The sequence below is a fragment of the Setaria viridis genome, chromosome 6 (genome assembly GCF_005286985.2).
Source record: "Setaria viridis chromosome 6, Setaria_viridis_v4.0, whole genome shotgun sequence".
Lineage (NCBI taxonomy): Eukaryota > Viridiplantae > Streptophyta > Magnoliopsida > Poales > Poaceae > Setaria > Setaria viridis.
In genome coordinates this window covers 25,925,596-26,068,364 of record NC_048268.2, presented here as the reverse complement: position 1 = coordinate 26,068,364, position 142,769 = coordinate 25,925,596, and the positions used below count along the sequence as shown (strand labels likewise).

Below are 142,769 nucleotides of genomic sequence, written 5' to 3'. Positions count from 1 at the left end.
TGGAACTCTTAACATTTGAAAAAATCTTATAAAAAAGTACAATTCTAGATATTATATTGCATGCCAGGGTACCTGCTAAGCTGTATATATGGATGGACGCACGACAACACGATCGATCTGCTCCCTGCCTCCCTGTTATGTTATGTATGTACTTTTGAGCGCCCAACTTGCGGCCACGCCTTGTCACTCGTCCCTCTGTGATTGTACCGGCTGCTACCTGAAGCATGTGGGCTCCGTACGGCTGCGTGTGTGGCATCTGGTCATTGGCGCGTGCATATAACGGGATGTGGTCTCCTAGTAGGCAGTAGCGGGATAGAGAGGGGGCTGCAGGGACGCCTTTTAGAGGGTGCTAAAATTTACCATCCGGATATTTAATACTAATTAGAAGTATTAAATATAGATTAATAATAAAATTAATTGTACAGATGGAATCTAATTCGCGAAACGAATCTATTAAGTATAATTAGTCCATGATTTGACAATGTGGTGCTACAGTAATCATTTACTAATAATGCATTAATTAGGTTTAATAGATTCGTCTCGCGAATTAGACTCCATCTGTACAATTACTTTTGTAATTAGATCATGTTTAGTCCTCCTAATTAACATCCATCCGATGTGATACTACTAAAGTTTAACCCTGGATATAGACACCCCCTTATTTGTCACCGTTGCCACGTCCCATCCATCGTCCGATGTCTCCTTCGATGGCGATGGCACACGATCGAGCTGATGGCCTGCATGCACAATTCGTCGCTCCACTGATACAAAGAGCTTGATAATTTCTTACAGGCTGATGACTCATCTTACACTGCCTTAAATTCTCGAGGCATGCACGTCAAATCTTCATTTGGACACACATTTCTGTAAAACACCAACGCTCAATCTGTCAATCATGATAGACTGCAAAAAAAAAATCTATCAAAATCATGATATAATTCATGGACCCGGACGTAGGTATCGCCATCGTGTGCAATAAACGGGGAGTATATGCTGCTACCGGGCCTGGCTATATCTCGATCGCTTTTGTTCAATCCCCTTCGGCTAGTTGCATTAATGCTCGCATTGCATGACTAGAAAGGGGCACATCGATTCATCGCTAAAACCAAAAATTTCCAGCCGATCGTGATCTTGTTGCGTGCGTGTTTAGGACTTTAGGCCCGCCGGCCCCTGCCGAGAGTGGTCACAGCGTCTCCATCACAGGCTTAGCTTGGGCCCCGGCTGCTAGTAGCAGGCGGAGGCCCTGTTCCCCTCCTGCCCTGCAGCCTGTGACGATCGAGCACCTTGCCATTATGCCTCACTGTCCAATACAAGTCGCATGCATGGTCGCTCACGGGTGCCACACTGTCAATATGTACATTCTCGTAGCTTCGGTGGTCTTGATAACTAACATAGCACTAGAAAATGAGTGGGTTCAAAACACGTCAAAAGCAAAAAGCTCTCCAACTTACTAGTTACTAACGCAACAAGTGGCTTTAGATTTGTAGAGCGATTAACCATCTTTGTCCTAGTTTGATTTGGTTTAGACTGCTCGAAACCCATGGTTGTTGTGGCACGCAAATGATGCTGATATATTTACGTATACACCAGATAATACCAACAGCTTTTGGAAAGTATTTATACTATGAAAATAGTTTTCATAAAAAACATTTCTCATAAACCATCAATTGCTTATCATTTTCACGTAGATTTTTGTGCTCAAGCGGTCTCGCTTAACGGTTTAGATGGGCTCAAACTGCCAATTGCTTTTCTTTAATTTGTTGGCAAAGGCAAATTAACTGTTTGATCCCTCTCTCCAGTCCTCCCGGATGAGCAGCGCGCATCCCTTCTCCGATCCTCTCCTTGTTGTTCATGCATGGCATGCTGCCTCCTAGAAGAGTCCTGTGTTGCGAGCCTCGCAACTGGAGAGCGCACCGGAAGGAGAAACACACAGATTGCATCTAGAAAGTTTGCCGCCCGGAGAGGCGCTTCAACAAATTGCAGTATGTGTGCGGTGGTGATATGGCGACTAGTGCTGCCGCCTGCAGCAGCAGCATCAAATTACTCTGCTTCCGTACAAAGTGGTTCGATCTCTAGTTAATTGAAACTGTAGATCAGCCCATGCCCCACACAAACATAATTTTGGCAGACTGGTTTTGTGGTGCAACCATAAACTGTGAATATGGCTAGCTAGATGTTAAAAGTTAGAACTCTAAATAGAGGGTCCTTTCTCCTTAGTAAATGAGTGAATTAAGCAAGTGAAGGGGGGCATATGCCCCATGCATCTCTTATGTTAGCTCAATAGCGACACACCCAACCCGGTCAACATGTGCTAGTAATTGATGCCAGTGGCATGAATTGAAAAAATTTAGGGTATGTTTGGTTTTCTTGCTAGTGTAGATACTGCCACATTGTTGTTTAATTGGTAATGTTCTTTGATTTTGCTGGTTGAGCGAGCTTTTATTGGCTCCCTACGTACTCTTCATGGTGATCTCTTTCGGACGATGAAAATGGCAAGCGCAATGAGCAAAACGATGCCATAAGCGATGATAACCCACTTTAATATCTCATCATCTTTGTCGTGGTGGTGTTCATGGTCAAGGAGAGCAGCTTCATGCTAAAGCAAAGTGGCAAGCGTGTCAGTGCTTAAATCCAGCAACCTACCGGGGGTGCCCCATGTAGTGTTTTGATTAGTGGGGCTTATCGAGATCAGAAACTCGAAGGTAAACGCAGACACACGATTTAGACATGTTCGGGCTGCTAGATTGCGTAATACCCTATGTCCTATGTGTTGGTTGGATTGAATTGCCTTGGAGGGAGTCCCTGCCTCGCCTTATATTGCTGGAGGTAGGATTATAGGTCGGTTGGTTACAAGAATACTAGTTGGATACGACTAGAGGAGTTCTACTCTTATTACTATGAGTATTTTCCTAATCCTCGACTAGTTCCTGTCTTTCCATGTAGACTACGCCGTCCTACGCCATGGTCTCCATGTCAGACACGACTTAGTGTCTAGCCCTATATTTAGGACTGTCCAAACCTTCTAGTGGGCCCATAGATGTCTGTACAACAAGCTCCTGATTATTTTTTAGTCAAATGCAGCAATTCCAAAGACTTTTGTAGACTTCACCGACTAGTTTTGGTGCTCTTCGAGTACTTCATCTGGTTGAATCTTCAAAGGTACCGAAAACTGCCATGCGGCTAGAATGTGCTCAAGCCTCATTTAACTTAGTCTTGTATCGTTCAACCTTGAATTTTATATGGAAGTGTGACAAAAGTCGCACTCCATATGAAGTAGCCCCCGAGCCTTAGGTTGAATCGAAGAATAAGGCTGAGGGTCAATCTGTAATTTGCATCACTTTCCCCTTAAAACCCGAAGAAAAAACTTTTTATCGATGGACACGTGGTACACAGCCTCCGAGTCTTTAGCTGACTAGTTTGGTGGGTATAAGGTCAACTTTTGGTCAACGTGGCCATCTCTTGGAAGAGATCTTATGTCCTCTTGAAATAAAAGGTAACTGCCTTAAATCAAAATCCCTTTAATTGCACAGTTGTTACCCGACCACTGTTATAAATAACGGAGGAAGTTATCCCTTCCGTTTCACCTTTGCCATTCGCCTTTCCATCTTCTACGCTATTGCCCTAGCGCCGCCACCACTGTTCGATCTTTGAACACTAGTGCCGCCGCCTCCCACCTCGTAGCCCTCGAGCATATGCAAGAGAAAACACTCGTGACATCAAGGATGGGAAGGAAAGCTACCGGATCTAAGACTGCTGATGCGGAGAAGAAGAAGAGATCTGATAGGAAGAAAGAGCCGCAGTTATCGGCACCCAAGTATGGGAAGACCGATCAAACTACACCACCCACTCCCACTTGCGCTTGGAAGCGATCATCCTTGAAAGAAGAGAAGATCAAGGTGCTTGTGGCTGCCAAGCTGCTCCAAAATTAGGACTTCATCAGTTAGAGATCCGCCTACGGCAATCCATGGCCGTTGGAGGAATACCCCAATGAAACGGTAATTTTCGCTCACTTCATCGAGCGTGGTCTTGCATTGCCAACATCTGACTTTTTCCGAGGTCTTCTGGATTACTATAAGTTAGAGTTGGTTCATCTGAACCCTAATGGAATGCTCCATACTGCCATTTTTGTTCGCTTTGGCGAAGCTTTTCTAGGAATCAGGCCCCACTTCTAGTTATTCCGGAAATTTTTCCATGTAAAGCCGCAACCGATGAGGGAGCACACTCTAGTAGTCTGAAGCATCGGTGTCCAGATGTGGGAGAAACTCAGTAGCTTGTATCTAGATTATGAGTTGATAGACTCCAATGTTGGGTGGAAGAAAAAATGGTGCTACATTGGCAATCTTGATCCAAAACTACCCAAACTGACAGGGCATCGCCCCTCTTGGAACAACCGGTGGCTTGATGAGCCAACACATGGGGATTTCCTCCAACTACCCAATCTCATTTATAGAATAGCCAAGTTGAAGCAAGAAGAGCTCACTGGAATTGGAGTAGCCTTCAGTTTTATGAAGCGACGAATCCAGCCCTTGCAGCAGCGATGCTACTGGGGTTATGAGTATACTGGTGTCAATGATCCATCTAGACTTTCTCCTGATGAGTTCAGCACAGATGAAATTATAGTGAGGTTGAAGCGGATGTTTAAACATGTGACTGAGATCCCCACAATTGTGCGTGAGTTCAGCACCTTGCACCCACCAAAGCCTATAGGCACCCGTGGCCCTAACCTTCGAGTACCAATTTGAAGTTTTTTGCTCTCCGCTAACTTGTCTTTGTGTGCAGGAAAATGTTGGATTGTATTTCTCTGCTCCTCCTCCTCCCGGATCGGACGTTACTTGCGAAGCTGCTCCACGCGTGTTTACGAACGAAAGAGCAAGGAGTGATGATGAGGAAGAGGAAGTACTCGAGGCCTCTAGCAATGCTAATTTTGATGCCTCAGAGGACATTGAAGTCAAGGCCCGGCCATCTTCTAAGGTCGGGTCGTCCTTTGGATCGACGAAGCGCTCAGCTGATGATGAGCTTGAACCTGCAATTCCTCTACCACCAAAGAAGAAGCGGTCTGCAGTTGGGAAAAAAAACCCATGAAGAAGTCTGTAACCATAGAAGTTGTGCCTCTCACAGTAATTACTTTTGAAGAAGGTGAGGATCATGTACTCCCACAAGGTATACATAACACCACCACCATGTCTACTCGAGATGATATTGGTGGGTTGCAAGTACTCAAAGAGGCAACCGAAATGGAGAAGGTGGTTGCTGTAGCTGCTCCAAACAAATCGCCAATCGAAATTGAGGATGATCCAGAGCCTCAAGATGTCACTCAGGATGATCCTCAGGTGATGAACCCCACTGGCACAGATACAACTCAAGCAGCAGAGGTGGAGGTCAAAGCTGCCCGGGATTCTATTGTGGATGTGCAGGCCGTGCCGAAAGCACCGTCTCCAGCTGTCAAGCCGTTGCAGTTGTTTGGAGAACCCACGCTGAAGCTGAGGGGATTGTTAAGGTAATCTATATGTTCTTTTTGAGTACTAATTGTAGCTCATAATCGACTTGTTGTGTCTTTAAAACTTTGTCTTATGCAGGAAATCCTCTGATATGGAACTTGGAGGGCTTGGCTCGAGACCCGTGACTGATGGCAATGGCCCTTCAGTCCAGAATGCTGCCGCGGTCCAAGGAAATCTGCAGCCAGAGGAACACCCCGCGTCAACAAGTAGTCCAGGTGCCGTATCATTTGTAGCAGCGTTGATGCGAGATGTCATATCATCTTTGACTGACGTTGTAGTGCCAACCCCCAAGTAACAAGCACCTGAAAATGTCGGGCGTACATCCCTAGGCCCATGAGTAGGCCTTGTACGGCCCACTCAGGGACGTACTCGGACAAAGATCAAGATATGGAAGGCTACACCGCAGGGTAACGTAGCCTCCACAGACCTCCAAAGACTAGTCGGAATAGACAAGGAAACTACTCTACCGATTAGGAGTAGAATTCTGTAACCATGTTCGACTAGGACTCCACCCTGTAACCATATTCCCCCAACTATATAAGGGTGGGCAGAGACCCCCTTAGAACAACAACTAAGAAGTTCAATACAATCAACACACAGGACATAGGGTATTACGTGATCTAGCGGCCCGAACCTGTCTAAATCGTGTTTCTTGCGTCACCATCGACTCCTTGATTCTCGACGACACCCTCCGCACAAAAGACCACCTAGGGTACCCCCTAGGTAGGTTGCCATTCTAAAACACCGACAGAAAAGGCGATGACTGCTTCTGGTGCGGCGACCAATGTTGATATCTTGACCTCCGAGCATCAAGTACCTGAGGAGGCGCCAACTATTGTGGACGCGGCGACTGCTTCTGCAGCCCTTTAGCAACTGATTGCTGGTGAAGCGACGACTACCTCTAGCGGTGTGGCAGCGGATGTAGCCCTCGAGCCAGAGATAAAAGTCGAGGCAGCAACAACTCTTGATGCCATGGTTGTCAATGCATCTTCCTGGGTGGAGACATCAACAAGTCTTGAGATGGTCCCTCATGCAAGCACGGAAGCTGGGACTTGCACTGCCAGGAAGATGACTCTAGAGAACATCCAACTGATCGATGATCCACTGCTGAACCCAAATATCATAGCCACTATCATGGAGATGCACCGTCATCTTGGCAATTATGTAGAGGTGTCTTGAAATTGTTTTGCTATGTTGGCATGATGATTGGCACCCATGTGTTTAACACGAGTACTGATTTTTGAATTTTAGGACTTGATCAATCGCTCCCACCGCAAGTCAGAGATGCTCGAGAGGTACGATGATACTGTGCTCCATGCTGAAGCACTAGAGAAAGAGCTTGCCAAGGAAAAACTGTACACCTCTCGCTTGATGATGAAGCACAACAGCTCGATGGCGGCCTTCCGGAACCGGATTCAAGACCTGGAAGATAGGAAGGAATATCATGTTGCTCGTAATAAGTCCCTTAATCGCAAAATTGAAGGTAGTCTCTTCTCTTTTGATGATGGTCGACTACTAATTGTATGTCAATTCTTATTAACCTCATGCTGCTATTGCATAGAACATAAGAAATTGGAACCAGAGCTTCAAGCATCAATCACCAATTGGAAAAATGCCTTCTTTCAGGTGACAGATCAACATGACAAGCTGGTGCGTCATGTTGAGAAGTTGGAGCATGATTTGGAGAAGGAGACGCAGATGCGCGAGGATGGCGAAATTGATCTAGTTAATGCCATGAAGACCATCTGAGAGCGTGAAGCTGAGCTGGAAGCTGCTAAACTTGCTCTGAAAGAGATATTTGAACCACCCCAGCCAATAGTGGATATGGTGGAGCCTCCAAGTGAGGGTGTAGAGCCACGTCCGCTATGTGAAGTACTCAAGGATATGCCAGGGAAATTCATCAGCTACATTCAGAAGATGGCGAAGTCTGTCTCCAAGCAACTGCTAAACTTCGTCAAGTCTTTCTATCCTCAAGATGATCTGGCTCTTGTTGCGGAGGGTATAGCAGAGGACAGTTCTGACAAACTCTTCCAGGAGTACATGCAGGAGATGGACCCTATTGTTGAAGAAATAGCCAATCATCCGGTCCTTGAGTAGTGTTGTATGAAAGCAAACACTAGTTCTGTATTAAAAACATGATATGAATACTTTATAATGTAAATATTTCTAAGTCTTGTTGCAATCTCTGCTGCTTTTGACTTGTTGTTTTAGTGCATATTACAATCTTCCCTGATATTTGCTTGTACGGTAGATGTAAGTATCTGCTACAAGGCTTTTTTATATGAGCATCATCAGATACACAATGTAGAGTATTTAGGACACTCCTTTTGTCGAGCACAAGTACTCAAGGTATCTGGATTGTAGACCATTGGGCAAGTAATCTCTTTAGGGTTTCGACGATTAGAGCCTATCTTTACAACTTCTCGGAGTTGTATTGATGTCACGCTCTGGAAAGCCTGGAACTGTAGTCTTGTTTATACAAGCCACGACTTAGGCTAAATAGCCTGATGAGTAGTTTGTCAGGTATTTAGGTAATCCCTAAAGAAGTGCTGACTCATCTTTGCAAACCGCATTGGACAGAGTTGTCCCATAAGTTATCGTCAGGCGTTAAATAACTCCTTGACCAGCTGCAAACTTGCTTTTGCAAGCCACGATTGGACGATTTTGTCCAATGAGTTGAATAACTCATTAGAATTTTGCGGACTTATTTTTACAAGCTGTATTTGGGTGTTTTTTACCTAGGGAGCTAAATAGCTTATTGGCGTTTTGCATACTTGTTATTACAAGCCGTGATTGGACAATTTTGCCTAGGAAGCTAAATAGCTCATTAGGAGTACTGCGAACTTGCTTCTACAAGCCGCGATAAGGCAGAAATAAGTAGTCGAATTACGACAAAAAATGTGCCCGCTTTATTGAATTGGAAATCTACAACTAGGGCTAATGGCCGATTTACATGAATATGCAAATCTAAATTAAGGATAAAATTGACAGAGTTGCTCTATATTCCACGAGTTGTCAACGTCTTCACCAGAAAGATGTTGGAGCCTATACAACCTAGGTCCAGTGACCTTGGAGATGATGAATGGTCCTTCCCATAATGAGTTTAGCTTGCGCAGCACCTTGGTATCTTGGATACGCTTCTGGACCATATCACCTATATTGAACGAATGTTCTTTGACGTTGCGATTATGATAGTGGCGGATTCCTTCAAGGTACCTTGCAGACTGGACGAGTGTTGCACAGCGTGCTTCTTCGAGGTTGTCTAAGTCTAGATACCTTGTTTCTTCTGTGCACCTTCCTCATACTACTCGACTGTTGGGGATTACAACATGACGTTGGCAGGTAGGACAGCTTCAGATCCATAGATCGAAAAATAGGGCGATTGTCCTGTAGGCTTGCATGGCTAGGTACGGTGCCCCCAGAGGACATTGGGTAGTTCTTTGAGCCACTTGCCTCCTTTCGTGTTTCCGATATCATGTAGCCTTTTCTTGAGAGCTTCCAGTACAATCCCATTAGCACGCTCAACCTGGACATTGGCCTGTGGATGAGCGACAGAGCGTACTGAACGTCAATCCTGTTGTTCTCACAATATTCTCAAAACTCGTGATTGTTTAAGTTGGACCCCAGGTTTGTGATAATGCGATTGGAGAAGCTGTAGGACTAGACAATTTCATCAAGGAAGTCCAGTACTCTGTCTGCCTTGGGGCAGGTTATTGGCTTCACCTTGATCCACTTGGTAAACTTGTCAATTGCCACCAGTACTCGGTTGAATCCTTCAGGCACCATGGGTAGTGGGCCAGTCATGTTGAACCCCCAGCATGCGAAAGGCTAAGAGAATGGTATGGTGATTAGCTTGTAGGCAGGGGTGTAATGTTGCTTGGCAAAGAATTGGCATTCTTGGCATCGGCGGACTAGTTCCTCGGCATCAGCGAGAGCTGTAGGTCAATAGAACTGATATAAACCCGCTAGGGTTGATTCCCGATCTTTCGATGAGAGGCGTGGGATAACTCGATTGGTCGATGGAGACGACGTTCACGGCCCGACTACAGCCTTCCAAGCTGCGCCTTAGCAACCGATACACCACCTCCAATGGCTGCCGCGATCTTGTGAAGCGCGTCACCCGACCACTAGGGCACTCGTCCTGCAAGCAATCGAAGAACAAGTAGAACAAGCAACTCAATTGCAAATATGGAGATGAAAACCAATCTGAAATCACAAAGTTGGGGTTCTGAATCGAGTAGAACGGATGGTCTAGTCGACACACACGTCTACAAGGAAGTAGCAATGGCTAAACTTTCAACAAAACAAAACCCAATCTGTTCGTGGCGGCTCTAATCCTTATTAATACCTAGGAGGACGACCAGAGGGTGTTGGGGTCGTGCTCCAACCCTAGGACATGTCCCTAATGGACCCAAGTTGATACACGGCCCATTGGGCCAAAATAAGACGACGTAGCACCTCTGGACAGAAAACCTCTCAGTAGTATTTCGATGATTGCGACCGCCTCAGAATAGATATGGACATGAGTCTGGATCCATATGAAAATAGACTTCATAAGGATTCGAAGGAGTACTTGAACGCCCAAAACAGAGTCCGGATGAGGTCGTGGCAGCCGTTGCAAGTTGGAGTAGGCTGCAGTCCGAATCCAGCGTCAAAACGTGTTGGATTGGATCTCTTTCTTTCCTTGGGCCAAAAGTGACGTGGTGGCCTGGTGGAGAACGTTGGGAATACTTGGACTTGGCTCCCAATCTATTTCTTTGGTCCTCCATGCCTTCCATGTGTGTTTAACACTATTTTTGATCCATGTATGTATTTCTGAAATTGACAACGAACACACATCATGGTGCAACATCGATTCATCAAATGTATCCAATACAATCATGGTAAAGAATTGTTTTACCTGTGAATCAAAAGTTACTAATGTGGTTGTATCTGAACAGGTGATGTCCTCATCATTCTCCCCTTCTTGGCTGCAAGTCGTCCTCGACTTGCTCCAATGGCATTCTAAGGTAGTTGCTTTGATGTATGAGCACGGAGCGACAACCATGCTGCATGGCCACAACCAGTAATGCTCCCCTTCTTTGGCCTTACCCTGTTGCATATGGGAAAAACTAGAAAAACTTTGCGAGACATTATTAGTGTGAGTGCAGCCCTCTATTTTATCATGGTATTGTTGCCCAAAACGATATTTCAGATTAGAGCAAATATAAACTTTATGCACCAAATATTCGTCTTTGCTGTCGTATTTGCCAATTGGATGAAGCGAACAATGATTAAAACTTGGCAAACCAGAATCAAATTTAAGTTTCTCTTGTAGACAATTTAGATTACACAGAATATCAAATTCAATATAACCCAAAGTATTTAAAGAGGACAGCAAATTCAGTTCATCTTGTACACAAGTAATATGATGGAAAAGCTTTTCTTCAGCACATTTGTATGGTTCCAAACAAAAAGTATCACACTTATTCACTACTTGTGGCATAGGAGTAAAAGAATCATCAGCACACAAGTCCTCTTTATCACAAGGAACAACAAGTAATTCATTTTGTGACAAAGGAAAAACAGCAATGGGTTCCACTATTTGTTGCTCTTCATTAGCATGGAGAGTGCACAAATTTTGGATATAATGGGTCACATCATTCTTGCAAGTATCTACAGATAAAAGAATCTCCTTTTCAGCATTGAGAGCAAGACAATACAATTGAGCAAGATGCATGCAATTGATTTGCTAATTAACAAAGTTCGAATTTCAGAATTGAGCCCTCTCATGAACCTACTCATCACATCTTCCATGCATTCATCTAATCCACCATACATGATACAAATTTTAAAATCATGGAAGTATTGTTTCACAGTCCTACTACCTTGCCTCAAGTTGTCTAATTTAGCAAGCAAATAATTAGCATAATATTCAGGAATGAATGCATCTCTAAAAAGAAATTTAAAGTCTTCCCAAGATTATAGAACTTTCTTACGCCTACACATGTGTTTCCATTGTAGCAAGGAAAATTCAGTCAAAATATTAGAGGCAATATAAATCTTTTGTTTCTCGGACAGGTCATGCTCATCAAATTCACTATCTACTTTTATCTGCCAATCAATGTAAGCTTTAGGATCAAACTTACCATCATATAACGGCAAGTGTTGAATAACACCCTGAATATGAGAGTCTAGTTTCATCAGTTCCAAAATCTCCGTATCACCTGCCATGGTTAGTAGGAAACAAGAAACACAAAAATAATATGTATCCTCTTGTCAACTACTATGATATGTTGGTTGTAATTCTCTCAAACTCAACTTGTAAAAACAAGCCCTTACAAGTTCTTACCAAGCCAAATAGGAGGTGACGGCAACCAACAAGTCTACAACCGTGGAGTGAAGTGTGTCGGTGCCGCAGCAACAAAAAAAAACCTGTCAAGCTGTAGTCGAATATGTGGAGCTGTAGGTGGGCTTAAGCAAGGAAATATACTAGCACCACGTTAGTCACAAAAGCAAGTTGAGTAATCATTCAACGGTGGTACTGTGCTGGTCCTAGGCTAAACCATGCTAGAGACGTGAGCCTAGGCACAAAGGTAGTCACTGAAAAGAGCAACTAGCACAGCACAAAGAAATCAACAGATCCAGCCCTTTCTTTCTTCTCATTGTCTTGTCTTTTTTTTTCTTGTTCTTCTTTTTTTTTATTTTTTTTCTTTTTTTTGCAGAGGCCTAAATCTTTTATTTGGTACTATGACAACCCAAACAATAAGGCTATTGCACACAGCCCCTTCGAATTTTAGATTTAACAACTCTTGTTAATACAGCAGATGCGGAAATCTCTAAGACGATTGTGGAGCGCTCAGATTGAATTTTGCTGTAAGGTCAGATCCATTGGAAAGAAGACAACTTCAAGTTTCCAGATTGTATTTAAACTCCCAAATCGGACATCATATGAAACCGTGGTGGTAGAAATGAAGCGATGATGTATATGGTGATGGTGGGTCTCGTGGTGACCAAAACGTGATAGAACTCAAAACTCTAAAGGAATAGAAACTAAGACCAGCAACTCGACACAACCGATGCAACCAAAAACTCAACAAGCCCTAACTAAGCAATGCTAGCAAAGGCTCAAAGGGTTTATAGGATTACAGGTAAACTAATCTACTATCTTTTTTGTGCTTTTCTGGACTATAGGTAATTAAAAAACAGCAAGGAACTGGAAGTCTCTCACCGATAAACCTTGCTCTGATTACCAACTGATATGAACCTGCTAGGGTTGATTCCCGATCTTTCGATGAGAGGCGTGGGATAACTCGATTGGTCGATGGAGATGACGTTCACGGCCCGACTACAGCCTTCCAAGCTGCGCCTTAGCAACCGATACACCACCTCCAATGGCTGCTGCGATCTTGTGAAGCGCGTCACCCGGCCACTAGGGCACTCATCCTGCAAGCAATCGAAGAACAAGCAAGAACAAGTAGAACAAGCAACTCAATTGCAAATATGGAGATGAAAACCAATCTGAAATCACAAAGTTGGGGTTCTGAATCAAGTAGAACGGATGGTCTAGTCGACACACACGTCTACAAGGAAGTAGCAATGGCTAAACTTTCAACAAAACAAAACACAATCTGTTTGTGGTGGCTCTAATCCTTATTAATACCTAGGAGGACGACCAGGGGGGTGTTGGGGTCGTGCTCCAACCCTAGGACATGTCCCTAATGGACCCAAATTGATACACGGCCCATTGGGCCAAAATAAGACGACGTAGCACCTTTGGACAGAAAACCTCTCAGTAGTATTTCGATGATTGCGACCTCCTCAGAATAGATATGGACATGAGTCCGGATCCATATGAAAATAGACTTCATAAGGATTCCAAGGAGTACTTGAACGCCCAAAATGGAGTCCGGATGAGGTCGTGGCGGCCGTTGCAAGTTGGGGTAGAGCTGCAGTCCGAATCCAGCGCCAAAACGTGTTGGATTGAATCTCTTTCTTTCCTTGGGCCAAAAGTGACGTGGTGGCCTGGTGAAGAACGTTGAGAATACTTGGACTTGGCTCCCAATCTATTTCTTTGGTCCTCCATGCCTTCCATGTGTATTTAACACTATTTTTGATCCATGTATGTATTTCTGAAATTGACAACGAACACGCATCATGGTGCAACATCGATTCATCAAATGTATCCAATACAATCATGGTAAAGAATTGTTTTACCTATGAATCAAAAGTTACTAATGTGGTTGTATCTGAACAGGTGATGTCCTCATCAAGAACCCAGCTCTGAAAGCTTTTCCAACGATCGTGCGTGAAGATGCATGATTGCCGCAAATGCCCTTATGGATCTCCTCCAGTATGTCCTTGCCATCTTGTCATATGACACACTTCATGAGTACTCCTGATATTGCGCCTCTTCTGTAGTGCTTGTCTCCGACTAGAACATTGTTCATGCTGCGCCATAATACTTGCTCTGCCTCTGTTTTGTCTGAAAGTAACTTGTGCTCTTCGATGTAGTCGATGAAGGGAACTCTCCAGTCTACGTCGATCATCATAACCTCCCGATTCTGGTGGGGTAAGACCTCGATCAGTGGTTGTTGATAGTGCCAGCTCCGTTATGGATGGCTTGTGTAGCTCATGGACGAAAACCCCTGCTGCAACTTGAACACGAGTAGATCCAAGCTTGGATAGGACGTCCGCGGCAACATTGTTGTCACGGACTACATGGTGGAACTACAATCTTGAGAATTTGTTCTCTAGCTTGCGTACTTCTAGGCAATACGCATCCATGTTCTTCTTGTAGTGATCCCACTCATCGTTGACTTGATTGATTACCACCGATGAGTTACTGTAGACCAACAATCGCTTGATTCCTAGCGAGACTGCCAGGCAGAGCCCGTGCATAAGCGCTTCGTATTCAGTTTCATTGTTGGACACTTCCCAGAAGATTTGTAGGACGTATTTGAGTTATTCGCCTTTTGGAGATATCAAAAGTACTCCTGCATCGGCGTCCTCGAGCTTGAGTGATCCATCGAAATACATTAGCCCAATGCTCTGGATGCTCTGCTGGCATTGGTAGTTGATTCTCTCGCCATTCTACCATGAAATCGACTAGGGCCTGGGACTCGATTGCAGTCCTCAACTTGAGTTCCAGGGACAGTACCCTGAGTTCTACTGCCCATTTAGATATTCTTCCTATTGCATCCTGGTTGTGGAGAATTTCTCCAAGAGCGAAATCTGTGATGACAGAGATGTTTTGCTCCTGGAAGTAGTGTCGTAGCTTCCGCGAGGTGAGTAGTATTGCGTATAGCAGTTTCTGGACTGGCAGGTATCTAGCCTTGGAATCTGACAACACTTCACTGACGAAGTAAACGGACCTCTGTACTTTGTATACATGGCCTGGTTCTGGTCTTTCAACCACGATCGCCATGCTGATGATGTTGGTAGTCGCGGCGATGTACAACAACAAGTCTTCATTGGGGTTTAGCGTCGTGAGGACCGGTGGCTTTGATAGGAAGTCCTTTAATTATTGTAGGGCTTGTTCTGCCTCCTCGATCCACTAAAACATGTCTTGCCTCCTCGGTCCAAGCCTTGAGATGAATCCGTTAAGGACCTCCATGCATCCAGTCAACTTATGGACGTCCATGATGCCTGATGGGGCATGCATATCGGTGATGGCGGAAATCTTCTTGGGGTTAGCTTCAATGCCTCGGTGACTAATGATGAACCCAATCAGTTTTCCGGAAGGCATGCTAAAGACTCACTTTGTCGGGTTGAGCTTCCACTAGAATACTCGCAGACTTGCGAAAGTTTCTTCTAGATCAGTCATCAGGTCATTGGGATTTCTGGTCTTTACGACCACGTCGTCCATGTATGCCTCCACGTTGCTGTGTAGATGCTTCTTGAAGCACTCCTGGATGCTCCATTGATATGTGGTGCTGGTGTTCTTCAGCCCAAAAGATATTGTTGTGTAGCAGAAAGCTTTGTATGGGGTGATGAACATGGTCTTGATCTGGTCTTCCTCTTTGAGAGCTATCTGGTGATACCCTGAGTAGCAGTCAAGGAAACAGAGGAGACCACAACCAGCTATGGAGTCGATGACTTGATCGATTCTAGGGAGCCCGAAGGGATCCTTTGGACAATGCTTGTTGAGGTCTGTGTAGTCGACACACTTCCTCCACTCATTGTTGTTTTTTCTTTCGCACCAGGACGGGATTGGTGAGCCATTCTGGATGATAGACTTCTTTTATGAAGCCTGCCACGTGTAGTTTGGCTAGCTCTTTCTTGATGGCTTCCCTTTTGTATTGGGAGAATCGTCGTAGGTGTTGCCTTTTTTGTATAGATTTTGAATTCACGTTGAGTAAGTGCTTGATCAACTCCCTGGGCACGCTCGGCATGTCCGTTGGTTTCCCCGCAAAGATGTCTTGGTTAGCCCGGAGGAAGCTGACGAGCGCGCTTTCCTATTTAGCATCCAGCCTTGTGCCAATCAGGGCTGTTTTGGAGCCGTCACCAGTCTCAAGGTCAATGGCTTTGATGTCTACTTTACTTGATGGCTTGACCTTGGTTGCCCCTGACTTCTTTTCTAAAATCTTGAGCTCTAACGGGGACAGCTTCTTGGATGCGGCGAAGAGTTGCATCATCGAGTTTGGTACTTGGGTAGTTGCTGCTATCTCTATGGCTTTTGTGTCGTAGTCATACGACCTCTTCAAGTCTCTGCGCAGGGAGAGTACTCCCTTGGGTCCCCGAATCTTGAGTACTAAGTATACGTAGTGCGGGATGGCCATGAATTTGGCCAATGCTGGTCTTTCAAGGATGGTGTCGTACGATATTTCAAAGTCCGCTACCTCGAACCAAATGTATCATGTCCGGTAGTGTTCTTTGGTTCCAAAGGTAACTGGCAAAACCAACTGTCCAAGTGAGGGATATGGTACCCCATGGGTTCCCACCAACCAGGGTACTGGCCGGATCTGACAAGTGGGCCCTCCCGACCAGGGCGTGCGGGCTAAGGACATGAAGTTACTTGGAGTACACGTCAAGGCAACTAAACTGTCCAAATCTACTTAGATACCATGGGATCTGTATTGTAATCTGATTTAGATTAACTTCTATGTAACACCGAGTAGATTAGATCCAAACCGATTTGTAACTCTTGGTCGTCAGACTATATAAGGTGGCCAAGGGCGCCCCCTAAGGGCAATGAACGAAGAACAGAACTCATCAATTCTCATACCAAGCAATACAATCCACATATACAGGATGTAGGGTATTACTCCTTGAAGGCCCGAACCTGTCTAAAACCCTCGTGCCTCCTTTGTGCCCTTGTGACCACCTTCAAGTTCTTGGTTTCGCGATCACCCTCGCCTATAAATCAACCACCTGGGTAACCCCCTGGTGGACTGCCGGATCCATAACTCTGACACTAAGGGTACAGCTGCGTTGTCTAGGACGATCCCATAGAATGGAGAGTTCGTTGGGTGAGCATATCGGTGACGTCGAGGCCCATCTTCTTCAGTGTATTGGCAAACAGGACGTTGAGACCGCTACCATCGTCGATGAGTACTTTAGTAAGTCTGGAGTTAGCGACAACCGGGTCTAGGATGAGGGGATACCATCCTGGGTCTGAGAAACTAGTCCATTGGTCCTTCCTGGAGAAGGGAATTGGCACCTCGGACCATTTGAGGAACGTTGGCATCGCAGGTTCAATGAACATTATCTCTCGAAGAGTGAGCTTCTGGGACCGCTTCGTAGTAGTACCCAAGGTTTCACCGAAGATGATGTTGATGGTGTTGGATGGGTTCTGGAACTTGCCATTGTCACCATCGTCTTCATCTTCCTTTGCTTTGCCTTTATCTTTGGTGCCAGATGGTTCTGGCAGGTCCTTCATGACTCTGCGGTTACACGAAGGCCTGTCTTGGTTTCTACCACCACCTTTCTTGGATGACTGTGAGATTGCTGCGACAATGTTGTCTGGCTTGCACTTGTGATTCTAACTTCCCGAGTAGTTATTTTGGTTGTCATTGTTAGGGCGATTGTTGCGGTTCTTGCCATTGCATTGGCCATTGTTATGATTGTTGTTGTTCTGGCTCTTGTTACAATTAGACTCGAACCTCTCAATCTCCCTATCTTCTTCATCTGCCTACATTTGTATCATGATCTTGAGAGATTTGACATCAGTGGGGCGTCTTCTGTCAAAGTCTTGAAACATCCGGCGGTCATGGAGGCCATTCTGGAAGTAGTCAATGACGTCACACTCCGTGAGTAGCTTCGCAGTGTCTCACCTTCTTTGTTGCTTGATCTGGGACAAGTCGATCCTATTGCAAGGACGCTGCATTTTCCCTTCGTAGTTGTTTGTGAACGCCACCTTGAGGTTCTTTCACGAGTTAATGAAGTTCTTACCCAACGATTCGAGCCATGTCAGTGGCGCTGCCTTCATGCAGATGGGGAAGTAGATGACTTTGGTGTCATCGTTTCTCTCAGCTGCTTGTACTGACAGCGAATAGCACCGGAGACATTGGACTGGGTTCTGCTGTCCATCGTACTTGGTGATATCCGGAAGTTTGAACTTTTCGAGTGGAGTTGTCCTCCTCACACGTCTTGAGAAGGTGGGGAACCCGTAAATATCATCTCCTGGGTGTTCAGCTTCTTGCTCGCGCTCGCGGTGCCGTTCGTCGATGATGATATGGGCGTCACGGCTAGCGTTGATCTTGTTGTGGAGGTCTTCTACTGGACATTCAGGCTCTGGGTTAGCCCCACGGTGGCCATAGCCTCCCGAGGGTCCTGCCTGACTACCTTCAACTCCAGCTTTGCTTGGTCTGGCGCCTTCGAGTTGACTTGGTCTAGATGGAGGGCCTCTATGGCTGCTGCCATGTTGACTTCGCTGGGATGAGGAGCATTGGACTAACTGTATTGGATTCTACTGATCGAGTTGTTCATACACGAGTTCTGCCAGTTCAACCAACTATCTTGTGTACTTGTTCTGAGGCATCACGCGGGTGATGAGATCAATAGAGATGACGGTAGATAGGGGGGCTACAATGGTGATGCGTTTGAACTGCTTCAAAGGCGTTATCCAGGTTCTGGATTGGTAGGTCCACTGCAAGACAGCGGCGACGCTCTGCTCTTGCGGCATTTCTTGCTCATTGTCGAGTTCTTTGAGCTTCGATCTCTTCTCCGACAACGTTGGTGGTGAGTTCATCCTGCGAGATGTCATCCGGGTGACGCTCATGTCGCGGGTTTCTATCCCGTTGCTCTTCTTCTTTGTCCTCTTGTCCAGTAATGATGGTGAAGAGTTCTCGCTCTGGAGAGTGGCTTTCCAAGCTTGAAGTGATGACCTTCGTGGTGCCGCCTTCCTCGTAGATGGGCGACAGAGTAGCTCGCTCCTGGTACGGGAGAGTGTCGAGGTAGGCGATGAGGCACAAATCGTCATCTTTGGCAAGAGCGGGTGGCTTTATGTTGGGCCAGTTGATGAATCTGCCTTGGAAAGTTGATACGATTACCAGACCTTGTTGTGGACCTGACAAAGGAGTCTCCTTGTTCGGATCCGAGTAGTAGTCAAGGTCCTCGATCGTATCCGTATCGGATTGTGATCTGGACAGGGCAGCTTGATGAATAGTGGCCGCACTGCGGAGTCCGAACGGGAATCAACTCTGGTGGCAATTCGATTCGCACGATGGCTTATGTGCCAGCTCGTGCGGGTCCATCCATCTAGTGGAAGAAGTCGAGTTGTACTCGAACTCGTCCTCCCAGCCTCTGACTAGGTCAAAAATTGAAAATTCGTCGAAATTCTCGACAAGGTCATCCAGAGCTTGGCGTTGGAGCTTCATGGTTTGCTGCTTCTTCTCCGGGGCTGGTGCAATATGGTGGCAGAAATTTCCAGCGTTGTCTGCGATGCAAACCCAGGAGCCGCATATGAACGTTGCGCCTTGCTTCGAACGTGACGATTGGCTTGATGATGACTTGTGCCATCGAGTTCGTCAGTGGATTCTCGGCGAGAGCCCCTACCTGGCGCGCCAGTTGTTGGCCGTGCCCGAGGTAGTGTTTTGGTTAGTGGGGCTCATCGAGATCAGGAAGTTGAACGTAAACGTAGACACACGATTTAGACAGGTTCGGGCCACTAGATTGCGTAATACCCTACATCCTGTGTGTTGGTTGGATTGAATTGCCTTGGAGGGGGTCCCTGCCTCGCCTTATATTGCCGGGGGTAAGGTTACAGGTCAGTTGGTTACAAGAATACTAGTCAGATACGATTAGAGGAGTTCTACTCTTATTACAACGAGTACTTTTCTAATCCTCGACTAATTCATGTCTTTCCATGTAGACTACGCCGTCCTGCGTCATGGTCTCCATGTCAGATGCGTCTCGGTGTCCAGCCCTATATTTAGGACTGTCCAAACCTTCTGGTGGGCCCATAGATGTATGTACGACAAAGTGTAAGGAAATTGTTGGATAATTATGCAATTACAGTATTAAATTCCGAAAAAAATAAATCATAACGAGAGACAACCCTAGCATGCAATTCTCTATCATACTAGGCAACAGGAACATTATGACCATGATCTCAGAAAACATGATTAAAGATTAAATCAAGACACAACGCATGTACTAAGCAGATGTAGATGATGAAACCATGATGACGAGCGGTGCAGATGGGACGACGACGGTGTTGCAGACGGATGACAACAGTCAGCGTTAAAGATGACAGTATGCCACGACACCTGACTTGGATGGAGGACAAGCCGTGATGCCGAACTTGAGTGGTTGCGCGAAGCGCTTCCCAAAAAACATATTCGCTCTCTCCCCGTGCATGATCACAAGGACGAGTGGTTCCAGAAACATCCTCTCCCACTCGCCGGTGCACACCGATGCAATGGAATGGAGAAGACTACAATGACGGCGCAACAGTGTCGAAGAGGCAAAATGTAACTCGTATAAAACATTTTAAGGATTCCCAAACCTAGAGGACTCCCCGTATAATAGTCTCTGGTACATCTTTTCCATAAGGGGTGGTCCGTATTTATAGGGAGGAAAACCCCCAATACGGTACTAATATATGGTGTACCCCTCTAATGCTAATGGGCCTTTTGAGATTTATTAAGAATTATTTATATGGGCCAAGCCCATCTATCTAACAGAAATATGGAGGAATGGGAGGGAGAGGAATAAGACCAGATTTTGGTTGTCTTTGTTGGTTTCCCCACCTCACCACACTGGATAGGGTTAGCCTCACATACCTTGAGGTAAGCATGCTGTACATCCAAATGCCTTGCTCATGCTAACTTCTTGCCTAGCTAGGTAAGACAATAACTAGCAAAATGATCCAAACATGCACACGCCTAGGTGAAACCACTTGAAAGACGGTAGATACTATGAACCATCAAAGAGATGGATCGATTCTGTCGATGCGGTCCTTGTGCTTCTGAGAGAGATGCATCTTGTGCTTTTGAGCCGGTACATTGCTGTGGATGCGTGCTGCATATATGGCACGCATGAATGAAACGTTGGATCCATCAGCTCCCTGCCTCGCTGTGATGTGTACGTGCGTGTGTACTTTTGAGAGCGCCCAACTTTTGTCATGCCCTGTCACCCGCGGGCGCTCGTGTACCGGTTGTCGGCTGCTGAAGCGCGCGCGGGGCCAGCGTGTTGCGCGCGTGGCAGCTAGCCATTGGTCCATACGTACGGAATGTGGCCTCCTCCCTCCTAGTAGCGAGGCAGCAGGGCAGAGGGTAGCTAGGGGCGCCGGTCGCTAGCTCTTGTCGCCGTTGCCACGTCCCATCCGTCCCGAAAGTGACGGCACACGAGTTGATGACCTGCATAACTCATCGGTCCATCGATATCCTGATGATGGCTCATCCATCCTCCCACGACCGCCTAATTCTGAAGGAATGTCTTGTAGTGATGACAGTCGAATCCTCGTTAGGACAGACAGATATCTCTATAGTCTATACAACACCCAGTGATGCCGCATGAGCGATGATACGAGCCCGGCCGTACTCGCATCAGCACCAAGCCATCATCACGCGATAAAATATAGGGAGCTCACGGACAACCCAATTTGCTGCTTGCGGGCTTCGCCAACTCGACCCCTTTTGTTCCCATCGATGATCATCGATACGTCCCTCTAGCCTAGTTGCATTAACGCCTGCATGATTAGCAAGGGCCGCATCGATGAACCCAAAAATTTCCGCCCGATCGAGATGATCGATCTTGTTGCGTGCATCATCGTCCCATTCATTCATCCATCGATCCGCTGGTCACAGGATTTGTATACTATATATATGCATAGGCCTGTCGGCGCGCGGCGACAGGCAGGAGGGCGGGAGCGACGTGCGTGGATGCCGGTCACGGGGCGCGCAGGATCTCGCGCGAACGGTACTGCAACTATAATACTCCACAACCAGGGACCAAAAGGGGAATTGGAGGCGTCCTCAGCGTTGGCCTCTCGCTAGTCGCTACCACGCTGCTACTCTCGAGACCGGGCCAAAATAATCCACGCTGGACACGCATGTGGAAAGCACGTATCGATCGATGTGAGCAGTGAAACGGACAGGTGAAAATGGTTGCCGGCCACCGCGATCGACAGCACAGCGGCCCGTTGACAGTGTTCACAGACAGCGAAAACAGCATGCTGGCCTGCTGGGTACACATATCCGGCTCGTGTTGATGAGCGATTGCTGTGCAAGGTGCTGTGCAGGCTCAGTGAATTAGTTAGTTGCCTAACGATATACTGTCAGAGGTGAATGGCAACCCGGTCGGCCTCACTTGCTTGTTCCCATGCACGGGCACGTACGTTTATCGCCGTAGACGACAAGGATCTCTCTTACTGTCGATCACTTGCTATACCATGCTCACCAAACAGATCTGCAGCAGTTAGATGACGCGCGGACCCCGCCCGGACCCACATGCCAGTGGGATCTGGCAGCGACCCATCCCATGCGCCAAAAGACTCGTGTACTAGCAAGCCATGCGCCCTTGTTTATCTGTCGTCCTTGGGGCAGGCGCACACGACGCAAAGCCAAGAGCACGGGGCCAAGCGGAAGCAACCAAGCTCTCGATCAGTTCACGCATGGTGGTGGATCACTCATGGCGACAGGCCACACCTCGATTATCGACTGGAAGGAACGTGCGCCATCACATCCCATCCGTCAACAAGAGAGTAAAACAAAAGGAAGAAAGAGAAGGAAAAGCTAATGAGAGAAATATATGTAACCCGCTGTAATAAACAAAGTAACAAGCAGCAGCATGCACACACGGACCGATCCGACCCTAGCTGCACCCAGCAGGTGCTACGACGACGACGACGACGACGACACAGTATAGTTCACCACCACGCTCATGCATGCACGGCTGCCCCTGCCTGCACACGAACGATATACCATTACGCATGCCTCCTTTACTTGTCTCTCCCCGGCCAGAACCCTCCTCTCTGTCGTCTCTCTCTTTTCTTGCTCTTCTTCGATCACCTGAGGTAACAGCTTGGTTGATGGATCGGAGACGACGACGAGCATTATTATCGGAGTAGTCAGGCGAGGAGCTCGGCCTTCTTGACCCTGGAGATGCTCTCAAGGACGCCGGCCGGCGACACGTGGCCCATCACCGTCACCTTCTTGCTCTCCAGGTCGATGCTGAACGACGTCACACCTGCGTTAATTAGTCATCGGCATCATCATCAACGTCATCCATTACGCCGTCAGGTAAACAGGGTACTGAATTCAATTCATGAGCACGACGGCATCCATCTCTCTAGACTACGTTCTCCAGGTCTAGTTTCACCAGGGAGGGAGCTCAGCCCGACAGCCGCTGCAGACGAGACATGCATGCCGAGCCCTGCAGCAGCGACGTTGCATGCTTATATATATGATAAGCATTACGTGTATAGTCTGAGTAGTGTGTATCTCTGGACGTGCAGCGCAGACACGTGCCGTGTACGAGCGTCACTACGCTCCGGACTGGACGCATACGGCGAGGGCGCGGGGCCCCACGCTCCAGCTCCACGCATGCATGCGAGCCCCGATCCTCGCCGGCCTCCTGAAACGCAAGAATTTTCAAAGCTTTGAGCTTCAAGTCCAAAGCGCAGGAATTTTGGACTTGAAGCTCAACACAACGCAAGAAGCTTTGAAAATTCTCCTACTGAACTATGCGTGCAGCGCAGCAAGCTCTATTCAGCAGTAGAGTGGTGGTAGCAATAGTTGCGTTTGATTAATGAGTATAGGATGGTGCCGATGGATGGATGGATCTGCTAAAAAGGGTGTCTCCCCAACTACCGGCTTGCTACTTGCGTTGTACCAGATGACCATGCATGTGGCAGGCTCTAACAGTACGGCTAGCTGATAATAGCTACTGCCGATCCCGTTCCTGTACACAGTGCCAGTGCATCCACAAACAGTAGGAGCTAGGATACAAGCACAATGGTTGAGTGAGAGATCTCATTTCAGGCCACCAAATAACCGCTCCTGTTTCTGCACTTCGATTAATTAGGATCAATCAATCCTGCATCTACCTAATGTGTTGTCCATCAGTTACTAGTGATTCAATTCAACTTAAGCAGAGGTAGCAGCAGCGTTCTAAACTATGCTGTTCATGGAGGTTTTTCAGTGAAGGAATGCCAAAAATGCGTTTCTTGTTGGGTTCGGCGGGTGTGCAGGCACGCATGCGTGATGCATGTGATGGGGTCTCACGCTCCAGGTCGCGCACCACACTGCTGCACGCGCGCACTACGCGTCAGCGCTAGCGGGTCGTGGGCTCTAGTCTATACGGTGGACCGCGTCAAAGTAGTTCCCCTCCCGTGACGGCGAGTCCGTCCGTGCGCTTTGCACAAACGCCCGGCAACCTTTCTGAATTCCTGGAGCTAAATCAGCTGTTACTAATCCCGCTTATTAGCACTTCCTTACTCCAGCCCACAAGCAGCACTTTTCTTAATAACGTTGGCTAAAAATATCTAAAAAATATATAATTTAAAATGAAAAGGGTTACAAAAATATATAAATATGTATGCACAAGAATGAGCACCATATGCATGGAAAATCAAGCTACTCCCTCCGTTCCAAATTATAGTTCGTTTGAGTTTTCTAGATTCATGGATGTTATTATGCACTTAGATACATAGGGTATATCTAAGTGCATAATAAAATCTATGAATCTAAAGAAACTAAAATGATCTATAATTTGGAATGGAGGAAGTAGTAAGTATGACAAGAACAGATGGCACTTGCTTCTTGATGTTGCTTCTTGATGTTATTATGATGGGAAGGAGGAACACCAAGAAAGTAGAACGAACGTACCTTCCATTTTGGAGATGTGCTTCCTGACTTTCCCTGCGCAGCCCTGGCAGTGGATCGCCACCTTCATCACCACCACCTGCATATACGCATGTACCACAGTGAGCAACAAGGAAATTTTTAGCCACCTTCTTTCCACAGTAGAGGGATCTTCATATAGCCAACTGTGTCATCGTCTATCTCGAGCAATAGTGGTAACTTTTGGGCTAGAGGCATGGACGATGGAGCATGCATATGGTCCACTGGGAACAGTGGCCTCTGTTACCGTCTCCAGTCTCTCACTACTCTCTGTCTGCGACGAGGGGGCACGCACTTATCCCCTCCCTGCTACACCTCTGCTGCTGCTGCTACGATATTGGATTCCTGGATTTGGTTGGGTTGGAGGGCTTGGAGTTGGAGGTTTGAGGAGCCCTCCACAGCTCCACTCTCCTCTCTTTTCAGTTTTTCACTGTGCTCTCAGCACGAGTCCTTTTTCGGCGTAAATGCCGTTGCTGTATCTCGCGTCTGTTACGTTTTGACCCCCAGCCCCAGCCCCCCCGTAAATGAATGCGAATTTAATGGCTGCTGTTGCCAAGGGATTTATTAGTACTCTACTGCAGATAATTCCAGGGCCCCGGTGAGGTAATTTGATTAGCTGTTGAAACTGTCAGCTTTTCCTTTTTAAATTACTGCCAGCGACTGCGCGCGAGAGTGAGTTAATTGCGCCTGCATTCGTCAAAGGATTAACCTGCCAACGGTGTGTTTGTGTCTCACTAGCTGAATTGGAATGCTGACGACAGATGAAACAATCAAACAAGACACGTAACAGGGAGGTAACTTGTTAGTGTGTCTGTAAAAAAGATGGTTAATTTCTGGTCCTAGACGTTGGTAATCGCAAGCAAGCAAAGCATGAGAATCTTTTGTGTATCTTGGAGTAGTGAGTAACTAGTGATAGAAATCTTGAATTGAAATTTTTGGCGAACGGCAACTGAAACGAAAGTTGGCTACAGCCTACAAGGCAATTTTACAGCAGCAAATTAATGCTGTTGCTATGGTAACGGGAAAGGAAACGTGACGGCCGGGCCGATCGGTCAGTTACGTTTACGTACCTGGAGGACCTGGTCGCCGGGCGCCGCGACGGCGGCGGCGCTGGACACGCGCTTGGCGGCCGCCGCGAGGTCCTTGGCGGGGGCCTCCTTGGACGGGCTCTTGGTCACCATGGGCAGCGTCACGGCCACGGGCGCCGCCGCCCGGGCGGTGGCGCGCCGCCTGATCTCCACGCGCGGCTTGCACGACGCGGCGCTGGAGACAGCCACCGGCGGAGGAGGGGGCGCCGCGAACCGGCGGGACGTGGAGCGGCGGCGCTCGTCGTGGCCGCCGAGGCGCGCGTACCTGACGTCGTGCAGGGCGCGAGCGGCGGCGTCGTCCCCGCCCCCGGCGGCCACGATGGTGCGGTCGGCGCGGCGGGCCACGACCATGGACCGCGCGTCTCCCGGCACGCACACCGCCGTCGCCGCCTGCGAACGGCACAGCATCCCGCCCGCCCTCATGCCGCGCGCCGCCGCCCGGCTTCTTCACACCACCGAACGAACACGCCGCGCGGACCCTGACGACAGAGGCTTGCTAGCTTGCCACTAGCAGTAACGCGGTGGGCAGGAGGAGGAGAGTGATTTATCCAAGCGAGAGAGAGACAGAGAGAGAGAGAGGGAAGGAGAAAGGAGGGTGACGGAGAGGAGAAGGCGGCTCGGTGGGAGCTTAAAAGGAAGCGGTGGGAGGGAGGAGGGCGGCTGCTGCTGTGAGCGAGCGAGAGGAGGCGGAGGAGGAGGACAAAGGAGATGGAATCACGCTGGAATTAATGGGAGGGGTTTTGTAAGCAAGCTCACTTTCTCTCTCTAGCTTTTTCATTCTCTCGCGGACTCATGCCCGGCGCTTCCCTTGTAGCGTTGCGTCGCCGGTGAGACAAGATCGGAATTATTGCCCGGGCCACCAGATGTATTAAAGCACGAGAGCAGGCGAGCGGGGCATGGCATGCATGCCTGCCTCCCTCTGCAACAGCGCCTCGCCCTCTCTATCTGCGGCAGGTGCGCCCTGCCTCCGCCTGCCGCCGCCTGCGCCGCGACGGCGACGACGACGAAGACAAGGGGTGGTGCGGGCCGATCCGCAGGCCGGCGGGGCCGGCGGGCACGTATCTGACGTCACCCTCTCCCACCCCTCTCCGAAGCCGAGAGGCGCCTTTTACCGCGCCACAGCCTGGCTGCTCGTTTGTATTCTTGCTGCGGCAAGGTTTACATACACATGTCCGTCGGCGTCGGCGACATGTGACCCCCTTCGTTTGCAGACAGATCGATGCGAAAGAGGTTTGGGGGGTTTCGCCCTGCCCTCCTCCCACCTGTTGTGTTGACAGGGATCCGAAGGCTTTCTTCCTTGAGATTTTTGTCCTAGGTCGGAGTAGACCACGGCTGGTCTGGTCTGTGAAAAATGCCTGAATGGTATTCAAGGCTTGCAACAGTAGCCTTTGTAATATTTTCTTTAAGGATTTGGCATTTGTAACTTGTAAGCCATAGAGCGTTACGCTAGCCTTTGTAACGTATTTTTAGGATTTAGCATTTGCAACTTGCGATCCGTAGAGCGCTAGCCTTTGTACTTCAATCTAGTGTTACATGCGAACGAAAGAATTTGTCTTTGATTTCATAATGAACCAAAGCTTTTCTGAACAAAGTATATATTTAATAAGTGGGAATCGGAAGAGTCATAGCTATCTTCCCTTTCTTGGTCACTGGAGATGGAGAGTTATGTAGATAGAGCTTAGCAGCAGGGCAACACATCTCGCTAGTTGTTTCTTTGGAGGGTCGAGAAAAGCTATAAACATACCACGTGTCGTGGCTATGTATCTAGATTGTTCTGCCATGGCTATGCGATTAAGCACACGTGGTGTTCGAAAGTAGCAAAATGCAAATTGGTAAGTAATAAAACTTGATGACGGGAGAAGGAACAAAGAGCGGTTTCCTTTGTCTTGCCTTATTCGTCAGCCACGGACTAAAATGTTTCACAAACATCCATTCATGGTATTCAAGCCTTGCAAACCTTATATGTAAGTCATAGAGGGTTACACATTTATGCTAGCTCAATTAGGTGGCCAATCACTTGTATGCTTCTTCCTTGTGATGTTTGTCCTAGGTCGGAGCAGACTGCAGCTGGTCTTCATGAAAAATGCATCCATTCATGGCATCCAAGCCTTGAAACACTAGCCTTTGTAATATTTTTTTTAGGATTTAGCCTTTGTAACTTGTAATCCATAGAGCGTTAACTTTAACCTAGTGGTTAGTCAAACCTGCTGACAAAGAATCCTTTTCTTCTTCTTCGGTTTCATAAGGAACCAAAGTTTTACGGCTTACCAGTTTTTTCAACAAAATATTTAATGAGTGCAAACAAAAAGAGTCATAGCTATCCTCCCTTTCTTCGTCACTAGCGGTGGACAACTATGTAGATAGAGGTTATCATAAGAGCAACGCATGCCGCCAGTTGTTTCTTCCAGGGTTGAGAAGAGCTCTAAAGTTACTAGGTGTCGTGGTTATGTATCTGGATTGCAGTACCATGGATATGCAATTCGGTACTCATGATGTTCGAAAGTATCAAAATGCAAATTGATAAGTAAAACTTGATGATAAGAGAAGGAACAAAGTGTGGTTCCCTTTGTCTCGCCTTATTCGTAGGCACGGAATAAGGCATTTCAGAAATATCCCTTCATGGTATTGAAGCCTTTTGCAAGCCTTATTTGTAAGCCGTATAGAGAGTTGCACATCTATGCTACCTCAATCCACGAGTCAAGCATAACGACCAAGGTGTCTGCTTCCTCTAGGTTTAGTAAAGCTTTACAACCAACCAACTTTTAGAACCATGTATTGAATAAGTAGAAACGGAAACACTCATCACTATCCTCCCTTTCTTCATCATAAAGGATGGGCATTTACGTACAGAAAGCTTATCAAAAGAGAAATGCATATAGATAGTTGTTTCTTGGAGGGTCGAGAAGAGCTCTAATGTACAAGGTGTCTTTTTGTGCATCTGGGTTGCCGTGCCATGACTAGACGTTTGGTACCCATGGCGGTTGAAAGGAGAAAAATGCAAATTGATAAGTACAATTTCATGGCGAGAGAAACAACAAAATGCAGTTTAGTTTGTCTTTCCTTATTTGTAAGCCACAGACTAAACGATAATGGATACCGAAAGAAAATTTAGGTTGCCATGTGTATTACTCGATGGGGCCAAGAAAGAGATCAAAGTGCAGCTCTTGTCACCCACCATTTATAATTTTATAAAGGTCGTGAAATATGCATAAAATCAATTGGTGGAACTCGATGCCTCTAGAGATTTGTTATAAGGAAAATGTACAATAGCATATGTTTCATGGGGTTCCTCTCTTTTTTTTTGGATAAAGATTCTCCACATAGAACGCTGCCCCCAAGCGCTTTCTATTCTACCGGTGACACCTAGCTTTACCTTCTGCTGGAAAAGCGCATGTGCTCCATACTCCTCATTTTCTTTAGAAAATCGTTAGGCATAAATAATATTGTGCACAAAGTTTTAGATAAAAAATATTAGATAGAAAATAATTTTACAGAGTTCATTAATAACATTTTTGGAAAACATGCTCTAGAAGTTTCTTTTTAAAAAATTGAAACTTTCACAAAGTTATAAAAGATTTAAAATTTTTAGAAAAGGGTAAGAATGCTTTTATGAAAAAAAATCACAAAATTTTCTAGGAAACAAGTTTTTATGAATCCAACTCTTCATTGAAATACATCTTAGAATATTCTTGGAAAAATAATTAGATAAAAACTATTAAGAGAAACATATGAAAGAGAGATTATTCCTGCCGTTGAGCATGGCAATGAGAGTGAATGGGTGCATTCTCTTAATGAAGGGACTCTAACCAAACTTTGTGCGTGAGTGTAGTTTGTAGCACATGAGCGGTGAAAAGTAGTTTTAAGACTTCCTCAAGGGCATCTATATGTATATTGTCAGACCTAACTAATTGTACACCAAAATTATCAAGAAGTAACACACACACACACACACACACACACACACACACACACACACACACACACACACACACACACATATATATATATATATATATATATATATATATATATATATATATATATATATATATATATCCGATCGAGATGAAAATGAAATCCTTTGCTCCCCCCCCCCCCCCCCCCCCCCCCCGGCTTCTTTTTCATCACTATCTAGCGGCATTTATAAGGAATAATAGGCAGGTAGCTAGCCGAGATTTGGGATATATAGGACAAACATGGGTTGTAAATTGGTCTCGTACATGTTACACTACTAGTGTCCCATGCACGTGTGTCCGCTTATTGGTTTGACCAAATCCCTAGCGCGTAGTGCAATTTTGGAAACCATTTTAGGGTAGTTGTACACAGAGCTAGGTATTATATACGTAGTACCCTAAAATGGTGTTAGTGTACGTCCTTCACGGATGCGCCTTCATCTGCATGCATCCGTCTTCCCGAACTTTTATTTTGAAGATTCATCAACCGGGTGCGTGGGATCGCAATGCCGGCCCGGCCCGGCCGGCGGCGCCCACACGCGCGCACCAATGGATCGACACGAAGCCGGCTCGCACAATGGCGCCGTACGTGTACGTACGCTGACTCACTGACACTGAGCGTGCTTGCTTAGCTTCTCCCAGCTCGCCCCAGAGATGTGGTCAGTCGGTCAGATCATCAGATCAGATCTAGGCACCACGTGAGTACGTACGTATGCCTGTACGTGTACCCTCTCTAGCTGCTACCATGTCGAGCTACCATGGGTCACACCTATCACCTAGCTCTGTGTACCGTGTACGTACGTTCTGTGCTACGTATAACACACTGGATGAAAACAAACTACTGTATATACGTGCAGATGGAGATAAAATAACCAAGGGAGAAGGGCACACAAAAGGAGTAAAAGAGACTGAAGAGGAGACATACCCGTCCTGACCTCCCTTGACCACGACGTCTCACGCATCATCAGCGGCAATAGTAGTAACTGTGTAACTGATCGAGAGCCTGCACCGCAAGGAGCACAGCTTCATCATATCCGTTGTTTCTCTGCATAGTTCCTTTCGGAATTCCTGCATGCAGCTTCGTAATGGGTTGCACTGTTACGCGCATGCACGTTCCCCCAGGGGACTCGTAGCCAGTTGCCGTCGTCGTCCCCGTCTGTCTCCAGCGCCTCGCCGTGCGTGCTCCAAGCGCAGATGGAGCGCGTACACACGCCGGCCGGCCGGTGCTCTCGTCGCAAGGTCAAGGTCGCCATTAACGTGCTCGCAGCCGGACGGGGGTAGTACGTGGGATGTTCATGCATGGAACTGTGTGGAAGAGCGGGGTAGATAATTGAAGATCCCAATCCAAGGACACGGCTTGGCTGTGGCCTCGTGCAGGGATGGAGCCGGCAGTCGCTAGCCAACTAGCTGTGGCCTTTAATTTCTCTCTCTCGCTGCTGCATGCATGCAAGGCCACTTTGCCATGCATGTGGCTACGGGTGTGTGACGCGAGGTCAGATGGCATGCAGGCGACGGGGGAGAGGCCTGGCAGTTCTGGCCGCCCTCTCGCTCTCTCGCCAGTGGCCGGCCACCCGCGGGGGATTAATGGCGGCCGGCCGGGCCGCGGGAGTTGATCGAGCTCGTCGTTCCCGGCCCCGGCAGGGCATTCATTCGCAACTGTGTGCGCCTAGATTTCCTTCTGACTGGCCCCGGGCATGGCATGGCTTCCTAGCAGCGCGCTGGAGCAGCTGCTTGTGGCGTGTGGGCGCGGCAGTGTGTGTGAGCGAGTGTGACCACTCTACGTTTCATCGCCGGCTACGCCCTACGGACGGGTTCAAGCTAATAGGGACGTACGGGCTCCTAGAGTTTACTGATGTGAGCTTACACGACGTACTCTCGAAACATTAAAACATACATCTGGCCATTTATTTTATAATTTGCCATCCCTACGATTGGCAACGGCGATGGCGCCGGGCCGCCACCTTATCACACTGACATGTGAGACCCATTTATGTCACCGGTAGAGAGTTCGGGTAAACGTGGCGACGAAGCTGGAACTGAACTGAACTTGATCCGATCGATCGGCTTCACCTTTCAACGTAACACATCATGTACTAGGGACATGCAGGGTTCATATATGGACTCACTCCTGTAAAGGTTGGAATTGCTGGTCCCGGCGCGGGCACCTTTTCCTACATATATAATCTTTTTATATGAAAAAAGTTGCTGCTTCGAATCAACGAGCCATCGAGTGCTCCCAAAAGCCCCTAGCTAAAAGCCTGTTCCAAAGAGAGGGATAGTCCATGAAAGGCAACGGATCCAACAAAAAGCGTCACTATTTGAATAGTGCGCAGCTTTGCAAGTGCCGAGCTACATACTCTGTCGTATGTACAGTCGTCGCCTTCGAGAAGAGACCGGCATTGCCTTTTGTACTTTTGTACGTACTGGTTATTAGTGGTCGTATGAACTGGTACAGGAGGTGCCTTTTCATTTGTATAAATCCAACTAGTTTCTTTAATTCTTATAATGTGGAGTATTTCAAGAAATTTTGTGAGCAAATAAGCTTACACAATGCTAAAAGTCTAAATCAGGCAGTGTGAGACTGTGATTTGAGGCACTCTGGTGCTGTCACTGCTGTGCTTGGCTCCTTGGACCCAACTGGCCAATCGTCGTCCGATCCCCTCGGACCCCTCAGTATCCATCCGCCGCCGTGCAGCTCAACTGTAGCTTGGTCATGATGCCACTGTAGCTTGTGTGTTTGTCAGGTCAGGATGAGGGGGACTCAGAGGGTGTTAGGTTTGAGGAAATGTATCAACTTTTTGCTCCTGATGTTTTTGTTTTATTTGACGATAGAATGAATGGGTTGGTTTCGATAAAAAAAAATGAATGGGTAGGTATATCACCTCCTCGTCCTTTATAATTATGTTGAGCTTAATAATTACTAGAAATGAATTCATCCTACCAAAATCCATTCTTTTTAACGCAAAATTCATGGAATTATCTCCTGATGGATCCTTGCATTCTAGATGAATGGTCACCACGGCAGGCTTGCCCACTAGGTGCCTGCCCACAGGCCACAGGCCATTGCTCGTGATCTCGTGGAGTCCTGACTCGGGCAAGAAAGCTAGCGTTGCGTGCATGTGTGCTCACTGCTCAGCAGAATAGAGGACTTGTGCTGTTGTGCACGAGATTTTAGACGACCAACGGCCGCAAAGATATGGCATTTTTCTGCTGGCTAGCTTACAGGCACTATGCCCTTCTTTTTCTAAATAAAGGACACGGATTAGGAACCCGATCAGATCTTGGTTCCCCTTCTTTTAATTTCTTTCCTGCGTCGTGTGTGTCCAGTGCTGAGCAGAAGACACACACACTGACACGCTAGCTTCCGATCTAGACGCAAACAAAACGCAGCATCTTGGGCGCAGGCCGGACAGCCAAGGACTGCAAAAGCTGGCCAGGTTTTCTTCCCAACAATTTCCCTGGCCAGCCGCAACAAAACCCTGTGGCCTACATGTTCTTCACCATGATTTGCACCAGCTAAAAATTTTCAATTCAACGACCAAAAAAAAAAGTCTCGCATGAGGCTTTTGTCCTCGTTGAGTTGCGCGCGGTGAATGTTTGATGTCATGCCTGTACCTTTGGTACAAAATTTACACGTTGAGCTGGCCAAGCAGTGTACTCCGTATCAGACATCCAGGGGCACAGTAATACAGTATATACTCCACAGATGCACTGTGCACGCCAATGGCATCCGTACACGTACACAGATCACAAATGTCGGCAATACGTCGTTGCCCAATTTACAACCCACGTTTGTGCTAGCAGCATTGCGTGGTCGACGGCGTAATTGCACGGAGAAGGGTCTCATGAACACGTACAACAAAGAGGGTGCTCATCATCTTTTTATTTATTTATTTTTTTGCGAAGGGGCTGGATCCCATATGTTAAAAGAGCCAGGCTCTTACAAACAACACCCTGGAGGAATTGAAAACTACAACCAAGTCCTCAACACACATCCTCCAGCAATGTACAATTGCGAACAAGACCCTGACAAAAATCAAAATTGAAACTAGAGTCCTTAGATCTTGACACCCGGGAGAAGAACTCATCGAAGACGTCGAACGGGACCTCCAGCTTGAAGCCGCAAGATATCTCCCCTCTAGCGTGCATCGGCTATCACCGATGATGTCTTGGAAGAGTAGCAATCCGACAGCATCGACGAAGTCGATGACCGGAAAAGCATCCGCTGCTGTTGAGCTCCTCAACAGTCAGAAAAGAAACCTCACGTGGGGATCCAGATCTCCCTCAGATCCAACAAAGGAGAAACTCGTCTCCACTGAGGAAGGAAACCGGAAAAGAAATCCCATCCGATCGTAAATCGAATGGAAACTAACCTCACAGACTAAAAGACGACGAACGCCTCGACCAAACGACGACGAACGCCTCGCCAGAATTGGTCCAGAGGACCAAAAACTCCATCACCGTGTCGCCATCCCTGCGGACGACACCGACGACAACGAAGAAAACACAGTCACTCGGTGATGGAGCCACCTAGGGCAGCTTATTCTAACCCTAACCTAGATAATTGTGCAGCCCTGGCCGATTCGGGCTTCCCCTCCTTCTCCGGCGCTGATGGGGACGCTAGAGAGAAGGGGAAGGAGGCGAATCAAAACCGGAGCCGAGGGAATCACCTTCCGCCTCCGCTCTGTACTGTAGCAAGGGGAAAGAAAGAAGAGTCTGGTTCTCATCATCTTTCTTCATGGGAGATCTAGGTATTCAGTCTCTCCAGCTTCCAAAAATAGGGTCTGCACGAATGCTTTCAATATTTTCAGCACGGATCGACCGATCACGTCTACATGCTATATCTTGAGATGAGTTATGACAAGTAGGGGTACGTACGATTTCACGAAGGCATTGCTTGCGTTTACATGGCGATCACAGGGAACGTACAGGGACGTGTCATCGTTCGCACCAAAACCATGGTCCACGTACATGAGCATGATCGATATTTCGATATGATTCCCGTAAGTCACGGAGATTTTGATCGGGCCCCTGCACGGCCGCACGCCGCCCGATGGTCCACACCGCAGGGGCCACGCGGCGCGCATGGTGACGTGGACCCCCTCCCTCCCTCCCGGGGCCCACCGCTCGAAGCGTGTTGCAGCTGCGCAACTACTACTGGTTGTAGTTGCGCTGCATGCATGCAGGCGGGGGCACGGTCGTGAGGTCGTCGATCGATCGCTCGCAGGCAGGTGCCGCCAGCCAACCTCGGAGCGCGTGCGCGGTGGCTGGGCCCGGGCCGCCCCCCACAACACGGTTAACCCTACAGCCTTTTTTCTCGCCTGACAGCCCAAGGTGAGCCTACATGCCTTTCTGGTGCGTTATTATTACATAAAAAATATCCACAATGCATGTGGTAATTACTAAGGGTAGGGTTAATTTGCCTATGTTGGGAGCATGCATGTATCTCAGGTGAAAACCTGTCTTAAACCTAGGAGGTTGGATGCGTGGTTCAATTCGGTCCTGCAGATGGTTCCATGCCATCATTCTGCCCCAAGTTTAGACCGAATTGCGCAGCAGCCAACAGCAGGAATTCAATTCTGCAACCTCTCAGCTCTCGATCGCACGCAGTTACTAAAGAAGAAGCAGTTGCAGATTGGCAGCATGCAAGGTCTGCGCCTCTGCGGTCTGCCTTTGCCTCGGTTTTGTTCGTGGCATTGAATTCGGCACTGCGCGCATGCCTGCCGCCCGTCGCTGTTTAGTGGTAATTGCGACGCCAAAGCTGTGTGATCGCTGCCCTGCATCATCCATGGTGTAAGCTGCGGCAGCTTCACATGCATGCGGCCAGAGGCCATACCAGAGCACAGCTAGCAGGTCCCTGTTCTGTGGTCGCCGCTGCGCCTGTTGTTGTCACCTGGCTCAAAGTTTTAACCATGCATTCAGCTGATGCGTATGTGCAGTGTCCTTTCTTACAAAAAAAAAACCTGGAAGAATATATTATATGCATGCAGTGATTTGAGGATTCATTCGGTCGAAGGGCTAGCTAGCGGCTGAGCCCGAACTAATTTGGACCGACGAGTACATGGGCCGGAAGGTCCATTCATGTCCACCACCTCGGCTGTTCAGACACGTGGGCCGTCTCGGCCTGCTTTATTTGGTTGCACAGTGCATTTACCGTTTGCTGTTTTGTTGCGATCTCGTTCTTCGTTTCATTCAAAAGCAGTGATCTGTGCATGGTTTTGTTTGTTCGCCAAGCATGATCAGTGCAATTCATTGGGCACTGATGCATGATGTTGTGCCATTTCAGGCAGGGGGTAGTGGCATCTGGAATTGGGTACCTGCTGCTCCTTACAATCACTGTTGACCATCATTAGTGATGGATTAAGACTTGAGAACCTATACTTAGACCATTACTGACGCAGTATGGTACGGTAACAATTACCCACCACCGCTACTCCGCTAGTGGTCATTTAGTGACGGGAATGCTCCTATTGATGCTAAAACAACTCAAAAAACTGGGGGGATCGGAGTAGGTCAAGGGTGAAGAAGTTAACCTGCGCTGGACAGATTTCCTTCCATTTTTAGTCACCTGGCCCTAGAGGCGTTCTTTTGTGTCGATTATGACATTACTGGGCTACCCCCATCAGTTACTAGCTAGCGAACTGTAATTGAGAAACCCAGATTCAAAATTACTGAAGAAAATCAAAAAAAAGGGAAAGGAGTTCGTCCTCCTATAGTTATGCCCATCTTAATCCAATTTGTCTAGCTCACGCCAACGCGATTGCTCGCCGATGGCCACGGCTGTGACAGAGTAGTAAACCAAGAAGGTTTAAAGGGAGCAAAAGAAAAATCATACCGATTAAGTAATTCATAAACTAGTGCTATTACATGAAGTCAATCAAAGTATCAAAGGGTGGAGCTCCAGATGATGCATGTAGTCACATACACATGCATGTAAAAAATCCATGCCCGACTCGACGGTGGCGCCCCTCGTTCTCGATGCAATATAATGCACGATGCACCGGCAAAAGTTAGTCGCGGCCTCGGCGGCCGGCACGGTGGTGTGGGTGACCAAACGCCGGTCGGCGCTATCCGTGCTGACATGAGGTCTGGATTAAACTTGCCCTGCTGCCAAATGTCAGCCGAGCTCCCGCCGGCGACGATCGGGCAGGTGATATCACAAACACGAAACAGAGACAAGGTTTTTTTTTTTTTGCCTGCGTACAACGTTGCAGCTTTTCGATTTTTTCTCTTCTCTTATACATGGAAATTAACAAAAGATGGTGATGATGATGCAGCCGTGCAGGACTGCGTGCGCGCGCCACGACCTGCTGCTCTGCGTGCGCCATCCCGCACGCACGTCAGGTTGCGCCGCGCGCGACGCGGCGGACACTACTGGGCTTCGACGTGAACACGCACGCCTCAAGCCTTACAAATAACGCGCTCAGCCTGGAACATGACGTGCTGAGCTCTCGTACTCCTTCAAACTTCAAACTGAAAACTATAACACATGCATACATGACCAACAAAGCACCAAAAAAAAAAAACAAGTTTAAAGCCCAAAGATCCCCGCGATGGCGGCACTCACCACGGTGCCCGCGATCTGCAGGGGTGCAGGTCGAGGTCCTTCTCGCTGCAGTGGTAGACGAAGCCGCTTGCTTCCTCGCCGCAGGCGTCGCATTTCGTTTTTTCGTCGGCGGGGGGCGGTGGCTCCTTGAGGAACTCGAAAGTGAGGTCGCCGAACAGAGGATGCTTCAGCGTGTCCTCCGTGACGGCGCAGCATGTGTGGAGGTCGAAGCTGTTGCCTCCGCAGTCGCAAGTGTACCTGCGCCCGTAGCCGGGCTCCTTGCAGCCGTCGCAATTGAAGAGCACGTCGTCGGTTTCTGTCAGCTTGAGCTTGCGCCCGGAGTGGATGATCTCCGCCGGGGGGTTCTCGTACGGCCTCGTCATGACTAACAGTTGCAGATTATCAGATCGCCCTGCAAATCGAGTAATTAATCGGCAGACAAAGTTAAGATACAGAGCTCATCATATTATCGCATGCATGTCTGACAACACTTATCTCACTGCTGTGCTTGTAACTCTTTACGTGCAAAGCCATAACATGGAGAACTGTATGTAATAGCACTATAGAAAGAGATCAAAGAAACATCTAAAGATAAGATATTGCTCTCCCTCCGTTCTCGAATGAAAATAGGGCATTGATGACAAGCAAATCAGCTAACGATATATATTTAAGAACGGAGGTAGTATCCGATATAACTATATAAAATCATAAACTTTATGTTGTTACCTGATCCTGATTGAGAAGAATAGATAGCAGGTCAGTTATAGGCTTATGACTAAGAAGCGACATGCCTCTATTTATAAACATCGTATATGTAGGCTTTTATCAAGCGGTCTTCTGTCAAGGCGTGTATTTACTCGGTACTACGAGGTTGACGAGTTGGTCTGAATCTTCCCTGCGTGCGGGTATCTTCCTTGCAGTGTTAGGCACAGTGTGGATCGACGACTAATTCCATTTCCTAATGATAAGAATATATATTGATTTTTTGTATATAAGATTTAAGAAATGCTTTTGCAAACGACCCATGGTTATTGATCATCTTCTTTACAGCTTTCTTAAGTAGCACGCTAAAGGGATTATTCCATAGATTTTTATTTGCCAATTGGTAGTTTCATTGGTAATGTTATTTGGGTATTCTTTGTTGCTACACTACCGGAAACAGGAAGTTTCCGAGTGCCTGAGGCAAATAACTCTCGGCAAAGAGTTCGCCGAGTGCCTGAGGCACTTGGCAAAGGCCCAAAAACTCTCGGCAAAGAGTTCGCCGAGTGCAACACTCGGCGAACGGCACTTGGCGAACTTTCCCACGGCAAACGGTGGAGTTACCGAGTGTCGAACATTGGGCACTCGGCAAATGATTTGCCGAGTGTCAAAAAGCACTCGGCAAATATTTTCGGAAAAAAAAACAGAAACAGCCGCCGGCCACGGCCACGGCCACGGCCACCACGCTGCCACCGGCCGCCACGCCCGCTGCCGCCCGCCACCACGCCGCCTCACCCGCTGCCGGATCCGTGCCAGATCCGGAGGGGAGAGAGCTGGGGGCCGCCGGATCCGCGCCGGAGGGGAAGAAGGGGGCGCGGATCCAGCCGGAGGGGAGGGAGCTGGGGAAGGAGAGGCCGGATCCGTAGGGGAAGAAGGGGGCGGCGGCGGGCGGGGCTGGGGGCCGGGCGCCGGGCGGCGGGACGGGGGCGCTGGGCGCCGGGAGGCGGGGCTGGGGGCGCCGGGCGGCGGGCGGCTGCGGGGGGGGGGGGGGGGAGAGGAAGAGGTGGGGACGGGTGGGGGTAGTATGGCGGAGGAATGAAGGAGATCGAGGAGGCCGGGTGCGGTGCGGGGACTAAGTCCTTGGCGGTTGGGAAAAAAAAAGTCGCCGAGTGTCCTAGGTGTGACACTCGGTGAAGGGTTGTTTGCCGAGTGTCTAACCTAGGACACTCGGCAAAGCTATTTTAAAAAAAAAATTAAAAAATATCCAACAGTTTTAAAAAATTGTCAAAAATTTACATGAAATAATATATATTCTCTATTGACTATACAAAAAGTTTTGTAGTCAAATCAAAACTCGACCGTCATTTTGACTCCAAATCTTATGCAATCCTTCTCAACGTTACTATTTTTCTTCTGAAATACTTCGGTTTGTAAACATCGTATGTGACGAAATGTGCAAAACATTCTCAATTTTTTTCCACAGCCTCCACATATGATATCATCACATCATGAAAAATCTCATGATTTTCAGACTTTGCTTGTTTTTTTTATAATTTAAAAATACCACTGCCACACATTCGTGTCGTGTTTCCTGAACAAGATGTTCAAAATTTCTTGTCATTTCATGGGTCAGGTCTCAAATTGGGCCGAATAACATGAATATCATTTTTCTACTCATTTTATTCTATAATTTGAATCACTTGCGGTTCAAATTTGAATTATACCAAAATTTTTCTTGAAATACAATTAATTAAATAAATATAGCAAACAAATTCAAAAATATACTAAACTTTAACATTGAGTACCACATGTTGTATGTGGGGAGTAGAAAAAATTTCAAGGTGAAAAGAGGAAAAAAATTATTTTTTTGCCGAGTGTCGAAAAAACACTCGGCAAACCCCTCTCTTTGCCGAGTGTCTTTTTTGACACTCAACAAAGCCCCCTCTTTGCCGAGTGTTTTTTTTTACACTCGGCAAAGAGGGTGGTTTGCCGAGTGTTTTTTATTGGACACTCGGCAAAGCCCCGATTTGCCGAGTGTTTTTTTTGACACTCGGCAAAGAGGGTGGTTTGCCGAGTGTTTTTTATTGGACACTCGGCAAAGCCCCGATTTGCCGAGTGTTTTTGGCTTGGCACTCGGCAAAGAGCTTGTTTGCCGAGTGCTCGAAAAAAAACACTCGGCAAAAAAAATACACTCGGCAATTTTTAGCTTTCCTAATTTCTTTTCACCCATCGGGGATACCCAAATTAGAATAAATGAACCCTTTGGCACTTGAGAAAAAAATTGTAAAGAAGTTTAGCAAGGCTTGGCCATCTGAAAAAAAGCACTAAGGAAATCTAAAGCACATGAAAACGCAAAATTAGCATTACTAGTTTCATTGTGAAAAAAATGATATAGTAATACACAACTCTTCCTATTCAAATAAGTAAATATAAAAATATATTTCTATACTCAAGTGGATATGCCGTAAATATTATTGATCTTTTCTATAAATTTAATAAAACTTAAAATAATTTAACTTAGAGAAGATCATAATGCAGCCTTATGTCAAATTATTATCCGACGCCCGGAAAATTCAAAAGCCTGGCCTGCCTCGGAAACTTCTGGAAACGTCACGCCTGGCAGTGACTGTTTTGCTTACTTCGTCCAAGTCGAGAGACGTGGTGTCGAGGCTTAAGCCCAGCCGGGCCGCAAGGGCAAGGTCCATTTCCTCCGGGCTTTGCACAAGTCAGTCGTCTGCAGTAGCATTCGGAGACCGTTAACTGGTCAGCCGGTCGCCTTGGAAACCGTGCTTGGAAGCATCGACGGCTGTCGAGTCCATTTGCTATCCTGGTTGATCTGGTCGTCTACTCCGCGACATGCATATACAGCCCTAAACTAATTTTATTTTTCCTTCTAAACACTAAGCTATACAAATTGACTAGTACTCAATACGTAGTACTTATAAGTATTTTTTTGGCGAAAAACTTATAAGTATTTTGGCCAAACTCATAAGTACTTATACTTGAGGTAATTATAAATATAGATGTGTTGTGACATGAGAACCTCGCATACAGTTCGCACCACAATGCTGTGCTGGTGCTATTGCAGGATCCAGAGACTCCGATCTTGGGACTGGAAGTTCTCTAACTTTGGGCTGAACCGCTGAATGAGTTGCGGATATGCACAAGCCAATGAACAAACGCTCATCCGGGAAGGGTAAGCGCATGTTAGGTTGCTATAGCATTAACACACTAGTGAAGACGGCATCAATCATTGTCGAGATAAAGGAATGGAGGTTCCTTTTGAAATCTCCACATAAAACCACCTAGATGAACACTCTATAAAAAAAGAGAAATACTAGAAATTCTCTTAAAAGGCAAAATATATGGCCATCAATTCGGTAGACTTAAATTATTATAGCCATTGGATCTATTATGTTTTCTAAAGAATTACCCTCCTCTGCTATTATGAAAGCAGCCTAAAGGAACCCCTAAATCTATGTATAAATTATCCACCTTTGCCATTATATAAATAAATTAAAGTATACCTCTAATTTTCATCTAAATTACCCACTTATGCCATTATAAATTTTTTTAAAATAACCCTAAATTTGCATTTAAGTAACCCGCATACACCATTATTAAAATAACATGGGGTAATCACCTTCATTAAAAATACACCATAAGGTACACCAATATATAATTCTAAATTATTTATTTCTTACACTGTTGGTATAGAAAATAATAATTAATATATACTCATGATGTGTTCACCATTTAAAAATATAGCTCAAGCTAATATCTATTAAACAAATTTAAGCGCATACCTGCTATGCAAAGTGAAAAAAAAGAAAGACTGTAAATGTGGATGAAAATGTTATAGAGTAATTAATAACTAAAGTCTACCACGATGGGATGAAGTACTATATATTCACGTGAGTATTGTGTTAGAATATTTAACAAATAAGAGAGAGTTTAAGGAAACTATTTTGATTGTTCGATATGTGCTCTTATTTTTAAGAGAGAGTTCAAGGAAACTATTTTGATTGTTCGATATGTGCTCTTATTTTTTCAATTGGAGACTTGGTATCAATTCTCACTAGACGCGCTAGGTAAAAAAAGAAAAATTTTAGAAAAAAAGTTCATAAACATCCGGGCATCAATACTGTAGAGTTCAATTGGAGCCATGGGTTTATTACATTTTCAAAAACATTACCTAACATTATCATTATGAAAATATTTTAAAGTCAACCCCTATACATATATCTAGATTACCCACGTCCGCCATTATAAAAATAATCTAAAGTAATCTCATAACTTGTATCTAAATTACTAGTTGACGGTCCTTATAACCAAATTCAACCGTCAACTCCTATATCAAATAACTTTATAACAATCACCAACTTAGAGATAGGAGCTTTATTCGAACTATTTCCACAAGCTTTGGTGAAATGTTGTATACAGGAATCCATAGGTGTATAAAGGGCGAAAATGGGCTTACATGAAGAAGAAACATACAGCACAACAATCTACACAAACCTAAGGGAACGAAGGGTCCACATGACAAGGCAAACCAGCCCAAACCGAAGGCAGACCCGAAGCACCACTAGCCAAAGGCGGTTACGGGGAGGCGCCACCAGGGGTCGATCGAACCCCTGGTTCGGCCAAACCTATATGGCTTCCTCTCGGCCTTATCCTCCACGTGTCAACCCTTGGTGCCTCCCCTATGTCGGTTGTAGAAGATTCCCTGCATATTCTTCCCAGGAATCGCCCTACTCACCTATATAAGGAGGAGGAGAGCCCCTTTACAAAACACAAGAAGAGGAGAAGAGAGAAGGAGGACTCTACCACTAAAATTACTCTTGTAGTATAGGATAGGGAGTGCGTGTTGACGGCAGTTAGCGCGTCAATTTGTGAACCGCAAGCTCATGGATCATCGTAGCTTTTCTCTTAGAGTATTCCATCCAAGGTTTATCAATCCGTGGATCGGCAACGAACTGGCTAGGGTTTTCTATCTAGTTTGATAGATCTATCCTGACATGAAGCATAGATTGCATATGAAGCCAAACTTGTTGTAAAGATTGATAGCATCGATCCAATTTTTTTTTACTCCCAACCCAATTTTATTTGCGCAATCCCGGCCAGAGCTCAAGCTTTGCCTGCCGCAGCCACCAGTTCTGTCTGGAGCTCCGCTCCCTACACTTGCAGCTCATCCGTGTGGAGTTTGAGATCCAAACTTGATGACATTGGAAGCCGCTCCAACGATCCAACCCTGACGCCGCCATTCGCGCAGGATCCGACCTGCTCGCCGCCTGCACCGATTCATGGTCCCCTTTGCCAAAATCAAACCTCGCCGCTCAATTTTCTCACCTAGCACCCCAATTTGGGTTGCCGCCGTGGCAATATGCTCCGCCGCCCCTCCGCCGCCGGGTTTGAGCTCCTCCTATCCCGCCGCTCGTCGCCCTCATCGATGGGTTGCAGGGAGGAGGAGGCTCGCTGCCCTCGCCGGCCCCCACACTGCACTGCCCCTTGGCCGCTCCACCTGCCCGCTGCCCCAATCACGTACGCCCAAATGATGCTCTTGATTTGCATAAAGCCGCAAAGTTCCTCTTAAATCTCCAGATCAAGAAAATTGTCCTTAATGCTAAACTAAATTCTGCATCTCCTAGCCATACAATCTATTCAGGTCCCTTTTACCATCATTACTGCTTTTTCAGCCTTATTCCCTATTGAACACTTCTGCAATTAGAAACCACCCCAGTAGAACACCGAGCAATTCCACTTCACTACTTCAGTCAGTCAGGCTAAGGTGAATTCAGTGAGAATTTCTATGTTCATTCGTTAGTCTCCCTTCAATTTTGATCGAGCAAGATTATCATCATCAAGTTCCATGCCATCATGTGCCCCGATGCAGGACAGTGAGCACCATCCGGAGATCAACTCATCGATCTCGGAGGTGCCACCGATCGGGCGGATCCGTCGATATCATCGTTCATGTTGGTCATCCATTTCCTCACCTGTCCATTCGGAGCACGAGCCTCGCCAGCAACGGGCACCGCGCCATAAGCGCGCCGATGGGCCTGACGGAGGCGGCGCGGAGTCGGACCTCCTCGGCCCCTCACCACACGCATCGCGCGCACTCCCACCAGCCACGGCTGACCCCGGCCAAGCGTCAAGCGTGTTTGGGTTGCTTCCGCAGTGCCGACAGCCGAGATATGGCCTGTTCGCTTCAGCTTATAATCCGGCTGAAAAACTGAAACGGCTGATTTGTTGTGAGAGGAAAACAGTGCCGGTCCTAAGCTTTTGAGGGCCCTCTGGCGAACTCGTCGCGAGGGCCCTCTAAACTATATATAAATCTTATAATATATATAAGTGCTAATTTTTCTTACAAAGCGAAACCAAACCTAATAATATATTTCTAATTTAGCATGTTTGATAATTATCAAGGAATAATATAGAGTAAAACTAATATGTTTACCTTAAGGAAGAATAGTTTTCCATAATATACATTGCTTCTCATAAAAAGATAGTTCTTCGGGCATTTCTTGATGCAAAATCATCAAGGACGGTATTGAGATCAATAGTGTCTAAGATATCCCTCTCGATGGTGCACATAGCCAATCCATTTAACCTTTCTTGTGACATAGTTTCTTGTGACATAGTTGATCTCAAATAGTTCTTCAACAACTTCAATTTTGAGAAACTTCTTTCTGCCGAAGCTACAGTCACAGGTACAGTTAACAGGATTCGATAGGCAACTGAAACATTTGGATAGCAATCTGCAGCTATAACAAACTCCAGAATCTCAAGCGCTGACATCAAAGAATCTGGCAAAGTCACTTGTAGCACCTTTAATTCTGAAAAAAAATCATTGATCTCAACATCGGATGAGTTATCCTGAGAAAATGTTTCCACAAAATTCTTGCAGTGCAGCCAAAGATCAGCTTCATCCAAAGATTTCAAATTTTTTGAGTTGAACAAGAACCCAAAAATGTTATCAAATTTTTTCATCTGCTCAAATCTACTAGTCAATGAAGCAATTGCAGCATCAATCATAACATTGAAGTACTCTACTCTAAATGAGTCCACAGCAGATCGTTGTATTTCCTCATCTTGGTCATCTTGTTCATCAAATTGTTTCTTTCTCTTTCCTTGACGTTTTGTACGAAATTTTGGCTCTATATCCATTTCAGATGCAATGTTTTTTGCTGTATTCATACTAGAAGTGAAACCTTCATCTCTATACTTCTTAAAATATGATATGACACCTTCAATATGTTTGAGAGTATCATCTATACTCACAATTTTAGACTGCAACTTCTTGCTCACCTTATTTATAGAGAATAAAATATCGTGCCAAATAACCAAACCAACTAAAAATTCAAAATTCTCTAGTGCACTCACCAAAGATTGACATTCACTAACTGCCATTGGATCATCAGTTGAAGCCTGCTCTAGCGCTATTAAAGCTGATCTTATTTGAGGAGTTTGGAATCTGATAGCTTGAACACTTTTTATTCGACTTTCCCAGCGTGTATTAGACCATGACTTAACTGTCAATCCTGGAACATTGTCCACTAAAATCTTCCACCTTTTAGTAGATTTTGCAAACAATGTGTATATACGTTGGATGAGACCAAAAAAAGAAATAGCTTGCCTGCAAGATTTAACAAATAGTAAGTTTGAAAGTTTTCCCAAAACATGACATATTATATGAAAACAATGTATAATAGAAATAATAGTTTACCTGCAAGATTTTCCCATATCACAAAGAGTAAGATTTAGACTATGACATGCACACGGCATGTATAGTGCTTTTCGATTAATTTCAAGCAAGCGCTTCTGAACACCTTGGTGAGAACCCTTCATATTTGAACCATTATCATAGCCTTGTCCTCTCACATCATCAATATTCAAATCAAGAGAGGCCAATACATTCTTTAGTTCATTAAAAAGACCTAATCCTGATGTGTCATCTACCTTCAAGAACTCTAGGAAGAACTCCTCTACCCTTGGAACATTCCTTGACATATTGACACACCGAATAATTAGAGTCATTTGTTCTTCATGGCTCACATCTGGAGTACAATCTAAAATAACAGAAAAGTACTTGGCATCTTTGATGATCTTTAGTATAGTTTGTTTCACATAATCTGCAAGAAGAGAAATCATCTCATTCTGAATTTTATGCCCAAGATAATGATGATGAATCTCACTATTTTGAATCCGCCTAATATGGTCTTGCATCACGGGATCAAATTCACCCATCATTTCAATTGTGCCCAAAAAGTTGCCATTGCTACCTTGATATAATTTCTCATTTTTCCCTCGAAAAGCCAAATTATGTTTAGCAAGAAACTTGATAGCAGAAACAATTCTTACTAAAACTTGTCTCCAACGCTCTCTCTTCTTTGCAATTTCTCGTTGCAAATCATCATCAATTGTTTTATTTTTGCTCAACCTTAGCCTAAGTTCATTCCAAGTATTCATGTTTGTTATATGCTCAACACTATTCTCATGTTGTTTGAGTCTCAAGCTAAGATGTTTCCAATCCCTCAATCCATCATGTGCTAGCAAACTTTTGCTCTGACTTGATTTGAACAATTTGCAGCAAAAACAAAAAACTTTGTCAATATGTTTAGAGTAAACCAACCATTTTCTATCAACCACCTCACCATTGCTTAACTTTCTGGAGTAGTAAGCATATGAAAAATGTCTATTAAGAGCATCTGCAGGGAACTCAAGATTCAATTCTCTCACTGGCCCCTTTTCAATCAATATATCTCTACCTTTATTATCAAGATTTCCCCAAGTTCTAGGATCAAAGATATCATGAATATAAGCTTCTTGCACATCATCAATTGAATTTTCAGGTTCACAGGAAGGCTGTAAATTTTCATTCTCTGTAGCATCATCAATGTCATCAACTTGCTCACTTAAATTATCATTAATTTGTTGATATTGCTGCCCTTGTTCTTCAATATCAAGTGCATCTACAGTATTATCATCAGGCACAACACTGCTTGAAGCTGAAAAAAACTTATGTATAGCACCTTTTTGAGATTCAATAAATTGATCTTCTACTCTTTTTCGTTTTCTTTTCTGAGACCCCGACAAATGTTTCTTAGGTAACATTCTAAGTTTCTAGCACCTAAATTAGAAGAAAGATACGACTATATGAGTACCGAGTACTAGAAGTACGAAGTAATTAATTTAGATTAAAAAGTAACATTCTAAGTTTCTAGCACCTAAATTAGAAGAAAGATACGACTATATGAATACCGACTACTAGAAGTACGAAGTAATTAATTTAGATTAAAAACGATCAAGAAAAAAACCTAGATCATACCTGTGCGACTGACCCGCTGTACGCCTGTCAGCCTGTGCTGCACGCGCGGTGCCGCGTGCCGCGCGGTGTGCCGGTGTCGCTGTCAAACTGTGCAGTGCAGCCACGCAGGCCGATCCCCTCTGGCGGCAGTCGCCAGTACGGCACGGGCGCACGGTAATCGCCTAATCGGCGAGACGGCAACTCCGTGACTCACGGGTGGACGGTACTCGCGTTCCCGAATAGAATAATGGACCGACGGACGACTGGACGAGCGTACGCGTTTTGGACTTTTGGTTTTGGCTTTCTCAGGCTAAAAGCCTGGACGCCTGGTGCTGGACTGCTGGTGGCCTAGTCCGGTTGTCAGCCTGTCAGGTTGTGGCCTGCAGTACCGTATACATGGGTTCCTGGCCTCCTGGGCTGGGCCCCCCTTTCTGTGGGCCCTAGGCCATCGCACCCCGTGCCCCCTCCCAGGGCCGGCGCTGGAGGAAAATACTGTTTGGTGGCTGATAAGCCGGCTGAATAAGCTGAAGCAAACATGCTCATAGTTGCTTAGTCAGACAGTGAAGTGGTTGTACTAGTACGTACGAATGTCGCCGTGGTTCATCCGGTAGCGTAGACTCCCGTTGTGTGGTTGCTCGATCACCGGAAGCTTCGAAAGCGCGTGTGCTCTGACCACCACCTCGTGACCCCACACTGCTGACTTGGCCTACTAGTCAGCAGTCATCTTCGGTTATAAAAAACGACGGTTATTTGTCATGTTGGCGGTACCGCGGAGACCTTGACCTGTCCGGGCAACTTGTCGTTGCAGCTACCTACTAGTAAGTGAGCACCTGTTTTAGTAAGAAGTGAAACAATAGACTTCATCTGGGTCCACGTACTTATCCATGTCATAGGCGATGTACAGCAGAAGCAACGATAGCATTATTACTTACAAGTTACAAGTAGTACATTATCATAATCTAACTTGGCTCGATAGAGTCTAGTTTCTAAAGGCCAATCCCAATGCAAAATTTCATTTTATGTTGCTTAAATAGGATACCAAAAGAAAACTCGACCAGGCTTTGTTATAAGAAAGTGTAGTGGTTGGAATCCGGTTTGGGATGCTAGTTCCCGTGACTCTAAGATTTTAATGCTCTAACTGGTCCACTACATTAAACAAGGCATATAACCGCTGGAAAATGGCAATTTTGTTATTTAAGTTATTGTCATTTTGTAATATAAAAATAGCTTCAATTCTTTTGGACCTTTAAAAAGACCATTACAAAAGTCTTTTTAGACCCTATGAAAGTCCAAAAATCAAAATGGAACCATCATGCTGGGGGTCATTTTCTTAATACTTACTCCCAGGTTGCAAAAGCAAGACTTACTACGCTACTATTTTATTATACTTTAATTAGGTGCATGATTGAGAGACAGGAAACTTCCACGCTACTAGAGCCACTAAAATTTTATTAGGACCGCGTATTCGTGAGACGACTCTCTCTTAGAATATAAGTTGCATTTTGGCAATTCAAGAAAGACATTTGTTTACACCACAACTATATCTTTACATTTCCAATAGGCATACAAAATGTACCATACAATAATTAAGAAAGAATTAAAGAAGTACGAATTTTTACCGTGCATACAACTTAATAATGGTTGAATAACAAAAGGCTACACCAAAATAGACATGAATGAACCAGTCCTCAGATGAATGAAATACAAAAGACCTGTTCATGATCAAGTAACTCACAAAAAGGTAATAAAAAAATGTCACTCGTTGATGTTTTGGTGGCTCTCGATCGATTAACCCCGAAGAAGACCACCGGGCCCTGCTATGGCAGCCATCATCGCCACGGGATTGCCGAAGATCACCGCGATGATGATGCTCGCCACGGTGCCGATGATCTTGACGAACTTGTCCAACCCGCTCCTCCTGGCCCTGTTCCCAGGAAAGCTCTGGAGCATGCGGTCCATGTCGGACACGCTCACCTGGACGATCTGGCCGCCGCCAACCCTGTTCTGGTATGCCGCCTGCCAGCTCAAGCGAGCCATTTCCTTCATGCACGCGACGTGGATGTCCATGGCCTCGCCGTCGAGGTTGGAGCGGTACGCCCAGAACCGGCGGCGGCGCCCGCTCTGCTCGCCGCACATGCCGCACGGCCGCGAGCGCGACGCCTCCCGGCGGAGCTCGAAGACGCGGCTGTCCTGGAGGATGCGTTCCGGCAGGCTCGCGCAGCAGGGGTGCAGGTCGAGGCCGCCCTTCTTGCTGCAGTGGTAGACGAACCCGCGCGCCGCCTCGCCGCAGGCGTCGCAGATGGTGTCGTCGACGGGGGGCGGGGGCTTCGTGCGGAACTCGAAGGCGAGGTCGCCGAAGAGGGGATGCCTCAGCGTGCCCTTGGCGAGGGCGCAGCACGTGTGGAGGTCGAAGCTGTGGTTCCCGTAGTCGTGCGTGTACCTTGGCCCGCAGCCGGGCTCCTTGCAGCCGTCGCACACGAACGGCACGCCGTCGGTGAGGTTTAGCTCGTGCGCCGGGTCGGCAGGGTGGGTGATCGTCGCTGGCAGATCCTCGAACTGCTTCATGGTTATTTTCTAGTTATATTTCTTCGGCAATCCCTGCAGCGTGCACCCATCAATGGATCATTAGACAATATTAACCTTTGCATGCATCAAACTAATTTAATTAATTACTTCATATTAGACAGGGAGTTATTACTAATTGATTGCATTAGTTCATCAAGCTAACGGCAAAAATGGAACAATATATATATGGCGGTGCAACAGAAGCTAATTGCATGAAATTCATTGCTATTTATGGTGGACCCTGGACCAGTGGTGGAACCATGTGAAGATACGACGTCACGTACCAGCGGTTCAAATCCTATTGCATGCCTATGTTTTACATGATGATTCATCCCACGCAACGAATTTTGGAAGCACTAATAGAGAATTGACTTTCGGTGCGCCCCCTTTTAATCCCGATTTAAAGTAGGCCCGGTATAAAAGGGGGTGCGCGGAGCTTTACTCCCGGTTTGTATTTACAACCGAAACTAAAAGTCACCTTTTGTCCCGGTTCAAAAATCAGCCACCCGTGGGGGACCTTTTAGTTCCAGGTGAAAAAATCAGCTACCCGTGGGGGACCCTTTTGTCTCGGGTGGTAAGAATAACCCGGACTAAAGGTCACCCTTTTAATCCCGGTTGTTGTTACCACTCGGGACTAAAGCTCACGACACCAACCGGGATAAAATGGGATCTTTTATCCCGGTTGGAAACTCCAACCGGGATAAAAGGGTCCCTCACGCGTGCCTGGAAAAGAGCTAAAGCCCTCGGACCCTTTTATCCCAGTTTGTAATACCAACCGGGATAAAAGGGGTCTTTTATCCCGGTTGGTGTTTCCAACCGGGATAAAAGGGTCCCCAACAAGTTAGTATAAAAGGATTGGATCCCCTATATAGTCAGATGTGGTGTGTAGGTGGGATGGCAAGGAAGCTTTGTCCCGATTGCTTTATCCCGGATAGTTTTTCGAGACATTTGCACCTCTCCAACCAAAACTAATACTCAGTTTTCTACTAGTGAAGGCATCAGAAAGAAGATGTGATGGATATTTGTGGCTGTTTGATATGTTGCATCGACAACAAAATTGTTACACGTTCGAACAAATAAGATAGCGCGCGCGTGTTATACATTTTTAAAAATTTGATTTTTACCTGTTTGCAAGATCTAAATCTGCTTAATTACATCTAACAGATATGAGAAATAGATGAGCTAATAACAGGCGTGTATCCGTTTGTGTATGTAGATCCTACATACGTGCAATTTATTGAACGAGATACTAGTAGCTAGAGAACCAGAATAGCATGCAAGCGATCGAGGAACGATTCGGATCGGAAAAAGGATTACCTGATCCTTATTATTCTCTAGAAGACGTGGCCGACGAACAACTCTTCTACCAAAAGGTACCTAAATTGGGAATAGCTATTCGAGCAAAGCCTGGCCTCTATATTTATAGAGGGGCCAGCTAGTGAGGGAACTTGGTCAAAACGTGTCTGTTCTCACATGCATCGGAAGTGGAAGTTCCTGTGCATTTTCGTACGCGTCTTACTTGAGTGTAAGGTACAGTCTACAGAAAACATCATCTAGAAAACATTAGTACAAAATACTCCCTCCAATCTCCTAATAGTTACCATTTGACAGCAACGTGGTCGATCACAAAGACACTTCTATGGCCATAAATTAATAGTATTAAGCACATTAATATTTTTCAAACTACTATTATGGAAGAACCTAGCCATACCATGCATTTATAAAAGTTAATTTGAAATATTCAAACTCAAATGTGTTTACTAACGAAATGACAGGTATCCGGAGACCAGAGGGAGTATGCCATGTCCTAACTCCTTACTGATATTTTCAACTAATCATGTACGTACGTGTAAGCATTAGCTTTTGCCTTGAAAAGTATTCTCCAACAAAATATGTTTATAAATGCGATAAGTTGTAAGATTATGAAGATATTTTTCACACGAATCAAAAAACATGATTTTTATGCATATATTAGAAACATACTATTGGTAGTATTTTAAAAAAGAATATCTGACCCTACCGGATCTTATCCGCAACGTCATCTATTTGTAACAGAGAGACTAAATTAAAGTGAGTTTCGGTGTATTTTACAGGCAACACGGCATTGCCGTCGAACACGGTGCGCGAGCCGTTGAAACTAGAAAATAGGCTGTTCCGTGAGCACCAACGACCTTAGATCAAAATATGTCTCAACAATCGTCTTCCTTTTCTTTTATACCGTCAGCTGTTAGCACAGTGCAACTTCAAACAGGTTTGAGTGCGTGGCGTGTTCGTTTCATCTTGGTTGCTAGAAGTAGTACCTGCGGAACCTAACGAGCAACGACCTTGACCTACTCGAAGGTCGGTCTTTTGCCTCAGCTCGGCCAAGCGCGTGGACCTTTGTACCATGCATGCTGCGCCCAGAAACTTCTGGAAACGTCGTGCTTATTAGCGGACAGCATCTTGGTCAACTCTCAAGATCCTTGTCTCTGTACCTTTGAGTCGAAGTACTTAGGTAGCGTGTACATCTTCTCCTAGACTTGACTTGCATTATTAACCCTGCCTTGGTCACCATTGATGGACGCATTGAGTCATTTAGAAAGTAGCATTGACAGTTAAAAAAGAATTAAATAAGTACAGAATTTCACTGTGCATACCATACAACACTCAATGGTTGAATAACAAAAGGGTACACCAAAACATACATGAATAAATCGGTATTCAAATGAACGAAACAAAAGACGTGTACATCAAGTAACTCACAGAAAGGTAAACAAAAAATTAACCCTGCTGGCCCTTGATGTTTTGGCACCTCGATCGATAAAAAAAACTAACCCCGAAGGAAACCACCTGGCCCTGCTATGGCGGCCATCATCGCCACGGGGTTGCCAAAAATCACAGCGATGATGATGCTCGCCACGGTGCTAACGATCCTGATGAACTGCTCGAACCCACTCCTCCTCCTCTTGCTCCTGGGCAAGCTCTGCAGCGTCCGGTCCATGTTGGGCAGGCTCGCCTGCACGATCTGGCCGCCGCCGGCCCGGTCCTCGCAGGCCGCCTCCCAGCTCAGGCGAGCCACGTCCTTCATGCACGCCACGTGGAGGTCCACGGCCTCGCCGTCGAAGTAGGAGCGGTACGCCCAGAAGTCGCGGCGGCGGTTGTCGCCGCACAGGCCGCACGGCCGCCGCGACGTCTTCCGGCGGAGGTCGAAGACGCGGCCGTCCTGGAGGATGCGCTCCGGCAGGCGCGCGCAGCACGGGTGGAGGTCCAGGTCGCCCTCGAAGCAGTGGTAGACGTACCCGCGCGCGGCCTCGCCGCAGGCGTCGCAGATCGTCCTGTCCAGCGGCGGCGGAGGCTCCGGGAGGAAGAAGAAGTCGCGGCCGGGGAACAGAGGGTGCCGCAGGGCCTCGTCTTCGTCGGCGAGGGCGCACGGCGGGTGGAGGTCGAAGCTGGCGCTCCCGCAACCGCACGTGTACCGGGCCCCGCCGCCGGGCTCCTTGCATCCGTCGCACACGAACGTCGCCGTCGCGCCGCCGGCGGTGGTCACCAGCTTGAGGTCGTGCGCCGGGTGCGCTGGGTGGAAGATCTCCGCCGGCGGGTCCTCGTGCTGCCTCATTTCTTCCCCTCGGTTGTATACTCGTAGCTAGATCACACGCAGCACAAGCACAACAAGACGCGGAAGAACAATTTGGCAGCAACGTTGGTCTCGTAGACTTTTCTACTTCGAGAGAGGGTGGATCTATTTATATACGTAGCTAGCTATACACGCGTCCGGAACGGCGTTTGGGCGCGTATCGTATCTTCCTTCCACTCCAAGCTATAGGGACCGATTCTGTGTTCGGCTGCTCTTTTCAGCCGGCTGATACGGCTTATCAGCCGTAATGCAGCTTATTCTCTCTCACAGAACATTATTGAATCAGTCGTAAAAAATCACAGCCGAACACACTCCCACGACCTTTCAAATGTATAAGCAAATCAAGGAGGTCTGGCGGTAGCAATTCCTTTGAGCAATCTGCATATTCTTGAATTGCATCCTCATCAAGCTTCCCATCATTCGCCAAGATGCCCAAGTCTTTTAGCTTGCGTTGGGCAAGGCAAGCACTTCTACGCAGCGATGATTTGCCGTAAGACTTTCTCCGTCTTGTTGTTGTTATCATAGGTGGTGGTGTTGGTAGTGACGAGGGATGCATGGGAGGACATGTAAGGTCGTCGACCTTCGTAACGGTGATGCTTAACGAGGATGTAGCCTCCATCGACATATCATCTAGCAACTGTGGCTCATCAGCCATGGCCTCAACAGTAAACTGAGTGGATCCATCCGCAACCGCATCGGCAATGACGGAATCCTTAATCATCAAATCAGCATCTAATATAGATTCCTCATCATCGGACACATCTTCTACCACAACAATATCCTCGATAGGGGTGCCTTGTAGCATCATTTGCTTCATGGGCACCTTGTAGCATCATTTGCTTCATGGGCAAGTCCAAGTGCGTATGTGGAGTAGGGGTCCTTGTGGGAACCTCGGTGGTTGCAGTTGCAGAGGAGGCATCATCTATGATAGGGATGAGGGGCCATCAAGAGGGGTAGCTTCGGACAAGGTCTTGTTGCTTGTGGATGTCAAGTTAACCTCTACACTTGTGATCATCGCATCAGTGATAGAGTATACATCGCCTGCACACGCATGCTCACAAACCAAAGGGTCCGAAGATGTGCAAGCCGTTGCAAGAGAAGCGAGGATCGATGGGGTAGGTGAGCACCGAACTGGAGAACAAGGACCAAAGAGACCAGCCATGTCGAAAGCAAAGGGTTCCTCACTAGGCATCTCTGTGTGCTCAAGGTAGTTGGCGACACGTGCTAGCCACCACTTCCTCTAACTGGGTCCGAATCATTTGTTGGAGCTCCGAGCGTAGCGAATCCATCAATGGTGAAAGAACAGATAGAGCACCGGCATCCACATGCACTCACATCTGACGATTGAGGGTGACTTCCACCCGGTGGAGAATTAGCCACAATGTCAACCCAACTTCATTTTTTGATGAGGATGATGAGGTTGCGCCATGGAGGAGCGGACTCCTGAGGCTGGGGATCAAAGGCGACAATGGAGCTCCCGATGCCCAGGATGATGACAACGGATGCAGCGAAAGTATATCTTGGCAGGAGCTCACTTGGTGGTCATGTGCAAGGCAGCGATAGCACCTGCCACGAGCCCACCTCTTGAATTCCATGCTGCGCTCTGACTTTGATCTATGCGGTGACGATGACTGCTCAACATGGTGTGCAGAAGCATGATGGTACGAGCGATCCTTTGAGCCCAACCATGGCTCCTCCATGGAACAATCTGGGACCTAAGCTCGAGCAGGAGCATCACGCAACGATGAAGAAGGCGGCATGGCAACACCTCACTTCATCTGTCGATCTGCCGGAGGGAGGAAGGTGCCTGCACAGACAAGGTCGCTCCAGGGGCAGGCTGGCAGCCTGGCACTAAAAGCAGAGTCTGCAGAGGTCGCGGCGACGCCGTCCTTGGACTTCTACCAAAGTTTCTCACACACAACAGCAGCAGGCCGGGCAACTCCTCTTCAACAGCCCCTAGCGAGGCGAGTTGCAGGCTCGACGACGAATGGCAGCAGGAGTTGAGCCCTCTATGCCGGGATCTGTGGGCGGCGACCTGCAGGAAGGGAAGGGCCACGGGCCGCATCAATCTCCGCTGTCGTTGTCTCTGACCAGGGGCTCGAGGTGCCGGCTCAACGGAAGATAGCAGCCCGGCTGCGAGGATCCTGGTCTCCTGGACGAGGAGCCCAAGCTGCAGGATGCCGCTGGCTCCCACGTCGAGCTTCCCTGGGAATTGGGGACGACAACGCTCGTGCTCACATCACGACCAGGAGGGGGCGACGGGGACTGCGGCGAAGTATTCCCTTATCTCTTGGCTCACACGACGTGAGGAGCTGCTGATGGGATGGATGGGGACAGCGTGTGGAGTAGAGCTCAGATCTACGGCTGGAAAGGCAGAGGAGTCCGGAGATGGGAGATCCAAGCGGCGGCGGCGCTGGAGGTCGGGGAGCGGTGGCGGTATGCGGAAAAGGCTACCTTAACAAGAAAATGTTGTATCAGTCAGTTTGCTTGATGATAAGCGTATTAATAATGCTTATATAATACCTGGGAGTCGAGTTTCGCTGCAAGGAGTACCAGGCAACACGGCATACAGCTGAAAGATGGTGACAATTTTTCTGACACGGTACAGTAAAGTCACGCACACTTTCCCGTGTTTGGATGGTCACATTTCTTCTTATCATTTGGATTAATGTGAATTTGCTAATTAACGTCAATGATAGTACTTCGTTTAGTTACAAATAAAAATTGCCTATCCTACAACCTTTAACAATACATGGGATGACTCTAGTTTTCAAATCTTAACTACGCAACAGTTTATTTTTAACCCTTGAAATAATGTTTCCAAATTGGGTATGGTTTCAACATAATGACAAAGGGTTTAATTAGTTTAGTTTTACACTATTCGTTTTGCAATCCACTAAGGTGGCGTTTGGTTCAAAAATCGTAACGTAAACGTAAATGATATCAGTCACAGAGTGAATAATTAGCGAGGAAACGATTACTCGTTTTGTTTGGCTCAAGCTCAACTCAACAGCGAGTGCCGCAAGCGCTGCGGAGGAAGCAGGCCAGCAGGGTGCTTGCCAGACTACAGCGACGGGATTCAATTACGCACATGCGTGAGCGGTATCGGTTAACGCCACATTTTGCATTGGCCTGCTGGGACATGATTACAAGGGATTTGATTACAGCCAACTGAGACAAAGAAGTTTAACGGAATTAGCTTGCGCTGTGATAATACAATAGTATATACGTTACGTAAATGAACAACATCGGTTGGTACGACGGTTATAAAAAAAATAGATAGTACGATCCTTTTCTCTAATCATCACCAGAAGTTGACGCGCGTATATTATCCGTGCGTATCTTCCTTGGAGTGTGCCACGTACAGCTTAGAGTGATAGAGTCGGTTATGCCACAGATGGAAGGCTACCTGGGCAGGAGGCAAATTTCGCTGGAACTTGCAGGGAACACGTTGGTCATCAGAAGACTTGAGACTTGACTAGCTCTTAACTTGTCCGGTCGTGATTATTGATCGATCATGGCATCGTCGCGCGTGTCGTGCTCGGCAAGCCAACTGATGAAACAGCTAGAAGCGTGTTTGGGTTTGCTTGGACACGAATACTAGCAGCTGGGATAACCGTGGTCGGCCGTACGTACAATATACTGCGCCCCTAGACCTTACCCTATATATACATGTTGGATGACCCGTTTGCTTCCGTGTCACAGAACGCTTTGTTCATCCGTTGATCATGCCTCGCTGCTGAAAAACGATTTGTAGGGGCGTCATGTTTTTCAGAGGCGGGCGAAATTGCTACCGCACCTACAGGATCGTTACTGTAGCATACGGCCCGCTCTTGGAGAACCATTTGCAGGGCCGGGCCATGGGACAACCCATCCGTGGAAATGGGGGTGATTTCCAGGGCAGTCGATGGGGTGACCCGCCCTTGGAAATCACAATTTACAGGAGCGGGTAATCCCATCACCCGCCTCTGGAAATACGGCATCACCCGCTCCCAAAATTATTTCCAAGAGCGGGTGATGACGTGGCCCGCCCCTAGAAATGGGTACAATCCTTGATGCAATGCGCCATGTCCCCAGCAGAATACTTGGCATAATGCCTCACTACCTTCCTGAATGTGACTATGGCAGGAAACAAGCCCACAAAAATATAAACCGTAGCTCACAAAAATATGTGTCATATATAAACCAATAGATAAGTCATGTCACAACTCAACATAACCACACCCAAATGATAGATCCCACATAACATATAAGACATGTCATATTACATATGAAGTTCATAGATCACAACTGAACATAACCTAATGACAAATTCCACACAACATAAACAGAACCAAGATTCATTGACAAATAGCACTACCATACTATCCATTTCTTCGCTTAGCATTAGCTACTCTTGAGGCAAAGATCCCAAGCATGACACCTACAATCAAGGTCACAACAGCAGTAATGGCAGCCATGTTGCATCTACCCCTAGCAACCTTATTTTTCTTGGCCACAACATCCTTGTTTTTCTTCCCCAAAAGATGCTTCAACTCTCCCACTTCCAACTTCAGTTTATTAACATGCCCTTTCATTTCTCCACACTAGATCTTCAATTCACACATCTCCATCTTCATATCACAATTTACCAACTTTATCTAACTTATCTCATTCAACAAACCAGTGCTTGCCGATGGCTGAGGAGGCTGAAATCTAGCACTTGACTAAGCTACTACTGTTCCTGGAGCAGTACCCGCCAATTGATAGTTTGGAGGTACCAAATGGGAATTTTTTCCCTTCAAATGGTTCAAGTACTGAGCCTCAAACCAGTATTAGCCCATATATAGGGTGACATTAGCAGGAGTGGGTGACGCCATCACCCGCCCCTGAAAATTCTTTTTCTCCATTTTTATTTTTCTTCTAAAATGTATTTTGGAGCTATTAAATGATCTCAAACGCAAAAGTTGTCAACTACAAAGTTTAATGTCTTGTTGAGCTCTACAATTTTGGTATAAAGTTTGTATTCATCCGAGATGAAATGAAAAAGTTTGTATTCAAAAAATACAAAGTTAGACTTCGGGAGAAATTTGCCTAGCAGAGTAAGGAGATCATTGAAATTATTATCTGACAAGATGAAGGACAAAACGCAACACTGTCCACTCCTTCCCACATCCCTCATACATATGGTCCTTTGCTGCTTTTTTGAGTGTCTCAAAATTCTCTAACTCATTAGCACTTCCTAGCAACACTTCCGGTTCAATGTGGTGCAACATGTCCTCCATATCAACATTACGTTTCTCGTCCACTTGTGGTTCCACACGCACATCTGTTTGATCACCATTTTGATCTCCACGGTCATAATCATCATCCATCGTAACATGATCATTTTCGTTTGCATCATCACCACCCACTTCATTAGAGCCAGTATCGATGTCTGTGTTGTTAAAAGTATCTCCTGCCTCACCATGGTAGGACCAAATTGTGTATCCATTCACAAAACCTCGCTTTATCAAATGGCTCTTGATGATATTATGCTCTCATACAATATTGTTGCTACAGTCAAAACACGGATAACGTATTTGCTTTGTCTTGCAAATGCGAGCGTGCTTCTCCGCAGCCTCGACAAATTTTGATACCTCTGACATGAATGCATGCGGATGTATCCGTATGCCATACATTCATGCTCTACGATCCATCATTAATGACCTATGGCAACAATTCTATGTTATATTAACTAATTTAATGAGCTATGGGTCGCAATAATTAATAACTGAATTAAAATCAATTCTATAAACTCAATTCAATTATGAATGCAGTAACTAATAAGTAGGAAGAAATATATCAAAATTAATTCTATATTACCCTAAATAAAATTTAATTAAACCATGGATGTAACTAATACGTAGAAAGAAAAAAAATCAAACTCAATTATATATTAAATTCAATCAACCTCATATTAAAACTATGGATCTAATAATTAATAAGTAGAAAAATATAATCAAACTCAATCCTATATTACATTAAAATGACAAACATAGTATTGTAATGTTTATAATATGACCATAGAATTTTATTTAAAAAATAAACCATCTTTAATTATTCTCTCTCTTCCCTCCTCTCTCTTCTAGGTCTAGGTCTAGATCTAGATGACAATCTAATGAAGCTAAGTTCAAAAGGAAGGTTGGAATGGCACAAACTCACCTTTTATAGCCATCTCCTCCAAAGAAAATAAGAGCAAAACCTTCCCCTTAGATTTGATATTTTTGAAGCTTTTACCGAGCTCCTCTCGGGCAAGCTCCAAATGGAAGGTTGGCTGGGGAAGAAGCTGCCCGCGGCTTTATCTAGGTGGCATATGTGCTAGCGGGCACTAGCTCGGTAGCTCCTGTCACCTTTGTGCTGGCGGGTGCCAATTCGCCCGCTAGCACGCTAATTTTGATGTGCCAGCACAAATCGTTTCTGGCGTAGTTTACGGTTGCTGTGCCCGCCACCGCTGGCTGACGCTCAACGATGACCGACGCCTGTCTTAAGGGGTGTTTGCTAAATTTAGCACCTGTCACATCAGATGTTTGGATACTAATTAGGAGTATTAAACATAGTCTAATTCCAAAACTAATTGCACAGATGGAGTCTAATTCGCGAGACGAATCTATTAAGTCTAATTAGTCCATGATTTGACAATACGGTGCTACTGTAACCATTTGCTAATGAAGGATTAATTAGCCTTAATAGATTCGTCTCGCGAATTAGACTCCATCTGTGTAATTTTAGCATCTGACTATCTGATATGACCCTGCTTAGCACCTCGTATCCAAACATTTCTTGTTTGGAGTCAACACAATATTGTTCTTAGAAAGATAGCCGGGTCCGGATACACACGCTCGCACGCACGGTGATAATGTAGTGTAAACGTCGTCTCTGTAGCGGTGAATGTGACCGTTGGATTTGGTAATCGACTGTAACTTTGTGGCGAAGTAAGCAAGAGATGAGATACTGATTATAGTACTTGACTTGGAGGACGACGGCAACGTATACTGTGCTGCCCTCAGTCCTCGTTTGTGTAGAACTATGCGTACGATTGCCACGCTTTTCCACAACCATAGGCTGGCTCCGTCGAGTATCTGTCTCCGTTGCATAATCGATTTCAAAAGTGACACCTGGCTAGACACGAACTTCACTACTGAAGTACTAAGATGAACATTTTGTTTTCCTTTTTCGGTTGTTATCAGATATATGTCGCTTTAACCTTACTGCCTGGCGTCGGTCGGTCGGCCAGTTATTATATGTTAACCGCGGAGACCCTGACCTGGTCGGTCCACCTGTTCCGTCCTGCGGGAGTTGCGCGGGGCGCGAAGGGTGCACCGACATGTTCTGACAGTAAGGGGGCTAAAGGAACGTCACGTTTAGCGGTAGCTTCGCAGAGTCAATACTTCCACCAAGTCATAGTATCACGTGGTATTTGGATCACTAGTTCATGGGTTAAATTTTAGCTCCTAAACTTTAGTCTTGCTGGACCGTTTGAATTCACGAGCTAAACTTTAGTTTCTCATCAAACAATGACTGATTTGTCCCTCGTTAATGACTCCATGCATATGCACATGAATGCACGTGCACCCATGCGCCTGCTAGTTTCTTCCATGCTGTTTCACTTATCTCAGACAAAGTAGTCACCAGCCGCTAGCTAGTTGCAGTGGCAGCTCCCAATGTGAAGTTCAAAAAAGAGAAGCGGTAGCAACAAATAGGCATCATCGACAGTAGCTTGCCCTGCAGGCGAAAATCGGAAGCACAAGAATTTGTTAGCTACTGTTCCATTCCATCAGAGACGGAGAACAACTGAGAAGGGGATTTGGTAGCTACCGTTCGATCGGAGACCGGACACGATCGATTGCTCGGGCTGCATGGGGGGCGGCGCCTGCTGCTGCTCGCGCTCGTGGAGGCGCGCGCGGATCTCGTGGATCCGGCCGCGGGCCTTCTCGATGAGGCGGCGGCGCTTGCCGTAGGTCTGCTCGAGGCGGCGTTGCAGCTCGGCGGCGCGCGCCCGCGCCCACTCCAGCTCCGCCAGCACCTCCACGAGGTGCCCCCGTGTCTGCCGCCAGCTGCGCCTCCGCCGCCGCCTCCCTCCTCCACAGTGTGCGTGGCGCGTGATTGGATAGGGTAGCGCGCGGGGGCGGGTGGAGGACGTGGGGTCAGGCGGAGGCGGGGGGCTGGCGGAAGATCTGGCGGCAGCCGCGGCCCCTAGATCTGGCGGCCGGCGGCATCGAGGCCAGCGGCGGCCGGGTCGAGGCGGTGGCGGAGGAGGTGGAGGAGGAGGTGGCGGCGGGAGCGAGGCGGAGGCGAGGAAGGAGGTGGCCGGCGGCGGCGGCAAGGCGGAGGTGGAGGCGGAGGTGGGCGGCGGCGGCGGGGGTGAGGCGGAGGCGGAGGCGGAGGAGGAGGTGGCCGGCGGCGGCGGGGGCGAGGCGGAGGCGAGGCGGAGGTGGAGGAGGAGGTGGCGGCGCCGTGGGGTGGAGCGAAGATGGCGGCGGCAGGCGAAGGAGGCGGTGCCGGGCGGAGCATGCGGGGAGGGAGGGAGAGAGCAGATAGATATAGTGCGGGAAAAGAGAGAAGGGGTAAGGAGAGGAAAGTGGCATCCGGAAGCACTTTTAGCCCCTTTTAAGGCCTCTTTGGGGGCTAAACTTTTTAGCCCAAAGTTTAGCTATTTGTCACTTTGCCCTCCTGTTTAGATCCAAGAGCTAAATTTTGAGCTAAAAGTGCAAGACTAAAATTTAGTTCTTAGATCCAAACAGGCCCTAAGGGGGTGTTTGATACAAGGTACTAAAACTTTAGGAGGGTCACATCGGATGTTCGGACGCTAATTAGGAGGACTAAACATGAGCTAATTATAAAACTAACTGCAGAACCCCTATACTAATTCGCGAGACAAATCTATTAAGTCTAATTAATCCATCATTAGTAAATGGTTACTGCAGCACCACATTGTCAAATCATGGACTAATTAGATTTAATAGATTTGTCTCGCGAATTAGACTCCATCTGTGCAATTAGTTTTGTAATTAGTACTTCTAATTAGTATCTAAACATTTGATGTGACATGTCCTAACGCAGATCCGAACAGTCCCTAAGCCATACGACGCTTGTTATCATCTTCTTGATTGGTCGGTACTCCCTCCGTCAAAAATAACGCGCATTCGACGGTAACAGCCGCAGCGAACTGTGGGCCTTATGTCCAGTCGGAACCACGTGGAACGTTTCTGTCCTCTTGTTCGTCAACGGTCTATTTCTTTCTTCGTTTCTTTTTTGTTTTCCCCATTCCCCGATCTATTTTTCTTTATAGCCCGATGAGCGAGGCACTGTGCGCCGCTTGGAGACCGGCGCCAAGCGGCGAAGGCGCCGCCGGTGCCGCCTCGCTCCATCCCTTCCTCTCTCGCCCCTCGCCCCCTCCTCCCCCTCCCTTCCTCACTCCCTCCTTTCTCTCAGATCTAGCGCTTGTGGAACTTGAGGGCAGCATGGCAAGCGAGGGCTCCAATGGCAAGGTGAATGGGAGTACTCGCCGGGTTCGCCGTCCGCCTGCGTCGTGCAAGAGGCTGGAGGGGATCGAGCGCTTCCCCAACTTGCTATTTACTATGCTAGGGTTTTTCCAACCCCTCGATTCGCAGAGCATGGAGGCAAATCAAGGTAAAGGGGATATCATCCTGCATGTGTTTTGGTGTGGATTTTTGTTTTTCTGTTTGATTTGATATGGTTTTGCAGGTGCTTTTTGTTCAATCCCGTGTGATATAATTTATAAGGGGGGAGAACAGCAATTTCAGGTGCATCCCATCTATCCCGTCTCTCTCCATGTTACACAGATTCTGCAATTTTTCGTCACTTTTGACTGAGTTGCTAGTCTGTTCAGCAATAAAACATAGATGACAACAATTTCCAATAGGCTAGCAGATAGACAAGTCCATGGTAATTAGAATGGTAGTATATGAATGATACCTCACAGGTTGTGGTAAGAACGAGGCAGTGGATTGATTGGAAATAATCTTGAGATGCTATCTGTTAATATGAATATATTTTGCGGTAGGTACTATAGGACAACATTGCCAATACTTTGTTGGGTTTTTAATTTTGTCTTGTATGTGTGGAACTACTGCACAAAAGAGGCTAAGGCTATTCATGATCTAGCAGTCTGAAGTGTCGGTAACATTATTCAATTATTTTTGAGGAGGAGACGAATACTGTGTATAAGCTATATTTTGAAAGTTCCTGCTGATGCAAATGTCAACCAATTAGAAATCGCGATCACGCTCCAGGAGCATATACTAGTGGACGTGGTCACCCAATCCATGATAGTAACCATGAATTTCACTTTTTATACACAGATCCTTTTTCTACTTTAGCAATATATATATGCTGCCATGTTTTTGAAGTTTTTTATACATGAATTTCAAAGTTATTTATATCTGGGTCCAAAGTTTTTAGTATATATGTCTAAAGTTTCTTTTTTTATCCAACATGACATGAAAGATTTTTTGGCATACCAGTTTAATGATGTGAATTGAGGGATTCAAACTTTTTTTATCTAACTATTTTGATATATTCATCATTTTCTAGGTTTAGTATCTTTAAAATTTTTTGCCCAAAGTTTTCTATAGACATGCACTTCTAAAGTTCCTGCGCATCTGCAACCAAAGGTTTTAGTTAGTAGAGTTACAGATTTATAATGTGCCTTTTAAAGCTTTTGAAGCATAGGAAATTTTTGGATACGAGATATAAAATTTAATTAATTATTTATATTTATTAGGAACAAAATGTTTTAATATGTGACTTAAAAGTTACTGCCATGAGTAGAATTTATTTAATTCAGAAGTTTTCATATTCACGTAATCATATTGCAGGATCTTGAGCTCAAGAAGGCGAGGGTATGTCATGTCTTTCTTGCCTTGACATACATGCTCTATATCTATTGTTGTCTTTTTTTTTTGAACGAATGGGCACGGGACAGTGCCTATTTCATTGATAGAGTAGGTTATTACAGAAGTGTTTCAAAGATGTTAGTCTTACGCGATTACTCTCTAGATGAAAAACTCGCTAAAGTTTTTGCCCCTGCTAAAATCCATGTACCTGCTTCCTCCTTGATTTTGGCCAGCAGTGTGGGTGCTGCCATCTCTTGATGGTTGAAAATTCGCCTATTCCGCTCCTTCCAGATTTCCCATATTATCAGCAGCGCCATAGAGCATGTTCCCTTCCGAGAGGCTTCGGTCCTTGTAGTCATGTTTATCCACCATTCCAGGGCATTATCGGTTGGGGACCATTCCGAGGGTTGTATGCTTGGTTGCGACATCTAAGTGGCCACTAGGCTCCATATTCGCTTAGTGTATCTGCACTCAGCCACTAAGTGGTGTGCCGTCTCCTGTTGTATACGGCATAAGGGGCATGCATGGGAGTAAGGCCATCCTCTTCGCACAAGTCGATCGGCGGTCCATACGCGGTTTTGGAGGATCAGCCATGCGAAGAACTTGCACTTCGGAGGTGCCCAGCAGTGCCATGTTGCTTTGTAGTGTGGTGCATAAGTGGATCCCAGGCACTGCGCCTTGTATGCCGATGCCGCTGAATATTTTCCGTTGGACGTGAATTTCCATCGAATTGTGTCTTCCTGTTGTGGTTGCAGCTGCACCATTGTTGCTAGACGCCAGAGTGTTACAAATTCTTGGAGGTGCCGCGTTGTCAGTCCTTCGTGAATGTTTATGTCCGCCACCCAGCTATTGTCATATAAGGCTTCTGCTAGTTTTCTATTCTTTCCCCTGGATAGCGCATATATGTTGGGCGCAATGTCCTTTGGCCTAGCTCCTTGCCCCCAGGCTGAATGCTAGAAGTTTGTTTTGCATCCATTACCCACTGTGATCGTTGTGCAAGCCGCGAACAGGCGATGATCGGAGTCGTCACATGGTATCCCCGTTCCAATCCATGTTTTTTGCGGTGACTCCCACTCGTGCCAAATCCATCGCAGTCTCAACGCTCTAGCGAATTTGTGGAGGTTTAGCACTCCTAACCCGCCATTTTCTTTTGGTAAGCAGGATTTGATCCAATTAACCTTGCATTTGAGCGTTTTGTCTCTGGCCCAGAGGAATCGTTTCCTTATTTTGTCTAGTTCATCTAATACTTCGGTTGGTGCTTTTATGACGGTTAGCAGGTATAATGGATGCGCGGAAAGCACCGCTTTGGTGAGGCAGACCCGTCCTGCTTGGTTGAGGTTGCGACTGTGCCATCCGGAGAGCTTCTGTGCTGCTTTGTCCATTAGGGGCTGATAGTCCAATTTCCTTAGGCGCCTTATCGCAAGTGGTAATCCGAGGTACCTTAATGGGAAGCCTGTGCGAGCAACCGGCCACTCTGAGAGGATTTCTTCGAGGTCTACATTATCGCAGCTGATGGGAGCTACAATTGTCTTTTGTAGGTTTGTTTTAAGCCCAGTTGCCTCTCCGAAAAAATTCAATAGCTTTGTTGCGTTTGCGACGTCTGCTTGTGTCAGTTTTATGAATATGACCGCGTCATCAGCATACATGGAGATGCTAGTGCGTGGTGTACGCCCTCCGAGCTTGTTGAGTAGTCCCATTTCCGTCGCCTTGTGTATTAGTTGGTACAGCGGATCTATCACAAGGATGAAGAGGAAGGGGGATAGCGGGTCTCCTTGTCGTAGTCCTCGCCCGTGTGTGATTGGGTCGGACGGGATTCCATTTATCAGGACTTTTGAGGTGGATGTGGCTAGTAATGCAGTTATCCAGTCCCACCACCACGTGAGGAAGCCTCTGTGTTGCATTAGTTCGAGCAGGTAATCCCATCGGACAGAGTCAAAGGCCTTTGAGATGTCCAGCTTCATTAGCAGTGTCGGCGTTCTGTGTCTGAAATCATCGCGCCATGTTCCGAACGTACAGGAAGTTGTCATGTATGCTTCTTCCCTTTATGAAGGCGCTTTGGCTTCGTGATATCAATTTCTCCATATAGGCTGGAGTCTTATTGCAAGAATTTTGCTAATGATCTTTGCAATGGCGTGTATGAGGCTTATCGGACTGAAATCCTTGATGCTTTCGGCTCCTTCCTTTTTGGGTATTAGAGCGATGTTGGCTGAGTTAACTAGATTGAGGTCCTTGCATCTGGTGTTGTAGAAGGCGTTTACAGCCGCTATGACATCACTTTTGATTATGTTCCAGCATGATTTGAAAAATAGACCAGTGAAGCCGTTCGGTCCCGGCGCTTTGTTTTTGGGCAAGTCAGTTATTGCGTGTAGTATTTTCTTGTTCGAAAAGGGCTGTCGATTCCGGTTAAATCCACCTCTGGGAATTGTAACTTGTCCCAATTTAGATCTTTGGTGCGAGTGGTTGGTGTGGACATCACGCTTTCAAAGTGATCTTGGATTATCTGCTGCCTGTCCATGTGAGTTACAGCCCAGCTGCTTTCTTTCTTTAGTCGTTGGATGAAGTTTTTTTCTCTTTCTAGCATTCGCCTTGAGGTGGAAAAACCTTGTGTTAGCGTCGCCCTCGCGCAGATAGGTTATCCTGGAGCATTGTTTCTTCCTTGCTTTTTCTATGGCCGCCCATCCTAGGAGCCTTTTTTTGAGCTTGCTACGCAAGTCGTGTTCTGGTTCAGTGAGTGTTCTTGTTTCCTCCGCTATGTCGAGGCGCAGGATAGCTGTGGCGGAACCGTCCAACTTAAACTGGTTTAAATGCGCCTAATTGCTGCCGACGCAGCAATTATTCGAAACGCATTTAAAACAATATAAATCCGGTCGTCCGTCGAGTGTCCCTAGGACTCCTCGAAAAATCCACGTTGTGTTTCATAGCCATACATCAGGATAGTATCCGCGATGGGATAACATCAACAAATATTACATTTTTACATATATAAAAGGTACGAATTATTACATAGATTGAAGCAAACTTAACAGTGCAGTGTTAGACAGAGTTCTAAGATTTAAAACATAAACAGTTCAGGAGGAGATGAGCATTTAAAAACTTCTTCTTAAGGGTATTGTCAGACTCATAACAATACCCTAGGGCTTCGGGGCTTCCTCCTCTGTAGACTCCTGCGGAGCTTCTGAAAGATAGCCACAAGGGATAACCCTGAGTACGGGGTACTCAGCAAGTCTTACCCGACTAACCAATATAATAGCTTTCTTTGGAAGTGTATGCTAGCTTTTTGGTGTACTTGGCTAACACAACTTTTGCCGAAAAGCTTACTACGAGTGATGCCTTAGTTTTATCTTTTATTTGGGTTAAGTTATTACCTAACCATTCTAGATGATGAGAAAAGAGTAAATACAACAATAAGGTATTTAAGCCATGCATCACTTATTTATCAGAAAGGTATATAATTCAGGAATTTACACTACGATGCTCAACAGTGATCAAGTGCATTCATAACCGAGAATTGCGGCGATCCAGATCAATTTACATCCTGCAGGAGAGTACCCTGATCACCAGCTTTATACGACTGTCCAGATCGTACATAACGACCTTTCGATTAGCAAAATCAATGATTGTGAATAAGACTACCCGGACCCAGGGACGCACCCTCACATGGGACCCCACGTCTGGCCCGATCACCATGTGAGTTTCAGGCTACGCCCCTGCCAATCTCCAACACGTCAAGCGCGGGTACGAAGTAATCATAGAGTTTACTAACCTACTGGGCTTGACTGGTCCCATGCCCAGTAAGTGATCAGATGCTTATCACTTGATCAAAGGTTAAGACAACGAATTGGGCCTTAACCAAATTAATCTAGCAGACAGAACTACATCTCTAGCTTCTGTCCGCTTCTCAATTTCCAAGTTATCTTTTCATAAGCAACATGTATGACTCAAAAGTTTTCCTTAAGGTTGGTAAACCAAGTATGTAAGCAACTAAGCAATTCTAGACTTGGGTTATCTACTAAAGGGTTGAACAAGTGGCAAAGATGTCCTTAACACAAGGCATGATCATACACAAGAATAGGTTTCAAGCAACTCCTAGACTTAGTGCATACATATAGCAAATAACCGATAATTGGGCACATGAAATAATGACTCCAAAATAGATAGGTATAAATGCACCGGGGCTTGCTTTGTTCGCTTAAAAAGTTAGTGTTGTCTGGCGGGTTGGCTTCACAGGGGACTAATTCAAAGACTTCTTCGAACTCCGAAGATCCTTCTGAAAATTCCAAATAATCTCCTTCTGGTGCTTCGGGATCTATAGCACAACACATGCAGGGGTTAGGAATGCCAAATTTTGAATAAAAGACTATACAACTTTCCTTCATGATAAAGTTGCAAGCCAACAAGGACTATACAATTTATCATGATAAAGTTGCAAGCCAACACACAAAAACCCCAAAGATTAACCCACAATTTTTATTTTCTCACCTAATCCTTACTTAAGGCCTTTCTTTTATTTTTAGCAAAGGTTATAATTTTCTAACTTGAAAACCTAATTTCCTATGGGTTAAGAATAATTTGTGATTAAGAAAATGTTATTCCATATTTTATGCATTTTATAAAGATTAAGTATTTATTTAATTACCTTAAAAGAAAGGCATTAAATAAATACCCAAACTTTTATCATTTTTCTAGGGTGTAAAAATTTAAATGCATAAAGGAAAATAAAACAAGCCTAACAAAATTGGTTTCACTAATTTTGGACACTCGTAGAAATTTCTGTGATTTAAATGGTGAAATTCGGTTTTAAACTAATTATTCTATAAAGGAAATCTAATTTTCCGGAAAAACACCCCGGAAAACTTTTCCCACACAGCTCGACTCTACTCTCTCTCATGCGCGCTGGGCCCATGGCGCGGACCCACTCTTCTCCTATTCCTTTTTACCCGCCGGCCTTTTCTCTCCCTGACGGGCCCCTTGGGCCGTTTTCTTTTTCCTATTCTCTTCCTGGTCCGATACCGGCCCAACGACCCTTTTTCTTTTTCCCTCACCCTCGCGAGCGCGTCTTGCCTTCCCTCCTGGGCCTCCGACCCTTTTCTTTACACGGCCGTCCGCGCCCGGCTTCTTGGGCCTCCGAAGCGCCAGCCCAACAGACGCCCGCGCCCTCGGCCTTCTTCTCCTCCTCTCCTTTCTCTCTGCCGCGCGGGCCCAAGCTCCAGGCGCTTCTTCCTCCTCCCGCCAAAACGCGCGTGCGCGATAGGGGGCGGCGCGACTCGCCGGCTGGCGCCCTACCGGCGGCGGGACTAGGCCAAGACAACACCTCTATACCTTCACGCACCCGCGCGCGGCAACAGTTCCTCGGGAGATGGCAGGAGACATTCCCTCCACGGCGGCGGGCGGCGGCACCTTCGGCCGGTCGTGGCTACGCACGACGACGGCACAAACTACTCGAACAACTGTTACTACACCATCCTGGCATCCTAGGGACCTGCCTAAGACTACTTAAGAAGGAAGGGAACCAGCGCAAGGTGGTGCTCACCGTGAGCGGGAGGCGCGGCGACGGCGGACAGAAACGGCGGCGGTTTAAGGTGTGCCGGCGGAGAAGCTGGGCAACAAGTTGCTAGGGTTGCTGGTGGGGTGTGGGCGGAGGTGTGGACGGAGGGAATCGACGGGAGCTGCGGTGTGGCGGTGGAATTTTACCCGGCGGCGGTGGCTTGGACAGAGGTGCTGGCGGAGGTAAAAAGACGGCGGTGAAACGGCGGCGCGGGAGCGGTAATTATACGAACGGTTTACCGCGCGCATGGGCGACACCGTGGCCTACTCGTAGGCTTGCGTGGTGAGGAGGTGGCGCAGCCGTTGCGCTGGCGAGCGACCGAGAGCGGCGGCGGCGACACGTCGAGCTCGCTCTGTCACCGCTCCTCTTTCTTACCTCTGGCGCCCGTGACTTTAGAGCTAAATTGCGGTCAATTTTCAATCCAACGGTCCCCAAGTGCCTTAACCGAAGTTGTAGATAAACTTGAACCCTTCACTTTTTATTTTAGCTCTGACCCGAGATAATCATCAAACCATAGTCGAATTTTGAATTGTTTCTCGTGTTTGTCTGAACTTTACTGAAATCGACATTCAGTTCGTCAGACACTCGAGGTGTTCATTTGCCCGACTTAGTGATTCATTTTGGTGGTCCAAATCCTCTTTCTGTAGTCTAACTTCTACCCAATTGTGTTCTACCATCTTCAAGGTTTCCATTTTGCCCAAAAACACCTACCTCTTTTGATCTATATTCTTCTGAAATCCAATTGAAAGTCGGCCACTCACTGCTGTCTTCAGACTTAGCTATTTTCAGTAATGCAATTACAGTGACGAGATACTAACTTTAGGCCTTTATTTGAAATAGCTCCCTCTGCTATTCTTGATCAACAACACCCAAATCTAGGAGTCCAAAGTTCATACTTCAACATGGTATAGTTATCCTGATCCACTTACTTGAAAAATTCATCAGAATTTAATTTCCAAAATGGACTCCGAGGCTGTTTTCTGAATTCCTATTTTCGGACGATGAACAGTAATTTCAGTTTTCCAATTCCTTTCTTTGATTCTTTTGGGATGTTTTGGACCAGTTCTGCTCCAAATTCTTGATCCTTAAGTTCTAGTCACTCTTACACTTGTATTCCATATTTTTGCCAAATTTTTCTAAATTTCAAATTCAAAATTCGAATTTCAGCCAAATTTAACCCGAATTTGATTTTCGGCCAATTTCTTTTTCTTTTCTTCTTGACTTGCTTCCAACTTTTCAAAGTCAGTTTAATGACTTAAATGGCAGGTGTTACAATAACTTCTTGGGCCATGTGTATTTTTAACTGTGCATCCGAGACGTGCAATCGGCTCCATAATCGCAGTGCTTGGGCTGTTTTGTGCAGCTTGTGTCCCAGTCTGTGGAATGGTTTAGTGTGGGCCGTCGCCTTTGACCATTCCTGGGCGACTACCTCATAGAAACCTGGTAAGCGCGGCCAGAAGTTTTCGAATTTAAAAGGCGTCGGCTTGCGAGGACCAGATTGCTGTGCCAGTAGCAAAGGGCAGTGATCCGAGTGCGAGGAAGTGAGAGCGTGGAGGACATGATCGTCGAATTGTAGGTCCCAAGGTTCATTGCAAAAGACTCGGTCGATTCGCGATAAGGTCGATCGATGCCTTGCGTTGCTCCAGGTGAATCGCCTGTTTTGTAAGTGTATTTCTTTGAGGCCGCAATGATTTAGCGTTGCTCTGAAGCTCCTCATTAGCCTCCGGTTTAGGTTGTTGTTATTCTTGTCTCTTGCGCTGTATATTAGGTTGAAGTCGCCCAGTGCGAGCCACTTGGCGTCGTCGTCAAGTCTCATGGCTCGTAGGTGGCGCAGGAAGGCAGACTTCGCCGAGTGTCGTGATGGGCCGTATACCGTCGTGAGTCGGAAGTGCAAGTTACTGTGTTTTACTGTTGCTGTTGCTGAGATAGAGAAACGCCCTGTTTGGAAGTTCTACATGTCGAATACCCTGTCATCCCAGAGGAGGAGGATTCCGCCCTTTGTGCCTGAAGCCGGTTTGTATATAAATTGATTTAAGCGAGGTCCCCCTAGAAGGTTTGCTAGGGCCACGTCAATATTTTGTAGCTTCGTTTCCTGCAGACATGCTATGTGGTATGTTGTCGTCGCAATAGTTTCACGGACTGTGAGACATTTAGCGGGTGCGTTTAGGCCTCTCACGTTCCAACTCATTATTTCAAAGTTGTCGATCATCTAAGTGATTTTTGGTGCGCTTGCTGACGTACCGGGCGATTTGCGGTTTAGGAGCATTTGTTGCGGTAGTGGTGCTGCGTCTCGTAGAATACTGATCACGTGGGTGCGTTATGTGGTAATCGGAGGTGCTTTTTGCCGCTGGATCATATCCATTGGCACACTTTGTCGCTGTAGTAGCTATTGTCCAAGGTTTAGGTTGATAGCAGTCAGGGCATAGTTTGTAGTTCGCGAGTTTTGCCCGAAGGTCACAGCCAGTAGGGCTAAAGTAGAGTCCTCCCCGAAGGTCGCAGCCAGCAGGGTGAGGTACAGGAATAGGAAGTACATAAAGATAGCGATACATGTAGCAGTAATAAGACACTCGGTGTTGATGCAGTGATGGGATGATCATGTAGCTGCTTGGTCCACCTGTTGGAGCTCTCCAACGTCGTCGCCTGCCATCTGTAGAAGTGCATCGTTCATCTGGTCGGCAGCGTTGTCGTCGAGGTCGAAGAGAGTAGTCATAGCAGATATGATGAAGTCCGGTAGCGCCCCCTAAAACATGTTAAGGAAATCCTGCAGTACCTGCTCAATTGGCGCCATCTCATCATCGCCGACGCCTAATTTTCTCTAGAGGTTTCGCTGCACGCGTTCAACGGCTGGCATGACTGGCTTCTTGGCCAGGCGCGCGCTCCGCCGCACCTTACTCATGTCGAAGGTGCGACCCCGGCGCGTGCGCTGCGGTGGGGGCTGTAGCAACGCTGGCGGCGGTGGGGTTGCGAAAAGGTCATCTATTTGTGGGGCAGGCACAGCGGGGCAAATCTGTGGCCTTGCATCAGGCGACTGGTGCATGGGCGTGTGTTGTTCTGGATTGGAGATCCAGTCCGCTGGCCTTACAGGATGGGTGTCTAGCGGGAGGTAGTAGGCCTCATCTAGCGGTTGCGGTGAATAATGGGCCCCGCTGGTGGGCTTGGCGCTCTTGGTTCCAGGCGATGGCGTGTTGAGTCCAGCTTGGGGTGTTTCGCGGGCCATCTCAGTTGCGGCCCCTGCAGGAGGTGCCGCAATTGCTTTGGTTTGTTGGGCCTGCCACGGCCCAGCTGGTAACTGGCCGCGCACCTTCGACCGCAGCCCTACCGTTGCGCCTGCTGAGACGGCCTGTTGTGGTTCGGGCTCCGCAACATGGGCCGTGGCTCTCTGGGCTGCTGCCTGCTCGTGTTCTTGGCCCATGTCGCTTGTGTCTTCTTCTTCCGCCTCGATGCACAAGATATCCAGCGCCCGGTCGACATCTTGAATCGTCAGTGACGCCGTCGACGGAGCCGGGAGCAGCGCCGCCCGCAGAGTGTTGAAGACTCGCGGCAGTGGCACCGGATCGGACCAGGCCTTTTCCCCTTGCACCGCGTCCTCGATGCCAAGGCGGTCAGCGAGCCAGCACGCTTTGCGGATGTATTCATCGGCGTCGGTGTGCCAGAACCGCTTCCTAGCATCCAAAGTGGAAATGTCAGTCGTATCAGGTGCCTCGATTACCTGCTGCTGCACGCAGTTCTTCAGCGTTGTGGCTTGCACCACGAACAGGGCCTGGAGTTGTGACGGAGCTAAGTTGTTTAGCCTCGGATCGCCGGCTTCATGGCGCCGTTCGTGCGGAGGTGCGTAGTTGCGTCTTGGGGGGGATCTTGTGCGGTCACGGCGCGCCACGCCCGCACAGCCCCAGTAGTCATCGCCGAGCTTGCGCCCCTGCCCTGGGTGGTCGTAGTCGCCGTTGTCGTCGTCATCGTCATCTCCGCGGCGGGAAGGCCAGACAAATGGTCGGTCGTCGCAGGGCTGTCGCGCCGGCCGACGCCTGGTGCGGTCATCTTTGTCGTGCGGATCTTGACGGGCGCTCACACCGCGCCTGCTTCTGCCTTCTCCATCGCCGCCCACGGCTCGGGCTCCGTGCTCTGCTCTAGGGGCGCCCATTGTCGCACGCCGTCCCCTGCTGTGATCAGCAGGGTGTGAATCCACGCCAATCGGTTCCCGCGGTGGTCGAGGCAGGCGCGCCGGAAAACACGACCTTGCATCCGGTGGTGCACTGTCGACGAGGCCGTAGCGCCATTCAAAGCGCCGTCGAGTCGGGATGACGCTCTGCAGGTTATCGATGGCTTGCTGAAGATCGCGTGCCGTCGCCGAGTAGTCCTCCAGTAGTGGCATGTGGATGAAGACTTCATATCGGGCCCTTTGCTGCCATGACAGCTACGGGGGCTCGGCCGAGACTGCAAAAGCTGAAGACTTTGCCGTTGGGTTGTGGGTGAAGGCGAGCCATACCTTCTTCGGGATCTCGCTCGGGTCCACCGTCCAAGCCCAGAGCTCGATATGCCTAGAGTCCGTCGGTTGGAGGAGGTCGGTGATGATGTGCTGCAGGGCGCACTTGTGGCCGATGACACCCTCGACAATCTCCGGCGTCCAGGCATGTGACGGGATGCCATCGAGGCAGAGGCGCACCCTGTAGAAGATGCGGAAGCCAAGGGCGTGTGTGAGGCTCTGCCATTAGCATAGGCAGATGTGAATGCCCGCGCCTGTGAAGCGCCCCCGGCGGCGTGCCTCCGCCGCGTGCTCCGCTTGCTCAAACCTGATTAGGTATGGTTCAGGCTGGTGGAGCGTGACGGTGACGTCACCGGGCCGCAGGCGGAGCTCTCTGGTAAGGAGGTTGGCGATGTCCCGAGCTCCGGCATCCGGCGGCAGGTGCAGCGCCCACAGGACAAGCGCGCAGGCTTCCCAGTCCCGCGCATCATGCTCAAGGTGGAAGGAGTTGGAGACGAACACAGTTTCTACTTCTAGCTGCGTGTGAGGGTCTCCTATTGCCATTTTGAATGTGGTTTTTCTTGGCTCAGATGGAGGATGGCGGGCAGCGAGACTGGAGCATGGTCGCGGCTGGCTATCGATGGGGGCCGTGCGGCGTGGTTCTGCAGGGATTGGTGGCGTGTCGAGGTCTGGGCGTCGTTGGTCGGCGGGCGGCTGGCTGGAGCTCTGGCGCGCGGCTGTGCTGGTGGCGCGGCGCCTGGTTGTCATCGGGTTGCTGGCGTGGTGCGAGTTGGCGGCCCGCGTCTGGCGGGTCTCTGTTGAGGTGGTGCCCGCGCCGCCCTGCACTCGCGCTCTCTGTGCCCGAATCGCCGGCACTGGAAGTAGCGCACGGGATCGCGGCATGCCGAGGCGAGGTGGTCTGGGGCGAGGCACCGGAAGCAGCGGCCCTCAGTCTCGCGTTTGAAGGCGAGCAGCGCCTTCGTTGGGGGCCTCCTTGAATTGCTTCTGCGGCTTTGGTCACTTCCGCCATCGCGTCGCGGCATCTCGGGCGGCGCCTACTGCCGCATCCTTCGACGCCTCACTGGCTGCCAGTCATGGCGCACCAGATTGTGCTGGGATGGTTCCTGTACTTCGCCGTACCAGGGCCCTGAGCGTCGCGCCGCTGACGTAGGGTCTTGAATGCGTCGCGGAGCTGTCTTATCGGTGATATGCATGCTGGTAGTTTGTTTTAGGAGCCAATAGTATACAACCAAATTCTCCCTCCTATTGGTTTAATTTCGTTGTGCAAATAGTTCTTTTCTTGGATGCTCCCATGGGCTGGTAGTTAGTTTTGCAATGTGAATATGACAATCGCTACTTTTAGTTTCTGTTTGACCATGCCATCAGATTCATTGCTGTGCAGTTTTGGGTAGCAACAACTAAGATGAGGACTCAAGGCAGTAGTGAGGAGTGTATCATACTAATAATACTTGAGCCCAATGAGGTTCTATCCCTGGGAAAAAAAATATCATTGCAAATCTGTATGTCTCTAGCATTTGTAGGTTACAGAAGCTTTTGTTCCATTTTATCCTGCTGGTCCATGAAATTTTTGTAGGAGTAGAATTGCAAGGTTACAAGGGTAGGAAACTAGGAACCAACTATCATTTTTCCTAGGAATTAGAAACACATAATCCATGATCCATTAACATTTTTCTACTTATGCTATATAATCACGAATTTCCACTTTTATGGCATGCTGTTATTTTTTAAATTTGTTGAATACATGATTTCAAATTTCTTTATTTTCAAGTTCAATCCTTCTGGTTTCTCATTAGAAAGCTGCAGATGTAAAGCTTTCGATACACAAGTATAAGTTCCTGTATTCTTAGTACAAATTTAGAAAATTCTTAAGCTTGTAATTAAATTTATGTATCTTAGATGCAAAGTATTTTCTGCATGACTTAAGATTTTCAATTTTCGAGTAAAAAGATTCTAATATGGAGGATGAAAGTTTTGGATGTGGAATATTTCGTATGCAATTTTAAAAGTTGTTGACGCCAGATTTTGACATGTATGAAATTAGCGTCAGGAAAGGAAGAAATCAGGAGATGCGGCAAGACATAGAGGTCACGGTTGGAAATCGGCCGATTGGTGCTACAGTCGAGGATCGGCCGATTGCCCTCTGATGGTGGAACTCCGCCTCGCCCGACCCCTGAGTCCTGGGGTCGGATGCGCCCGACCCTCCGAGGGAGAAACTCCGCCTCGCCCGACCTTAAGTCCCAGGGTCGGAGTAGTCAGAGCCCCCGACATGTGGGCCGTAATCGGCTGTCCCTTGCTGATTGGAGTTGGTAGAAATCGGCCGATTAGGAGGCTGGAGCAATTGGGCCGGTATGGGCTTAAAGTGGCTTATGAAGATAAGAAGGGAGTCAGCCCATGAGAGTATGATAATCAACTCCAGTACGAATCGTACTTGTAAATATTCGTTTTCGTTTAAAATTAGAGATAGAGTTCTAGTCGGTTAAGGAGTCGTTTCTAACAGGCTATAAATAGCCACCCTCGTAGATCTGTAATCATCATCAAATCTATACAACAAACTACTATTTCCTCGTACTTACTTTCAAGCAGGCGACTTCGCCAATACTTTTCCTCTTTTCACGAGTTCATACGGGTTGGCAGGGCTGCATCAACTTGATCTCCGGCCGATTTCTGTAAGTTCCGTTTATCGAGTAATATCTAAGCTTTAACTTCGGGCGCATCGCTGTCGTTTCGTTTGGATTTATTCACTAGTTATCGATATTCACTAGAATTCTAGGTTTTACCTGTTATTCTAGTTTTATCACCAGCTATCCAGTTAGGAATTGGAGCTTTCGGCTTTCTTGTGCTTCGGTATTCAATCTATTATTTTACGCATAGCCGATTTAGATCTATTCCTAGTGTTGTTACTGTAGCATTGTTCAGATTACTCCAGTAGTCTTCTTTATTAACGCTGCCCGGTAATTGGCTGCATTATAGCCGATTTCTTTATTACAGCAAATCGGCCGATTCGCTGATAAGCTATCTCGAGATTAGAACCTTAGCCGATCGCAACCTCTGGGATCTGACACGTTTCTTTCCTTGCCAATCAACAGGTCAGATTGGCTGGCACGCCGCGCGAACTGCACCAGGGCGATCACCCGAACAGGAGTTAAGCAGATTCTCCCGGGTCGTGTGTCCGACGCTGGGGATTCGATCAGCCTATTTCTAGCGCCAACACACTTTTGGCACGCCCAGTGGGACCAATACAACCGCCACTATGTCAAAAGCTGCCGAAGTCTCGGAGGATAATGTCATCGAGGTGACGGAAGCAGACCTCAAGGCCGACCAGAAGGAAGAATTGGAAAAGCAGATAGCGTATTATCGGAAGACGTGTCTGCAATCCTTCAGTCATACCAGGAGCGGGGAAACTGTCAAAAAGACTCCGTTTCCAACTCCCCGCCAGATCACAATCACCGAGGACTCGGGCAAGATGTCCGAGATGGTTCAACAATATGTCTATCAAGCTTTCATTGATCAATCCCCGGTGATTTCTAATACGGTATACAATGCCGTCATCAGCTCCTTGGCCAACGGCGTATCCCAAGGGTACCAGGGGCCGGCGTATGCCCCACCTATTACGGCCCCAACCAGGAGTTATTCAAATACACCCCACTCGGTCCCTCAGCCGATCCAGGCTCCAATTGGAGGTCCCGGCACCTCTTCATCATCAATCCCTCTAGGGCCTAACAGCGCGCCGTATCTCCAGCCGCAATCCGTTCTGTTGTCCTCCGCGCAGTTGTCTCCTTCGAATTCAATGCCTTGGGGGACACCATCGGCGTCGGCCGTCCAAGATCAATCGGCCAGCTATGGAAGTATTCCAATCCAGGCACCTTTCCAATCGGTTGCGCGGCCGATGATGCCACAATATCAGTCCATCGTGCCGGAGATGTGCAGGGGGGCAGAAGCAACGGAAGCACTTCGGGGCGTTGCGCCGATCGTACTATATGACGAAGCCGTTGGTTCACTCAAACAGCCGATCCCGACTACGCGACCAGCCACGACACATCAAGCGCCCCACGTTCTTGCCCACCATCCGGTCATCCCGCCGCCGGTCTACCAACACGTGCCAGTTCCTCAGCCGATAGTCCATCAGCAACAACCAGACTGGACAGCACGCATAGCGGAGGTGATTCAAGAGCAATTCGGTTTAAAACCGAAAACGCAGACCTACACATACAAGACACCATACCCGCCTACTTATGACTTACTGCCGTTTCCCCATCGGTACAAAGTTCCTGATTTCACCAAGTTTTTGGGGTTGGATGATACCACAACTGTAGAGCACGTGAACAGATTCATCATCCAATGCGGAGAGGCAGCGGCGCAAGATGCTCTACGAGTGCGCCTTTTCTCATCATCCCTGTCCGGGTCGGCTTTCCAATGGTTCGCTACACTGCCACCCAACTCAATAATTTAATGGGCTGACCTGGAGAGGCAGTTCCACAAGTATTTCTACGCGGGGGTACATGAGATGAAACTTTCTGATTTAACCAGCCTCAGACAGAGAAGTGATGAGCCGGTATCCTCGTATTTGCAGAGGTTCAGGGAGATCAGGAACAAATGCTACTCCCTAGCCCTGACTGATGCACAATTGGCCGACATAGCCTTCCAGGGTCTCCTGCCTCATATCAAAGAGAAATATGCTTCACAGGAGTTTGAGAGCTTGAGCCAAATCGTGCATCGACTGTCTGGCCAGGAAGTACGCCCCTTTGATCCACGAAGGAACTTCCAGAAAAAAGTGGCGTACTTAGAGAAGGTTGAATCCGAAGAAGAAATAGAGATCGGCCTGGCGGAGTGGGTTAAAGGAAAAAAGCCGATATCATGTCCGTTCGGGAAAAAGGAGCCGGAAGTATTCGGTTTCGACACATCAAAGGCCGATAAAATTTTCAATCTTCTCCTCCAAGAAGGACAGATCAAGCTCTCGCCATACCATACGATCCCGTCGGCCGAACAGCTGAAGAAGATGAAATATTGCAAGTGGCATAACGCCACCTCCCACGATACAAATGAATGCAAAATCTTTCAACAGCAAATACAGTCGGCCATCGAACAAGGCAGGCTCAAATTTGAAGTCCCAACAAAGCCGGCCAAGCCGATAAAGATCGACCAGCACCCCTTCCCCACCAACATGGTTGACACGGGGAAGAATTCGCTCCAAGCCAAGGTGCTGACATCTGAATCGGCTAAGAAAAGCGGTGCCGTGGACCCCAGAAATCAAGGGACGCCCGAAGACGTCAAGGGAAAACGGCGGATGGAGGATGAATACGACGGATCAGAAGAACCACGCAGGCCTGTCACTTCCAAATTTTTGGTCGACAAATATCAACGGCAACAGGAACGCTCAAGATCCCGGGATGAGGCGATGCGGCGACATGAAGATCACTGGCGATGCCCATTCTTCATCCACTGCTGGGAAAGCAACCTTAGGTTGCCATTGGCCGATAATTGCCCTGAGTGCAACGGCCCGTATCGTAACAATCGGTCATTCAGGAGGTCTGGCTCCAGAGATGGAAGGCCAGAGCCGATCAGCAAGAACTGGCACGAACAAGAAGACCGGCGCCCTCCAGTGCACGATCGGCTGGGGGACAGAACTGACCGATGTGATCGGTCCGAAGACAGGCGCGAACGAAACGATAGGTCGGGGGGCAAGTTCGATTGGCACAGCCTACCAGAAAACAAGGTCAGCGTTCATGATCGACTTGAAGAGATGGCCGATGCTCGGGTATCAGACGAGAACCCATTAGGACGCGAACCAGAATGGGAACGCGCCAGGCCACGGACTAAATCGGTGAACCCCAGGTGGTGCCCTGATGGATTGACCAAGTCTCAAAAATGAAGAATCCAACGTCTCCGCCAGTGGGAACAACAGGAAGAAGAGCAACAACATACGGTGGACGAAAAAAACGGCAGGTCTCAGGTCTGGCGCCCCAAAAGACACGACAGGGGGATGACAAATCGGCAGCCGACATCAGCATGGTTTTCATACTACCGATGGAATTCATGACTCCTGCCGACCGCCAGAACATGTCGGCAATAGAAAAGCAGATGGCACAATTGGCTTTGGAGCCAATGACAGCCACGTTCGAGAAGCTCGAGGACGACAAACGACAACACCTAAAGGCATTGTTCCTCAAGGGGCATCTCAACGGTCGACCCATCACCAGATTACTAGTAGACGGAGGAGCTGCTGTTAACATCATGCCATACGCCATGTTCCGGAAGCTAGGGAAAAGTGATGACGACCTGACTAGGATAGACATGATGCTCAAGGACTTCGAAGGCAACATGTCTCCTCCCCGCGGCGCACTCTGCGTCGACCTCACCATCGGCAGTAAGACCCTTCCCACTACTTTCTTTATTATTAATGGCAAAGGGTCCTACAACATGCTACTCGGTCGAGACTGGATACATGCAAATTGCTACATCCTGTCTACGATGCACCAATGCCTCGTACAGTGGGTTGGCGACAACATCGAAGTAGTCACCGCCGATTCTGCATACAGCGTCGCGGCAGCCGATACGCAGCAATGGAGCTGCGAGAATGTCAAGTGCATATCCGGGAGGGCATGGGACCCTGATTTCCTAAAGGTGTCCGATTTTGGTCTACAGCCGATCCGAGCAGTCAGCTCTGAAGATTCAGACTAAATGGATCAGTTCGCCCGGGAAGATGGAAAGCTAGGACACGGGTTCACGTCGGCCGATTCATTAGAAATGATAGATTTAGGCGATGGCACCAAGCCAAGGCCGACGTATATTAGTGCAAATTTGGATCCAGAATACAAATGTAAATTGACAAATTTATTAAGAGAGTTTAAGGATTGCTTTGCTTGGGAATACCATGAGATGCCCGGATTAGACCGATCTATTGTCGAACATCGGTTACCCATAAAACCGGGATATCGGCCGTATCAGCAACCTGCACGGCGGTGTAATCCTAAAATCCTACCTGATATAAAGGCCGAAATAACGAGGCTAATCGAAGCAAAATTTATTCGGCAATGCCGTTATGCCGAATGGATCTCCAACATTGTACCCGTATACAATAAGAACGGAAAGCTCCGCGTATGCGTCGATTTTAGGAATCTCAATCAGGCCACGCCGATGGACGGATACCCAATGCCGACGGCCGATGTGCTGATAGATGCCGCCGCGGGACACAAAGTTATTAGTTTCATGCATGGAAACGCTGGATATAATCAGATACTAATGGCCGAAGAAGACATATCCAAAACGGCCTTCAGATGCCCGGGTCACCTTGGTTTATTCGAGTGGGTGGTAATGACTTTCGATTTGAAGAACGCTGGCGCTACGTATCAGCGAGCCATGAATTACATATTTCACAAACTTATCGGCATCCTGGTGGAAATTTACATCGACGATGTCGTAGTCAAATAAAATGGACACCAGGAACATCTAACTGATTTGCGGCAGGTACTGGAATGCACAAAGAAACATGGGCTGAAGATGAACCCGAACAAATGTGCTTTCGGTGTATCCGCCGGACAATTCTTGGGATTCATGGTTCACGAACGGGGGATAGAAATCAACCGGAAGACCATAGCGGCCATCAATAAAGTCGTGGCCCCGCAAAATAAGACTGAGTTGTAGTCCCTAATCGGCAAGGTAAATTTCATCAGAAGATTCATATCTAATCTATCCGGGCGTATCCAAGCCTTCACACCATTGTTAAAGTTGAAGCCCAACCAAGAGTTCGTATGGGGAGAAGAGCAACGCAAGGCACTAGAAGATATCAAGCAGTACTTGGTCTCGCCACCAGTATTGGTCCCACCTCAAACTGGTAAGGTGTTTAAACTATATTTATCAGTCGATGAACGAGCTATCGGGTCGGCTCTGGTCCAGGAGTTTGAGGGAAAGGAATGGATAATATATTATGTTAGCAGAAGACTTCTGGACGCCGAAACAAGGTATCCCCCAGTAGAGCGGCTATGCCTATGCCTTTACTTCTCATGCACCAAACTCAGGTACTATTTGTTATCGCTAGAGTGTGTAGTCATATGCAAAGACGACGTGGTAAAATACATGCTGTCATTGCCGATCTTGAAAGGACGAATCGGAAAATGGATCTTGGCTTTATCGGAATTCGATCTACGATATGAGGGTCAGGTTATGGCCGATTTCGTTGCCCAGCACTGCGGACCAGAGACTACCTTCGTGGAACCAGTGCCGTGGACCTTATACTTTGACGGTTCGTCATGTGGGGCCGGATCAGGAATCGGCATCGTTCTCATATCGCCTCGGGGGGCAAGCTATGATTTCTCTCTGCCGATAGAAGCATCCGCCACTAACAACCAAGCAGAGTACCAAGCTGTGTTGAAAGGGTTACAATTATTGAGGGAAATCAAGGCCGATGCCGTCGAGATTTTTGGGGATTCCATGCTTATCGTGGACCAATTAACAGGAAGGTCTGAATGCAAGGATGACGTATTAAGGATTTATTACGAGGATTGCCTTCAACTTCTGAAAGAATTCAAGTCCGCGGTTATTGAGCACATCCCTAGGAACCATAACGAGGATGCCAACAGGCTTGCCCAACATGCATCCGGATATCGGCCGATTCAGGGCGCTATGGCTCTAGAGCTCGCGACCGACGACTGGCGAAAAGAGATCGCCGATTACCTGAAAGATCCATCTAAGAAAGTGGATCGGCGGATACGATTTCAGGCCACAAAATATGTGTTACTAGAAGACGACTTGTTCTACCGGACGATTGATGGTGTTCTGCTCAAATGCCTAGGAACAGAGGAAGCAAAAACTCTGATGGGAGAAATCCACGAAGGAGTATGCGGAGCCCACCAATCGGCACATAAGATGAAATGGATGATTAGGAATAATGGGTACTACTGGTCGACAATCCTCGAAGACTGCTTCAAATATTATAAAGTATGCCAAGATTGTCAGAAATACGGGAATGTACAGCGTGCGCCCGCATCGGCCATGAATCCTATTATCAAACCATGGCCGTTCAGAGGTTGGGGAATAGACCTCATCGGACAAGTTTATCCTCTGTCAAGCAAAGGGTATAAATTCATTCTAGTAGCCACAGATTATTTCACCAAATGGGTGGAGGCGATTCCGCTAAAGGCCGTAACATCAGCCGCCATGGTTGATTTCGTAAGGGACCATATCGTCTACCGTTTCGGCATTCCCCAGACTATCACAACCGATCAAGGAACGATGTTAACATCAAGAGAATTCGAAGAGTTCACGGCTGATATGGGAATCAAACTGCTAAACTCCTCTCCGTACTATGCCCAAGCTAATGATCAGGCCGAATCTTCCAATAAAGGGATAATTAAGTTAATCAAGAGGAAGATAGAAGAACAGCCCAAAAAATGGCATTTGTGTCTGACCGAAGCTCTATGGGCATACAGGATGGCCTGCCACGGGGCCACCAAGATGTCTCCTTATCAGTTGGTGTACGGTCACGAGGCAGTATTGCTGTGGGAATTGAGGACAGGATCGAGACGCACGTTGCTCCAAGATCAGCTGACGGCCGATGATTACTCCTCACTCATGAAAAGGGAACTTGATGACTTGGCAGGCCAACGATTGAGAGCTTTGATCAGTATCGAGGAAAACAAGAAGAAAGTGGCCAGATGGTATGACAAGAAGGTCAAGGTCAAGCAGTTCTCTCCGGGGGACCTGGTATGGAAGTTAGTGCTGCCGATTGGGTCAAAGGATCCTAAATTCAGTAAGTGGTCTCCCACGTGGGAAGGGCCGTATAAAATCGGCCGATGTTGTAATACCTGCCATTTTTAGCCATCAAGGTAACTCTGAAGAAATAGAAGCAATTCATGAACGAAAGGAGAAGAAATTGGCTAAAAATCAAATTCGGGTCAAATTTGACCGAAATTTGAATTTTGAATTCAAAATTCAGAAAAATTTGGCAAAAATGTGGAATGGAAGTGTAAGGGTGATTAGAACTTGAAGATCAAACTTTCGGACAAGATCTGGTCCTAAATGCCTCAAGAAAAATCAAAGAAAGAAATTAAAAATTGAAGTTACTATTCACCATCCGACAATAGAAGTTCAGAAAAATAGCAGCAGAGTCCATTTTGGAAATTAATTTCCGACCAATTTTCCAAATAAGTGGACCAAGACAACTACACAGTGATGAAGTATGAACTTTGGACAAATAGATTTAGGTGTTGTTGAGCAGGAACAGTAAGGGGGACAAATTCAAAATGGAGCTCAAAGTCAGGACGTTGTCACGGTAGACTGCATTACTGAATTTGTCTAAGTCTGAAACAGCAATATGTAGCCGAGTTTGGAGCCGATTTCAGAAAAATGTAGAGCAAAAGGTGTAAGTGTTTATGGGCAAAATGGAATCCTTGGAGGTTGTAGAACACAAATAGGAAGTAGTTGGACTAAAGGGAAGGGATTTGGATCACTAAAATCATTTACAAAGTCGGGTAAATGGCTCTGCCCGAAGGACTGACGAACTGAATGAAATGTCAAGAAGGATGAAAATCTCGGGCAAACGTTTAAATATGAATTGTAGAGCTCAAGTTCATCTACAACTTTGGTTAAGTGACTTGTGGACCGTCGGATGCGATTTTGACCGTGGTTGTGCTCTGAAGTTTCGGACATCAGAAAAACAAGAAACGGGGGGGTGACAGAGCCGCGCCCGACGTGTCGCCGCCGGCGTTCTCGGTCGCCCGCCAGCGCAGCAGCTACGCCACCTCCTCACCACGCAAGCCTACGAGTAGACCACGGTGTCGCCCATGCGCGCGGTGAAACCTTTCATATATCTACCGCTCCCGCGCCGCCCCTTTTACCGCCGTTCTTTTTACCACCGCCGCTCTCTCTGTCAAGCCATCGCCGCCGACCAAATTCCACTGCCACGCCTCACCTCCCGTCGATTCCTCTCGCCCACTCCTCCACAGGTACCCACGCTACACCCCGGTCCACTTGTTGCCCAACATCCTTGCCGGAGTATCCGTACTCGCCGATGTTTCCGTCCGCCACCGCCGCGCCTCCTGCTCACGGTGAGCACCTCCTTGCTCTTGTTCTCTTTCTTCATGGGTAGTCGTAGGCGGGTCCTTTGGGGTGCTAGAAAGTCGTAGAGGGAGTCGTCGGGGTAAGCTAAGCCGTTGTCGTGCTTAGCCACAACCGGCCGTAGGCGTCGCCGCCCGCCGTCATGGAGGGAGTGGCTCCGGCCATCTCCTGGGAAGCTGTCACTGCGCACGGGTGCGCTAGGGCATGGGGATGCTTCCTCGGCCTAGCCCCATCGCCGGTGGGGCGCCGGCCGGCGGGCCACACCACCCCCTGTCGCGCCTGTTTTTGGCGGGAGGAAGAAGAAGCCTCTGGTGCTGCGGGCCCGCGCGTCAGGGAGGAGAAGAGAGGGGGGAGGCTGGCCGGGCGATGGCTTAGGTGGGCCGCAAGTCCAAGTCGGCCCAAGTGCTAGCGCGGGAGAGCGGCCGATGGAAGAAAAGGCCGGAGGCCCAGGAGAGAAGCAGGTCGGTCTCGCAGGAGAAGAGAAGAAGGAGAGATGGGCCATTGGGCCGGTGCTGGTCCGAGTTAAGGAGAAGAAAACGAAAATCAACCCAGTAGGGCCCGACCGAGGAGAAGGGGCCGGCGGGTAAGGTGAACAGGAGGTAGGGGTGGGTCCGAGCCGCGGGCCCAGCATAAGAGAGAGGGGGTAGAGTAGGGTCGTGTGAGAAAAGTAGCCGGGGGTGTTTTTGGGGAAAAGTTAGATTTCCTTTATAGAATAAATAGTTTAAATCCGAATCTCACCATTTAAATCATAAAAATTTATAGGACTGTCCAAAATTAGTGAAACCAATTTTGTTAGGCTCATTTTATTTTCCTTTATGCATTAAAATTTTTATACCCTAGAAAAATAATAAAAATTTGGCTATTTATTTAATGCCTTTCTTTTAAGGTATTTAAATAAATACTTAATCTTTATTAAATGCATAAAATATGGAATAACATTTTCATAATCACAAATTATTATTAATTCATAGGAAATTAGATTTTAAGGCTAGAAAATATTTATAAAATTTTCTAAAAATAAAAGAAAAGCCCTAGGTAAGGTTAGTTAAGGAAATAAAATTGTTGGGTTTATCTTTTCGGGTTTTTGTGTGTTGGCTTGCAACTTTATCATGATAAATTGTATAGTCCTTGTTGGCTTGCAACTTTATCATGAAGAAAAGTTGTATAGTCTTGTATTCAAAAAGTTGCATTCCTAACCCCTGCATATGTTGTGTTATAGACACCGAAGCACCAGAAGGAGATTTCTCGGAATATTCAGAAGGATCTCCGGAATTTGAGGAAATCTTTGAATTGGTCCCCTACGAGGCCAACCCTTCAGACAGTGCTAACTTTTTTAGCGAACAAGGCAAGCCCCGGTGCATTATACCTATTATTTTGGAGTCAATATTTCATGTGTCCAATTATCGGTTATCTGCTATGTGTATGCACTAAGTCTAGGAGTTGCTTGAAACCCATTCTTGTGCATTATCATACCTTATTTTAAGGACATCTTTGCCACTTGTTCAAAGCTTTAGAATATAACCCCAAGTCTAGAATTGCTTAGTTGCTTAAATACTTGGTTTACCAAACCTTAAGGTAAATATTGAGTCATGCATGTTAATTATGGAAAGATGACTTGGAAATTAAGAAGCGGACAGAAGCTAAGGATGTAGTTCTGTCTGCTAGTTTAATCTAGTTAAGGCCCGATTCGTTGTCTTAACCTTTGATCAAGTGAAAGACATCTGATCACTTACTGGGTATGGGACCAGTAAAGCCCAGTAGGTTAGTAAACCCTCTGATCGGGAATACTTCGTACCCGCGCTTGACGTGCTGGAGATTGGCAGGGGCGTAGCCTGAAACTCACATGGTGATCGGGCCAGACGTGGGGTCCCATGTGGGGGTGCGTCCCTGGGTCCGGGTAGTCTTATTCCCAATTGTTGGATTTGCTAATCGAAAAGTCGTTACGCACGACCTGGACAGTCGTATATAACTGGTGATCAGGGTACTCTCCTGCAGGATGTAATTTGATCCGGATCGCCGCAATTCTCGGTTATGAATGCACTTGATCACTATTGAGCATCGTAGCATAAATTCATGAATGCTATATCTTTCTAGTAATGTTGGTGTATGACTTAATACCTTGTTGTTTACAAATAGTCTTTTATCATCACCTAGAATGGTTAGGTAATGACTTAATCCAAATAAAAGATAAAACTAAGGTCTCACTTTTAGTAAACTTTTTGGCAAAAATGTGTCAGCCAAGTACACCGAAAAAGCTATCATGTACTTCCAAGAGAAACTATTATATTGGTTAGTCGGGTAAGCCTTGCTGAGTACCTCGTACTCAGGGTTATCCCTTGTGGCTATTTTCAGAGGCACCGTAGGAATCCACCGAGGAGGAAGCCCCGAAAAATTAGGGTATTGTTATGAGTCTCACAATACCCTTAGAAGCAATCCTAAATGCTCATCTCCACCCGAACCGTTTATGTTTAAAATCCTAGAATTTCTGTCTAACCTGCACTGTTAAGTTTGTTTCAAACTATGTCTTGTAATAACTCGTACCTCGTGTATGTATGTAAAAATATAATATTTGTTGATGCTATCCCATCGCGGATACAATCCTGATGTATGGCTATGAGACACGACGTGGATCTTTCGAGGAGTCCTAGGGACACTCGACGGACGACCGAACTTATACTGTTTTAAGTGCGTTTCGGATAATTGCTGCATCGGCAGCGATTAGGCGCATTTAAACCAGTTTAAGTTGGACGGTTCCGCCACAGATGTGCCCCAGGAAATGCTTACATTTTGGAAACGATCGAAGGAGAAGAGTTTACTAGGGCTTTGAATGGGAGATACTTGAAAAGGTATTACCCTAGTATATGGGTCGGAGCATAAGGATCGACCGCAGAATATAATAAACAAACACACAGCCGATACAAGAGAAAATCAGCAGGAGAGAAAATATAATCGTCCAAATCGGCCGATTTATCTTTCGGTACGGATGATGGGTTACACGGCCGACGCAGTACAAGTCGCCCTTAGAACAAAAAATAATTAACCACGCCTCTTCTTAAGTTCTCTCTCAACCCGGCCTAGTTCTATCAGAAGACGGATGTGTCGTTCTTCTATGTCTTTCATCGCGGCTTCCGCTTCAACTTGACGGGGAAGAGGATCACTCCGGTCCACTGCCGGGCGTGATGTCCCTGCCACCGCATCTTCAAGAGCAACTTGACGAGGAAGCGGGTGGCTCCTGTCAACTCGAGGTCGCCTGTGGTCGTTACCGTCGAGGAAGTCCCAGATCCGTTGGACGTCGGCAGGGACGTGTTCCTTGAGTTCTTCACGATGAGCCCTAATTAAATCCTTGTCTTCTTGTGATAATGGTTTGTCAGAATACACGAGCCCGATGGCTCGTTCAAGTTCAGGACTAAGACGTCGCGGCTGTGAAAAGAGACAATATATAACCGCCGAAGATGAGGTGTTTCAGAGGAATCGAACTGAAAGAAGGCGGAGGCAGATCTCTTACCTGGTTAACAGAGGAAAAAGAAGAGGACGAAGAAGACATGACCGCAGAACGCGCCAATGGAAACAAGTCAGGGAAAGAGAGAACCAAGTCAAACAGGTGCTCTCAAAAGCGAAACCAAGGCCTGTATTTATAAGTGGAGAAAGCGTGGATGTTTGGTAAGACGCGTCCCATCGGAAGTAAAAAGGGCAATAAATAGGAGAGCGCTGCGAAGGACGGTCAAAAGAGGCATTAATGTTCGTACAAAACTACCAGTACTTTTACAGATCGCCCAGAAGAGCGTTGATGGCCGCAATCGCTCGACGCCGGATCTGATCGGCCGAGTCCACGACCCGTTGGTCATCCTCTGCCGACCCCGGGACTTCTGACATGTGGCGGTGGAGTCTAAGGGCTTCGTGAGCCAGATGCTGCCTCTCCCACCTTAAATCGGCAATGACGGAAGGGAGCTTCTGAAGCCTCTTCTCTTCGGCGGCTATTTCCTTGGTCACTTGCTCCATCTCCTTGGCGAGTTCTGGTCTTCGGCGTTTGAGGCGGTCTATCGTGCCGATGAGTCCGGGGCGGGAGTCCTCTAGAAAATGAATCCGTTGATGTACCTCTTGAGCCTGACGCTTGTACGAATCTTCTTCTTCACGAGTTTTGGTCAGTTTGGCGCGATCGGCCATGTGACCCAGAGCCCTAAAGACTGGGATCCGCATTGACTCGATGTAAGCGGCCGGCGCCAAAGCTTCTTCTGCTTCCTCTGGGACTCGCCCGCTGATGTCACCAAAGAGCTGCCGAATCGGCGAAGCATCCTCTACCAATCGGCCGATGTCCTCTTGAAGAAGGGATCGTATGCTTTCGAGCTTGGCATGTACGTCATCAGGGACGGAGCTCAAAGTAACCTGACGGGAAGCGATCTCCTCGTCATCAGAAAGCGCGACCGCAAACGAGAAGAGGCTGTTATTAGGGGAGTCCTGTTCCTGTAAAATGGTAGATGAAAATAAAAACAAGTCAGCCGATGGTGGTAGCAAATCGGCCAATAAAGGTTGGAAGATTGCTTACTTCTTTAAAGAGGATTTCTTCCATCGGCATCTGTGAGACCGCCATCCTCGACTCTAGGACTGGCACCATTGGCTCGTCAGAAGAAGAGGACTCAACAACAATCAGTGCTCTGCTCGGGCCGGTTTCTTGAAGGGTGACCGATGGTTGATCAGGAGGGGCGCTGGCATTTCAACAGCTGCTTCGGACGCTGCCGATTGCTGAGGGGTTACGAGGGCAGTCTGTGCAGCCTAGTATATGAGGAATCAGTATGGAAATAGCAATCAGGAAAATCGAACAGTGAGTTTACCTGTATAGCCTCCACCAATAATGACGCGGCGGCTGCTCCGGCTTCTATGGCGACTTGAACGTCTACCTCTTCTGCAATCAGAAGGGTTGGCACGGCTGAAGTTTCTGCCGATGCGATCGTGGGTGGATCGGCCGATTCTGTACGGGCACGCACTCGGCGACTGGTCTTCTTGACAACTTTCTTCTGCGCCTGTTTCGCTCGGTCGGCGATGTCATCTACAGAAGGGGCATGATAGCCGATGAGGGGGAATGTTGTGTATGGATAACGGTCCTCTATCGGCCGACCACTCCGATTGCGTTTTGGGGGAGCGCGGCTTTCAGACTGAATCAACAGCAAGAGTCAGTATATATATGTAAAAATGAGGGGAAATGAAAATCGGATAGGAAAAAGAAGAGTACCTTGGCGTTCGGATCGATGTTGGCTGGATCCAGGAGATTGCAGTATACTGATGCAGAAGCGCAGAACAGGTACTGTTTCCATTCGGCCCACCATAGCTTGAACTGCTGAACGGCGAAAGGAGCTACTATCCAAAAGGTCAGATCTGTGGTGCTGGAGTCTGGGATCCGATCTCGCAGCCGGTTATAGTCAAGACCCTTGGTGAGTTCATCTCTGAACTTTGCTCGGCTGGCGAAGTATGCGTAAATCGGCAATTGACCTAAGCCGAATTGCCGTGCTGCGACGGAAGGGTTGTAGAACTCATAAGTAGGGGCATCTTTCCCCGAGGAAAAGTTTGTCGGTAAGATCCCCGGTTTGATTAATTCATCTGTGAGGTCTTCATCGAATCGGCCAGTGGTTGAGTCAAAACAAGGGAGCTCAAATATTGGGTCATCCCTCTGATAAGGGAACCAGCTGGTTGCGTCTTCGCTGAAGCCATTATAAAAGCACCTGAAGTATTCGGCCACCTTGGTAGCAGAATATGAGCAACCGGAAAAGGCCGATGCCGCTTCGCCGAAAGACGTACATCGGCGTCGGACAGTGGGATTCTCTGCCGATTCAATGTTGGGGAATGTCATGTGCTCCACTCGCTGCTGAGAGATCTTGCTCATGTATAGGTTAAGCCACAAGTTGATAAACCACCAGGGTCCACCGGGGTTTCCAATCGGCTCCCCTTGGGATAGTTTAACGCCGATTTGGTGCAGCATATGATAGGCTGCTCCCAATAGGTGCTTTCCAAGGGGAACAGAGGCCCCTGTTGATAATGCCTCGGCCAGAGCCTGCATGTTGGTGGATGGACCGGCTGCTCTACCACAGAAAAAATGTTTCTCTAGCCACATCATCAGGAAGGCCGTGTGCTCTCTGTTCTCGACTGATCCGGCCCTTCTGTTGCATCTAATGAATCCCTTCCAACCGCCGATTCCCTTTGTGTCCAGCCGATGAGATGTCGTGGCCAAAAGGCGAAAAGGGGTATCTGGAGAGGAGATGTCAAGGCTGGTCAACATGACCACATCAGCCAAGGTGGGAGTCATAGGTCCATGTCCGAAGAGAAATGCATTGAGAGCGTTGGACCAGAAATAAGAGGCTGCTATCACTAATGGCTCGTTTCTTTCCATTTGGGATAAGGATAGATCAATGCACTGGCCGATTTTGCGCTCTTCCCATTGGACTCTCTTGGAGGCGGCTATCCGTTGGTAGCATTCTCTCCAACCGGGGGTTTCATTCGGCCATGACCTGAAGGTACCTGACCAGTGATCTAAATCCATGGTTGATTGCTTAAAAGGGATCCTATGAGTTTCCAGATTGATTAGGTCAGTTGGATCCGGGTTTCCCATGGGACCAAGACAGATAAGGTCTGGATTTTCTGTGAGACGAATGGTAATCTGATGCCTAACCGCCTAAAAAGGAAAGAAGAGGGTGCGGGAGTAAGAACGGATCTAAAAGTAAATGCATTATTGTTAAGGAAAGTTTCGGTAATGACCTCCGGGATGAAGCTCATCGTAGTTGGCGGGATCGCCGGTAGAGCTGCAGATGCTGAAGCCACCGATGGGATTTTTGTCGAAGCCCCAACTCCCGCTAATGGAGCTCCTTCTCCCGTCGATGGAGCCGCCGCCGTTGCTGCTAGAACTTCCACCGGTGGGGCCATCGCCGGAGCTTCGGGCGTTGGTGAAGTACCTGAAGGTGCCGCCATTGAAGAAGTAGGGAGAAGTGTAGATGGGAGGAGATGCCGGGGAAAACTGGAAGCTAAGGAAGGTGCCGGAGGAAGAAGAAGGCCCGTGCGCTAAAGAAGGAAGACGCGCGCTCGTAAGGGGAAGCACAGGACGTACTGATATTTAAAGGTGGTCTGAGAAGGGGTAAAAGTGGAAATTTTTACCGCGCCGGCGTTTCGATTTTTTTCAGGAGGAGTGGTTGTCGTGGGCGCCCATTTCAAAAAGATTGCAATCATCAGGCTGGAGACCGCGAAACGGAAGGATATTTTCAATGCGTTTGTTTCGGGAAGGAAGTTGAAGAGAATTTCGAAGTAAAGATTATGTTTTACTCCAAAATTGGGGGGCATGTGTTGATGCCAGATTTTGACACGTATGAAATCAGCGTCAGGAAAGGAAGAAATTAGGAGATGCGGCAAGACACAGAGGTCACGGTTGGAAATCGGCCGATTGGTGCTACAGTCGAGGATCGGCCGATTGCCCTCTGATGGTGGAACTCCGCCTCGCCCGACCCCTGAGTCCTGGGGTCGGATGCGCCCGACCCTCCGAGGGAGAAACTCCGCCTCGCCCGACCTTAAGTCCCAGGGTCGGAGTAGTCAGAGCCCCCGACATGTGGGCCGTAATCGGCTGTCCCTTGCTGATTGGAGTTGGTAGAAATCGGCCGATTAGGAGGCTGGAGCAATTGGGCCGGTATGGGCTTAAAGTGGCTTATGAAGATAAGAAGGGAGTCAGCCCATGAGAGTATGATAATCAACTCCAGTACGAATCGTACTTGTAAATATTCGTTTTCGTTTAAAATTAGAGATAGAGTTCTAGTCGGTTAAGGAGTCGTTTCTAACAGGCTATAAATAGCCACCCTCGTAGATCTGTAATCATCATCAAATCTATACAACAAACTACTATTTCCTCGTACTTACTTTCAAGCAGGCGACTTCGCCAATACTTTTCCTCTTTTCACGAGTTCATACGGGTTGGCAGGGCTGCATCAACTTGATCTCCGGCCGATTTCTGTAAGTTCCGTTTATCGAGTAATATCTAAGCTTTAACTTCGGGCGCATCGCTGTCGTTTCGTTTGGATTTATTCACTAGTTATCGATATTCACTAGAATTCTAGGTTTTACCTGTTATTCTAGTTTTATCACCAGCTATCCAGTTAGGAATTGGAGCTTTCGACTTTCTTGTGCTTCGGTATTCAATCTATTATTTTACGCATAGCCAATTTAGATCTATTCCTAGTATTGTTACTGTAGCGTTGTTCAGATTACTCCAGTAGTCTTCTTTATTAACGCTGCCCGGTAATCGGCTGCATTATAGCCGATTTCTTTATTACAGCAAATCGGCCGATTCGCTGATAAGCTATCTCGAGATCGGAACATTAGCCGATCGCAACCTCTGGGATCTGACACGTTTCTTTCCTTGCCAATCAACAGGTCAGATTGGCTGGCACGCCGCGCGAACCGCACCAGGGCGATCACCCGAACAGGAGTTAAGCAGATTCTCCCGGGTCGTGTGTCCGACGCTGGGGATTCGATCAGCCGATTTCTAGCGCCAACAAAAGTTTTCAATATATAATTAAAAAGGTTTTGGCCTAGAACCTAAGAGTTTTCAATATATATCTTAAGAGTTTTTGGTATATATCTTAAAAGTTTCTATATTCTCAACACAATATTTTTTATCTATCACTAGAAAGTTAGAGAATATACAAGTTTTTCATAAAATATTAGATTTAATAGTATGAAGTATAAATTGTGTGACTACAAAGAATTATATTTGTCATTAAAAAGTTTTAAATGTGATAGTACAAAGTTGCTAAATTTGGAGTACAAAGTTTAAAATCACTAAGTTTTGGATCTGAAATACAAAGTTTATAATATGCTAGTAGAAAGTTCCAATATTTGGAGTGTAAAGTTTGGAATTATAAAGTTTTGGATCTATGAGTAAAATGCTTGAATTTGCAGGTAAACGGGTTGTCAAACTATGGACAGAAAAGATGGTTCATACAAATACAAGCTGTGAACATGCACATTTGAAGTTTGATATTTTAGAAAGTTTTGTACACATAGTTTGAGAGTCTTTGAAAGTCAAATATGTAGTTTTCAATACGTTGATTGAAAGACGGGATGTAGAAAGAATCGTGTACATGATTTGAAAGTTTTTAAAATTCGAGTATGAAGTTCTAAAATATGTAATTGAAAGTTATGGGTGTAGAAAGTTTAGTAAATGTAATTTCTATGGTTCTAATATTCTATTATGAAGTTTTGAATATGTGAATTGAAAGTTAGGAGTTAGAAAGTTTTGGATATGTGAGATAAAAGATTTCCTAACCTAATTATGAGTTTTGTATATGGAACTTAATAGTGTGAAAGTAGAGGATATATAAAACCTTTATTATCCATGATTTGGAAGTTTTCGGAAACATAGTATAGAGTTTAGGCGATGAGGTTCCAAAGTTTTATAAATCTAGGTATAAAGTTTTAGATATGTTGGTTTAAATGTGTAAACAATGAAGACTTTACTCATGTTGCTGCCAATGTAAATATATGCAAGTTGCCAGTAAGCTGTTTGGTAGTGTAGTTGTGGAGCTTTATGACTAGTCAACGCCCATACCATGTGCATGCCTCTGAGCTTATGATATAGCTTGGAAACAAGGGTAAAGATGATTTTGCAAGAGGTATTGATAAGGAGAAAAGCAGGATTCCTACCTATGTGCTCACCTTATTTATATTAATTTATTCTTTTTAGTTCCACAAGCTGACACAATAATTTCTAGTGGACTGTAAGCTCTTTGCCTTTATTCTAATTAGGGAAATTTGTCATGATGCTTATCCAAAGCCATGAAGGGAAATTCTTTTTGTGGCATCTTTGGTTAGCAACATAGATAGCTTTTGTATTTAAATACTAATTTGTTGTGTTGAAAGGGACTGTTAGAGCAGGTCCGGGTTCGACTCCCTGTGGGAGCAAATTAAGTGAGTCTGGAATAATTTTTTTTAAACAAATAGGTAGGGGCTTCCCCTAACTTCGTCAAAAAAAATACTAATTTGTTGTGCACTCTAATATTTCCTCGCATGCTTTATAGGAAGATGCAAAACTATTATGTGAATGCTTCTTCTTACTCATTAAATAAAAAGTACAATAGTCTGGTATATACAAATATGACATTAGCGATGGTACATATGCCTATCAACCCTTTTTTGTCCTATCTTTAATTTTGCTAAAGGCATATGATTAATACAATATTTACTTTTCCTCCTCTGTTGGGCTTAGTCATGACATTTTTGTCTTTTCGTTTTCTGCAGGGTGTCACTGGATTCCTGTTGTGAAAGATTTTCTTATTTTCAAAAGCACTAGACATGTGTTTCTCTTCTTCTGTCCACAAATTAGAATAAACCTCCTTTATAGAACATTTTCTATTCATCATTGTGTATGCACCAGGCTGATGATCTTTCCTAAGTGTTTTTGTATTATGATGTAAAAGAATTTTACTAATCAAGCACTCTGCTATGATTTCTCATTCATTGGAATTTCTATTTAATTATATGAATGAAAAGGATATTTTGTATATATTTCTTTTGCTTTCATATGGATGTCAAAACAATCCCCCCGCCCGTGTACTACCCTCCTCACCGCTGTCCCGAACGGAGAAAAAAATGTAAGCACGCGCAAAAATCAAAAGAAGCTAGATAGGGGAACACGCCAAAGAAGCTGGACAGGGGAACCCGTAAGCGGAAGCTGCACAGGGGAACCCGTGAGCGGGAAACGCATGCGCTGCTGGATGATACTTGCGCGCGCGCGTCGCTAGCTGCTTCCAACTTCCGCGCGTCGGTACAAAGTTGCAACGAACGCTCGTCTAACCTCCCATATTTCTATTCGTTTTATCTTTTCTAAATAATAATTTTTAATGTACACCTAGATATAGTATATATCTAGATACATAGCAAAAGTAATGTATGTAGAAATGCCAAAATGAATTGGAATTTAGGATGGAGGGAGTACATAATAGTTGCCAGGCTCATCGAGGAATATCTCTGCAGGTCTATCTACAATTCCCTTATTTATTCACATATTCCTTTTGAAGATTTATTCACATAATTTGTTTCAAAGCACAAAAGCATACTCTCACATACACATGCGCACATATACTCAATCTATAATATACGGATGTAACATTATTTCTATAAGTATTTTTAGCGAGATAGATTCAACAAATCTTAAAATTGATGAAGTCACAGCAGGCATACCGTTATGGACGGTCACATCAACTAACACTGAAATAATATCGCCGGTTAATTCCTAAAATGAGCATAGGAAAATGCGATTACACATGTCGAGTCGAAGATTCGAAACCGAATGAACATATCCTACCACAAGTAATTTTACTAGCTAAAGCTACGGTCATTTCGCTATACAGCATCGTCAAGCTTGGAGCTCGCATTGGGCCAAATCACCGGGCTAAATACAATGCTCGACTACCTTGAATCGCAAAAGATATGAATACGTGATATACGCGCGCACACATACATATAACCCTGCTATTATGAACATTTTTAAGAGATTGTCCCCTGCATTTTTTTATATTGACGAAGTAACCATCTCGCTGTCTACAACCATCTTGCCAGTCACTACAAGATTGGACTGGATTCGGAGGAGCTTCAGTTGAGTTGGTATGATTGGTGTTCCATAAAACAAGTTGGATTGGTGTTTTTCCAAAGTTGGAGGATCCTGGGCTCCTCGCTAGGATACGTTTGGTGATAAAGCTCTATCTGATTCTGATTCTTTATGGAAGTTAATTCTCTGAGAGAAATAATTCTGTGGTTAAAAGTGATTCTCTTTGATTCTCTAGCATAAATTCTTAAAATCAGAATAGAGAATCACTTCACAGAACCAGGAGAAGCTACTTTTTTCCAGCTCCCAGCCTAGTTCATTTCAAAAAATTATTTCACAGAATCAGCAGAGAATCATTTCTCACTAAAAAACTGTTTGACAGAACTCCCACGGCTGATTCTCTGCTGAATCCAGCCAGAGCTCTACCAAACGCACCCTCAAAATTGCAAACCGACCCCACTAAAAAAAAATCAAACTGACTCTCAGCATTGCTGGCCCGTTACCACAAAGGGCTGAGAAACTGTTTGCTTTTGTCAGTGGCCCGGCCCATCGACGCACCCGTTCCCCGCTCCTCCGGTTAGCAGTGTTCCTCCTGCCGTCCTAAAACCCTAGCCCCCCGCCTCCACCTCCACCGCTCGCCTCCTCTCCCACGCGGCCACAGCACGCCAAGCCTTCCGGCGCCGAAAAATGGGCCACAGCGACGGGGAGCACGAGCTCGAGGGCGACGACCTCTCTGCCGACGACACTTCCTGGAGCGACGGCGTCTGGTCCGAGGACGCCGACGAGGTGGGAGAGTTATTTACGCCTTTGCCCTCCCAACTTTATTTTCCGCCGTTCTATTTTTGAGCAAGTTTTGGGCGTTTTGCGTGGGATGCAGGAGTCGGTGTCATTCGAGGACAGCGGCTCCGGCTCCGGCTCCGACGCCGATTCTGACGAGGCGGCGGCGGCGGAAGAGAGCGACTCTTCGGAGGATGAGGTGAGCATTCGCGTTCTTAGTGTTTGGGTTGCTTAAGCTGCTGATTCACACGCTGTTTTGATGCTCCGTATTGCTTGCTTGAGTATTAGAATTTTATAAGCATTGTTACTGTTGTTTGCAGGTGGCTCCAAGGAACACCGTGGGGGACGTGCCTCTGGAGTGGTACAAGGAGGAGGAGCACATTGGGTATGACATTGATGGGAGGAAGATCAAGAAACGTGATAGGGAGGGGCGCATTGAAGCATACCTCAGGAACGCTGATGATGCCAAGAATTGGTAAGGCTTGAACTTGCTCTGTTGCGGTCACTCAATCAGCTGCCATCAATTCTGACCACTATTGAATGGATGAACGATTAAGCTTTGAGAATGGCCCCATAGCAATGACTCATGTTTATAATGCCATATAGTTGTAATTTGTTATTTGGGATTATTTGCTTGGTGGTAGGTACCCTTACAGAAATTTATAAGTTGGAAAATAACATCAGCATAGCACAAACAGTTCACACTAGAAGCTATTTATCAATTAGCACATCTTTGTAGTGTTCCTGAGCTATTTTATCCCATGTATTTTTTAGCATGATAGGGTTAACAATCTTTGGCCGAACTTCTGTTTTTGGCTGAATGAGCTACCTGGAGAGTTAAAACATCTCTAGGCTGAATGAGCTACCTGAAGATATGACTGCGGCCATGGCTTATACAAGAGATTTCCGATTAAAGAGTGCTCTTTTAATCCAACCATAACTGGTTTCAGCAAATTAATTGTTATTGTAGGGATAATAACCTGTGCTAGTTTCTTTTGGGATTTGTTGATTTGTTGACATCTTTCTTAGATTCTGTTCTTGAATAATTATCCTACCCAACAATGGCCTGTATGATATTTCCAGCACTAGTCCTTGTTGACACCCACCTATTATGGTGGTTTGTGTTGCCTAAATGTTGTAATGGTGGGATTAGACCTGGCTTTGTGATGTGTACAGTAGTAGCAAACAAATACTTGACAGTCAAAGCGTAGCAGAGGTTGATCATTTCGGGTGAAGCGAGGATGAAAGTCAAAGAGTTGGTACATGTTTGTAAAAGGCTCATCCTGCTTGTGGATTGTGGCCTTAGCATTTTATTAGATCCTAGATCGTACATTGTTCTTCTGAGATTTGCTTGTATTTGATCACATTTTTGGTTAATACCACCAAGAATGTTACTTTTAAATCTTAACTTTATTTGATACCAAAAGTTGAGCTTTCAATTGCTGTCAAGAAGGCTTAGTCACCTGACATTTCTGTACATTTCAAAATCTTACAACAGGACATGGAGTTGAACAGTTCTTGAAAAATTATTTTGGTTCAACTTCAATGAAATTTCTGTACATTGATAGTTTTTCTAAGGACATGCAATAAACAAGTGATTGATGATCATTTTTGATTCAGTGCTCCGGCCTACATGCCTCTAGGTTTCTTTCAGAGTATGCTTGAACCTCTGAGAATCATGATTATTCAAATATGGAAAATTTTAGTCTTCCTGTGCCAATTAGCAGATACATCTGATTGTTTACCTTGTACAGTTTCTTTACATTACACCTTGTACCTTTTGGTTGTTTGCCTTTGGTTTAATTTTTCTTGCTCATTTAGTTTAGTCTTACAATTTCTTTTCTTCATCACAAAATGTAGGAGAAAGATCTATGATGAGTATAACGACGAGGAGGTTCAGATTACAAAGGAAGAGGCTAAGATAATTAGTAGATTGTTAAAGGGAAAGACTCCACATGCTAATGTTGATCCATATCCGGTATGTGTTACAATCCTTATCTATTATATATTTACTCAAGGTGCCAAGTTTACATGTTAAGTAAATGATCATCCAACAGCGTAGTATTATCTTTGTGGATGACTGGACACACGTACGAGTTTGTTTTGTTAAAACCTTATGAGAGAGATCATTCTGTCGCTAGTTCAAGTACAATGTGACAATGTGTAATGCTTGCTTATTCCGTACTGACATATGGCCTGTTTATGACTTAGTTTCACTGATAATAACATGTGCAGATATGTATGCTTTTATAGTTTTGAAAATGTTACGCATGCTGCCACTGAATGCTATCCAGATTCATGCAAATGGATTTCCCTTTTACTGTTAAATGATTTCTGTTTGCTTCTCTATATGTTTATAGTGCATGGATGCAGCATACTGATTAAATTTTATTCTAGGATTATGTTGATTGGTTTGAATACGAGGATAAAGGCCATCCGCTTTCTAGTGCCCCTGAGCCAAAGAGGCGATTTGTGCCTTCAAAGTGGGAGCAGAAGAAGGTATATCGTCAGTTTCATCTCTCTCCTGTTATTTTAAACCATTTTCTTTATTTGTTTTCAGTTTTCTTTCACGAGATCTGGCTGCTTGGACTTGGATCATGAATATCTTATTACTGAGTTCTTCCCAATATACTGATTCATTACTTATTTATCCCATTGAGCAGTTTTATGCAATGACCTAATGAATAGTCACGAGCAAAAATTCATTTTCTTTTAATTATGATTAGCTATTTCTTACTATTATTTTCTAATTTCAGCGTACTACTTCATTTCATGTTATCATTAGTGTTTCAAAACTTTGGCGCCTAGCTGATAAAACAAAAGGCGCTTAGGCAGTGGATAACCTTGGTGGTGTTGTCCTGTCAAACTGATTATGGGGTAATCCGTGTGTCTTGACAGTCACCTGAATAGGCAGTACAAGTCTACTAATAACTAATATCATAGATACATGAAGAAAACATATGAAAAACTGTAGTCACACATGCCATCACTTCCTTCACCTGGAAAATATTTGGTCGCCTAGGCGCACTAAGAGGTTGCTTGCTACTAGGTGGCAGGCTGGCAGCCTTGATTGTTGCATCATAACGGGATAAACACCACCAAAAAGGCTACTAGGCTTTGGTGGCTGCTAGAGAATAGACTACGGAGGACAAACGACCCATGAAATAGACAGCTGGGTTGGGTGGGACTAGATTGTTTCATTGTTTATCACTTAATTGTTAGCTTATCTTGTAATCTTAATGATTGTAACTAATTTATTTAGAGTTAATCTTGATTTGTTTTAGGTATGTTGCTACAGTATGACACAGTACTGTTTACATGATCAAGTCCTATGTGCATGACACATGCTCCAGCCCACCTAAGGCCTCTCATCATACTGCTTATTTATGAAGTATCAGTAATAGGATTGTGACTGAGTTATGCATTCACTAGTTTTGTGACTGAGTTATGCATTCACTAGTGAATTTGTAAACTTACATAACGTACTGTTACTCTGTAGCAGAGCTTCTTTAATCTTTATTGTTTGATTAGGACAAAATCTTGTGTTGTGGATACTGCATAAGTGTCAGTAACCACAGGGCCTGTTGTGGATCTTCTCTCTTAAATTATTCTGTGATTGTATTGCGTCTTAAGTTATTTGCATCACTGCTCAGTCTAACTTTGAGCTCATGCATTCTGGTGGCAGGTTGTTAAACTTGTGAGGGCTATTCGTAATGGATGGATAAAGTTTGACAAGCCAAAGGAGGAATCTAACTTATATCTGTTATGGGGAGATGAAAATGATACAGCAGAGAATAAGCGGCATGGCTTGAGCTACATTCCTGCTCCTAAACCTAATTTACCTGGTATGTTGTCATTCCTTTTTTCAGCATTGGTCACTTGTATAATAATCTTTAAGAAATTTTTGGAACATGTTTTTACTCAGTGGTCATATACTGGATAAATTTCTATTGATTCTTCATGGTGTATTCAGGTCATGAAGAGTCATATAATCCTTCTGTTGAATACATTCCCACACAAGAGGAAATAGATTCATACCAGCTTATGTATGAGGAGGATCGTCCGAAGTTCATTCCAAAACGGTACTGTGTCTATCATTCTTCCTTTTCGTTGTCCATTGTCTTATATGGTCGAAAGCATTTTGACTTTTGAGTTGTGCACTTCACCAGATTTGAGTCCCTTCGGAGTGTACCTGCATATGAGAAGGCACTGAGGGAAGGTTTTGATCGGTGTCTTGATCTTTATCTATGCCCTAGAGCCCGCAAAAAGCGTGTACGTTGGCCCCCCTATATTATCTTTGTGCCATTTATTTACTTGGAAGACAATATTTGTCTCTAATCTGTGCCAATTATTTGACAACACCACAGATAAATATTGATCCTGAGTCACTCAAGCCAAAATTACCGAGTAAAAAGGATTTGAGGCCATACCCAAAAACTTGTTACCTTGAGTTCAAGGGCCATACGAGTCGTGTGAAATCCATTTCAGTTGAAATAACAGGGCAGTGGCTTGCATCTGGTATGTGCTAATGATATCATATTCTCTATTTGTGTGAATATACACATATTCATGGCTTCACGCACAGAATGTTTTGATACTCAAATGGCTGATATTAACTAATGCAAAAAGAACTCTGATGTTGTACTCGCATAGTTTTTTTTCATACATTGTAATTATTGCTTAAAAATAGTACCACTAAATCTACACGAAATTTATTTTGCAAAAAGTAATAGTTGTTTCTTTGAAGAAAGTTTTGGATGTTGGTCAGCTTGGAATAGTAGGGAAATGTAGAGTTCATTTTTCCTTGTAGAGTTCACTTTAGAAGATCATTTCATAAAATTGAGCGTGACAACGTTAAGTTACAATTCCCCCTTTTCTGAAGGTTCTTGCGATGGTACAATTCGTGTTTGGGAGGTTGAAACTGGTCGCTGTGTTAAAGTTTGGAATGTCGGAGGTGATGTCCATCATATTGCCTGGAATCCATCACCTGACAGGCCTATTCTTGCTGCTATTGTGTAAGCCTTTTGCTATTCCGGCATATTTTTCCTGTCTCCAAGCTTTATGTATTCTTGTCAATCATTTTTTTTCCTTTTGGGTGCAGTGGACATGACCTGCTACTTATTAATGCTGAGGTGGGGAGTGAAGAAGCGCAAATGAAGGCAAAAGAACTCCTCAAGATAGGTGAAATGGCTCCTCAAGATGATACTGGTGCGTTGAATTGATAGCCAATAAATTTTTCCATTGTATTACTGCATTTCTTCAGTCTTCTGAAATACCATTATTATATCCAGATGATAAGAAACCAGCTGTGAGGTGGATGAAACATGAAAAACTTGATGGAATCATGATGATTCATCATAAGGTCTTGTACCCAGATTTTAACTTAATTTTTCCCCTTTGAACTTAATAACTTTTGCATGCTTACCAATTTATTTGTTGTTTAGGCTGTGTCAAATGTGGACTGGCATTTTAAGGGAGATTACTTCACCACAGTTGTGCCAAGTGATATCCTTTATGAGTGATGTCTTACTGATTTTGTTTTATTCCGATCTGTTCTCTTTTTTTTTCTTTGTAAGTGTGACCCCTCTCTACTTTTAGTTATGTTCACATTGGTCAGATTTAATATTGTGGGTCAATGATATCATAACTTTAATTTCCCTTGTACACCTTAATTCCTTTGTACGTGATACAAGAGCTGTATTGTTGCATCAGCTCACGAAAAAGCACTCGCACCATCCTTTCCGTAAACTGCCAGGCCTTCCAGTTGCTGCTACATTCCATCCAAGTCAGAAGATGTTCTTCGTTGCTACTAAGAAGTTTGTTCAGGTTTATGATCTCCAAAAGGCACAGTTGGTAAAGAAGCTGGAGTCAGGTCTCCGTGAGATTTCCTCAATCTCAATCCATCCTGGTGGTAGGTCACAAGTCACCTTGATAGTTATGGATTTTGAAGTCTTCTAAGGAGTTCCTTCGAACTGATTGTACATGTCAGTAGGATAATACATTCTCAGTATAAGTATTGTGACTACTTCACATTTCTTTTTTGTAGGTGATAATGTTATTGTGGGAAGCAAAGATGGCAAACTATGCTGGTTTGATACTGATCTATCTACGAGACCATACAAGACTATGAAGTACGATTCTCCTTTTATTTCAATCCCCTTTGAAAATAAAAAGACATGCAATTTTTCAAGATATCTATATGCATTGCCAATGTACCATTTTAAGCACTCTTAAATTTTCTACGTGATATACAAACCATCCTACTAGTATGAATGCTAGAAGTCTTTTCTTCCCTCAAGAAATAATGGAAATTAATATTGAGCATCTTAAAAGCTGATTTCATGTGTTCCACTTCCTTTAAATCAGTTTAGATTGCTCATGCTCTAATGTGCTATGATTATAATTTCTTCGGCCAATTATTTTTAGAGGATTTTCAGCTGACGTAGTATTTTGATAACTGAGTTGCCATATTTGTAAAACATGGGCCATATGTTTTGCTGCATGGTTGGTGTGGTTACTGCTTGCACTTTTACAATTGTCATCAACATCTTTTATTTGCCCACTTTATCATGTAGGCCTTTTTGATGTAAAATTTCCACAGTTATTCTGGCAGTCTTGCCTTTAATTCTGTTGCTTTTTTTTTCATTTTGAAAAAACAGTAACTTATTTGCTAAATTTCAGGGTCCACTCGAAGGATATTACCAATGTTACTTTTCACCGAAAGTACCCTCTTTTTGCCTCATCCTCTGAGGATTGTACTGCCTATGTATGTCATGGAATGGTCTATTCTGATCTTAACCAGAACCCACTTATTGTACCATTGGAAATTCTTCGTGGCCATTCTAGTTCAGATGGACAAGGTATGTGTCATTGGTTCAATAAATTTCGCTCTTTCCTTCCAGATTTTGTTCACTTTTGCATAGATTTTTAATTGTCTTCACCCATGCAGTTGAGATACTGGTCTTAAACCCAACTTCGAGGCTATAGCATTAAGTATCGTTCTGTTTTGTTGGGAAACTCGTATATTATTAAAATTGTTGTACTTCCTGGTAGATTAAAATAGCTTCATCTGTTACTAAAGAAAGTAGACCATGTTAATTGGATTGAATGGTTCAAGTTTTTCTTGGAGGTGCATTGGCTGTGAGTGTGAAGATGATATTCATAGCATGACAAACCAAGAACTTGCTTTTGTTTTATCTGGAATAAAATATTTTTTAGGTTTTTTTATTTGTACCTTGATATAGGTTCATTATTACTCTCCGGAAGTCTATCTCAAGGCAATATTTAACCAATTCTCTGGGTTTGCAGGGGCTTTGGACTGCAAGTTCCATCCAAAACAACCTTGGTTGTTCACCGCTGGTGCTGACTCTGTGATTAGACTGTACTGCGACTAAGCATTCCTGCAAGGATGATACCTGTTTTGCCAGGCAATATGATGGTCAGCCAGTCGTTGGGCCTCTGTATGGTGATGATTGCTATATTCCAGTATCAAGTCCCTAACTGAATCCTGGACAATGTGGCGGACGGTGCACGTGTGTGAAGCCATCAGCTTCATAGCAGTTTTGATTCCGTTGACTGGTGGATCTTATATTTGAAGAGAAGAGAAATGTTGAAATGAGGGGCGGGGGGTAGCTTTGAAGAGGAACACCTGTAGCTGGTAACAGTAATACGAAAACAATATTTTGAACTGTCCCAAAGTCAATGTTAGTGTTTGGGACAGCATTTGAAAGTTTTCCAAGCCTGGGGCATCAACCGTTCCAGAAGCTGTTTAGGTGGTCTAAGGGTATATTCTTCAAAGTCGTGTGGAAGCTGAATCTAGCAGATGTAAAACTAATATCATCGCTGAATTTGTACCATGAATCTGCTTGTAATACTAAACACTGTTTGCCATGCTGTACCAAAGCTCAGATCTTTACCCCAGCTGCTGCAATTGCAAAATTGATGTACTATCTGTGTGTAGCTAGAATGAATAACAGAGCAGTTTTAAGAGCAAAGAGATTGAGAAGTTTTTGTGCTAGAATTGGTGTTTTGCTTCTTTTCTCAAAAATCCGAAAAACAAAAAAAAAGAAAAAGAAAAGGAAAAAAAAGGTGGTGATGGTTGTGGCAGCTGACGCTGTTGCGGAGATGTTGAGGCCTTTGCGATGGAGTTGAGGAGCAGAGTGTCATCCAATTCAACTGGCCGGTGATGAGTTGTGTAGTGTGGTGCGATGACTTGAGTGGTGAGTTGATCCAATCCAACCATTGGTGTATGTTGAATTGAGTGGTGTGGTCGCGTTGATGTCCTAATTCAAGCGGTCTGGAGTTGTTGAGTTGAATGTCGTTACGTTGATGTCGAGTCCAACCGGTTGAGTTTTCTATTTTTTCATGATTATGACCTTTCAGGACTGTAACCTTACATTTTTTCTACTACATCAATAGAAACTCTAGTCAGTGCGGTTCGTAAAAAAAAGGTTTTTGTGCTAAATGAAAAAAGAAAAGAACACCAATTTAACAGCAAAGAGATTACTGAGGCCACGGTGAATTATCAAGCAATTAGCAAGATGATTATACAGAGATAAAAAGCTATCACGCACCCCCCCCCCCCCCCCCCCCCCCCCCCCCGTCCTTCACTTTCCTTTGGTATGTTTGCATCGCGATCCCTCCCTCGTCCTTCACTTTCCTTCAGGCGCTGCAGAAATCGGGAAGCAGTAGATCGCATAGACGCCGCTGCATTTGGAAAGTTCCCCGCGCGTGTGATCTCGCCGGATCTCCTCGCATTAATGCCATGTACGTACTAGCTACCTCGGCAATCATCATCATTGCAAGATCGCGAGACCAAAGCGTAGTTTGGAAGCCTACGAGGCCTAGCACCTAGCCATAGCTGCGCGTGTTCGACCTCAACCCCGCCGCCGTGTCACGTTGGATCCGCGGCACGCGGCGCCTTATATATATACGCCGCCCTGCCTGCCTCGCCGGCGTCGCGACCAGCCTACCAGCAACCAATTTACTAGCACGGAGCAAGCCAGCAGCGTGCGGAGGAAGGAGGGGGACGGATCAGAGCACCGAGCGCACGCCGCGAGACGCAATGGGGCGCCGCAGGGCCTCCACGGGGCTCATCCCCAACCGCCGGGCGCGGGGCGACACGCTCCGCCAGCGGAGGAAGGGGCTCCGGAAGATGGCGCGGGAGCTCTCCGTGCTCTGCGGCGTCGACGTCGCGCTCGTCGTCGCCGCCGCCGCCGCGGACGGCGGCGGCGGCGCGGGGCCGGCGGACGTGTGGGAGTCCAGGGAGGGCGTCCTGGCCCGGTACCGCGCGCTGGCGCCGGAGGCGCGCGCGCGGCACGTGCACCGGGCGTACCTCGAGGGCGAGCTCGGCAAGGAGGAGGCCAAGCTCGCCCGGGTGCGCCAGGGCGGGCCCGGCGGCCTCCAGGGTTGGGAGGACAGGGCGCTGGACGGCGTCGCCACGGCGGGGGAGGCGCGGGGGCTGCTCGAGGCCATCGACGCCGCGATACTGGCCGCGGACGGGAGGCGGAGGGCGCTGGGGGTGCCGGCCGACGACGACGGCGGCGCCGGTGTCGTGATCGAGGGGATCGCGCCGCAGCTGCTCAACTCTGCGGCGGGCGTCGTCGATGGTGACTGCTACGTGCCGCACCACGGGCCCGGCGGCTTCGACGACGCCGACGGCCAGTTCATCTGGGGCATTGACGGCGGCTTCCAGCCGTGCGGCGCCGCCGACATGCAGCCAGGCGGTTACGGCTTCCGGCAATGCGGCACCACCATCGGCGCGGCCACGGAGGGCTGCCACCTGCAGATGGCGCCGGGCATGTACGGCAACAGCAATAGCCACCTCGCGGACGCCTGCCCGTACCAGCTACCTCGGCATGCCCAGCCCAATCTGGCGCCCACGTGGAGCGCCGCCGACGAGCCGCGCCACGCCATGGTGCCAGTCGAGTACTACTACCCCTCCGACACCGGCCTCAGCTACAACTACACGGTGGACACGCAGGCGGCGGCAAACGCTTCCCAGGGCAACGGCGGCTGGTCCTTCGCTACGGGTGCCAGCGGCAACTTCCTCAACTCGCCAGCGCCACCAGCGCTCTCCCTCGCCATGGCCACCGGCGGTGGTGGCGGCGGCGGCAACTTCGTCGACGCGCCACCAGCACCGGCAGCCCTCGCCCATACCACGGGCCGCGCCGGCGACAACTTCGCCATCACCTGCGCAGCGCCGGCCCAGCCCCTCGCCATGAGCTACGGCGGCGACCTGAGAGATGCCGGCTGGTACGCGGAGCAGTGGCAGTGGCAGGCAGCCCCGGAGCCCCAGCGCGACGGCGGCGGCGGCCGGCAGCCCGTCGAGCGGCTTAGCAGCTTATACAGCATGTAGGATATCAGACAATTTTTAGGATTCAGGAGTTCTGTTTCCCTGGGGAGGTTGCAGCAATTTTAATATGTATCCTTCTTTCTGGAGATTATCCTGGCAATCATGTAAATACATACTACGCACAAGTATACAGTCATTCTCTCTGTCTCAACATATATCCGGTAGCGTCAGCAATGTAACTTCAATGGAAGTTTGTTACATCCAAAAGACTGCAGCTTGTTTCTGATCATGTTCAAGACTTCAAGCTCGTCAGCACATACACTAGACCGCTCTTGTTCATGTCCACTGCTGGACAACAAATCACTCTATGGATGGGCTCTCTGAACCCTCATTTGCACCTGTCATTACTCACGTTCAGTGCCACAACCACGGCAAGCAGACCACTGTTGAGAGGGAGGCAAGCTTGGGACAGGTTATCAGGTTACGGCCTTGTTCTGGAATCGGTGCGGAGATGAAACCTGACAAGTTGAGGGTTTAGTTTACCAAGTACTCCTACATCTGTTTGATTCCTACTGGTGTTTACTTGACTGTCATAGTATCGCTGATCATCAGCCTCTTCTGACAGCACCCTATTAAGTACACGAACACCGTGCGTAAACAAATAAAAAATGTAATAGTAAATAAATGTAGTAAAAATAACAAGGCAATTGGAGTAAAAGAATGTACTGCAAAATTTCAGTTAATTTTGCCAACAGAATCACTGATGCATTGCAAGTTGCAACATCATCATAGATACTGGTATCTAGGATATTCTGAATTGTGATAAACATGATATAAGTAGGTACTGCAGTGAGGCTGGTTGGTGCTTTGCTGAGTCATGCCTCTCATAAAAAATGCTAGAGGTTAAAGTACACTGAGTCATATGTTTACGATAGTGAAGTGTATACTACTATATAAATGGATTATTACTATTCTGTTTCGTTAACAGTGGTACAAAGAAATCTGATTGCCAAGTTTTATGATGGTACAACAAGCACAGCTTTGACATATTGGAAGGATATGATCTGATGGGGCCAAAAAGTATATATATCAATTTCAAGAATAGTGGACATGTAGTTGCATTCTCTCTTTTCGTACATACAGGTAGTATTGATGTGTGACTAGTTAACTGCTATGGTAATATCGAGGTTTCAAGGAATTGGCCAGTTGGCCTTATTACCAGAGCTCAGTGCCTGAATGGCTGAACCGAATCATGTCAACAATGCTAAAAGGAGCAACATGTTTATTGGATGGCTAATACTAATTGAGTGGTGCGGTGCAACAGTGAAGCTCCTTTTCACTCTACGATCTTACAGATGTAACGACATATGTAAAGTACAGCTTCAGAATCCTGCCACTAAGAGCCAATCCAAAAATAGTCTTTCATGGAACTAAAAGGCTAGTGTCCTCCATTAACATGCAGATCCCTTCTGTTCAGATAAAGTTTCCAGTGAAGTTCAAAGAGAGCAATTTTCTATTTACTATGACAATTTGGATGATCTAGCACATGGACCTGATGAAAAGTTTGCTTTTGCTTAAGAAATATACGAGGTAAGGTGTTACGACAGCATTTTTTTTTTTTGCTAAAATGGCTTAGAGATGCTAACTATTTCAAGGCCTCCCCCCCCCCCCCCCCAAAACGCCTCCAATAGAGTGCCATTCCTTGTCATCCCGTAGTGCGGTGTTACTAGCTGTTTCTGACTCTTCTGAAAGTACCATATAAGTATGCGAATATAATTTTGGGATACAGTATGATTGGCATTACGATCTTGAGATCAATTGAGGACACATTATGTTTGGGCCAAGAGATCCTTATTAAGGAGCGACTGGAGCGTACGACTCTTGAGTCTTGACAACATTTAGTAGACTCCAATCCAACAATCTAAAAATACATGTGTATGCAAGTAATCACCGAATAGATAGCTAGTACAAAATGCTCTTAACCCGTTCATAATTCTCTGATGGTGATCGTGCTCTTCTCTTGGATAAATTACTAGAAACTAGTACTAGATTGTTAAAAGAAAGGGGTGTGCATCTTAACTTTGCTGAATGGTCTGACGAAGAGGAAGGACTTTTAATCCCAAAAGCATGGATAAACATTTTCAGGATACCCAAGAAACTTAGGGAGCTTCCAGTGCTATGGGCTCTTGGTTCTATGGTTGGAGCGCCGTAGATGGTTGATATGATAGCAACTAACAACAACCCTTTTGGTAGAGTGTTGGTGTCAGTGATCGATTCAAAGGCTTTTCCTCATAGACTTTGTGTTGTCATTGGAGATAGATGGTATGAATGCCCTGTCAGAGTTGAGTCCATTATTCCCAGGGTCAAGTCATATGTTGAGGTGATAAAACATGATGATGATCCTGAGGGGAACGATGATGATGCTTTGGGTGATGATGGCCACAAAGATAACAACAATGGCACAAGAAAAAAGTCAAAAAGTGGACAAAATAAATCACAGACTGGTGTAGGCGGAGAGGGAATGGATGTTGATCCAAATAAAAATTCAGATGGTGATCAGAATCAGCAAAAGGTACCAGAAGATCAACTCCGGGTTATGGCAAATGAAATTTTAGACTGCGTGGTCAGCAGTTTGATAGGGGAAGTAGCTAAAAAAGTTGCAACTGCAAAGGATGACAGTGAGGGGCAGGTTGACCGGTACAAGACAGATGATGGATTGACAACGCAACAAACAGAGGGACATTTTTCAGATGTGGGTAAAAATGCTGAGCAGGATATTGTTTGCAGTGAGCAGCCAACAAAAATTCATCCAGAACATGTGATACAAGGCTATGGAGGGGTGTTGACAGTCCTAACAAGGTGGTCTCCATTGCATCCTTTGGTGTTGGTACAAGAAATACTCCAACTGAAGTAGCTGATAAAGTTGCGAAGTGAGGATGGCACTGAATGGCCGGCTGACTAGTACATGTATGATGGTGGATTGACATCGCAGCAAATAGAGGAACATGTTTCTGGTGTGGCTAAAAATGATGGGCAGGAGTTTGTTCGCTACAAGCTGCTAAAAATGACTCATCAAGAATACATGATAAAAGGTTCTAGAGGGGCAGTGTCGACAATCCTGTCAAACAGGTCTCACTATCTCCCCTGTTGTTGATACAGGAAATACTCTAACACGTACAAGCAAGAGGTGAGCAAACTCGCTTGATGAACACTCGCTAGAGAGGGTGTAGAGGATGGCGGCTAAGTGAAATCTGGACACATCAAAAGGTACGGAAAAAATGCTTCCTTTCTAAGTTTATCTGAAGATCTCATTTCAAATAATATTTCCAACTTAAGTGTCTTTGTGGGTATTAATGGAGATAAAGTTAGAGAAGCTGACTAAGAAATTTAAAATTTTGGCAACTAATAGGTTAGCCACATCACCTCTGAATAATAGTAAAGTTAAAAGGGACTTCTCTAGAGTGCTAGATGGCTGGATTTGCAGGATGATGATGGCTTGGACCAATTACCTCTGTGTGATATTAGTAAGGATATTTTGGATGAAGAGCTTGGCTGAGGATAATAGTCACCAAGGTGATACTTATCAACTTGAGCCTAAGCAAAACTCAAAATCCAGAATTTCAAAACATACAATGTTAGCAAAGACGAAAGTAGGACAAAAGAAAAATACAAAAACAATTTCAACGTCTTTTGGGTTAGCAAAAGAAAGGAAGGCTCAAAAGAAAAATACAAAAAATAAATAGTGTCAAATGAAAGGCATTGTCTAGAACAACAGATGTCTTCGTGACTTGGCTAAATTTTGGTTTTTGTTAGCCACTACAAAAGAACAACAACTTGACTTTATCGCTCTTCTGGAAACTTGTAGAGCCGATTACACAGATGCAAAGCTTAATAATATTTGCGGTGGGAAACAATTCCTATGGAGTTGGATGGGACCCAAGGGACATTCGGGTGGAATCCTTTTGGGAATCAATCCAGCTGTTTTTGTCATAGGCTTCATTTCCTAGGGGGACTATTATATCAAATTTCAAGTAAGGAATAAGATTGATGGCTTCTAGTGAAATTTGATTCCAGTTTATGGAGCTGCTCAACATGAGCAAAAACAAAGCTTCTTAACTAAGTTGGTCCACTATTGCCAAAATGAATCCTTGCCCCTCCTACTTGGAGGAGATTTTAACATTATTAGAAGCCCCTCAGAAAAAACAATGATCGCTATGATGATAAATGGCCTTTTCTCTTTAGTGTTGTTATGAACAGTTTGGATTTAAAAGAAATAGAGCTAACGGGATGGCAATTCACGTGGACCAATTCACCTAGAACCTACTTTTGAGAGGTTGGGTTGGGTATTGGTCTCAATGGAATGGGAATTAAAATTTCCCCGTGCCATAGTACATGCTCTACCAAGAGAATTAACATCAGACCATACACCACTTCTTTTATCCTTTGGTGATCATACTCTAAGCACTACACAACCAATGTTCAAATTTGAATTGGGTTGGTTGACTTGACTGGGGATTATTTCTACCATGTGGTGGCTAAGGTTTGGAAGGAAGAGAATAAAGGTAAAACATCAATGGAAAGATGGCAAAATAAAATTAGAAGATTATGTCAGTTTCTAAGGGGTTGGTTGCCCATTTTCCTTTTCTTTGAGAAAAAGGAACTTATTACAAAGTTAGACATACTGGATAAAAAGGCAAAAAATGAAGTGTTACAGTCTTGGGAGATTGATCTTAAACACACTCTCAAAGCAAGGCTGATCCAACTTCTTAGGAAGGAAGAAATAAAAGGGTACCAGCGATCTAAAACCATAAATCTCCTTGAAGGAGATAGTAATACAAAATATTTTCAACTTATAGCCAATGGGAAACATAGAAAAACAAGAATTTTCTAGTCGAAAGATGGAGACAAAATAATTGAAGGAGATGAGGATTTAAAGAAATATATCACCAATTATTACCATGGTTTATTTGGATCTTCGGAGACTAGTCTTTTAACTCTAGACGAAAGTTGAAGGGACGACATTCCACAGGTATCAACAGATGAAAATGAAACATTGATTGCTGAGTTCTCTAACAAAGAGGTTAGGGATGCTATTTTTCAAATGGAATATAACAAAGCGCCCGGACCGGATGGCTTTTCAGCTGAATTCTATCAAGCTTTTTGGGAAGTTGTCAAGGACGATCTAATGGCGTTGTTTGTTGATTTCCATAAAGGCATCTTACCTCTGCATAGCCTCAACTTTGGCGTTATAACACTTCTACCAAAGAAAACTGAGGCAACTCAAATACAATAGTTTAGACCAATATGCCTTCTTAATGTTAGTTTCAAAATTTTCACAAAGGTAGCAACAAATAGACTGATGGGAATTGCAGACAAGATTATCCACCCTACTCAATCTGTGTTCATGCCTGGAAGATGTATTCTTGAAGGTGTGGTCATTTTGCATGAGACCTTACATGAATTACACAAAAAGAACTAAATGGAGTTATTCTGAAACTGGACTTTGAAAAGGCTTATGACAAGGTTAATTGGCCTTTCCTTCAACAAACCTAAGACTAAAAGGTTTCTTAGAAAAATGGTGCAAATGGATAGAGTCGTTTGTCTCAAAGGGTAGTGTAAGTATTAAAGTGAATGATGATGTTGGAAGATTTTTTCAAACAAAAAAGGGCCTGAGACAAGGCGATCCACTCTCCCCGCTACTCTTCAATCTAGTTGCGGATATGTTAACAACATTGATAGCAAGGGCGAAGGAGGATGGACAAATTTCAGGCTTAATTCCACATTTAGTTGATGATGGCCTATCCATATTACAATACGCAGATGATACAATTCTTTTTATGGATCACAACTTGGAAGAGGCAAAAATTATGAAGATTGTGCTAACAGTCTTCGAACACCTTTCTGGTCTCAAGATAAACTTCCATAAGAGCTGCTATGGAGATGCGAAAGAGGCCCAACAAGAGTATATGGACATCTTCGGATGTCCTATTGGGGAGGCCTCTTTTAGATATCTTGGCATTTCAATGCACCACACCCGAATCTGAAATAAAGATTGGAAAATTATAAAGAAAAGATTTGAAAGGAAACTGAGCACATGGAAAAGCAAGATGCTCTCCTATGGAGGCGGGCTAACCTTGATTAACTCAGTCCTAAGCAATCTCTCCATGTACATGATTTCCTTCTTTAAAATTCCAAAAGAAATTCTTAAGAAATTGGATTATTTTAGGTCCAAATTTTTTTGGCAAGGAGATGAGCAAAAAAGAAAATATAGATTAACAAAGTGAAATATCTTGTGTAGACCAAAAGAGTAAGGAGGTCTAGGAATTTTGGATTTGGAAACCCAAAACAAATTTCTCCTAAGTAAATGGCTTTTCAAGCTCCTTAATGGGGATGGAATCTGGCAACAAATCCTAAAAAATAAATATTTAGGCTCCAAAACAATCTCTCAGGTAGAGAAAAAGTCAGGAGACTCACACTTTTTGTCAGGGTTAATGAACGTGAAAGAAGACCTCCTTAATTACATGACCTTTAAATTGCAAAATGGGGAACAAATAAGATTTTGGGAAGATAAGTGGCTAGAAAATACAAGCTTTAGCGAGTAATACCTAGCACTTTACAATCTGGTAACTAAGAAGCATGACACCATAAAAAAGGTCATGGCTCCAGGAGAGCAATCTTATGAATTGGCATGAGTTGGTGGCTCAGATTGCAAGTCTCCATGTTGTGGACCAACCAGACATGTTCATTTGGTCACTAAATAGAAATGGACTCTTCTCTGTTCAATCAATGTACAGAGCGATACTGGATGTAAGGATTCTTCCCATTAACAGATTCTTATGGAAATTAAAACTTCCCCTTAAGGTTAAAGTTTTCCTATGGCTCTTTCACCGAAGGGTTATTACATAATTTGGCTAGACAGAATTGGCATGGAAATGAGAAATGTTGCTACTATAGTAATAACGAGACTATACAACATTTCTTCTTTGAGTGTCACATGGCTAGGATAATTTGGAGAATAATTCATACCACCTTTGGCTTAGAAAAACCAAATAATGTCATTCATATCTTTGGGTCATGGCTACAAGGGGTAGGGTGGAAAGAAAAGAATCTTATTCTAACAGGAGTAAGTGCTGTTTGTTGGGTCATATGGCTCAGTAGAAATGACATTATTTTTGATAAAGTAGATAAACAAACTTGTGTGCAGGTTCTTTTCAGAGCTACTCAGTGGATCAGATTCTGGACCTTATTGCAGAAGATGGAGGATTGGGACACTGTACCAGGAGCTTGTCGAGCTTTGGAGACCACGACAATGGAGATTTTCGCAAAGAACGGGTGGTGGTTTAGTAATAGGCTTTGCCTATAAGCTCGGTACCTTGATCTTCACTCTTTCATTCATTTGTGGTTCCTTCTTCTGGATATGTTATACCATGATGTAGAGGTCGGGATATTGAACTATTCCTTTATTAAAAAAAATCCAAACAAGACGGCATTGCACAGTCGAATCTGTGAATCGATGAGCCCTGCTGTATCAATATCATACTCTACATGACGGAGCATCCGTTGGGGTTGTCGTCGCTGAAGATGGTGGAGAGGTCCTCCTCGCGGCCGGCGGCGGGGGCGATGAGGGCGTCAACCCTGCGGACGTGCCCTGCCGGCGCCCTCTTGTCGTACACCGGCGGCGCGACGTAGGGGTTGGTGTAGGGTACGTACGGCCACATCTCCGTACGCTTCCCCGTCGACTGGGCCCGCCGCAGCACCCGCTGCGGCTCCACGAACCCCTGCACCGTCACCTTCTGCTGCTTCCGGTTGATCTCCACCGACTCCACCCCTGCACCCATCCATCCAGATCTCATCAATAATGGAATAATCCAACCGGCCTAATTGATACTGAATTCAGAACAGAAAACGAGCGAGGAAATTTTGAAGAATGGAATCTTTGAATACGGCTGATGCATGCAATTTTTGCAAAAGACAACAAAGAATCATCGAACTAAAAGGTTTCCACGCTGAATTGCTGACCAAGTGACCAATGCTAAGGAAGGATCGATCGATAGCCCAGCGACGTGTAACTTGTGACGCCATGTTTTTAAGGTACGAGTTTGACTCCTACCCACCACATCGTCAGGAATCTGGTCCGTTATGAATCGGCTTTCGAATAAGGTTCTTCAAGGAATCAGAGGTTGGTGAGTGAGCGACTCGTGTAGTTTTAAGAGCCTTAAGTTCACTAAGTTGATCAGTAGTCCCATGCTTTCAAACTAAAGTCAGCCTGCTTATTTCACGTATATTTGATTAGAAAATCATAAACGGAGAAGCTTTGGCTTCTTGAGATGATCAGGTTGAGTTTTGATTCCTTCAGAGTAATTCCATAATCATTTAATTTTGTGCATGGAACAAATGTACATTATGGATTTCATGGTGCGGAAGTAATCTCATCGTACAAAATTTGAATTTACGAGACAGCTCTTTTATAGAATAAAAACATTGTGCCTAATTTTCTTCGTTTGATATTGCTCTTTGAGAGTTATTTAATTTAAATGCTGGAGACATGAACTGCAATAATAATTGATTTAGTGCAAAACTAGGTCGGAATAAAATTCTTTTTTTCTAAACAACACAGAACAAAAACATCGTTCTCTCACCTTCCTCTCTATCCTTTGTATCATTAAAGCGGTTGACGTGTACCAATTCATATACACGTGGAACCCACATGGTTAAACATAAGATGAAAAATTAGATTTGGGTGTAGTAGCACATAAGACACTAACTAATGTGGTATGGAATCTAATTCTGTTGGAGCAGCGCATCTGAACATAGTTAACCTGAACATGGGAAGACTGTTGTGACTGATCATACCATTAATTTATTGGATCTCATTATTTTAGGGGGACACATGCATCATGTGCAGCATGTTTGCCAAACACTATAAACTCCTGAGTCCTGAGATAAGAAGAAGAAAACATCCAGCCAAAACAATTCAGGCAGATCCAAAACCCATACCTCTCATCCTGGCAAGGGTGTTCCTGACCTTGAGCTCGCAGCCGTCACAGTCCATCCTCATCTTCAGCTCCACCGTGTTGAACTGCTTCCTCTTCCTGCTCTGCCTCTCCCTGCTGGCTCCCGCCAGCGCCGACACCACGCCTCCCATTGTGCCGTTGATGAACTCACTGCGCCGCTACAGCTTTCTAATAATAACACAGAGCTCTGATTCACTCAAGCTGGAAGAATCTCTCGCACTAATCCTTCTTCTTCCTTGAAATGGCCAGGCAAAGCTCTGGAAAGGGTAAGGGCAATGCATTAAGAAACGGTTGCTCAGTTCACTTGAGCTAGCTGTGGTATGACTTGCTTCTAACAATGCTAAGGCCCAAGGCTCAGGTTTATGTAACCAACAACCATGCACGGCTGCCGCCTACCTATGAGCTATATAGGTTGTTGACGGGATCGGAGAAAGCTTTTCCATCAAGATGCCAAGATGCGCCATTCTTCCTACATTGGCTGCTGCTACAGCACTCGATCTCACAAATCAGACAAGATTGCTCTAATATGCTATGGACTTTTTTTGCTTTCGGAAGGGGAGATGGATCCCTAATCTCCCAAATAAAGGCATATATGACCGACCATTTCAATAAAGTATGCTACTATATCATATACTTATTCCCACGCTAATCTATCTGTCCAAAGGCATCAATCTACATCCTTCACCGCTTAGTTTTCAGTAACGTATTTGACTACTCTTCTTTTGATCCGGCAGAAGAGGTGCCCATAGAATGATATTGACTACCCTGACTACATACACATCTAAAAGGACAACTTTTCTCTAGTAGCGAAGCCATATGCAGTAATTTCTGCAAAACTAAAATAGTGAAAAAGGAAACGGTATGATTATCTACACATCAATCATCTACCTAAAGAACAAAGAACGAAGTTGTCACATATGCATTGTACTACTGTATACTGCTACTTTTTAGGATATTACATAGAAAAATCACAGTATGGGCAGATTTAACTTTAGCCTAGCCAAAAGCCCTAAAACTACAAGAGCAATCCGACCTCATCGGTGCACCTCCAAAGTAGAGAATGGGAGGATGTGAAAGGGCCGCTAGACCCCCTAGGGAATTAAGAGATGTCGGTCTTTAAATGCTGACCGATCGAGCAATCCACTCTCTGAGTTTTGAGAGTTCCTCCTTTTCAAGAAAAACTGCAGGAATTCTGATCCATTAGTTTATTACAAACTGTCCAAGCAAATGAAGCTGACTATTCACAATATTTTTTTAAAAAAATAATGTGCTTGATTTTTCAAGGTTCGGAAGATCAATTTGAGCATCATGACGATTTTTTCAATAAAAGGTGATTTTCTAAAGTTACTAGTTTGATTGTATAGCCATTCTCTAGGATGTCTTTTCTTTACTCCGTGCACTCTCTTTTCACGTGAAAAGTTGTGCTTGGCGAGTGAGATAAAGTTGCACACACCATGAAGCTCTCAACCTCAGTAAGAGATTCTTCTGAATTAAAAGATTTCACCATTAGACTGAATCGTACCAATCAGAAGAGACAGCAGCTGGAGCAAGAGCAACGGAAAACCGTTGGAAGATCTTTTTTGATTGAAGAGTATCAGATCTTACCTATCTATTCTAGATACATGCACCACTGAATCAATAAGGGACGGCTAAAAATAATTTTATTTCTTGGAATGGAGTTTTCGAAGCGCGCATAAGCCAACTATATGAAACACATGAGTTCCAATTGAGTACTTGTCGCAGTAATTCTTCAGGGCAACACCGTACCTGCTGCTTAATTGACAACACGATTTTCCTAACTTCCAAACACGATGTCACAAGATATACATGTGGGTAACTTTGAATTTCTCTTTTCTTTCTGTTAATGCATATGATCATTTGGGAACCAATTAGACTAGGCCTTTGCATGCGTGGTAGCTGGCTGTGCCGGAAAGGATGAAAGGTGACGGAATATGAGAACTTTGGTGATGAGGCGGTGCGTATGCTAGCTGTAGAGTGTGGGACTAAACAGTGAGCTTCTACCCAAAACGGAACATATACCTTGCAATTATTGGCAGAACACGCTGTCATGTTTGCTAAGGAATGCCTTTGTCATGTCTAGAACCCTTGAGATGTACGATATGATCTAAGACATATTTCTAGCTATGTTAGCTGATTTCTCTATTAGTGCCTAATGTGCATTTCTGATCACTCAAATTATTTAGAAAGAGAAAACATTATGAAAAAAATGCACCAAAAACAAGGCTGATTATTTATTTGGCTAGCTTCAAGTTATCAAAAATCCAGAACACCACTGCCTATACATTTTTCTTTCGATGCGCGGCTGATTTGCGCATCACTTAATCTGTTTGAATATATGGCCATTATTTGGTCAAGCTAAGGCTACTGCGGCGCATCGTTTCGATGTCGATCTTGATGCATCAGGCATGCATGCTGGGTAACAGGAACCATCACTAGCAAAGCTTTTTGAGAAGCGACGATGCTGGAAGCATGAAAATAGAGCCACTCTTTTGGAGAGGAATTTGAGATTTTGGAGCATCGTCGCCGGCCTGCCGGCCGGTGGCGACTGATCAGGACTTGAGAGGATGTTAGTTCCGTAGGGCATGTAGCCGTCGCCATCGGAGAGCTCTTGGCCATCACCAATGATCAGCTGGGCGTGATTCTCTGCCCTGCTTTTTCCTGATGAAGCTTCCTGGCTTGATTATTGGCGCCCAAAGAGGTCACTACTGGCGTGCACGTACAGAGGCATAGTTCATACGAGAAAACAGGGAAAGAATAGCATGAATATTTTGTGATCAAATTTACTGTTAATTGATGCAACACATTTAATATTCGCAAGCAACTATTTTTGGAACCTTGATTGGGTACAAAGCTGGGAAAAGGTCGACTTTCCAACATGGACCTTCATACCATGAATATGAACAATTTGTTTAAAAAATGAAGCATTTCTTTGGTTTGTTCTAACTGCATTTTTGAGTTATAAAAGCACCGAATCCTAACAAATGTCTGGAGTTTTGAAAAGAAGATTCCTGGTGTTATTATTTGTTCAATTATTCAACGGATTTCAAAGCTGTTAGCACCAGTGGTAGAATGGTACCCTAGGTACAGACCCGGGTTCGATTCGTGGCTTGTGCATCTTTTTTGTTTTCCTTTTCCCACTATTTACTTCTTCTTTCCTTGCTGGTGGCTGTTGCATTCGTTTTTATTTTTTATTTTTTGCCCTATTTGATCCCTTCTTTTCCTTTCACTAGTCAATTAGTCACTGCCTTCGCAATTTCACTGCAAAATTAGCCACTTCCTTTACACGCTTTTTCAAAGTGGAGGCTTAGATAATCTTTACTTCCTTATATTGTTTATTCATTCTTCCAATCTCATTTCCCTCCGTATTTAATTGTCTCAAACTCCTAGTTGTCGTGCCGTTTAGGATTACAGAGAAATTGCACTGCACATCTTTTAGCAACATGCACAACTGGGACGTTGAAAATGATACTGCACTGCGCATATCCAAAAAGGATACCATTTTTAAATTTGGGGAAGTGTAAGAAGAAAAACTCTTCCATTACAAAACATTCACTCTCTACAAAACATAAAAGACAGAGTGTTCAATTATGATTTGCCTCATGGCCTTTGCTCAATCAACAACACTAACTTGCTGCATCATTGATATACAGCCTGTTCGCTTCAGCTTATCAGCCGGCTTATCAGTCACCGAACAATATTTTTCTCTCACAACAAATCAGCCGTTTCAACTTTTCAGCAGGCTTATAAGTCCAGCCGAACAGGCCCATAGCATTTTGCATTCAAAATATTGGAATAAATAAGTAATGAGTTCACCAGATGCATGTAGATGTAGTCACTGCTATTGTTGTATTCATAGAGAAAATTTTCAGTGCAAAACATGCGGAGGTTGTGCATCGTATAAACTAGGTAATAAGGTAAGCAACCCTTTAGGATGAGCTCACGAACAACTTGTTTACAAAATCGGACCTTTGCTTTAATGAGCATGAACTTGAAAGCACACGCATTGTTCAAATGTAAAAATACATAATGTTTAACAAAGATTTCCAATTCTAAACTAAAGGAATAGCACCAGTGGTCTAGTGGTAGAATAGTACCCTGCCACGGTACAGACCCGGATTCGATTACCGGCTGGTGCATATATGTCCTTTTTATTTCATTCAGTTTTGACGTTTTTCAAACGTGGAGGCTTCAATAATTTTGCTCATTTATTTATACGTTTATTCTCTCTGTCAAATTTCCCCCGGCATTTAACTGTCACGGTTAATCGCTACCAGCGGGCTAGAGTGCCCGTCGTTACCTGCTTCAGTTCAAAGGAATGGCTAATTCTCCATTGATGACCCTTGTAGAATGCAGAGCCCCGTACCCCCCGCTACCGTTTAGGCTCCCATCAGTCCTACCTTTTATCTCTACAGAAATTCAGAGAATATGCCACAGTACATATTTTAGCACATGCACAACTGGGACGTTGAAAAAGATACAACACACATATCCAAGACAAATATCTATTTGTTAAAACTCGTATATTCAAGAATATTCACTCCATAAAACATAAAAAGACAGAATATTCTGTTCTTTCCCTTTTGTTTTGCCTCATGGCTTTGGTCCTGTGGACAACACTAGTTTGTTGCGGCGTTCATAAAGTTATTTTCACATCCAAAATATTAAATATAAACAAGTAATGGAACTCACCAGATGCCTGTACTCACCGTTATAGTTGTTTTGCCATGAAATCAAACAGTACTAACAAGGTAATAACCCTGACAGAAACATGAAGCGAAAAAACGATAAGCGGACTATGGTTGCGACCTTAAGCTACCGAGGTGCCTAGAACACCAGCTAGCACCCAGTCTTGCAGTCATGAGCTTCTCGCCTGGTTTGTTCACATGGAGACAACTGAGTTTCTGCGCCAATCATCTTGGAGTAACCACCAATCTTGAAGATTCACCTGGAAGGTTATAGCAATTGGTAAGGTGGCCTGCTGTTTCAGGTTCTTCGTCACGTCATTGCATAAGCTGTGACTCTAACCCATGTATTTCCGTATGCTCTGCTGTCCAAAGCTGCCTCTCAAGAGCCAGTATACAAAATTCAGACCAAAAGCTGTATCCAATGCTTGAAAAAGTTATCTTGAATGCTGATTTAGCACTGTGCTCACCTGAGCTTGTCCATTGCTGTTGCACTGTGTTGCCAACATTTTCGTGAAGATATACTCTGTTGATTAAGTTTGCACTGACAACAGGCTGATAATACCCTTGATACACTGATCCTGGCTAAGAGCTTGTTTGACCATCATCCGCATCTTTGTTTTAGTAGTAACTAAGCTCCCATAAGTCAGGCGCTACATTTCTCACTGCGGCACCTTCTACGGTTCTACCCAATTCCCCCCAAACGAGCAACTTTTCCATCATCAATGTGGACCCTAGACAAGGTGTCAAACATGGCTGGAACTTAGGCTCAAAATCAATTTGGAGGGATCTACAATTGCGTCCATAATGTACCTTTTGCAACCACATCATCTCAGCTGCAAATCACAACCAGCTAGCTTTAGATGTAGAACACCCAGGCCATCATACTATACTGTTTGCAGATATTTTGCCATGTCACCATGCGTTTCCCTGAACTTATACCTGACCTCCAATCTAGAAGAAATTACCTTTTGCAGCCAGGCACTGTGTGGGTGGCCATCACTGTTGAGTTCACTCCTGCCGGAAGTTGTCATATGATATACGTATGACGATGACTACTCATTGATCTATAGTAGCATGTTGAATCATTCTTGGGGGATTCTGTCATTTACTCTCATAGCAACTTTTGTTTCAGGAAGTACAATCCACAACCATGTAACTTAGCAATAACTTTCTCATTGTTGTCAGTGACAAACAGAAAAACCAAGAGATAAGTCCATTGCCAATTGCAGACATCTAGTCGACCAGACAGTGAACCTGGAAATGGTAATGTGCAGCATGTAAATACAGCTCTTGAATGACTACTTGGCTAAAGCTGGCAGGAAATATTTTACCATTTAACTGATAAGTGCTACAGGTATAAAACTGATATAGGCAAGTAACTACTGTGAACACTAACATGAATAGTTATTAGCCTGGACCATTGACAGATGCTGTAGCCATATATAAAAATTTAGAGCATCAGATTGTGAAACTAATCTGTCAAGTGACAGAGTGTTTGGCCAAATCTGAGATTCTGAAACTAATCTGTCAAGTGACAGATGGTTCAGATGGTTTGGCCAAATCTTCACATGAACCTTTTTTTATAGGTCAACACAAACCTTTAGTTGAGATCCATTTGAGGACTGAATAACAAATATTAATGTAGGAAAGCAATATGCGTGGAATAATAGATTAATTAGGGATGAACCAGGGGTTACATATATATAGGCGCCAGCCTGGGGGGTGGCGCCTAACCCTAATCTCCTAGGGGCCGGCGCCCACAAGGGCCGGCCTGGGCCTGGCTGTGACTCAAGTGACAGGCCCACACACGCAATACAGGCAGCACACATACACATTCTAACAATTAAGTCTAAGGAGCAAATAGATATGCCAGCTTAGCAAAAGGCTAAAAGCTTTCTAAAGAAAATCACAGCGACTTGTTTTATATATCGTGCTACTTGGTACAGTACTATCTTCTTGCAGTAAATGACACACATTTAAGGAGCTGACAACTTCTAGGAAAAACTATCCTCCAAGGGTCCAAGACTACTCCAAATGAAGAGGGAGTGGATAAGCTGATCTTAGTTGGAGATGTACTGCACCTTCTCTTCTGGTGGACAGAAAATTCTGTCATGAATGAATATCAGAACTGCAAAAAAGTGAAATGAATGCAAAATTTTATAAGGTTTCAGAAAAAAAAACAACAACAAGAACGTAGATACACATAAAGAGATGCAAAAGGAAAAGTTGGATCCAATTGTAATGAACTGCATATTGCCATATACACATTAACAAATCACAGCATAGAAGAATCTAGCTATGATGTAGCAACACTCATCAAAAGTTGCTAGTCCTAATTTTCAAGGTACACTGCAGCTATCCAAACCAATAAGTCGAGCAATAAGTAGGTACCATACCACCAAAGGATAGTTTCAACTTTTGAGTATTGATAAAAAAAGGTATGAACACACATCTTTAGAGACATGTGAAACATCAAACTAGTACTACTTGTTTTTCCAGTAACAGGAAAACAACCTTACAGTAGCATCAGTTTTAACACCTTGCACTTTTGGATTCACTCATTCACTTTCAACCTATGATAGGCGTCATAAATTAAATAAATCACAGTAGAAAATCACAAATCAACAAAAGTGACAGCAATTGTTAGCAAGTTATTTTCTTGGCACACCATATTAAGTTACACAACATCTATATTTAGATCAAATATGATACCAACTAGTTGTCAATCCAACAAGTAACAAGTGTTTACACACTTCATCAGTAAAGGATTTTTCATTTGAGATATGTCAAACAAAAGATGTCGCAGTACGTAAGTTAAAACATGTGCCATGAAACAAAGTAAGATAAGGAAAAAGCGGTCAACTATACCATTCGGTTCTTGAGGTGCAGTGACCAAATTTTCAAATAACATCCTCTGTCGTCCTTGCAACATACGAAGTAACGAAGGAGCAGGAGCATGGTGCCCGAGTTTTTCAAAATAGAGAAATAACAAAACTTGATCCAACTACACTGCTAGAGAAGACTAAAAAAGAAACCAATGATCACATTCTTAGCAGGAGCAAAAAATTCAGGACAAATATACCTAACAGTTAGCATCCTTTGGAGCTGGATAATGCTATTCCTTTTTGTATCTGTACAATTAAACTAACTCTGAAACTCTTTTTTTTCTATTAACACAATAGGCAGCCCTCCAGCCTGTTCATTTCAAAACAATGCAATCAAACTGGACTTGCTATACTCCTATCTAGCTCACAGTTAGTTCTTTCTGTGTCATCAATGACGATTCCTTTCTCTGACATTTCTTTCTTAAGAGATTCCATCTTTAATTCATTGCCACATCTTGCATAGGTATCAACCATGATGCTATATATGCTACTGCTAGGCTCCACGTTCTTGTGCAACATTTGCCGATACAGACTTTCCATATCATGTACTCTCCCTGAACTACCCAATGCACTAAGAAGTGTATGGTATGTTCTCAGTGTAGGTTTGATGCCATACTTGTGCATTTCTTGGTGAAGCTCCAATGCTCTATCAGTATCACCCTTGTTACAGCATGCTGATATTATAGTATTGTAGCTGACAACATCAGGTCTTAGCCCATGATCTGTTAAGTTGCAGATCAATTGTTCAGCTTCATCTATTTGTGAACTTTTGCAAAGGCCTTTTAACAACAAATTGTAGGTAACTATACTTGCACATACTCCACTATTCTTCATCTTCTCAGCAAGAACAAAAGCCTGCTCAATGGCACCAGACTCTATATAAGCATCAATGATTGAGTTGTAAACCTGTGCATTTGGCAAAACATCTTTGTGTACCATGTCATCCAAGATTGCTACAGCTTCCTGGATTTTTCCATTCTTGCAAAAAGCATTGACAACTGAACCAAAAGAGACAACATTTGACTTTATACCCTTCTCTTGCATATCAGATAGAACAATGAGACATTTCTCGAGTTGCCCACCCCTCCCATAAGCGTCAATCAGTGTATTGAAGGTTTCCACACTCGGATCCACTCCACTCTTCTCCATCTCCATCACCAAATCCTCTGCTTTGGTCACCATCTCTGCCTTACACAAACCATTTATTATTGCATTGTAGGTGATGTAATCTGGCCTAATGTGACGTGATTTCATCTGCTCAAAGATGGAGAAGGCCCCTTGAAGGTCCCGAATCTGACAATAACCGTTTATTAGAGTGTTGTAGATCACTCGTGTTGGGATCAGTCCTGTGTGCACCAACATCTCCAACACCTGTTCTGCCTTTGCAGCCTTTCCCTCTTTGCACAGACCATTCAGCAAGATGCTGCAAGTGTAAGCCCCAATCATGATACCTTTCTTCAAAGACTCGCCAAACAAAGATAGCATGGTCCGTGAATCTCCATTTCTCGTGATACCATCAAACAAAATGCTGTATGTGAAACCGTCCGGCACCAATCTATGTGATGCCATCTCATCCAACAATGCTCTCGTCCCGTCCATCCTACCAGCACGGCACAGCCCTGATAGCAGCACATTGTAAGTGACCACATTGGGCTTTGGGCCAGCATGGAGCATCTGATCCCGCAGCCTGAAACCAGCCTCCAGGTCCCCGCCCTTGACATGCCCATCGATCATTGTGTTGTATGTGATCCTATTCGGCGCGACTCCCCTCTCCGCCATTACATCGAACATCTTGAGGGCGTCGTCACCCTTCCCCGCCCTCCACAGCCCCGCGATGACCACGTTGTACGAGAACGCGTCGGGCGGAGGCGCCCCTTCGTCGCGGCCCATCCGCCGCAGCATGCCGGCGGCCTCATCGAGGTCCCCCGCCGCGACGGAGGCCTGGATGGCCTTGTTCCACGCGAAGGTGTCCGGGCGCGCCCCGGCGGCCACGAGGACGCCGAACGCGGCGCGCGCGTCGGCGTGGCGGCCGAGGGAGAGGAGGGACTCGAGGAGGAGGTTGCAGGATGAGAGGGACGGCAGCGGCGCGCGCGCGGCGCCGGCGTCGGCGCCGTTGCCCGCGCTGGCGAGAAGGGAGAGCAGGCGGAGCGCGCCGTCGGGTTGGCGGAGGCGCGCGGAGGCGACGACGAGGGCGGAGGAGGCATCGCAGAGAAAGGAGTGAGAGGGAAGGTCACCACGACAGTCGTCGTCGGCGGCGGCGGCGAGGGCGTGGTAGATGTCGGGGACATTGGCTGCGGGGGGATGGGAGGAGAGGAGGAGGGATTTGGCGAGGTCGACGGAGCGGTGGAAGCGGCCGGCGGCGATGAGGGAGGTGAGCTCGCTGAGAGAGGCCGCGGAGGCGGAGGCGTAGGAGAGGTGGCGGCGGGAGGGGAGGAGGCCAGACATTTGGGAGCTACTCACTCCTTTGTCCCCATGGTTTGTCTCGTGGGTTTAGGAGGGTTTTGCTTGCAGCGCGTTTCATTCAACGGAACGTTTAGACTCAGGAAACGCGTTTAGCCATTGTCCGGAAAATTGTCACATCGTAGCATGCAAATATGATCGACAAATTATTTACGGAAATGATACAACTCGGACGTCCGACGCGTCGGACGCTACTCATCAAAAATATCTCAACGTGGAGCCCACAACCACCAGAACAACTGATTCCTCTTATCCTTTTCTTCTTTCCTATCCATCCTCCTTCTGATCTGCTCCATCCTCTCCGCGCACCTCTTCCACTCCATCCTCTCCTTGCTGATGCTGCTCCTCCTCTCCACCGCGGGCATCGCCGGGAAGGCCGCTGACAAGCAGCACACTGCCCCTCCCTCCTTCTCTCCTTCCCCCTTCCCCCTCGTGCTGCTCTTTGGTTGTCCATAGCGGCGGTGGTTGTCTCCGGCGGTTCGCAACCAGATCCGCCCCATGGATGGCCGGATCCACACCCTCGCTACCGAATTTGCTGCCTCGAGACCTTGGCACGTCGAGGCCATGTGGTGCCTTCCAGCGGCAACAACGGAGCCTGACGTGTAGCCAGCAAGCAGCGGGCTCGGCGGCGACGGCGCCTTCGGCCAGCGAGTGGCCGAGCCCGGCGGCTGTGGTGCCCGCAACCGACGAGTGGCGCGACCCTTGCAGCGGCAGCAGCGCCGTTGTGTGCTCCGGCAGCAGCGACGGGTGGTGTTGCAGTAGTTATTTTGGATGTTGCAACAATGGATTTTGATGTTTCATTTGTTTTTCAACAGTCTGACTTGCCAGCAATTGGGTGTTGCACCAACTTGTTCATGATGTTGCATACAGTTGTTTTCTTTGTTTCGGTCTCTTTTTCTTTCGTTGTTGTAATGTTGTAAGAGATGTTTTTTTGTTGTTGCAATGTGTCTATTTTGAATGTTGCACAAAGCGATTCGAGATGTTTCATGCACGTAAAAGTGTTGCAATCCTCGTTGTTGCAAGTGTTGATTTTTGATGTTTCGATAGTTATTTTTCAATGTTGCGATGGAGCGTTCGATAAAAACAATTTATCGGATGTTCGGGTGCCAGCACATCCGAATTATTTATGTTTCCCAAATGCACTCTCGTAGGTCCGATTAAGGGCAGCCACAATGTAGAGGTAAAGTGGTCTTTATAGGTCTATATGGTATAAGGACCGACCATATGGACAAAAAATTAATATTCTCTCTCTCCTGGCATCTCCTCCCACCCACGGCGACTCGCTGCAGCTGCTCCTCCCGCCACCAACATGAACTCGATAAGATGTGCTAGATCCACCACGAGGACGAGATGCGCACCAGATCGGGCGGTTGGCAGCGCATGGGCGAGCTGTGGTGGCGCTAAGAGGAGGGGAACGGAGCAGCGGCCGGTGGCCATCTCGATCTCAAGCTCCCGACCTCTTTCTGCGACGAGATCTAGCCCTGGAGGAGCAACAGCGGCGAAGAACCAACTCCGGCAGCAATTGGCTGCTTCATCCTTCATGGCAGTTGGAGTACCCGCAACAAACAACCTCGATGAAGGGGAGGAGTACCCGCCGCCACACCCAGGGAGGCCCAAGCCGTCGAGTTCGACGCCGGGACGTCGTGCTCCTCTCCTCGCCGAAGGCCCAAGTTGCTCTCTTGGTCGGAACATGGATCCGGCCTGAAATTGATCTCCCCTCTCCCAAGCGGGGGGAAGGAAATAGGAGGACCTTGGTGCTCCATCTGGGGAGAGGGAAGGCCACTGCAAGGAAGGGAGGTGGGGGGAGGGAAGGAGTCGGGTGAAGAGCGGAGGACGGGTGACAACGGCGCTTTGGGAGGACAGGTGGCGGCTCTTTCAGGAGGGAGGAGCGCTACGGGAGAGGATAACGGGATGAGGAATGGGACGGTTGATTTTTATTTACAAGTAGGACCCACGCTTATAGTCCATACATATGGCTCAACATTGTGGCAAAGAAATAGGGGTAACGTAAGTCGCATGAATAAAGACCAGTTAGACTATATGCATTGTTGTTGCCCTAAACGTTTAAAACATGGACTATATATAAATTTTTGTTCAAAAATATTAGCCACATGTTAACCTAACATCGTAAATTTTTTAGATTTTTTAACATATATACTTTATAGTTGATAAGTCAAAATCATACATATATATTTTGTTGAACCTAAATGATACTATTTAATAAGTTTATAGACCCATATTTACCATTTCTAAACTCGTGAATCTAGATGACATTCCACGACAAAGTTTAAGTGACGTTCTTGCATTTAATTCAAAAGGAGAAAAATCGAGAATGGACATGTCCTTTCTCAGCTCCAAAAATATGCAAAATTCCAATAAAAACGTTCTGTCCTTCGGTTCTTGGCAATTCTTGATAAAAGAAAATGGTTGCATACTTGATTTCTTAAGGAACGCCATTTCTTTAGCTAGGGTTTGTACCTGAATACATGAATGTGAAATTAGATATGCATGTGTGGGGCATCTAAAGGAAATACTCATGTTAAAACATGAGAGCCGAACCGTCCACGTCTGTTCGTCGCCCAGGCGATCTGAAACCCCATCTTGTAGATCGCCATAGCCAATTCCATGAAACCCGAAACCAACAGAAATCGAACCACCAAAGAGAAAGCGTCAAACCCATCCAAGCAAAATCTCAAGACCATGCAGGAACCCGAAATAGAGCCAATAGAGCTACTGAAATATCAAGTGATCTTGTAGTTCTATTCCGGATCCTAAGACAGAGGGTAGATGGCCTAAAGTTGAAAGTAGCCAGCATTCTGGAAGATGTCTACAAGAATCCGCCCGATCCGGGTCCTGGGAGCGCACCACGATCTCAACCTGGTGCCGCTAAAGCAAGTCATGAAGAGAGGAAGGAACCCACGCCCCATGCTTTCAAGAAAGCAAAATTACAGGTGATTACAGGCAGTAATTTGATGTGTCAAGACGCAGGTTATAGAGGGAGATGAAGGACTCAGAAAAGGAGAGAAGATCTACTTGCAAAGTCAGCCACTAACAATGTTACGAATTGATCCTTGCTCCACCCTGCACACAAGGTGTTTGTTGTATTGCCTCAAGGCCTCCAGTGGAATTCTTTCAGCACTGCTCATGAAGAAGATACAGGAGAAAGATGATGATATCATTGAGACTGATATGGGGGATATGGAGGAGGAGATAAAGAAGAAGTGGTTACCGCCTGATCGGTACTGTTCGGATCAGAGATGCAATCAGCTAGCTATGCATGCAAACTTGAGTACGGCATGGGGTTTGAAGGAGCCAATTCCAGCCCAGGATTTGAGTGATAAATTTTTTTTTCTGAACATTGTCTCAGAGAAGGGTTTTAAGTGTGTGTGTGTGTAAAGGAAGCCAATGGAAGCACAAGGGAGACGTGCTAGTTCCTGCAGAAGAAGAGGAGACAGGCCATAAGCATGCAGGGGTTCCAAGGGCAATATCTGATGAACTAGCAAGAGGCGTTCAGAAGATGGCAGTAGAAACTGGCCCACCTGATCTTAATGCACAAGCACCAGCCATGACATGGACAGGGAAGGATCGGGTTTCTGGACTTGACTCCTATGGCGGCTCTAGTGGAGGTTCTATCAGTGTCAAAACTGAAACGGAAGTAGGCTATCCTATTAGTATTCATGATCGTTTGCAGGTTGGGAAAGGTACCAAGACAAGCCCTGCTGCTGAGAAAAAGAACACTGTAACGACCGGTTCAGGAAAACGGCTAGAATCCACTCTACATCTTAAGTAGACCACACCTACTGGGTACCTCACTTGCGCTTTCATTCTCGCTTCGCACAAAAGGTTGCAACCGGAGTTACACACTGGTAGAAAACTCGCCTTTAGTCCCGGTTGGTAGGGATCAAATCTCCCGAAAATCCATCTAGGATAAAACAATCGAGACGAAAGGGGGGTCTTTAGTCCTTTAGTCCCGGTTGGTAACCGGGACTAAAAAATTTCAAAAAAAATAAAAAAGGCACCGGGCGGCCTCTGCCCGCCTCAGCTCCCGCACCGGCCACTGCCGCCGGCCGATGCTGCCGCACCACGCATCTCGTCGGTGCTGCCGCACAACGCATCCCGCTGCCTCGGCCCTGTCGCCGCCTCCCGCCGCCATCGCTGCGCCACTGCATCCCGCTGCCGCCGCATTCCACATCCCGCCGTCTCCGCATCCCGCCGCCGCCGCCACGCCACCGCATCACGCTGCTGCCATCCCTGCCCGCCTCGGCTCCGCATCCCGCTACTTCGCCACCACCACCACCATGCCGTTGCTCGCTGCTCACCCCGCCGACCCTCGCTCCACCCCGTGCCGCCGCCGTCGCCCTCCGCTTGGCTCCCCCGCGCGCCGCCGCCTGCCCTTGCCCCGCTGCTGCTCCTCACTGCTAGTGAGGGGCAAGCATAGGGGGAAGGGGAGGGGCAGCAGGGGGAGGGGCGGCCACCTGCGCCGGAGGGAGAGGAGGAGGAGAGGAGCTAGCTCCTGTGTGCGTGGAGGAGAAGGAGAGGACTTATGCGCGTGAGAGGAGGAAGGGAGTGAGAGAGAGAAGATATAAGGCCGGTGGAGGGGAGCGTGCGGAACGAGGGAAGGATAAAAGCCTCACCCAACAGGGAGTAATCCTTTTGTCCCGGTTGGTAACTCCAACCGGGACAAAAGGGTGAGTCTCTAATCGGGACAAAAGGGGAGCACCGTCGGTGTGAAAATTCCAACAGTTACAATCGTGACTAAAGGGGGGCTTTAGTCCCGGTTGTAAATGCTCCACCCCAATTTAGCCTACCGTGACATCCCCCTTTAGTCATGGGCCAACTTTAAACCGGGACAAAAAGGAACGCATGGAAGGTGAGTTCTCTACCCGTAACAGGTTCCTACCACCGGCTATTTAAGCTGGTCTAACCCACTCCCATCCAGCAGTATGGGACTAAAGCCTGTACTGCTGCTAGCACGCACGCACACCACTTTTAGCCTAAGTGGCTCGGCCCATGGGCTGTTACAAACACATTGAGAGCACTAGGAAGAGTTGCAAAGGACATTGACAAGCAAAGGCATAATAAGAAGAGTCTGAAGCCGGGTACCGTAGATTTCATCAGAGAGCTGCAGAGGAAGGGCCTGGTGATCAATGAACTGCTTGCAGAAAGAGGAGCACCAGGAGAGGATGTGCAGACGAAGGAGGGAGAATCGCTGGCAAAGAGATGCAAAAGGACGGGAGAACAGGAAGACAACCTGACAGGTGCTCATGGCTAGCCCCGTCAGGAGCAAAGTATGTGTTAGCATGGAACTGCCGGGGATGGGGAACTCCCGAACAGTTCGTGAGCTTTGCGGCCTTGTTAAGTCGCATCTCCCCAAGCTCGCGTTCCTTTCGGAGACTAGAATGTCCGCCAATAGAGTTAGTAATCTGAGATGGAGGCTGGGTCTTCTTTCGGAGACTAGAATGTCCCCCAATGGAGTTAGTAATCTGAGATGGAGGCTAGGTCTTCGTAATTGTCTACCTATCAGTAGTATTGGTCTTAGTGGTGGTTTGGCTTTGTTTTGGGATGAGTCAACAATTGTTACCCTACTGTCTCAGGGTGATCGTCACATTGACGTCTTAATAAAAGAAGAGCCTACAACTGCCCCACAAAGGGCAACATTTGTGTATGGTGAGCCTCGTGTTGAGAAAAGGAAGGCAATGTGGGATATAACGAGAGATTTATGCGACGCTTGGTCAGGACCTTGGATGCTGATCGGAGATTTCAATGAAGCTATGTGGCAATATGGATTTTCGGGAGGTGCTTAGTCACTGTGATTTACATGATCTTGGCTTTATAGGACTTCCTTGGACTTACAACAATAATCAGGGGGGGGGGGGGGGGAGGGCGAGAAATAAAGCTACGTGGCAATATGAACACTTTTCTCAAACCCCTCATCCAGAGCGCCAAATGATGGATTTTCGGGATGTGCTTAGGCCCCGTTTGGTAGAGCTTCGGCTTCTCATAAAACGGCTTCGGCTTCGGCTTCTTCGGTGGAGTGTCTTTTTTAGTGAAGCTAAAGCCGTTTTGCAAAACGTTTGGTAAAATGGCTTCTCAATGGCAATATATGTAATTTTATGATCACTTAATGCTTGGAGAGAGAGGAGAAGCCGGTGAAGCCACTTTTTTCGGCTTCTCCTCTCTAGTGTAAGCCGTTTTGCGGCTTCTCCTCGGCTTTGGTGGTGAAGCCGTTTTGAAATTTGACCCTTTGGTAGGGCTTCATCAAAAGCCGGTGGAGAAGCACTTTGAGAAGCCCTACTAAATGGGGCCTTAGTCATTGTGATTTACATGATCTTGGCTTTACAGGACTTCCTTGGACTTACAACAATAATCGGAGGGGGGGGGGCGAGAAATAAAACTATGTGGCAATATGAACACTTTTCTCAAACCCCTCATCCAGAGCGCCAAATGATGGATTTTCGGGATGTGCTTAGTCATTGTGATTTACATGATCTTGGTTTTACAGGACTCCTTGGACTTACAACAATAGGGGGGGGGGGGGGGGGGGGGCGAGAAATGTCAGGGTCAGACTTGATCGGGGCGTGGAAAATACTGATTGGTCCATGCTTTTTCCAAATGCTAATATTGCACATATCACTTCCACAAGATCTTATCATAAAGACCTTCTGTAATCAATGGATAGTTGTCCCAAGAAGAGTCCATTGGCACAAATCTTCATATATGAAATTATGTGGGAGAGGGAAGAGAGCTTGCAAGCAGTGATAGAGAAATCCTGGTTACACAAAAATCCAGGGAGCGACTTGGGTTCCCTATCTAAATCCCTGGAAATAGTTGCAAAGGATTTGAAGGCATGGAGTAGGGAGAATTTTGGTAATATAACAAAATGCACTGAGGAGCTTCGGAAGGAGTTGGAGTGCCTAGAGCAGGTTGACCCAATCTGTAATTGGGAGAAAAACCTAGAAACAAAGCACCAGCTGGACAAGGTTCTGTACCGGTAAGAGATGATGTGGTTACAGAGATCGCGTATTTCATGGTTAAGGGAGGGTGATCGAAACACCAAGTACTTTCACTGCAAAGCCATGTGGAGGGCAAAGAAGAACTGAATTAAGAAATTAAGAAGAGAGGATGGTAGCTGGTGCTCGGACGGGAAGGAAATGCAGGGTATGGCTACACAATACTTTGAAAACCCCTTCTTAAAGGATATAACTATTGTTCCTAGTGATGTAGTTAACTTATTTGAACCGAGAATAACTGCTGACATGAATGCCGAGTTATGCAAGCCTTATAGTGCAGAAGAAATTGGAAATGCTTTATTCCAAATCGGTCCCTTAAAGGCCCCTGGACCAGATGGCCTGCCTGCTCGGTTTTTCCAAAGGAACTGACTGATGTTAAAGGAAGATGTTGTCAAGGCAGTGCAGGAATTTTTTGAATCAGGGAACATGCCTGAAGGGGTCAATGACACATGCATAGTCCTAATCCCGAAATCAGCTTGCCCTGAAACTTTAAAGGATTTTCGTCCCATCAGCTTATGCAATGTGGTTTACAAAGTGGTCTCTAAATGCTTGGTTAATAGGCTGAGACCACTCTTACACGACATTATATCGCCTACTCAGAGTGCTTTCATACCAGGTAGAATGATCACTGACAATGCAATCATTGCTTTCGAATGTATTCATGCTATAAGTAGCAATATAGAGATGAGAGGGCAGATTTTTGTGCGTACAAGTTGGATTTATCAAAGACGTATGATAGGGTGGATTGGGGTTTTCTGAACAATGTTCTAGTGAAGTTGGGCTTTCAGAGTTCATGGTGCAGTGGGTCATGTCATGCGTGATGTCGGTTCGCTATTCGGTTCGCTTCAATGGTGCCCTGTCGGCACCTTTTACCCCAACCTGTGGTCTGCGCCAAGGAGATCCACTTTCGCCGTACCTTTTTCTCTTTGTGGCTGACGGTCTTTCTAAGTTAATGAATAGGAAAAAATAAACGGGAGCAATGCAGGAACTACACATCTGTAGAGGAGGATTTCACACCTCCTCTTTGCTGATGACACCTTAATGTTTTTCAAGGCCAATGCTGAACAGGCTCGACAGGTGAAGGTACGGGGCAGCTTATCAATCCAGCGAAGTGCTCTATAGTGTTTAATGAGAATGGTCAGGAGGAGGTACAGGTGCAGGTTAAACAAATCCTTGGGGTTGAATTCAGTGGGTTTGAAGCCAAGTATTTGGGGTTGCCTACGCCGTCAGGAAGAATGAAAGGGGAGCGCTTTCAGTCTCTTAAGGAAAGGCTGAGCAAAAGATTGCAGGACTACACAGAGAAGAACATGTCCGCGGCAGCAAAGGAGATTCTAATTAAAGCAGTGCCTCAGGCTCTACCAACTTATATCATGGGTGTTTTCAAATTGCCTCTGGGAGTATGTGATGAACTCACAAGAATTATCAGGGAATTTTGGTGGGGCACTGAAAATGGGAAGAGGAAGGCAGCATGGGTGGCGTGGAAGGTTATGAGACTGAAGAAATGCTGTGGAGGCTTGGGCTTCAAGGATCAGCGGCTTTTTAACCAGGCTCTTCTAGCCCGGCAAGCTTGGAGATTAATTGAATTCCCTGATAGCTTGTGTGCCAGATTGCTGAAGGCGAGATACTTCCAGAGGGGCTGCCTAGTGGACACTGCTTTTAGCTCAAGATTTTCTGGCTTGGCCATTAGAAAAGACAGGGATATTTACTGTCAGAAGCACTTACAATCTGGCCTTGGAGTTACAGAACCTGAACACTAGCACAGCTTCCAGTGTAGCACCTGAAGGAGATAGAAGATTATGGAATAATGTTTGGAAGGGTGGAGTGCCACCAAAGGTGAATGTCTTTATCTAGAAGTTGAGCAGGAATGCACTCCCAACTAGGAGGCGGAAATTTGTCAAAAATATAGAACTGGAGGATACATGTATGCTATGTGGACTATCAGCAGAAACGGGGCACCATGCCACGATTGTTTGTCCCCAAGCCTTCAATCTACGGCAAGGTATGCGCCAGCATTGGTCCCTGCCAGATGAGAAAATGTTTGAATATACCGGGCCAGATTGGCTGTTACTTCTGTTGGATCGTTGCTCTCCAGAACAGCGAGACCTAACTAAGTTGGTCCTTTGGAGATCGTGGACGGTGCATAACAATATCACACACCAATCGGAGCACCTCCAAGTAGAGGAGTGGATGTATATTTTGCTTAATCTATGGGAGTTAATGACCCAGAGTCGCCAGCAGTATCTAGGAAAGGGAAGGAGGCCTGCAGTACATCCGGCAATGGAGTTGGACAGCGCCCACAGACACAACAGGTGGAGTGGACGCCCCCTCTCCAGGCTAGACCAAGATAAATGTGGACGGGTCCTTCGTTGTGCAATCGGGTACGGCAGGGATTGGGGTGGTTGCGAGAAACCCCATGGGTGAAGTGCTACTGTCAGCATGGCGTGTCCTTTTCGGTTGCGCTGATGCGGCGGAAGCTGAAGCAAGGGCACTCACGGAAGGAATCCGGTTAGCATCCCAATGGATCAGGGGACAAGTGATCATAGAATCCGACTGTGCTCGGATCGTGAAGGCTATGAAGTGCAAGGAAGACAGGTCGGAAATCGCCTTCATCATTGCAGAGGCTAAAGAACACGTGTAACTGCTTGAGAGTTGGAGCGTGGTCCACGTAAAAAGAGAGTGTAACGTCATAGCAAATGAATTAGCTCTGTTAGCTAGATGTAATTCTCATCCAGCAGTTTGGCTGGGTCGCGCACCTGCGTGTGTTGCGAACCTGGTCGAGAACGATTGTACCCGTATTCATACCTAGTTAATAAAGCTCTCTTTTACCCGAAAAAAAAAAAGAAATACTGATCGTGGCCATTTCTTCCTTCGCCCGACCTTCCTCCCCTGCCTGCATTGTGCCCTCACTCCGACGGAGCCAGGCGTGCACAAATGCAACGGTGGCCGTCCATCACCAAACCAACCGATGGGCCGACAGCACGGTACTAACGCAATAGATGATCTGTGTGGATTCATGTTTGTTTTTTCTGTCCGGCCCAGAGGAATTCCTGGGTGTGTCGCGCAAAACTTAGAAGAGTCATGTTGGGCCAGGCCACTGTCAATGGATTCTCCTCGTCCTGGGCTTCCCACTGACTGCCAAAGGTTGGTTGCCGCCATCGGGCAGCAAAGGGCCACAAGCCCACAACCCTTGCTTCTAGTACCACCCCGTCTCACCTCAGAACTCTCTGCTCATGACGCATGGAGGACCTGTCGCCTTAAATTGGTTGCGGAATTGGCTTGGAAGGTGGCGGTGAGCCGGTGACATGTGCTAGTTGGCTTGGAAAGGTGATCACCGGCGGCGCAAGCGGCATCGTGAAGGCCACCGCCTTCGAGCTAGTTTGTCAGGAACGGTGCCAAGGTCATCATCACCGACGTGCAGGATGCCGTGCCGTCGCCGCGGAGCTCGGAGCCGGTACCGCGTGCTACGCCTGCTGTGACGTCGCAGCGGCCATCGAGCAGCACGGCGGGCTCGACGCATGTTCAAAAACGCCAGCGTCATCAGCGGTGGCGTGGCGCCGGCCCCGTTGGCCTCGGTCGACCAGGGCCCCTTCGACCGCGTCGTGGCGGTTGACGCCCGGGGCGTGCTCGCAGGCGCCAAGCACGCCACGCGCGCCATGGTCCAATGCAGCATCGTATGCACGGCGAGCACCGCCGGTGTGCAGGACGCCGTGGGGCCCGCCGCGTCCCGTCTCCAAGGCGGCGGTCGTCGGCCTGGCACACGCCTCAGCGCCGGAGCTGGCGCGATACGGCATGCGCGTGAACGACATCTCTCCCCACGCCATCCCACCGCCGCTGGTGATGGCCACCATGGCACAGTGTGGATCCCCGGGAAAGGCGTCGAGGAGCGTAGGCTTGGGGAAAAAAATTCCATGGAAATGATCCGCAGAGTCCCAATCCATGGGGGCCCTCTCTCCTTGAACGTCGCGTGGCCACTCTGTCGATCCGACGACGCCCAACTCGGTTCGATTAAGCTCAACTCAGTTCTCAGCTCATGCATGGCTCAAGCGGAGAGACTAGGGCCCCATTTATTTCTGCTTATAAGCAGTTTATCGGTGGAAATAAGCAAGAATCCCGCCAAACGCTTTGCTTATTTTCACCGATTCTCGCTTGTGGTAAGCTGCTTCAGAGATTTGAACTACGAGAAGTGAAAAGTGAGAAAATCTTCACTTAGATTATAATCAAGCGTAGCTAGGAGAAGCGTATCCAAACAGGACCTAGAGCCGCTTGCCACATCTCATTCGCACGGCAGTACGACACCATCCTATGCCGCTGCCGCCTTCGTCGGCCGCAATCTGATGGATTTAACTTTCTAGCATTAACTTAAAAAGGATCTTAGTTTAGCCTAATCATGATCACTAATCATAATTAATGTGGAATACTTAGGTTAGACTAACTAGAGCCTTGAGCATCCATGAATTTGCCTCTGAAGTTGGTGTAGACGTTGATGCAGAAGTAGCAGTGAAGAATCTGACCACCAAATCAAGAGTAAAGACTCAATTTGATAATCTGTGGCCTGATCGTGGGTACGAGCTTCTACCCCATGGTTGAAATGATGAATAGTTGCTCATATGTCTAACTACAACTTAGTATCCTACCCATGTTTTTGAGTTTGTTGGCTTGCATGATTAAACCTTAGCTTGAAACTTATGGGTAGCAAAAAGCATGATCCAAGTCTAGGCTGTTGTCTGATATGATATGGTAGAATAGAACTTCTATGATCTTGTTCTAAGTGATGCTTAATACCTGGAGTTTTATTTTTGAAAATGATAAGTTCCTCAATGATGACAAAATTCCTACCAAGGACATATGTTGTTCATATTGAATACCCTCCACATATGCTGCCTGTTATCTCATTGATTTTTGTCAAATTGTTGTGACCCTTTGTGAGATGCTTTTCATACTCCCATGATCAATATCATGTACATGTCACCACCATATGCTAAACTTCTACACTGGAAGTTAGCAAACATGCCATCCATCCATCCACAAAATAAAGCTCCATGTTATTTTATGACCTCTCTCTCTCCAAAGTTATCCTTGCAAAAAGAGACATGGGCTATGCAAAAAGAAATAAAGTACATGCTCATGAAAGCATGATGCAAAAAAAGAAAAAGAGAAAAAAAAAGATTGCGGGTCCCAAAAGAAAAAAAAAGAAAAGGAGAGGGATGGATCATACAAAAAAAAGGAGTCCATACACCATCCACTATATCAACCATCCACACATATGCACATCTTGATCAGATTGTATGACTTTCTTCTCCCAAGGATCCGGTCTTTGACTTAGCAATACATGAGAAACATGTATGCCTTCATCTTCCCCACCTACAGCTCCACATATAAGCCTATTAGGACTAGGTTGTGAAAGAAAGGCAAAACCAAGCCTTGGTGAGGAATCATACACATTGAGCGATCCGAGAGTATCATTCGAGGAACTTTGATTTTTTTGAAAAACTTTACAAAACCTCTGAATTGATAGTTGATCATGGGATGAGTGAGTGGTGCTCTATAAAACCGTTCTATCTCTCAACCGCCCAAGGCAAGGTGAAGCTACATGCCCCACAAGAGTAAGGTAAGAGGTAATATCAATGCCAACTTACTCAAATCATGGTATAATATTTTATTGTAGGCATGGCATAAGTTAGAAATACAACATAGTAGTAACTCCTGATCAACCAACCTAAGTCTTAGCATTTGCTTGGGACGAGCAAAGGGCTAGCTTGGGGGAGTTGTTGACGGTCGTTAAGTACCAAATATGACCATCAATATTCTCAAGAATAAGGGAGAACTAGCATTTCTTACATGCATATTTGGTTTTGAATAATGTAGTTTCACATGTCCTTGGAGATTATTTGAGTGCAGGTGAAATAAGACAAAAGGAAGGATAAAACACACTCCCATGGCAAAGAAACACAACTCCAACCAACGAGAGATGGCCACAGGAGTAGCACATAGATCCATGAGCCCACAACAGGGACGAAAACCACCTAAACTTACTACAAAACACCCTGTACCCACTTGGGGACCCACCTAGCAGTGTCCCGAACGAAAGGCAGTGCGAGGGGAGGTGCCTGGGGGTCGGCCAAACCCTTGGTGACACCCCTCGTCTCCATCCACCACGTGTTGCCTCCAACCGACATATAAAGACGGTTAGGGAAGATTCCCTAGCATATTCCTCCTGTAAATCGCCTCTATGGGCCTATAAATAGAAGGGGAGCGGCTCCATTCCAAGACACACCAAGAAGAATCACTCTCTCCCTCACTTAGTCTCTAAGCTAGTGTAGTTAGGCTAGAGTAGCTCTACTCAAGTTTCAAATCCTCTTAGAGCTGAAGGTATGGTGCGTGTATCTTTATTTCCTTGTAAGACTTTATGCTATTCAATAGAATTATCTTCTTTATATAGTGTTGTACTTGGCTCATATGCTTCCTTGTTAGTCATATACCTTTGTCATGCTAGTATGCTAGGCTTATATGCTCTTGTGATAGTCATATTCCCTTGCCATGGTTTATATGCATTACATATGCAATGCATGTTTAGGCTAGTTGATCTATGCCACGGCACCGGTCCAATGATCTTTATGGATTGCTCTAACCCTATGCTCGGCCTTTTTTTAATCGGAAGGTGGGAGCCCTAGGAGTGTTAGGGTATTATTCATCAATGCAAGCATGGTGCTTAGATTGTTGGCTCCATTGGATATGAGTTTGCCCCACGGGTTGCTAAGGGTAGACGGTAGGTGGTGACAGCCCTGTCCGTCCTTCGTAATCCCCCACATTCAGGTACGCTGTAGGAGTTCGTAAATTAGCAGTAACTATGCCGCCAGACTGGTAGGGTACTAAGTCCCCGTGCGTGCCTGGGTGCATAGGCCTAGTTCTAGATGTGTGTATGTTGTGTATGTATACTAGTATGAGTTGTGCAATATATAGGAAGTACATATGAACCTAGAGCTATCTCTTTGTCTTTCTCCCTAGCCTTAGCCTATCTTATCTTGAGTTTGGTTCTCTTGTGTGTCACACTACCATGCTATTATCCTTACCCCTGTTTGATCTTTGTTCTATTCAATTAAGATACACTCATGAACATAGTACTCTTTTGAACTACTCGTCTTCCTTTGGAAAATATGATATCCTTGGGAATACTCTTGGGTGAAATGCTACAATGGTATATCCGTGCGCTTGCGGATTTATTCGTGATCGTTAAATATACCAACAAACGCTTAGACTTATCAACACTTAGAAAAATTAATGATTTCTTTATGATTTGTTTCCATGAACCACATGTTGCAAATCAATCCAGGAATCAGCATTTAGACATTGTTTATTCCTTATTTCAGACTTACATCAACAAGATGCTGGCCAGCCTTAATTTGATTAAGGTCTTCAATAAGAAATATCACATCATAACGCATAATATCTCAGTGCTCACTAATTATGCGTTCATAATAACTTATTCGGTCCTGGGCTTATATCTTTCACAAATGCCTTTACATAAATGTGATTAGCTAGATCACTCATCTCGTAGTTACTCGAAGAGAGTAGTCAGTAATAAATTTTCTTTATGACAACATTAGCTTAGGAATTTAGCCTTTTAATTTATAAGACTTGTTCAATGACATACCACAATATTCTGCATTTATTGATAATATAGTATATTTGGAGTATCTCAATGACATAACTCCTTTTGTAAGAGTGTTAATATGTACTTAATCATGGTTTTCTTAATGTTAACACAACTCACAACTTAATGTCCAAACTTAACTAAACTTAAAGACTTCTTTAATGTAAGCATGTAAAACTTGGTGTTCCGCTAATAATGCAAAATCTTCTTAATAACTTATTCTAGTGGTCCTTCGGGTGCCTGGTTTAAACAAATACCAAGTATCCTAAATAAAAATACAATTTATAGCACACTAAGTTGAACACACATAATGTTCAACAAAATTAGTGGAAACATGAAGAAACTTATTTGCCCTTAATTGTTTGACAATACATGAGAGCATTCATGTCGATGCATAGGCTTGACCTATCTTAGTGATACTTAATGCCCAAAATATAATAGGCTTCACCAAGACTTTATGTTGGATGAGATAATAGAAAATCTATCTTTATGTAGCATACCTTTTTGCTACCTTATACAAATTAATCCACCTTAATATCGAATTTCTCAATCAAATTATTTGAACTCATGGTTCCTTTAATTCTGCTCTCACTTGTCACTTGTATTTTATAACCAAAAACTTTACACTAGGAAAATGTCTAACACAAGTTACAATTAGAGAACAATGTAATAATTTGTCTCACGAAGCTCTAAAACTAAATGAGTTACAACATTATGACAAGTTTAAAATATTGACTGAGATAGGAAAAAAGTCTCACAATATTGGCCCCTTAGCCTTGGTTATGAGCCTAAATCTTTAACCCTTTCGTCACTCCCACTGGAAACACTTTTAATTATATAGACCCATCCCAATAGGTATTCCAACTAGATTTTATTAATACTCACCTACCTCTTTAAAATCATAGAGAT

At 46.0% G+C, this 142,769-nt stretch overlaps 8 protein-coding genes and 1 pseudogene across 23 annotated transcripts; 4 read left to right on the top strand and 5 right to left on the bottom strand.

The window, feature by feature from the left end:
• Positions 1-22,651: 22,651 nt before the first annotated feature.
• On the bottom strand, positions 22,652-26,961 carry LOC117859595 (uncharacterized). The gene is made up of 3 exons (XM_034742734.2): positions 25,837-26,961; positions 24,752-24,827; positions 22,652-23,111 (listed from the first exon to the last, which is right to left on the bottom strand). The coding sequence occupies exons 1-3, from the start codon at positions 26,275-26,277 to the stop codon at positions 22,993-22,995; spliced, it is 636 nt and encodes a 211-aa protein (XP_034598625.1). The 5' UTR covers positions 26,278-26,961; the 3' UTR covers positions 22,652-22,992.
• Positions 26,962-37,147: 10,186 nt separating this feature from the next.
• LOC117859687 (protein VACUOLELESS GAMETOPHYTES) lies at positions 37,148-37,736 on the bottom strand. Its single transcript, XM_034742853.2, has 2 exons — positions 37,375-37,736; positions 37,148-37,280 (listed from the first exon to the last, which is right to left on the bottom strand). The coding sequence occupies exons 1-2, from the start codon at positions 37,734-37,736 to the stop codon at positions 37,148-37,150; spliced, it is 495 nt and encodes a 164-aa protein (XP_034598744.2).
• An 11,210-nt stretch (positions 37,737-48,946) lies between these two features.
• LOC117861374 (uncharacterized) lies at positions 48,947-53,617 on the bottom strand. Its single transcript, XM_072294760.1, has 3 exons — positions 52,739-53,617; positions 50,209-50,222; positions 48,947-49,933 (listed from the first exon to the last, which is right to left on the bottom strand). The coding sequence occupies exons 1-3, from the start codon at positions 53,517-53,519 to the stop codon at positions 49,148-49,150; spliced, it is 1,581 nt and encodes a 526-aa protein (XP_072150861.1). The 5' UTR covers positions 53,520-53,617; the 3' UTR covers positions 48,947-49,147.
• A 9,182-nt stretch (positions 53,618-62,799) lies between these two features.
• LOC117860339 (uncharacterized) lies at positions 62,800-96,024 on the top strand. 14 transcript variants are annotated; one of them, XR_011898498.1, is made up of 8 exons: positions 62,821-63,188; positions 63,264-63,322; positions 64,397-64,420; positions 77,074-77,105; positions 77,526-85,481; positions 86,711-86,836; positions 93,892-94,041; positions 94,420-94,732. XR_011898498.1 is itself a non-coding variant. In XM_072294491.1 (7 exons), the coding sequence occupies exons 1-6, from the start codon at positions 62,852-62,854 to the stop codon at positions 94,031-94,033; spliced, it is 720 nt and encodes a 239-aa protein (XP_072150592.1). In that variant the 5' UTR covers positions 62,821-62,851; the 3' UTR covers positions 94,034-94,041; positions 95,758-96,024. The 14 variants fall into 14 exon arrangements, 2 of the variants coding, with proteins under 2 accessions (XP_072150592.1, XP_072150591.1); XR_011898503.1 differs by lacking the exons at positions 77,074-77,105; positions 77,526-85,481 and having other exon boundaries at positions 62,800-62,909; positions 62,991-63,188; XR_011898506.1 differs by lacking the exon at positions 64,397-64,420 and having other exon boundaries at positions 62,808-63,188.
• A 1,612-nt stretch (positions 96,025-97,636) lies between these two features.
• LOC117861125 (ribosome biogenesis protein BOP1 homolog) lies at positions 97,637-105,760 on the top strand. Its single transcript, XM_034744625.2, has 17 exons — positions 97,637-97,849; positions 97,941-98,039; positions 98,161-98,315; positions 99,701-99,818; positions 100,238-100,339; positions 101,526-101,685; positions 101,814-101,922; positions 102,010-102,112; positions 102,208-102,358; positions 102,723-102,855; positions 102,942-103,048; positions 103,132-103,202; positions 103,285-103,345; positions 103,524-103,751; positions 103,887-103,971; positions 104,522-104,700; positions 105,149-105,760. Exons 1-17 carry the CDS (start codon positions 97,751-97,753, stop codon positions 105,232-105,234), a joined length of 2,046 nt encoding a protein of 681 aa, XP_034600516.1. The 5' UTR covers positions 97,637-97,750; the 3' UTR covers positions 105,235-105,760.
• Positions 105,761-106,795: 1,035 nt separating this feature from the next.
• Positions 106,796-108,309, top strand: LOC117861846 (uncharacterized). Its single transcript, XM_034745375.2, has one exon. The coding sequence runs from the start codon at positions 106,905-106,907 to the stop codon at positions 108,195-108,197; it is 1,293 nt and encodes a 430-aa protein (XP_034601266.1). The 5' UTR covers positions 106,796-106,904; the 3' UTR covers positions 108,198-108,309.
• A 5,575-nt stretch (positions 108,310-113,884) lies between these two features.
• LOC117859767 (heavy metal-associated isoprenylated plant protein 23) lies at positions 113,885-117,715 on the bottom strand. 3 transcript variants are annotated; one of them, XR_004641293.2, is made up of 3 exons: positions 117,132-117,715; positions 114,268-115,962; positions 113,885-114,174 (listed from the first exon to the last, which is right to left on the bottom strand). XR_004641293.2 is itself a non-coding variant. In XM_034742950.2 (2 exons), exons 1-2 carry the CDS (start codon positions 117,277-117,279, stop codon positions 115,676-115,678), a joined length of 435 nt encoding a protein of 144 aa, XP_034598841.1. In that variant the 5' UTR covers positions 117,280-117,715; the 3' UTR covers positions 113,885-115,675. The 3 variants fall into 3 exon arrangements, 1 of the variants encoding a protein (XP_034598841.1); XR_004641294.2 differs by having other exon boundaries at positions 115,412-115,962; XM_034742950.2 differs by having other exon boundaries at positions 113,885-115,962.
• Positions 117,716-123,507: 5,792 nt separating this feature from the next.
• LOC117862177 (uncharacterized) lies at positions 123,508-127,257 on the bottom strand. Its single transcript, XM_034745704.2, has 2 exons — positions 124,723-127,257; positions 123,508-123,982 (listed from the first exon to the last, which is right to left on the bottom strand). Exon 1 carries the CDS (start codon positions 127,182-127,184, stop codon positions 125,073-125,075), a length of 2,112 nt encoding a protein of 703 aa, XP_034601595.1. The 5' UTR covers positions 127,185-127,257; the 3' UTR covers positions 123,508-123,982; positions 124,723-125,072.
• A 9,414-nt stretch (positions 127,258-136,671) lies between these two features.
• LOC140223223 (tropinone reductase-like 2) lies at positions 136,672-138,127 on the top strand (annotated as a pseudogene).
• The last annotated feature ends 4,642 nt before the right edge of the window (positions 138,128-142,769 follow it).

Excerpts from the sequence above, each read along its gene's own strand:
- LOC117860339 (XM_072294491.1), top strand. The coding sequence starts at position 62,852 with ATGAGCGAGGCACTGTGCGCCGCTTGGAGACCGGCGCCAAGCGGCGAA. Across the intron at positions 86,837-93,439 it reads TAACTTTTTTAGCGAACAAG|GGCTGCATCAACTTGATCTC; the intron begins GCAAGCCCCGGT and ends ACGGGTTGGCAG. Across the intron at positions 93,472-93,891 it reads TTGATCTCCGGCCGATTTCT|GTCAGATTGGCTGGCACGCC; the intron begins GTAAGTTCCGTT and ends GCCAATCAACAG.
- LOC117859595 (XM_034742734.2), bottom strand. The coding sequence starts at position 26,277 with ATGAGGGCGGGCGGGATGCTGTGCCGTTCGCAGGCGGCGACGGCGGTG. Across the intron at positions 24,828-25,836 it reads CCGGCGACCAGGTCCTCCAG|GTGGTGGTGATGAAGGTGGC; the intron begins GTACGTAAACGT and ends GCGTATATGCAG. Across the intron at positions 23,112-24,751 it reads GCACATCTCCAAAATGGAAG|GTGTGACGTCGTTCAGCATC; the intron begins GTACGTTCGTTC and ends TAATTAACGCAG.
- LOC117861125 (XM_034744625.2), top strand. The coding sequence starts at position 97,751 with ATGGGCCACAGCGACGGGGAGCACGAGCTCGAGGGCGACGACCTCTCT. Across the intron at positions 98,040-98,160 it reads GCGACTCTTCGGAGGATGAG|GTGGCTCCAAGGAACACCGT; the intron begins GTGAGCATTCGC and ends TGTTGTTTGCAG. Across the intron at positions 104,701-105,148 it reads TTCTAGTTCAGATGGACAAG|GGGCTTTGGACTGCAAGTTC; the intron begins GTATGTGTCATT and ends CTGGGTTTGCAG.
- LOC117859767 (XM_034742950.2), bottom strand. The coding sequence starts at position 117,279 with ATGGGAGGCGTGGTGTCGGCGCTGGCGGGAGCCAGCAGGGAGAGGCAG. Across the intron at positions 115,963-117,131 it reads CACCCTTGCCAGGATGAGAG|GGGTGGAGTCGGTGGAGATC; the intron begins GTATGGGTTTTG and ends GGATGGGTGCAG.
- LOC117861846 (XM_034745375.2), top strand. The coding sequence starts at position 106,905 with ATGGGGCGCCGCAGGGCCTCCACGGGGCTCATCCCCAACCGCCGGGCG.
- LOC117862177 (XM_034745704.2), bottom strand. The coding sequence starts at position 127,184 with ATGTCTGGCCTCCTCCCCTCCCGCCGCCACCTCTCCTACGCCTCCGCC.
- LOC117861374 (XM_072294760.1), bottom strand. The coding sequence starts at position 53,519 with ATGAGGCAGCACGAGGACCCGCCGGCGGAGATCTTCCACCCAGCGCAC.
- LOC117859687 (XM_034742853.2), bottom strand. The coding sequence starts at position 37,736 with ATGACGAGGCCGTACGAGAACCCCCCGGCGGAGATCATCCACTCCGGG. Across the intron at positions 37,281-37,374 it reads TGCAGATCGCGGGCACCGTG|TTTGAAGTTTGAAGGAGTAC; the intron begins GTGAGTGCCGCC and ends TATAGTTTTCAG.